Source organism: Ahaetulla prasina, chromosome 2 (assembly GCF_028640845.1).
Source record: "Ahaetulla prasina isolate Xishuangbanna chromosome 2, ASM2864084v1, whole genome shotgun sequence".
NCBI classification, from domain to species: domain Eukaryota; kingdom Metazoa; phylum Chordata; class Lepidosauria; order Squamata; family Colubridae; genus Ahaetulla; species Ahaetulla prasina.
This window is the reverse complement of record NC_080540.1, coordinates 269,530,094-269,653,183: the sequence shown is the minus strand read 5'-3', so window position 1 is coordinate 269,653,183 and position 123,090 is coordinate 269,530,094. Positions and strand designations below refer to the sequence as shown.

The 123,090-nt window shown below is 39.0% G+C and overlaps 4 protein-coding genes across 8 annotated transcripts; 2 read left to right on the top strand and 2 right to left on the bottom strand.

Moving 5' to 3' along the window:
• Positions 1–2,380: 2,380 nt before the first annotated feature.
• Positions 2,381–10,621, bottom strand: NSA2 (NSA2 ribosome biogenesis factor). Its single transcript, XM_058169190.1, has 6 exons — positions 10,481–10,621; positions 8,693–8,880; positions 8,261–8,411; positions 4,506–4,685; positions 3,577–3,769; positions 2,381–2,610 (listed from the first exon to the last, which is right to left on the bottom strand). The coding sequence occupies exons 1-6, from the start codon at positions 10,481–10,483 to the stop codon at positions 2,543–2,545; spliced, it is 783 nt and encodes a 260-aa protein (XP_058025173.1). The 5' UTR covers positions 10,484–10,621; the 3' UTR covers positions 2,381–2,542.
• Positions 10,622–10,761: 140 nt separating this feature from the next.
• GFM2 (GTP dependent ribosome recycling factor mitochondrial 2) lies at positions 10,762–44,888 on the top strand. 4 transcript variants are annotated; one of them, XM_058169172.1, is made up of 20 exons: positions 10,769–11,075; positions 11,357–11,444; positions 12,305–12,350; positions 12,531–12,628; positions 13,501–13,626; positions 14,676–14,764; positions 17,440–17,528; positions 17,893–17,953; positions 18,980–19,165; positions 21,288–21,368; positions 22,045–22,193; positions 22,592–22,732; positions 22,834–22,933; positions 23,557–23,746; positions 24,621–24,697; positions 25,514–25,652; positions 25,769–25,954; positions 26,307–26,422; positions 26,839–27,021; positions 44,555–44,888. In XM_058169172.1, the coding sequence occupies exons 1-20, from the start codon at positions 11,025–11,027 to the stop codon at positions 44,639–44,641; spliced, it is 2,283 nt and encodes a 760-aa protein (XP_058025155.1). In that variant the 5' UTR covers positions 10,769–11,024; the 3' UTR covers positions 44,642–44,888. The 4 variants fall into 4 exon arrangements, with proteins under 4 accessions (XP_058025157.1, XP_058025155.1, XP_058025154.1 ...); XM_058169171.1 differs by lacking the exon at positions 44,555–44,888 and adding an exon at positions 30,899–31,832 and having other exon boundaries at positions 10,775–11,075; XM_058169173.1 differs by lacking the exon at positions 44,555–44,888 and adding an exon at positions 30,899–31,832 and having other exon boundaries at positions 10,775–11,075; positions 11,357–11,461.
• On the bottom strand, positions 31,323–101,107 carry HEXB (hexosaminidase subunit beta). Of its 2 annotated transcripts, none has more exons than XM_058169184.1 (14): positions 100,591–101,107; positions 63,733–63,884; positions 62,205–62,270; positions 60,229–60,275; positions 58,263–58,373; positions 54,382–54,483; positions 46,949–47,078; positions 45,773–45,944; positions 44,927–45,013; positions 43,367–43,439; positions 40,784–40,958; positions 39,975–40,065; positions 38,183–38,287; positions 31,323–31,461 (listed from the first exon to the last, which is right to left on the bottom strand). In XM_058169184.1, exons 1-14 carry the CDS (start codon positions 100,626–100,628, stop codon positions 31,404–31,406), a joined length of 1,407 nt encoding a protein of 468 aa, XP_058025167.1. In that variant the 5' UTR covers positions 100,629–101,107; the 3' UTR covers positions 31,323–31,403. The 2 variants fall into 2 exon arrangements, with proteins under 2 accessions (XP_058025167.1, XP_058025166.1); XM_058169183.1 differs by lacking the exon at positions 100,591–101,107 and adding an exon at positions 66,217–66,546.
• On the top strand, positions 96,616–110,927 carry ENC1 (ectodermal-neural cortex 1). The gene is made up of 3 exons (XM_058169182.1): positions 96,616–96,919; positions 102,520–104,321; positions 107,696–110,927. Exon 2 carries the CDS (start codon positions 102,532–102,534, stop codon positions 104,299–104,301), a length of 1,770 nt encoding a protein of 589 aa, XP_058025165.1. The 5' UTR covers positions 96,616–96,919; positions 102,520–102,531; the 3' UTR covers positions 104,302–104,321; positions 107,696–110,927.
• Positions 110,928–123,090: the final 12,163 nt, after the last annotated feature.

Below are 123,090 nucleotides of genomic sequence, written 5' to 3'. Positions count from 1 at the left end.
AACCATAATTTGACTTGTACATTTAAATAAAAAATATTCTCAGTCCGTAAGTTAAATTGGTCTATATAACATTCAGTTGCCGTTACTTCTTACATGAGAGCTGAGCTTAACTTTTTTAGGACATTCAGTTATAAAATCTTAAGGAAAGGTAATTTTGACATCTCTGGTCACCCCAGAAAACTTTTTCATTGTTTTGTCTATAAACCAAAAGGATATTTTCCCTTGTATGCAGAAATAAGAAAAATGTTCCGCAGAAAGCATTCTACTAGCTGGAATTATTCAAAAGTATCTCTTGGAACACATATTGTTTATAAAAATATACGATGCCTGTAGCAAGGTCTGGAAGAATTAAATTCAATACTGATTTGTTATGATAGCAAATATTTCTATGTATTATGTAACTAAAACTTGGTTGTTTTTTTCCTCACTGGAATTAGGTAACCTTGCTTCAGTAATATGCTATTGGTGTCTTATCAACTATCGTCTTGTAACTTTTTTACATTGCAGCAGTTATTGAAGTAAAACACTTAAATTATGCTGAGAAATTAGTTAAAAACAAATTTGTAAAGCAAAATTAAAATGTGCAGTGCTGTGCAGCTTCACAAAGGAACATATTCTCAAAAGGATTATATTGTTTAGCTTAAATAGGTGAAAATGATTATTGGGTCTGCAAAGAACAAAATAGACCAGCTTTTGATAAAAGTTCATAGCAGAAGTGAAAAAGGTAACTGTACAAAACAAAATTAAAAAGCAGTATTATTCATCTGTTTTTAATTTTATAAATATTTAAAGTAGCACGTGAACTCAACTTTGTTTTTAACTATATAGTTTTCTAGGATCTCATCATTTATTCAGGGTCTTACTGCTTCCAGTGTCAAGTATGATTTCATGAACTGTTTTACTGTACCTATTGCATGAAGTATGTAGAATCTCTTCTACATAAATTTAATAAAATGTTTACCTTTTAGCTCAATAGAAATATTGTGGTTTGTTTGTTTATTTACATGACTTAGTCATGAAATTGTAATTAAGTGTAAACTTGCAGTAGATTCATTTTTCATCATTATTACAGCCTATGCTTTTAAGGAAATTATCTGAAGAGTTATATTGTTGCAGGATCCAATCTGGGTCAGTCACTGGGACCAGAAGTTTTGTCTTCTGAGCTTTTCTTGAAATGGGTTCCAGCATGAGTCCGAAAGCTTGGAAGACAAAACAACTGGTCCTGGGGATCAAACCACATTGGATCCTGCAACATTAACTTGGGACACGTGTTTGCCTTCATTCATGAGTTGTATTGTTGATAAAAATGTTTTAATACAATTCTTTCTTAAATTAATATGTTGTTTTTCCCTTATGGTGTGTATTGTTTCTAATTGGTTAAACTTACATTTGTAATTTTCTTATAGCACTTACTAGCTTGAAAAATTCCTTCCTTTAGTCAGCATGGGTGAGTATTTATCCAGACACCCATGGCCCAATACATCTTGATGGAACCTAACTAGACATAGTAGGCCAATAGAACAAGGGATCAGTGATAAGATTTTTACATTGTAGCTGGGAAATCCGATCCCTAGGTTCAATAGAAGAGAACCCTAGTCCCTTGATCTCCAAATGAAATTAATATAATGTAACATGCTATACATACTAGACATGAAAACATTAAGATTGGCTGCAATAACATTACTGATAGACATGCAGTTCAATAATTGGACTACTAATCTATATTATTAATATTCCAGGCTTTTGATCCTAACCTATCCAATCTTGAGGTCAAACCTCCTTGTATTCTGAAAATTTGGGGAACTCTGCAATGGTAATAGGATTGACACTAATCCCAAATTACAGAGGAAAGGGTAATAAGCTTCTAACCACACTTCCTCTCGGAGGGAGTTATGATTCTACATTGATAGCAGCAAATATAGTAACTTCAGAGTTTCATTAACATTTGACTACATATAAAGAAAAAAACCACTTCAAGTAAAAATCTTAGTACGTGAAGAATTATGCACTAGGCTAATACAGGAAACATTTTAACATAAAATGAGGTTACAGTTCAGTCACCCACACATTCCCAAGTTAAGAATATTTTGCATGCCTCGATAATTTTCCCTGGAACTAATGACCTGCAATATATTATGAATATGCTTTCTCACTACAAAGATGCTCCTTGATATTTGCCAAGTTGGAATATTCTTATATTTCAATTTGTATTTCATGTATGTGAAATCTGGCGCAGAAAATTAGTTTCAGCTATTATGTACCCTACTTTCTTAATATTGGAAAAACTGACAGTAAAAGATGTTATTTATGCAAGAAACAAGGAATACAGATATTCTGTTTTCTAAGATAGGTTCAGGTTTTGTAAGTCAATTTACAATGCTAATTAAGAAATTTATTTTATTTTTGATAATATTTGGAGAAGTCAGTTCTGCAACAGTCCTTTGTCCTCAGAGATGGCTGTTCTGAAATAAATTCTTTTATCCAAAGTCTGCAGAGGCACGTGTGTGTTTGAAAAGTTTGCACATCCATAGCTGCAGAGTCACTATACAAGGAGAACTGCGTTAATGCACCCGTCATTTTCTGGATTATTGGTTACTTGTGCATATTTTCCTGAAAAGAAAACAAGTTTTATTGATTTATAATGGCAGATTCTTAATAACTCGGTCTACTACTGCAGTACAATTTTTTTTAAAAAAAGCATCCCTCCATAGCTGGCGTTTGCATACACTGAGACAAAACAACTCTACTTGAGTCAGGGGAAAAGAGACTAATGGGCCTTTATTTTTCCCAGCTGCAAAGTTACTTCTGTGAGACTGGACAAACCCTAACATGTTACAATAAAGTTGCATAATGTTAACTTTTGAATGAACTGCATAATTTCCTCTGATGCTGATTAGATGGAGACCATTGATTTTGGGACTGAAATGGAGAAAAACCAGAACAGAACACTAAGAGAGTGCTAGTATATGAGACATATTAAAATACATATGGATGTTGACTAGGAATCAAATGTATTAATGGAACAACTGAAATTAATGAAGGTTTTTTTCCCTCTTCATAAGATACACTTGAACTGCTGCTAGACAAATTTAGACCAAAGTCATCTGATTATCAAGATCCAAGCAAATTGTGATTTTTTTTTGTATCTTGCTAAGCAAAAAATACTTATTTACTTATTAGATTTGTGTGCCACCCATCTCATTTAGAGGTGAATAGATATCCTGTAATTTTCATCCTGAAAACCTGCAATTTCATATGATTCTGACATAATATCCAATTGCTTAAATGCTTCTTTCATTAGCATTAGTAGGAGCCTTCGTGGTACAATGATTAGAATGTAGTACGGAGGCTAACTCTGCCCACAGAGAGGACTTCCAATTTAGATCAGCTTAAGGTTTTCAAAGCCTTTCATTCTTCTGAATAAAACGAGGACCTAGATTGTTGGGGCCAATATGCAAATAATTTTAACATTATAAATTGCTCAGAGTGTGCCACAAAGCACTATGGGGTGGTATATAAGCCTAAATTCTATTGCTATTAATTCCTATTACTAAAAAGTAGTATTTGGTTACTTACCCCAGATAACTTTGCCCCCTTGGGTGACGAGACCAAGCTCACTCACATTCACCTCGATTACTGTACCTCTTGTGATTACTCCCAAAGAAGTATAGAGAGGAGACGAAGGATTCTTTTTTACACCAAGAATGGGTAGGCAAAATGTGGCTTTAAGTTCTGGATGTGTTACATGGGCCTTCTTAAATCGCAAACCCTGTTGTTCAACAAAATAAATAAAATTCTTCATAAGTAACATTCATCTAACACATGCAATTATTTTTAATCCCAATCCTACATATGTGGGCTTAGTTTTAAACCCAGAAAAGTTAACAGCTGTTTATGAGCTTTCATGACTCTGATTCCCACCAGGTTGGTAGACTACAATTGTGACCAGTTCCAGGTAGCTTGCCCTCTTTTCATGATCGCTAATGTCTTTCTCATTTATTTTATTAATTGGCTTCCCATTTTACCACAGGGTAACTCTGGGTGGCTTACAATATTGAAAAGATAAAACTATAGAAAATTTATAGACAATATAAATTAAATACTATAAAAATACAAATACTCAGCTCTAACTAAAAGATGGGGATGGAGGAAGTAAGATAAGAGTGGTACGAAGTAAGAGTGGGAGGTGGGATCTACTATTCATCTATCAACCACCCCAAAGTAAAATCCCTCCATTGGAGCTTTAAGCCAATTGGCAGAGCCAGGTTTTTAAGCTCTTGTGGAAGGTAAGGAGGGTTGGAGCCCACCTCACTCTGGGTGGCAAGATGCTCCAAAGAGCAGGTGCAATGTCAGAAAAGGCTCTTCTCCTGGATCCCACCAGACAGAATAACCTGGCCGATGGGACTCGCAGCATGTTTCCTTTGCTGACATGTGTGGCGCATCTTTACTGAAGATTGAACATAAAAAAGCAAATTAACTATTAACCTATTGCAAAAAATATTTACCATTGGTCGAATGAAGCGCTCGTATTTTGGAGGTTTTCTGGTAAAGCCGTCCCCTACAAAACACACTTTGGTAACCATTCTTTTCCAAGCCTTCTTCTTTCGTTTTCCTGTGCGAATCACTTTGAGCACTTCTGTTTCTCCCTGGGCCCGGACTTTGGGCACAGGAACCTCCCACTTCCCCTAAAAATAAGTAATTTGTAATGTTAGGGAGCAAAAGATGGGAAAGGACATATGGGCACACATACAATATATTGCTTCAATAGTTTTGTAACATATTAGTTGTATTAACAAAGGAGATCAGAGCAGCAAAAAGAAGCTACCTTGAAAAGCAAACGTCAAAAACTCTTAAAAATATCGCCGGTTATGGCAAGCCTCCTTCCCAGGCTGAAAGAAATCAACAACTGGCAGATGACCTGAATGTGTTTTACTGCAGGTTTGAAAGGAAACTGCAGCCACCTATCTCCATAACCCCCATCCCAGACACCTCAATAACAGCCAAACCTCCTACAACTGACCCCATCCCATTGGGTTCACAACCCCTCGTGATCACAGAAAAGGAAGTGCAAGATCTATTTCACAGACAAAAGCTGGGAAAAGCTCCAGGGCCAGACAAGGTAACTCTTTCTTGCTTAAAAGTCTGTGTTGACCAATTGGCCCCCATCGTCACCCGAATCTTCAATAAATTACTAGAGATATGCTATGTTCCTTCTTGCTTCAAATGTTCCACTATCATCCCAGTTCCATCAAGGAACTGAATGACTACAGACCAGTTCTTTAACATCTGTAGTTATGAAAACCTTTGAAAGGCTAGTGATGTCCCACCTGAAAACCATCACGGATCCGCTGTTAGACCCTCTGCAATTTGCATACCAAGTAAATAGATCGACAGATGATGCTGTTAATATAGCTCTCCACTACATCCTACAACATCTTGAATCTCCAAAGACTCACGCAAGGATCCTATTTGTAGACTTTAGTTCAGCATTCAATACCATCATTCTGGACATTCTTCTAACTAAACTAAATCAGCTAGCCGCACTTGAACACACTTGTAAGTGGATCACAAGCTTCCTAACAGACAGGAAGCAGCAGGTGAAGCTAAGCACAATCACATCAGATATCTGTACAATTAGCACAGAGGCCCCCAAGGATGTGTGTTGTGTCTGCGCCCCCCGAGCTTGGCCCCCTGCCAGAAAGTGACTCGGAAAGTGAGGGGGAAGGGCCATCAGGACTTACCTCTGGAGCACCGGCTTCCCTGGCTCAGCTCCAGGAGCCAGAGGCAGGCCAGGTGGAGGAGATAACGAGGCCTCCGTCCCCTGACTCTTTCCCCCCCAGGCCACGCCTCCAGACCCGGCTGATGGCAATCAGGCCTGGCTGGACCCTAGGTTTCGTAGGCAGGAGGCAGGAACAACAGAAGCAGGGGTGAGGCAGGCCTAGGAGCCACACCCCACAGGATATAAAAGCAGCAAGGGCTGCTATACCACTTTGCGGCGAGCAAATCAACTGCTTAGAGGGAGAGAACTAGAGCTGAAGTCCTGTTTTTCCTGGTTTCCTGGCTGACTCCCAGCATCAAGAGAGATAACAGAGACACTTGGCAGATGCTCGCTATTTTGCTGCCAGAGCTGATAGTTGCCGGCTAATTAAGTCATCGCTCATGTCTCCTGGACTGAGGAGGGGGACAGAACAATGTGTGCTTTCTCCATTTCTCTTCTCTCTCTATACCAGTGACTAAATCTTAAACGATCCATCTGTTAAACTACTGAAGTTTGCAGATGATACAACATTGATTAGTCTCATTCGAGACAAAGATGAATCTGCATACAGATAGGAGGTTGAACAACTAGCCTCATGGTGTGACCAGAACAATCTGGAACTAAACATACTCAAAACCGTAGAAATGGTGGTAGACTTTAGGAGAAATCCTTCCATACTTCCACATCTCACAGTACTAGACAACACAGTATCAACGGTAGAGACCTTCAAATTTCTAGGTTCTATCATATCTCAAGACCTAAAATGGACACTAACATCAAAAACGTCATCAAAAAAGCACAACAGAGAATGTTCTTTCTCCGCCAAGTACAGTTCTACAGAGAAATTATTGAGTCTGTCATCTGCACCTCTATAACTGTTTGGTATGGTTCTGCAACCCAACAAGACGGACACAGACTTCAGAAGATAATTAGAACTGCAGAAAAAACAATTACTACCAACTTGCTTCCATTGAGGACCTGTATACCGCACGAGTCAAAAGGAGGGCTGTGAAAATATTTACAGACTTCGCATCCTGGACATAAGTTGTTTCAACTCCTACCCTCAAAATGAGCATTGCACACCAAGATAACTAGATACAAGAACAGTTTTTTCCCGAACACCATCACTCCGCTAAACGGATAATTTCCTCAACACTGTCAGATTATTCACATTAGGCTGCATTGCTATTGCTATTGATCTTCTCATTATTCCCATCGCCCATCTCCTCCCACTTGTGACTGCATGACTGTAACTTTGTTGCTTGTATCCTTGGGATTTATAGTGATATTGTTTCCTAGTATGATTGGATTGCTTATTGTACCATAAGACTGTCACTGGGTGTTGTGACTTGTGATTCTTGACAAGTGTATCTTGTCTTTTTATGTACACTGAGAGCATATGCACCAAAAACAATTTCCTTGTCTGTCCAATTACACTTGGCCAATAAAGAATTCTGTTCCATTCCATTCTATTCTTCTACACAATAACAGAATGATTGAATCTGCATCACAAGCCATAGAGGAAATGTATAGATAGTGTCCCAAACAATGAGGTTATTGCTAATGGTTTGATTATAAACTCTTTGTCCCTTTCAGGTTTAACTATTTAAGACCCCTACTTGAAAGAACATCCCACTGGGACTTGAATCACAGACTGTCCTATTTCCTTCCGGGCTGTAACATACACACTGTGAAGAGAAATACTAAGCTTATAGTCAAGGTAATGCAGCTAAGAACCATATATTGAAGGGATTGGGATATAATGAAAAGGTGATGTGACTGATTCTGATTCATTGCATTTACCACATATTTTATTACTTTTATTTTATTATTTTATTTTATATATTTTACCCTGGAATTAGAACCTGTACATTATTTTCTTTGAAAGGTTATTAATTAATAATCTACTACTGCTACAGTTGGATTTTATCTGTGTGGGCAATCTACAAAGTGTGGTTTGATTGCATAGACAACTTTTATTTGTTCTTCCTATCAAGAGAATGTTGCTGTACAAGAAAATTATATCAAAATAAGCTTTTCAACAGGCAGAGGACAGTTTCCAACACTCAGGATGAAATAAAATTCCTGTCATTTATACTGGAGAGTGGAGCAATAGGAATTTATATTAAATATTATACTGCACTTTTGAAAAAGACAGAAATGGCTATATCTTCCCACAAAGAGGAAAAATATAGAAAATACATAAATATTTCTTCCCAGCAAAGGTGAATTCCTTGTTTTCTAGCCATTTCCTGTACTCCAATTTAATTTTGCTTTATATAAGTAACCAGGTGTTTTAAAAAGCTATACTCATATTTCAAAGTTGGAGATATAAAAATACTAAGCAAATTAAAACATTTATTTAGATTGGTGGACTAATACAATAACTCCCCATCAAATGTGCAAACTAGAACGGATACTAGAGCCATTATTTTGCAAATCAGTATTTTAAAGCAACAGTAAACATTCTGGCAAATCATATTAAGCATATGCATGACTTACAGCTTTTTCTTTTCGTTTTTGTTTGATCATGTTGGAAAGGACTTTTGCTCGAGACTGGCTCTCCCTATCCAGTAGGTACGCTGGTACAGCACCTTCTGGAGTCTTGTCTTCATTCTTCTGCTTGGTATTTCTCTTTTCATGCATTTTAATACTAGAGAGATAGATACAACAAGATGCTTTTCAGATATTTTTTTTACGATACAATATAATATGGAATCATGGTACTTATAGGCAAAATATGCAAAACTACTGCCAGCTGTAATATGAAGCACATTTCCTAAATAAGTGGCTTAAGAAAACTATATTGTCATTGTATCTAATGTTTGAGCAATGGATATACAAAAATAATCAGCATACATTCTAACAATCTAGATCGCAGCATTACAATTTATTATATCAAAGTCCTTAAGTTTATAATAAAAGTTGTCTCACGTCTTTTTCATCTGTATTTTCTCCGCATGGCGCTGTTTATGATACAGTTTAGCTTTTAATCCTATCATTTTCTTGGCTTTCTTTGAACGCTCATGAGCCTCACGTCCTTCTTTCTTCCTTTTCTTCTCATGGTAATCCAAGCGGTAGCCATATCGCTTCCGATGTAACTCTATATATTCGTTTTGTGGCTGTGAATTAGAGAAAAGTTTAGAAATTAAACTGTTAAAATTATACCCATCATTTTTTCAGTGTTTGTATTATTTTTGTGGTGTTCTTATCAGCAGATTACTATTTGAAACTAAACATATTGTCACTCATATTTAAGTCTCTAAGTAATTACACATGAATCTTCCACTAAGTAACAAATTTAAATCTATTTTAAAAAGCCACTTTAAAATACCCTCAGCATCCATTTTTATTTTCAGTTTTCATTCTAGCTATTTTAAGCAAACAGGCGCAAAAATACTTCAAAGTGAAACTCTAGCATGAAACATTTGATTAAAAATTTATCAAATAATCAATTTCTATCACTGGATACATGAAAAATAGTTTATGCTATTGCAAGTGTTAATTAGCTTACTAATAGCTGCTGTCTGTATTCAGCTAAAGCTTCTTAACAAATTTGACTACAGTATCATTTTGCATCTCGTACCTCATATATTTTTTTCCAGTTTGTAATGCATTATGCAATTAATGACACAAACTTTAATTCATAAAAGCACACAATTTCTGCACAAATGTGAAACACAGCCCAAGAGAGATACGCACACAAAAAAACCCAATAGATTATTTCTAGTCAGAAAGGTAGGAATCTGCGATCTACTAGATAATGAACACCTCCCATTATCTTTCACTATAGTCCATTACTGGCAGCTGGGTTTGCTGGAAATGGTAGTTCATCAACAGCTGAAAAGTCACTGACTGCCTAGTTCCCTGTTAATTTCTTTCTGCTTTTGAATTAGCCAGACAGTAAACAAACAAGCAACTTGTGCTGTAAATGACGTTTGTTGATATAACATTAAACTACAATGCAATACAGAATGCAAGACTACTCAAATGCAAATCCATCAGAGATCAGTTATAGCTGCAGCGATGCACATGATGAGATTCAAGTTGAGCTACTAGCTTGATTATAAACGACGAACCAGGGTGGATAAAAATTGATGATTTTTTAAAAAAAAATTAAATCGATTTATTTTTATTTTTATCAAATTTATTTTAATAAAATACTTTTGAAGTAAAAAAAATCTATCTAAAGATAGTTTTCTATTTAAGATAGATTAATAATTTAGTTTATTCAGCATGAAATGGAGCTTAGTTATGGAGCATGAGGCTGTATATTCTGCAACATTGGGACTGTACAGCGGGTCAGAGGAGGAGTCCCTGCGGGACAAAGATGACAGTTGCTCTTTAAAAATTATGATTTAAATCGAGTTGATTTAAATCAAGCCTTTTTGCTCGTGCTTTAAATCATGATTTAACTCGTGATTTAAATCAGGGGTCTCCAACCTTGGCAACTTTAAACTTGTGGACTTCAACTTCCAGAATTCCTCAGCCAGCCAGCAAAGTCACAAGTCTTAAAGTTGCCAAGGTTGGAGACCCCTGATTTAAATCACACTTGGTTTAAATCAAATCCACCCTGCGACGAACAATAAGCGGGGACTCCCGAGGACCGACTTCTCCTTTTTCTCTCGGTCCTCTGCACGGCAGCTCCCTGGTCCCTCGAAAGCCTCCCCTCAATCCCATTCCGTTCAAAAAGCCCACGGTCAGTCGATCACTTCCACTCACCATCGTAGCTCGGCGCCCGGAGCCCAAGCAGCCGCCGGCAGACAACCACCTTTCTTTCGATCCAGAAAGGCAAAAGGAAGAGCGTCAGTCAAACAAGTCCGGGTTGATACCCAGTCCCGCTTTCGCCTCGTTCCGCTGACGATGTTGGTTGGCGCCTCCCGTCGCCTCGGACCGTCTGAAACGGAAAGAGGAACGGTTGAGGGGAAGTGGGGGAGGGGGAAGCAAAGCAAAACTAAACTGTTGCAGGCTTTTCTTTGGATGCTTCCCGGAACGCGTGGAGGGACGAGGGGAAGGAAAAAAAGGAGACACGCTGCGAAGGAAGCGATGGCTTCCACGTGGGGAGTAAAGCGGAAGCTTCTCAGGCGGACTGGAGGATCTTTGGTTCTCAAAGGGTATCTGGTTACGACCAATAGCGTATCCTATGCTGGCGTTATCCTGTGGTTTATTATTTGATGCATCGATTTCCGTATAGCATGAAGGGCTTTCTGTCGACACTATAAGACTTTTCTGTTGGTAGCAGCGATTTACATGGTTAGGCTGGTGGATGAATATGCTACGCAGTACAAGAAAAATGATTGTTCCCCCGCTGCAAGGGGTACGTTTATACGGCATGGTTTTTCAATACACTTAGGAAAATGAAAAAAAAAAAGGGGGGGGGGATTGAAACAATAATAACAATTATTATTGCAGGTATAAAATAGGGGTTCATGATACTGCAGGGGTATGCGTGTGCAGTAATGTATCACAAGAGTCAAGACTTAGTATATAATTTAGAATAAATTAGCGTTCTCTTTAGTGACATGCAATGTGCTATTAATGCTTTAACGAAAAGATTTCAGAGTAATGACTGTTTTGATGGGTATTTTTTCTTCAAAGTGTACACGTTGCAGAGAAGCAAGAATTATCACTATAAAATGTTTCAAATACTTTTTGAATCTTCAAAGAAATTACAGTCATCCAGCAGGTAATTTCTTGACAAAGGTAATTCTAAATCTATAATGCTCTTGACTCTGTAGTACACTGCTCTAAAGAGAAATAGTAGTTCCAGTTTGAATATTGCCTTCATTCCACTCAGATAGTATTGTAGGTTAGTGCTCTTTGTTACAGTGAAATTCTGCAGCCAAAAGAAGAGAAAAAGTTCCTAATTTGTCAGGTTAATTCCTGATATTCTGTGAAATATTTTAAAAAATACTTAATATCCTGTAAAAATACTTTTTTATCCAGAGTGCATGCAGCACAATATATCTATACATCAGTGGTGAAATCCAATTTTTTTTACTACTGGTTCTATGGGCGTGGTTTGGTGGGCGTGGCAGGAGAAGGATATTGCAAAATCTCCATTCCCACCCCACTCTGGGGCCAGCCAGAGGTGGTATTTGCCAGTTCTCCGAACTACTCAAAATTTCCGCTACCGGTTCTCTGAACTGCTCAAAATTTCCACTACCAGTTCTCCAGAACCTGTCACAACCTGCTGGATTTCACCCCTGCTACACACGCACTGTTGATAGGGAATAAATCCTCTGAGAGCCCTAGTTATGTATGTGGTGAATTTGTATTATGAATATTTTTGCTAAATAGCTGAGTGGATTATCTTTGTGATAATTTTTGTGATAAAATGAATTTAGACATTCTTTCCCACATTCCAGATTAAATAGCATTTTTAGAATAGACAGTGTTTTGTTTTGTTTTTTGAAATGAAAAAAGAGGAACTTCCTCCAATATCAGAGTATCTCTGGTAGGAGCCTGCATGTACTGTAAACATGATGCTTTCTATTTATTAAGATAACTACAAATGTAAATGTCAAAAACTTTTCTATTTCACAGGTGAAGTAAAATCTTTACGTTCTGTTTTAACTCCACCAATATCTAAGTAAGTTTTTTTTTTTAATATATAGCATGTAAAATCTAGCAAGGCTACCTTGATTATAAGACTGCAAAACTCATTTGGCAACAAATATTTAAGTTTCTTTGTATATTGTGTGTAAAATTGTAATATATTTAATAAAATAATAACTTGATGCTAAATGAAAAAACCTGTCTTTTTCTTCAGGATCCGCAACATAGGTATAATGGCCCACATAGATGCAGGAAAAACAACAACTACAGAGAGAATGCTCTATTATTCTGGTTACACAAGAACCCTTGGAGGTTAGTGGTGTGAGAGATAAGGAAAAAATTAAGTGTAATAATTATTTTTCATATCCATTAAAATCTATTTTATTTTCTTCACATTTAAACTTTTTGTTTAAGCATTTTCAACAAAATCCTACATTTCAGAAAAACTAGATATAATTGCACTTAATTTATTGCCATTTTTGCTATCCCTTTCAAGAGTTCAGCTCCCCAGCTTCCCCTTCCTACTACCTTAGACTTTTCTTTTAAGAGGGGAGATAGCTATCAACACCAAGACAAAATGCTATCTCTGTGAACTTGCAAAGCTCCCTTCATAAGCTTTGAAATCTATAGACACAAAAAGCTGGAATGCAAATCTGTTTCTTGGAGATTTGCTAAGACCAGTATCTGACCTGAGCAAATAGCGTTATGAGTTAGCATGATCTGTGAACTTATTTTTGTTTGTTTCTTGAAAATGAAAATTTCATTTGGCTTTCTGTCTTCTTTCCCTGACTTTTTCCTCTCTGGATAGCGTTTTTTAGCTTGCAATCCTCATGCTTTCAAAATATGGGGTATTGAGAAACATTACAGCTGTATTGACTTTTTTCATTCCTTCCTCCCAGCCCCATAGCAATTAAAAGGACTGGGGGGGATATTCAATATTTACTTATAGTTGGGCACCTTATCACCCTGAATTTCTTGCAAGGGACAGTCCAGGAGATAGGTAGTCCAAGAGATAGGTAGTGGTGAGGCTGATGTGATTGTTTTTCAAAAATCAAATCCATATTATAGGTTTCCTGTCCAACTAAGTAATCAATTGGATCACCAGGTATTATATTCTATAACAGTTTTTATATTACCAAGAGCTCAAGTTATTTGATTAAAAACATGCTCTTTCTATTAAACAGATGTTGATGATGGTGATACAGTAACAGATTTCATGGCACAGGAACGGGAACGTGGCATTACCATTCAATCTGCTGCTGTCACATTTGACTGGAAAGGCCATCGAATCAACCTGATAGATACACCAGGTACCATGTCTTCTTAATGGTAAAAGCACGAAGAGCTTAAGAAAATAATGGCAAAATGATTTCATTTTTTTCAATTATTTTATTGGGAATTATATTATGCAAGTAAAATTTATACAGCTACAAAAAAGAGATACATTAAAAAAGTAAACGGGGCTGAAAAGGAAAAAAGGAAGAAAAGAAAAAGGAAATTAAAAAAAAAATCTACCTCTTTCATTGCCAGCAAGTATAATCAACATTAAGAATTTAATTTAATTTAATTCACTATCTCTTAAAATAAAACAATGCCTTCATTCCATATTTTTCCCCAGTTTCTATAAACCCATCTCCGAAACCTCATTGCTCTTTATTAAACAGCAAAAGTGCAGTACGACTTATTAGAAATAACAGCATAAATATTGCATTTTATATCTGTTGTGGATCCATGTTCTCCCTTTAAACAACCCCCCATTCTAGTGGTTTCAAACTGGCAGCTCGTGGGCCGGATGTGTCACACGCAGGCCAAGCCCATCCCAGCTCTGCAAAGGGAAAAAGTCACAAAAAGTCATGTGATGGCAATGTGACACCATGCCCCATTCCCTCTCTTCAAATAATCAAAATTCAGTTCCACCGCAAAAACACAGTTCTTGCTTTCCATGAAAAATCAGTTATGTGGAGCACATATGGGTGATTTGACAATTTCTCTTTGACTTCAGAGAGATTTCAACCGCCCGATCCCTGCAACTGGGCACTTTCTCAGCCACAGTGTGTTCCTCATTCCTTTTTAGAGGAATGTCAGTTTGGCGTTAGGTTCACTGGAAGTATCATGCCAAAGTGACTCCAGATGGCAATGAGCAGTAAACATGATCCTTCAGTCAACTCAGCACACAATTTTTTATTTTTTATTTTGCCTAGCCACCTCCCAAGGGCTATTTGTGTCTTTACATAATGTGCTTTTTTAAAAACAAACAAACAAACCTTTTTATTTAATAGTTTTACAGTAATAGATAATATTACAAAACAAAATATTACAAAGCAAAACACTTTACCTTCCCGTGTGAACTAAACTTTAGGTCATGTGGACTTTACTGTGGAGGTGGAACGTTCCTTGCGAGTGTTGGATGGGGCAGTGGCTGTTTTTGATGCTTCAGCTGGCGTGGAGGTAAAAATGACTCTTTGGTGGCTTTGCTTCATGTCTTGGGTATGCTTAAGGATAAGAACTTAAGACTTACCCCCATTAGCAAATGGCTCCCTTTGCTTGCATCTCTGCAAGAAATATGTTGGAGGGGAAAATGTGACCAAAATCTGATTTACTTAAAACAACCAAATCACTTTGAAGATATAACATAAAGTTATTAAGCATGTAAACAATAAACAATGTATACTGAGCTTCTAGCAAAGCACTGACACACAGCTTAGCAGGCCTGAGCAAAAATAGAGCTATAACTTATTTACCCTTGGTCTATTACAATTGAAGAGAAGACAAAAGAAAAGATAAACACAGTGTAAACTACAGCATAATGAATTGTTTTTGATGACAGCCTTATTTATCCATTCCAAGGTCAGCATGGCAGCTATACTATCTCTCGACATATAGTCAGTGAATATAAACAATTTGGCTTACTGGACCTTTGGTTCCTATCTTATTCCTCCCCCTGCCATTCTAAATATAATGGGCACAAATACGGGGAGTAACGTCCGAATGGTTGGATACATGGTGTGGGCAGAGCCTGTGTCCAAAAATTCACATTAAATAACAAAAAGGAAATATAGTTCAAGGGTTGGAAGAAGTGCAGTATATAATTGGCAGAAATGGTGAAGTTGACAGCTTTGATTATAGAAAAGACTTTGACCAATTTTCTGCTTCGAAGCTACTTTTGGACTTTTTGAGAGAAACTGAAAGAAATGAAATCTTGATTTTGGGATTTTATGATTAGAATTATATGTGATTATAGTAATACTGTAGACTATTGTTAAGTTTAAACTAAGAGTTAGATGTATTTTTATATCTACTGAAGAAAGTGAGACCATTTTGTTTTTCTTTACTTTTCCTTTGCTCTTTCTTTTTTCCCCCCATTTAACGTTTTTATTGAGTTATACAATAAAATAAGATACAAAATGCAAAAGTAAATAAGTGCACCAATGCGCCTACCGCCCCTGTCCTAATGTCCCCTTTTATTTGTATCCATTTCATGTATTAATAACCATGTTTATACCTATATCTGTTATCTAACACCTGCTTGACAAAATAAACAAACGGTGGGGAGGAAGTGGGGGAAGAAAAGTGAGGCAGGATAAGAAAAAAAGAAGGAAAAAAAGAAACATTGACTTCCGACTCTCTCTGTTGCACTAAAATAAGGCATTAACATTAAGACACAAGTTTTTGTTTTTTCATAATTATATGAGCAAGCCATTTCTATAAAGATCTATCAATCTAATTGGTAAAACCCAAACTCAAAAGTTTCATTCTTTTCCACTTCAAGCCCAAAGTTCAGAAGAGGTCTGCAAAGGGAAACAAAAGTACTTATATTCCTTGGCTCTTTCTTATTGCAGCTGTATCTTGCTTTCTGTTTGACTTTTCTTTCTTTTCCATTCCTTTTTTTTTTTTTTGCTTGTTTACTTTTTATTCATGTTTGGAAATTTAATAAAAATATATTAAAAAACAAGGAAGAAGCACTGTGCGGCCAGACCTCTGGAATTTCAAGTATCCTAAGTATTCCCTTTCTACGGAGAGATTCAGCTTTCACAGGGACAAAACTTATGTTACTTTTAACTTTTTCTCTCCAATTCGAAACACAGTCCAGTGTTCAGCCTGGGTTTTTCTTTTTCTTTTTTTTCTTTTTTTTTTGTGGGGGAAGTGATACACATGTACACATGCACAAAGACCATGTAGCTGTAGAGCAGAGGTCTTCAAACTTGACAGCTTTAAGACTCGTGGACGTTAACTCCCGGAATTCTCCAGCCAGAATTCTGGGAGTTGAAGTTCACGAGTCTTAAAGCTGCCAAATTTGGGGACCCTTGCTGTAGAGGGTTAGGTGAAACAACTTACACAATCACCCTCTTCCCTCGAAAAGTACTTGCAAAACTTTCCCCTGAACAGCATCTTTTAAGAACTGTTACGACGTTTAATCAGCATGACGAAGCAGTTCCAATTTCTGCAGACCATTGTGCTGTAAGCCTCATAGAATGGGTTATTTGTACTTCGCTCTAAGAGGGCATTATCTATGTGACAGCAGAAAAAAGGTTTTCCGGGATTTAATCACAGCCTTTTAAGACCAGTAATAGCTACCATTTTGGTAGCTCCTCTTGGAATTTGCCAGCAGGACATAATCTATCTTTGTATCTTTCTACAGTATTTGGAAACTATACATTTCTGAATGTTGTATTTAGATAAGCAGTGCTATTGATAAGATTTGGGTTTTTTTAAAATAAAAGGTGACTAGAAATTCCTAAGCTTTAGTTTAAGTACTACCAATGATGTGATTTCTTACAATTAATATGATGGAAAATACTCCTTTCTATCTCATTTATTCATAGGTTTTATATTGTGTTGCCTGTTCCCTTTTAAAAATTTTTTTTAAAAAAGTTAAATAATTTCAACTGTGCAATTATTCATTTTTAATTCTTTGCATCTGCTTGTCTACTGCAGTCTATATTTCCTGCCTTCCTTATGTTAGCCCCTAGATTTTCTATTAAATTCATCTTATTGCAAACTTCATGGGTAACAACAGGTTTTTTTCCCCCTTCGTATATCATGAAAATAAATATTTACATGTTTGTAAGGGACAGAAAACTGTCACTGAACAGAAATGATTAATGCTGTACATTTTTGCTTAGGCACAGTCTCTGACAGTCTGGAGGCAAGCAGACAAACACCATATACCCCGAATTTGCTTTTTAAACAAGATGGACAAACATGGAGCAAGGTATCAAAAAAACTATTATTTTTCAGGGCAGAGAAACAAAGAACGACTACAACGATGTGGAGTGATAGGCTATTACTGAATTTTATAACTTAATAACTAATTAGTGAAAATATTTCACTTTGAACTGAACTGAATTGAAGAAGCTTCTTGGATGAGAAGCGAAACATTTTCAAAGGGAAAAAACAAGAAATTCCAATTGTCTTTTGGAAAAAGCACCTTTGAGGAAAGTCTTGTGCAAGCATTATGGCCAAATAATAGTTTATTATTTTTATAGCTGTTGTATTACTTTGTTTGGAGAAGAGAATAATTTAATGGTTAAAGAAATGTCACTGTTCTCTCTAAAACAGTAATATTTTGTCTTTAGTTTCATCCATTCAGTTGAGAGTATCAAGCAAAAGTTGAAAGTGAAGCCTTTACTTCTACAGGTAATTTTAGAAAATGATTAATGTTTATTAATTATATATAGGTAGTCCTAGTTTTGTAACTGCCTTGTTTAATGGCTATTTGTAGTTACACTGATGGAAAAGTAACTTCACGACTGATCCTAATGTTTATGACCTTTGGAAGATGGTAAAGCAAAGGAAAGCTGAATAAAATCATAAGTACAGTCATGGTTTCGTTTAGTGACTACTTGGCTTAAATGAGTTGTCAGTCCCAGTTGTAATGCTAAGGGAAGTCTATTTATTACTGCTTTATAGTTTGCATACTGCTGGATTATAAAGTTTGTGGGATGATACATCTCAACACTGTGCTTTGATGCCATCAATAAACTGTCCAGATATCTGGAGATTCTCTGGGTCTTCATGGGCTTCTGCCAAGATAGAATGTCTGTGGATTTTGGGTCCTTTAGATGTGGGGATTGCACCTGACATTTGGATGGGGTTTTACTTCCACATTTAGAATTGATATGCAATTGGGGGTTGCCTTGGACTGACAGCTCCTGCTCAAATAATTGTGTCTGCCTCCCTTGATTGACAGTCATTTCAGACAATCAATCTCTATTCACCCCAGAGTTCTGTTTACATGGGGCTGCCCTTAAAACCTATTTGGAAGCTACCGTTGGTGCAGAATGTAGTGGCATGATTCTGTGGACATGCCTCTGTATTTGAGGGACCGCTTGTCTGCTCTGTATTTGAGGGACCGTGGTTTCTGCCCATCTGTTAAGATCAGGCAATTGATGTACTTTGGGTCCCTTAAACGATGCCATCTATAGACTCAGGAAGCATTCCTTCTCTGTTGCTGTGCCTGCCTTTGGGGATGGTGTTTTGGCACAGAACTATATACCCCTTTAAAAATGAAATTAATGGAGTATGTGAAGGCCTAATTGTGCTTTTTATGGGATATGGTTGTCTGTTGACTTCAGATACTTAATTAATAATATTTAGTGTTTCATTGGTGCTGCTGTGCCTTACCTTACTGACATTGGTAGTTTTTAATATGTTTTTGTATAGTTACCAATTGGGGAAGAAAAATCTTTTCGAGGAATCATTGATGTGGTGACCAAGGACCAAGTTATCTGGAATGCTGTCACTGGATTGGATGATGGAAAGACTTTTAAGCAGAAATCCTTGGAAGAAACTGGAGATCTTAACTTATTAAGAAATGCCAATGATGCAAGACATACCTTAATAGAACAAGTAAAGTTCTAAAGTAAATACATAAAACACAAAAGAATTTAATTTAAAACTATGGATACCTTTCAAATGTGTGGACTTTAGTTTCCAGAATTCTCAACAAAAGCCTTGCTGATTAGAGAATTTGGGGAATTGGTGCACACATTTGGAGAATAAATAAATCAGGAAAGCTGACCCAGAAATAATGAAATACAAGCCAGAGATGATGGGCTAAGTTTATTTGAGCTTGCTGTACAGTGTCCGATGTACAGCTGTTTGAGTAAATAAATATGGGTAGTTGGTGATAAGCAGTACATTGAGAACTACATATATTTGCTTTAATCAAATAATGAAAATAGTGATGTGTCATTTGTGATTTGAGAGTTCAGGGATGTGTATTGTTAAATTCTTAATTGCTCCTATGATGGTGGCAAGCATTTGCAATGCTTTTGATGCAAATTTACATTGAATTAGCACAAGTTTCTCTGAGTGGCATAACAGGATATCATCAGGGGTGAAATGCTACCAATTCACTCTGGTTCGGGTGAAATGGTATCGCTAAAAACTACCGGTTCTGGTGAACTGGTAGTTAAAAAAAGCTATAATCCGACTATCACCTAGAAAGCAGGGTTTCCTGCTTTCTAGCGAAGCTAAACTGCGTGCCACAGCTGATCCCCACCCCTCTCTGTTCTACTTACCTTCCCAAGCCTCCTTTTGACACATACTGCCAAAAGGAAATCCTGCTTTCTAGCAAAACTAAACCACATGGCACAGTTGATTGTCGGATCGTAACTTTTTTTAATTACCAGTTTGACCGAACCAGTAGCTAACTATCGATTTGCCTGAACTGGTAGCTAGGTGAACCGGTAGCTTTTCAAACACACAGTGCATGTTTGGCGCGCACTGCACATGCGCACGCAGCACACTGCGCTTGGTGTACGGTGCACATGCGCGGCCAGCGAACTGATAGCAAACTGATTCAAATTTCACCCCTGGATATCATCCTTGTTCAATTAGATGAATGTTACATTTAATGATTGAAGAGTTCAGTATTAATTCTTGTACTTATTGACTCTCCACTTGTTTTAATCTAAATTGATTATTGTGAATTGCCCAATATCACTGATAGTTGCTTGCAATATAATACACAATAATATAACGTTTCATTTATTATTATCCAGTGTAAATATTAGCTTTGATTAATATGATACATGCTGCTTTAGTAGTCGTTGACATGACTGTAATGTGCCTGCCCATTACGATCGCAAGTTCTGATGGTTAAGCGAGGCAGCCATGTGATTCCTTGCTTAACAATCCCCATCCCTGCTCTGCCAGATTTGGTAATTAGCATGGGGTGCCTCGGGTCAGGGAGGTCCTGAGAGGCCTAGTGCAGACTTGGGCCTTCTGCTCTGGGCCTCCCAAGCTTTTCCATCTCCATCTGTGCCCCTCAGGGTCCCTGCAGGCCTTGGAATTTCTTTCCTACCCTACTGGGTCCTCTCAGGCCTTGGTCCTGACCTTCCACCCCACTGGGTCTCCGGATGCCTTAAGGCTGCTTCCTAGCCCACTGAAATCTACATCCTCCTCCTTGCCCCCTCTCACAAGTCACTGCAGATCATCTGGAAGTTCTGGAGATTGTGTTGGAGAAGAAGAGCAGACTACTCCAACCCCTGACATCCCCGGGCTGCATGGCTTTGTCCTGGAAGCAGGTACCATTTTCGGAGCTGCCACAATAATTCCCACCTTTTTCGTTCACATCCATTTTAGCTCACATCAGACTAAGACAGTGATACTGTTTGGTGAAGTCTCCAATAAAGAATGCCCCTTGTGAAACTCATCCTAAGATAGGTTACTATTTTGGTCACTTTATTTATTTTAGTTGAATCAGTTTTGGCTGCCATGGGCGCCTTTGAGGCACAATAGATCCCTATGTCTCTTTAGGTGTATTTGTGCTGACCTCTGGTGTAAAAGATTTGTAACTGCATATGCTTAAATAAGATACTTTTAGGTTAGCAATTATGGGAATTCATATTTTCAAATTGTTACATTAATAACATGACCTTTATATCTTTATTACATTAAGAAGCAAGCAGACCTAATATAAATAATGTGAAATGTTAACCATTTGGAAATGCATTATCTTTTAAAGGTTGCAGACCTTGATGACGAATTTGCTGAATTGGTCCTTGGAGAATTCAGTGAGAGTTTTGATTCATTACCAGCTGATGAGGTCTGTGCCTTGACTCATTCATCATGTAAACTGGATTTTATATATGAAAACATAACTGTGTTGCAAAAAGAAGCCACTGGCCTCTTTTTCAATAGAATTGGTCGTAGATTAACATAAAATACTTTCTTTGCATAGTAATAATATTGCTCAAGTTAGAGGTAACCATAATGATTAGTAGGAAATAACATGGAACTGAATCAGATTAGATTGCAGAATATACTATGGCAAAAAGAAATCTAAGTTAGATTTTCTGAGTCAATTAAATGCTTAAGCCACCTCTCTGGATCAAATCACCTGAAGTGGATATTAAGCTATTTTAAACTAGCTTGTATAAGAAATGTAGCAAATATTTTAGAATTATTACGAAAGATAAAATTAGTTTAGGAAAAGAGTTCAGTGACTCTAATAAATACCATATCATTGTATCAAGCTGTTTCGGGTGTCCTTGACCACAATAGATATAAATTGAAATAACAACAAAAAATAATGCCAAGCAAAAACCAATTAATGTAACTAAGTTGTGGAATAGGCAGATGCCCATTTGCAATTGCACCGACTTCGATTTGTTGTTAACTTTTTGAGTCAATCAGTGTAGCCAGCCACATGTTTTTCCTATTATATTGAATTATAAGTATGCATTTGTTTAAAATAATTGTGTCTTCTCGATTCTCTACAGCTACAGGCTGCAATACGAAGAGTAACCCTGGCTCATAAAGCAGTGCCTGTGTTTTGCGGAAGTGCATTGAAAAATAAGGGTGTTCAGCCCTTGTTAGATGCGATCACCAAGTATTTGCCTGCACCAGATGAACGCAGCTATGATTTCTTGTGAGTATGGAGTGAAGATGTAATTTCATTTGATCAAAAGTAAGCAAAATTTGTACAGCAAAGAAAATTTAATATCTTATGGGGTGGGCAAGTAAACAATTTTGGAGAATCGAGAATATGGAAGGCATGCTACAAACACAATGTACTGTTATTCTGCAAGAGATTCACACTGCCAAAGATTCCAGGAAGCCTGATCTGTTCAAAGATAAATCATGTATCGGGTTTTTCTCCCCACTTAGTATTTCAGTGTGCAGTGGAAACCCCTCAATTATCAGTAATTATGTTGCTTTCAGTGCTAAATGCTGCTAAATGCTAAGTATTTTTTTCATGTCATGATTCCTAGGATGAATAGGTGGGCTGGCTTGTTTATTTATTTATTGATTTGATTGATTTTCCAGGCCAGGATATAAAGATGATCTATGCGCTCTGGCATTTAAAGTTCTTCATGACAAACAGCGTGGACCCTTGGTTTTTCTGCGCATTTACTCTGGCACAATGAAGCCTCAATCGGCAGTTTATAATATTAACAAAAATTGCACGTGAGTTTAAAAAAAGTGTAGGGGGGGTTTGGTGGTGAAAAAAGGTGAATGAGCTTAAATAAATGAGGGGACTGAAACCTAACCCAAGTCAACCATTACAGGGAGAGAATGAGTCGCTTGCTCCTGCCTTTTGCTGATCAGCAAATAGAAATCTCTTCACTAACCGCTGGCAACATTGCCCTGACTGTGGGGTTGAAACAGGTAAAAAAAACCAAAACCCTCCCGTGATCTTTCAAACTTTGTATTTTGTAAAAAGAAAAGAAAACCAAAAAAAATTCCTGCATCAGGATTAGTTTATGGAATCAAAATCATTTTGCTGATTTAAATGTCTGATGGAGATTCTCAGCCATCCAGGTCATGGTTGTCTCAAAGGTGCTTTTTCAAGAGGCAACTAGACTTTCCGACCAATTTGCTGATTTAAGTTTTCTCATAGGTAACCTTGCAAAATGGTCTAATCAAGATTTCTGGAATGTGGTGCCCTTCAAATGTGTGGAGACTGCGGTTCCCAAATTCTTTGGCATATATTCTTTGAGGCGATGGAAAATGTCTAATCATATATGGAATAACATTTGATATTTATTTTTCTGCAAAGGAATAATATGTGGAAATCTTCACAAAATTTTTCTTCCATTTTTAAAAAGTGCTTTTATTGTCAAAAAAATAATTATTATTATAACTGCTGGTAGGAGGATTGGATGTGCTTGTCCTTTAATTGGGGAAAAAAACAGTGTTGGATAGCCAATTAACATTCAGTGATTTTTAATGATGGAAACCAATTGTGTGCTGGCCATTCACCATTTATTTTGTTATTTGGCTTGCGTTAGAGTGCCACTGGCGACACCATTGTTTCTTCAAAAGCGTCTGCAGTGGCTGCAGCTCGTCGAGCTGGAAGAAATGTGGAATCAGCACATGGTCAAGCGAAAGAAGTACAGAACCTCCTGTTAGCCGGCATTGAGATTCCAGAACCGGTCTTCTTTTGTACAATAGAGCCACCTTCCATGGCCAAACAACCAGGTGCAATTCAGTTTCTGAAATAGGAGAGCTGTGCTTGTAATCTATGCATGGCCATAAAGAAATGGGATGATTTATTGTTTATTAGTAGGCACAAAATACATTACAGATGACTAGTATTCTTAACTAGGCCATGTCTCCAGTTGTGAGATGATTTGAGAGGGAATGCGATCCTGTTATGGTTCTCTAGGTTAGCAGGTAAAGTCATTAATTCAGATTTTAGGATAAATATCCAAATGTACTCGCAGGTGATCAAAGTCAGCATCTGTTTGTGCTGGCCAAAAGACTTTTTGGAACTAAGAGAGTTTGAAGACCGTGAGAGTCCCTTATTTTGTACTGATGAAGAAGAAAAGGGGGCAAGGAAGAAGAAAAATCTTAGACACCGTTTTTTAAGTGATGATTGACAGAACAGCTTTATGGTCTTTAAAAAGAGAAGAGAGGGAAACAATGGAAGAGATAAGCCTAATGAAGCTTTTTCTCCTTAGCCTCTTTTCAGTCTCTTAAATTCTGAAACATCATCTTCCCTTCCATCTAAGTTTTGGCCTATAGTTTGGAAATCAGAATATTTTAAAAGAATAGAATTAAAATGATTAATTATCGGTTTGGCTAGGAAACCCCGTTCTAGCATGCTGCTACATTAACTTTGGAAGAGTTGAATAACTTATAGGTAATATCACATCTTTTCCTGAGAATTCTCTCTTCTTACTGCTGTTATTCTCCCAGAGGGTACAAGAGTCAGTTTCACTACAGTACTGTAGAACTGCATTCCAGGATTCCTCACCAGTGATTCTTGTGAGACCCTGGGAAACTAGTACAGAATAAGAAGAGGACCACAGTTGTATTCTCTGTACCTATTTTAATCATTTATTTGCTCCAGATCTAGATCAAGCATTGATTTGTCTGCAGCGTGAGGATCCAAGTCTGAAAGTTAAGATTGATGCCAATACGGGGCAGGTAAGGTTTACAATGCTTATTATTATTAAACTTACTGCTGTGCTCTAAGGCAGTGAAGGATGAGTCCCATGTAGACCCCCCCTCTCCTTTTTTATGGTGGTACTACCTTTCAGATGAGACTGCTGAAATCAGCAGAATAACTTTTGCTGAAATACAAAGCATCTCTTTTTATTATAAACTGCCCAGAATCATTTAAGTGAGTTGGGCAATGTGGAAATATGAATGAATGAATTAACCAATGTTATTCTTTTTTTTTTTATAAAAAAGTTTTATTTTTACAATCATATCAAATAATTCATCCAATGTACAATTATATACAATTAGTCGGGCTTGCCCAGGAACCAATGTTATTCTTTTCTGCTGTTTTTCTGTATCTATTTTATATCCCACTCACCACCATCCCAAAATAGGACCTAGTGCTCCTGGTGACATCGCCATGTAACATTTGCATTTCCTACAGACTTTGGAAAGAGCAAAAGTTTCATCTCTAGCTGCAGAGTTTGCCTATAAATTCTAACATTTATAATTCATTGTTCGTGTTTATACTGGTATCCATATTGGCTTATGCAACTGGATTGGAAGAAGTTCCCAACTTATTTTCCCATTGCAGCTGTAATTATTCCCAGAAAATCTGCTATGAAGTAGGAAATCTCTTAAAAATGGATAGAGACTGTTTAGTTTCAAAATCACTTAACAGATGCATGTTGTTGTCTGTATTACACTCCTCTCACATCTGCCTGGCTTTAAAGCCACTTTGAAAAATGAACAGTATGTTCCATGCTTTGGTGATACTACTTTTATGAATATTTTTGCTAGACAATTCTTTGTGGCATGGGGGAACTACACATTGACATAATTCATGACCGAATCAAACGCGAATACAAACTGGAGACTTACCTTGGACCTCTTCAAGTTGCTTATCGAGAAACAATCCAAAACTCTGTTGAAGCTGCAGGTACATTAAATGTCATAGACTTGCAAACGAAGGACTTAAAACTGGTGGCTAGTTAATACTATGCTAATTTGATGACTTGAACTTCATGTTTGATATGTTAGTTGCTTTCGTTACAGATACACTGGACAGAACAATAGGAGAAAAGCGACATCAAGTGACAATTGAGTTGGGTATTAAGCCATGGGAGGGAGAAATGCCAGCAACAGCACCAGTCATTGAGTATGCTGAAAGTATCAATGACTTACTTCACCCTGACCTTCGTGAAGCTATAGAAAATGGAATTTCAACCTCATACCTTCAAGGTAAAGAGTTATTTCAGCAAATGTTTTGAACGTATTATATTGGAATTGTTTGAAGAAATAGAGACTTTGTTGTTAAGAGTAAGGCTGTCAGGCAGAAATTAGCATTTGTCCTCCTTTCCCTTTTTTAACTGAAGATGCAAATGAATGAAACTGCTAGAGAGAATAGTTGCAGCTTTTCTCTCTTTATTTTTATTAGTAAAGTGACAGGCTTTGAGATGTTTAGTCTGTAATCTGCAAAATACAGTTGAAAAGAAACAGGATGATGCCATCTGAACAGGTTGAATTATCATCTGCATGGTGCAATCTGCAATTGGTTCAATGTAAAATTCTAATGTGTTACTGATACTTCTAGGACCACTTATGGGATATCCAGTTCAAGATGTGGCAGTCACTGTCCGGGCAGTAGCTACAAATGCTGATACATCATTAACTATGGTTTCTGCATGCGCTTCTCGTTGCCTGCAAAAGGTACGAATCAAAATAATCTTATCCAGGCCAAGTAGTAAATTTTTTGACCTTCTGTAATTCTCTTTGAATTAGCATCATAACAAAGTTGCTTACGATACTTATTTTCCTACATTCAGAAATGATGAGACCGGGATCATGATGAAGACGCATATTTTCTGTTTGAAGTTGCTATTTTAAATTAAAATGTTTTGTAAAGTGCACTGGGAACACTTACTTTTTGGAAAACGCCATTTCATTAATCATGTTTTTTATTTCTGTTATTGTTCATAATTTGTTTATATGAAATTTTCGGATTTTTGGATTCATACAGAATAAGTATAGCCTTCATTTCAGCCTGATCTTCTGATGCAAATTAATACTGTATTAAGCAGATTGATGTTTGGATGGAAGATTTGTCTTGTAATTTTGTTTCTTAGGCTTTGAAGAATGCGGATAAACAACTCCTGGAGCCTGTCATGAACTTGGAAGTGACCGTGCCTGGAAACTATGTTGGTGTAGTACTTGCTGATCTTGCACAGAGGAGAGGCGACATAAATGACATTCAAGGTCGCCTAGATAACCAGGTTGTGATTGCAGCTGTCCCCCTAGCAGAAATGATGGTATGTGCTGTAATTGGCAGGAAACTGAAGTTGCATGTTCTGGATACTGTGGAATATTTTACAACAAATCTGAAAAATTGAGTACAGATAGTCCTCAACCTACAGCCCCAGTTAAGCCCAAATTTTATATTGTTAAGTGAGAAATCCGTTTAGTGAGTTTTGTCCCATTTTATGACTTTTCTTGCCACACTTGTTAAGTGAATCACTGCAGTTGTTCAATTAATAACAGGGTTGTTAAGTGAATCTGGTGTCAGCCAGCCTGCTGCTGCTGCCGCCATAAAATAGGGGACAGGGAATAAGGGGGAAGATAACACTGCATCTGGTTTTCCCCATTGATTTTGCTTGTCAGAAGGTCGCAAAAGGCGATCACATGACTCAGGGACACTGCAGCCATCATAAAAGTGAGTCAGTTGTCAAGCATCTGAATGTAAATCATGTGACCATTGGGGAATGCTGCAACCGAGTGTGAAAAATGGTCATAAGTCACTTGTTTCAGTGATGATGTAACTTTGAACTGTCACTAAATGAACTGTTGTAAGTCGAGGATTACCTGTACAGATGGCAATGTATGTTGGTGCCTGGAGGCTGTAGTATTTGGATGGGAGGCAAGAGGCTTCAGCTTAACCATGGCAAGATTTTGGGTTGGAGTTTGGGTTGGTGGCTACTGGATCTGTGAATTTACTACCTTTAGTTCTGGATGGGCTGGCACTAAACCCAGACAGACCTGGTCTGCAGTCTGGAGGTCTTTCTAGACTCATGACCGCTGTTCGATGAACAGGTGGTGGTCACGGGCCTTAGCACAATTGTGGGTTGTGTGCCAGTTGTATCCATTCCTAGACCAGAAGGCCCTATGCTCAATTACTCATACCCTCCTGCATGAATTACTGTAACACGTGTCTGGGACTGCTCTTGAAGAGCATCCAGAAACTTCAGCTGATGTAAAATGTGATGGTGTAGGGAGTTATTTGCACTAGATTAGGATATATTGCAGGGATGCGGTGGCCTAGTGGCTAAGACGCTGAGCTTGTCGATCAAAAGGTTGGCAGTTCAGCGGTTCGAATCCCTAGTGCTGTCCAGGGATGAACTCCCGTTACTTGTCCCAGCTTCTGCCAGCCTAGCAGTTCGAAAGCATGTAAAAAATGCAAGTAGAAAAATAGGGACCACCTTTGGTGGGAAGGTAACAGCGTTCCTTGTGCCTTTGGCGTTTAGTCATGCCGGCCACATGATCATAGAGACATTTTCGGACAGCGCTGGCTGTTCAGCTTTGAAACGGAGATGAGCACCACCCCCTAGAGTTGGAAACGACTAGCACATATGTGCGAGGGGAACCTTTACCTTTTTAGGATATATTACACCTCTGCTCCGTGAGTTACCAGTTTGCTTCTGGGTTCAGTTCAAAGTGCTAATAATGACTCATAAAGTCCTATACACCATGGGGCCAGATTATTTGAGGGACTCCCTTTCCCAATCCCATTTTCCCATGTGTTTTTAATGTTTTTCATGATCTTTATTGTTGTTTTTGGTTATTTTGATGGATTCTTTTATGTTTTTAACTTTGCTGCTCAGAGTCACTACATGCAACGAGCAGCTATATAATTAGCATTTTGGGTTCGAAGACCACATGCTGTTGTGCCGTTCATCTGTGAACATGGATGGGACTCTGCAGACCCAGTCCAGAAGTGCAGAGCCTAGCACAGTTGGGAGTTTATTCTTACAATATCTGTCAGTATTGATCTGTGATGCCATTCACTGTTTTTGGCAGTGCCCCTCTTCAAAGCTGGTGTAGGCTTTGGAGCACAGGGCTTGGCAGCAGATTCTAGCAGCAGCCACAGCTTCTGGTTTCCTTGGCTGAATGTCACAGTGGCATAGGCACAGTGGTATGCCCTTCGCAGCATCTTTGTAGTGCTTGTGTAGATGACCTCAAGATCTCTTTCCCGTTTCCATTTCACCATAGCGCAATTGGTGAGGCATGGGGTGGTCATGCATTCTGATATATAAATTTACCAAGTAAATAATGGTTCGGTTGAGATCTGCATATGTGGGATTGATTGGGGTAGATTGTAAGGGTGACACAGAAGTATAATTTTATCGTATTTTATCTATATCTTAAATTATTCTATTTTATTCCAATTTCATTTAGACTGTCCTTTATTCCAATTTCATTTTAAATTATATTTTATCCAATTCCATTTTAAATTGCTTCTTATCACATTTTAGTAATAATTTGTTTCTGGAACTCTGCACTTTAATATGGCCAAAGGGCTAATCAATAAATAAATGTAAAATGTAAAGTAAATAAATAAGCTTTACTTTTTACTTTAAAATAGTAATTGCTAGGTCTCAGAGTCAGAACAAAGCACTTTCATTTGCTCCAGCCTCAAAAAAGAACTTCACTGTTTTGAGCATCGTCCTTTAAGTCAGAAGAAACCACCATAGGTCAGGGCATTTCAGCTTCAAAGCAAGCTTTTTCCTTAACTCCTTTATAGAAATGAAACTTCAAGCTTATTCCATGTATTTCTTATCTCAGGGGTAGTCAACCTTGTTATACCTATCGCCCACTTTTGTATCTCTGTTAGTAATAAAATTTTCTAACCGCCCACCAGTTCCACAGTAATGGTGATTTATAAAGTGTATCGTCATCTGCGCATGCCTCTCATGCATCATGGATTGGGTTTGGCGAGGTGGGGGGGCACCGGTTATCAGCTCTGCTTGTCTGTTACAGCTGGGTGGTGTGCAGGGAGATGCGTGAGCTATTCTGGGACCAGGCTCTTTTGTTTGCGGTCGCACTATAGCGCCATTTAGTTTCATTTAACTAAACTTATGCACAGGCAATACAAATACTATATTTTCAGAAATTCAAATTGTCATGGGGAATTTTATGAAAACCTAATGAAAATGTTTTTAAATAATGCTATGAAAATTTTTTAAAAAGTCAATTAAATTAAAAAAAAGGAATGCTTCAGTATTGGACAAAACCCCTACCGCCCACCATGAAAGCTGGAATGCCCACTAGTGGGTGGTAGGGACCAGGTTGACTACCACTGTGTTATCTGAACATTTTGAGGAAGCAGTGGAAGCTTTTCTACCATAAAATTTCATCTTAAAAAGAGCAGTTCTACTTTATAGTGATTCTTGAGTGGAAAGATAAATGTCAGCAGGGTTTTTTTTTTTAATGGAAGAACTTTACCTAGAAGAGTTTGTTTCAGATTAAATTCATCTAGGCAGGCATCCTCCTTGGGTTGTATAGCTCACATGCTAGAGCAGGGGTGTCAAACTGGTGGCCCGTGGGCAGGATGCGTCATGCTCAGGCCATGCCCATCCCAGCTCTGTGAAGGGAAAAAATACCGTGATACTGTGATGGCAACGTGACGCCACTAGTTTGACACCCTTGTGCTAGAACAGGGGTCTCCAACCTTGGCAACTTTAAGCCTGGAGGACTTCAACTCCTCCTCCTTTAAGTCCTCCAGGCTTAAAGTTGCCAAGGTTGGAGACTCCTATGCTAGAGCCTTATACTGTCTGGCCCATCTTCTATCGTATCAGATAGTTCAGTCAGTGTGCCTTTTCTCTACTTGGCTAACAATATTGAGTATGATAAAAAACCTCCAGGAAAATATAGTTAAATCACATTCCCTTAGTATATAAAGCAGCCCCATTTCATATCAATTTAACTTGCACAAGCATTTGATGAACAATTTTGCAGCCTCACAATTAAACAAATTTAAATTCGAAATTGCAGAGAAAATACACCATATTGTGTTATTGAATTACAGCTCTTCTAGCAATAAAAAAAGTATTTCAATTGTATGTAAAATTTATTTTTCTGCCTTTGAAATAACTTCATCTTATCATCTTTTGTGACACACATTTTCCCCCCCAGGGCTACTCAACAGTTTTACGTTCTTTGACATCTGGGACTGCTACATTTACGCTGGAATTGGCAAACTACCATCCAATGAGCCTTTATGAGCAAAATGCTTTGCTTAATAAGAGGACCGGCTTGGTATGATGTCATGGAGGACTACGGACTTCTTTTAATCCTTTCTTAGGAAGCAGTTTATGTTGCAATTACAATGATCAAAAGTATATATTGCTGCTGCAGCCTGTTTATATGTCAATAGAAACTATAAGATATAAATTATAATTCATCTTCAGAAAAATTGACGTTTTGTGACTGTTATCAGTTATTCAACTGAAGAACTACAGCTGCCTTTTCTCAAATCGTTATATTGTTATATACAAAATATGCACTTGTATATTTCTGGTTATATAATAGGTTTTGTAGAATTCTGCTGTTGTACATATCTCTTTTCCTATATGATTCACACTGATACATAAGTCTCACATTAAAATGAACAATAGGCACTTTTGCTACAATTCCTAGATCAGAGGAAGTCATGGTTGCAGTATCCAACAAACAAAGGCTGTGCTGCAATTCCACGGCTGTGGAGAAGAGAAAACAGGATTAATCTGTGGCCAATGAGTGCTGTAAAAGGAGTTTTATATTGTACAATTTAAAGAGCTAAGAAAACAATTAGAGATGGTTCCAAGATTAAAATCTGTTTTAAAAAAATCCCTACTTATCATTTACATAACTTCAATTTCATGGCAGGGTATAATGCTATTTTTGTTTTTAAAAAAGGCAAATAGCTGAGGAAGGAAAAGTTAAAAAGTCCATATGTGTGCTTGCATTGTTTTATAACAAACACTTCTGAGCTGGTCATAGTTAAATTAAAAATATTGGACAATTTTTTCAGGTTTTAAATAAAATAATTTTTCCAGCATTAAGAAAAATACAAGGTCAGAAAAATATAAATTCAGTTTTTGCATACTGTTCTGTTTCCCTTCCCCCAATACTCCCAGCAAAGAGTCCGTCAGAGGCCTTCCTTTTTTTTTCCTTTTATTTACATAGATACATGTCCTGGCCACGTCTACCCACGGGCCTGCCAAGTTTCTGGAGATAACGAGGAAATTATAGATAAGGCCAGAATTACTCACGAATATATTCTTCCCTCCATGAATTAGCTTGCGCCAAATTCATTGTTTTGTCCGAGACAAAAAACCAGGAAGTCCCGCCTCCTATTTATAGTCTCTGCAGATGTCACTGCATGACAATTATGACTTGGCTTTGTCCCAACTCTTCCGCTGCTGCGCACGTCGATCAAGCCTTCGTAATCTTGCGTCCCTCCAAAACTGTTCTTGGGGCGTTGCCAAATCAGAAGAAGGCCCGGGAGAATCAGGCCTTGCCGGCCCCTCCCTTTGAGTGGGTGCCAGGGAGGGAGAGGGCTCAAGAGAAGCAGGGCTTGCCAGGTCTTCTCCCTCATTTTCTGAATCATCCGAGTCCAGGAGTCTGGGTCCAGGAACCTGGGTCACAACACTATCCCTCACCGCAGGGCCCTTCCCCCGGGGCTGACGATCGGGATGCGGTCGGGCTGGGTTCTGCTCATGGAAGGCCTGCACCAGGTCAGGGGCATGAACGTCGGAGGCATCTACCCAGGAGAAATCAGTCCCGTATCCCTTCCACGCGATCAAATATTGGAAACGACCCTTTAGCCAGCGAGAGTCTCGTACGCTGTGGACTTCGTATTCCTCCGATCCGTCCTCAGCGACAGTGACGGTGCTGTTGGGCACCGAAGGGGACTCGGTGTGGCCTCAGGAACCAGAAGGGACCGTGAAAACGGGTGGATCCGCATGGATCGTGGCAGGGTCAGTCGGTAGGCTACCGGGTTGATGACTGCCTCGACAGGGAACGGGCCGATGAATCGGTGGTCCAACTTCTTTACCGGGCGGTCGGACGGGAGGTGTTTGGTGGAGAGCCACACCGGTCTCCAACTGCCAGCGGGGGCGTTGCCCGTCGGGAGCGGTCGGCGGACCGTTTGTAGTCCTCCTTTGCCCGATTCAGCTGCTGGCGTACCAACTGTTGGACCGCATGCAATTCCGTCAGGAAGGTCTGCGTTTCGGGAACAGGAGGGTCCGGTGGTGCCAGAGGAAGAGCCGCGGATGGTACCCCACATTGGCAAAGAACGGGTCATCTGAGTAGAGGTGTGCTGAGAGTTGTTAAAAGCAAACTCCGCCAGGGACAGGTAGTCGGCCCAGTTGTCCTGTTGCTGGTTGATGAAGCAACGGAGATACTGTTCCAGTATACCGATGACCTTCTCTGTACCCCCGTCGGTCTCCGGATGGTGCGATGACGACAGACATACCTGCACCTCCAACGCGGCCATCAGGCTCTTCCAGAAGCGGGCTGTGAACTGAACTCCAGCGGTCCGAAACCACCCTGTCCGGTAGACCATGGAGGCGGAAGATGTGCTGCAGAAAGAGGCGGGCGTTTTGCGGCTGTGGGCAGTCCGCGGCATGGGATGAAGTGTGCCATCTTGGTGAGCATGTCCACCACCACCAGCACCGTGGTGAACCCAGAGGACGGCGGCAGGTCTGTCAGGAAATCCATAGAGATCGCCCCAGGGTCTGTCGGGTGTCGGCAAGGGCTGGAGGAGCCGGGAGGGCCCCGTGGCGGTCTTGGCTTGCCGGCACGGTACGCAGGATGTCACGTAGGCATGTATATCATGCCGCACTGGGCCACCAAAAGGTCCGTGTCACCAGGTGGAGGGTCTTGAAGAACCCAAAATGTCCTGCTGCAGGGTTGTCGTGGCACTGGGTCATGACGAGGGCTCGGAGTGGTCCTGTGGGCACATATAATCGCCCAAACTTGAGTAAGTCCTCCTCCAAGGTCCAAGGAGACGTGGGGCCCACCTCCGCTCTCCTTTGCTGCGACCAGGCGTCCTGGCGCTGCGCCTCGCACCTGGGCCCGCAAGTCCACTGGCTCCCGTGCTGCGGCCAAGGCTTCTGCCGGCAGCACTGTCCGTGGAGGAAGGGGTCCTTGGCGCAGAGGTACTCTGGCTTGGGACAGGGCATCCGCCCTCCGGTTGTGACCGCTGGGAATGTAGGTCACGCGGAAGTTGAACCGGGCAAAAAACAACGACCACCGGATCTGCCGCTGGTTCAACTTCCGAGCTGTGGTGAGGTGCTCGAGATTCCGATGGTCCGCTCGACCTCCACCTGATGTCGGGCCCCTCCAGATGGTGTCGCCAAGCCTCGAATGCAGCCTTGATAGCCAGCAACTCTTTTCCCAGATAGTGTAGTTGCGCTCGGAAGGTTGAGTTTCCGGGAGTAGTAGCGCAGGAAAAAGTGTGCCACCATTCGTCGGAGCCTGTAGCAGCACCGCTCCCAGAGCCACATTGGAAGCGTCCGTTTCCACCACAAAAGGCCGGAGCGGGTCGGGATGCCTCAGGACGGGTTCCGTGACGAAGGCTTTCTTGAGGGCTGTGAATGCTTCTTGCTGTGGGGGACCCCACCGAATGCAACCTTCTTCCTGAGGAGCTGGGTAAGTGGAGCTGTCAGTGTGGCGAAGCCGGGATGAAGGTCCGGTAGTAGTTGGCGAAGCCCAGTAGGCGCTGAACATCCTTCACCCGACGAGGGCTTCCCAGCTACACAAAGCTTCTACTTTACATGGGTCCATGGCTATGCCCTCGGGCGAGATGATATGCCGAGGAATTCTATGGAAGTCCGGAAGAAGACGATTTCTCCAGCTTCGCATTGAGTTGTTGCTCCATAGCGTTGCAGAACCAGACTGACGTGTCGAAGGTGGCTTTCCTGGACCGGGAGTAAATCAGGATGTCGTCGAGGTAGATAACCACGAACCGATCCAACATGTCTCGGAACACGTCGTTCATGAAGTGCTGAAAAACGGCGGGAGCATTGGTCAACCCAAATGGCATGACAGTGTATTCGTAGTGTCCGTATCGGGTGCCGAATGCCGTCTTCCATTCGTCTCCTTCTCGTATCCGCACCAGGTTGTAGGCCCCCCGGAGATCGAGCTTGGTGAAGATCGTGGCCTCCGCAACCTTTCCAGTAGCTCCGGGATGAGCGGCAGGGGTAGCGATTCCGCACCGTAATGGCGTTTAGCCGGCGGTAATCACAGCATAGGCGCAAGTCCCTGTCTTCTTCTTCACAAAGAGGACCGGGGCCGAGAGAGGGACTTTGAAGGCGGATGAACCCTCGGGCCAGGTTTTTGTCCAGGAAGTCCCTGAGGCGGCCAACTCGGGCTCCGACATGGAATACAGGCGTCCCACAGGCAGTGGTGCGTTGGGCAGAAGGTCCACGGGCAATCGAGGGCCGATGCGGGGGTAGTCGGTCCGCCTCCTTCTCGCTGAACACGTCGGCGAAGTCCGTCAGCTCAGGAGGCAAGGTGATGGCAGCGGTGGGGACGTTCTGGCCGGCACAGGTGTGGCGGATGTGATCGACGCACTGCAGACTCGGGAAAGAGATGGCGTTCTGCGACCAGGCCACCTGAGGATCGTGGGTCCGAAGCCAGGCCAACCCAAGGACCAAGGGAAAATGAAGGTCCGCCGTGACATAAAACTGGATCGCCTCCTCATGGTCCCCAATAGCCAGGCGCAAAGGCTGGGTGGCGAATTTAATGGGGCGGACACCAGTTCTCGCCCATCAATTGTCTCTACCCGCATCGGAGGGTCCACGGAACCACGGGACCGCAAACTGGGTCACAAAGGCCTGGTCCATAAAGTTTGTTGTGGCCCTGAGTCCACCAGCGCATGCGCCTGGAGCCCGTCCGACTGGTTCCCCAACCATATCCGTGTGTCCAGAATCAGATGCCGAGGGGCCCAGAGTCTACTTCCATAGCGTCCAGTGGGGCTTAATGCGTGCCCGACCTAGGGTTTCCCGAGGTCGGGCCTGCTCCGCTTCGATTGGTCACGCTGTGATTCGGGGACGGCGTCGTGCCCGCCGCTTTCTGGGGCAAGAAGCGGCGGCGGCCGGGCTCCCACAGTACAGGCACAATCCCCTTGGCGCCTCGGTTCCGCTCCTGGGCTGTTAGGCGAGGTCTGGCCGCTCCCAACTCCATGGGCTCTTCCGCAGCGGTTACAAAACGTGGGGCGACCCTGGGTGCTGGTGGTGCAGGAAGTGGGGTGCAGATGTCGACGGAGGGTCCCGGGGTGCGACGGGACGGTCGCCGTTGCAGACGGGCATCGAGGCGGAGACAAAGGGCACCAAGTTGTCGAGGGTCCGCGGCGCCTCCACGCGGCCAGCTCGTCTTGCAATTCCTCTGAGAGTCCCTCCTGAACGTCCACCAGCGCTGCATCATTCCAGTCAGAGTCCTGGCACAAAAGACGAAATTCGCGATGTACTCCTGCAGGGGCGTTTCCCTTGACGGAGTTCCTTAAGGCGCCTGGTTGCCGTCAGCATTCGAACGGGTCCTCATACATGGTGCGAGGTGCTGCCAAAACGCTGTTGGTCCGCCAGCAGGGGCTGTCCTGGAGCAAGAGGCGTGGCCCATCGAGCAGCCGAGCCGGAAAGAAGGTTAATCACGAAGGCCACCTTAGCCCGGTCGTCTGGGAAATCCTCTGGCCTCATAGCCATGTAGAGCTGGCACTGTCCCAAGAAGGTCGGGAACATCTCAGGCTGCCCAGAAAACTTATCCGGCACGGTTAACGGGCACTGCGGCGAGGAGGAGGTGGGAGGATGGGGGGCTGCAGGCACATTCCTGGCAGCAAGTTGGCCTGCCAAGTGAGCCACTTGCTGCTGGAGCTGTTGATTAGCCGCTGTAGCTGCTCTAACTGCTGCTGTACCTGCTGCTGATCCATCTTTGGTGGAAGATGTTTTAGTCAGGTCTTGGACAAAATGTTCTGTTTCCCTTCCCCCAATACTCCCAGCAAAGAGTCCGTCAGAGGCCTTCCTTTTTTTTTCCTTTTATTTACATAGATACATGTCCTGGCCACGTCTACCCACGGGCCTGCCAAGTTTCTGGAGATAACGAGGAAATTATAGATAAGGCCAGAATTACTCACGAATATATTCTTCCCTCCATGAATTAGCTCGCGCCAAATTCATTGCTTTGTCCAAGACAAAAAACCAGGAAGTCCCGCCTCCTATTTATAGTCTCTGCAGATGTCACTGCATGACAATTATGACTTGGCTTTGTCCCAACTCTTCCGCTGCTGCGCACGCCGATCAAGCCTTCGTAATCTTGCGTCCCTCCAAAACTGTTCTTGGGGCGTTGCCAAATCAGAAGAAGGCCCGGGAGAATCAGGCCTTGCCGGCCCCTCCCTTTGAGTGGGTGCCAGGGAGGGAGAGGGCTCAAGAGAAGCAGGGCTTGCCAGGTCTTCTCCCTCATTTTCTGAATCATCCGAGTCCAGGAGTCTGGGTCCAGGAACCTGGGTCACAACACATACCTCAATTAATACAAAATATAAAATATAGCTGTAAAATATAAAAACGTGCATTTTACATAAGTGTCTGTTATGAAGTTCTGAAGTTTATCTGCACCAAATTATACTCTTGTAGTTCCACAAATCTGACTAATGCAAAGAATGAAAATATGCATTTAAAGCTCCACAGATTGTTTTCTAAGGAAAATGTATATATCAAGTTACACCCATCCATTTGAACATGGCGTTTAAAAGATATTTAAGCCAAAGGCATGTGTGTGGGGCAATAGCAAACCTTGAATTTGGCTGAATTAAATTTAACATAATGTAACATAATTAAATGTACTTCATGTGCATTTATATATTTCCCTATCCTTGCAAATCTTGTGGAGCTGTATAGAGCCTTTAAGCTACCTAAAAGGTAAAGGTAAAGGTTCCCCTCATACATATGTGCTAGTTGTTTCCCACTCTAGAAGGCGGTGCTCATCTCCGTTTCAAAGCCAAAGAGCCAATGCTGTCTGAAGATGTCTCCGTGGTCATGTGGCCAGCACGACTAAATGCCAAAGGCGCACGGAATGCTGTTGCCTTCCCACCAAAGGTGGTCCCTATTTTTCTACTTGCTTTTTTTACATGCTTTCGAACTGCTAGGTTGGCAGAAGCTGGGACAAGTAACAGAAGCTCACCCCGTTATGCAGCAGTAGGGATTCGAACCGCTGAACTGCCCAACCTTTCGATCTACAAGCTCAGCGTCTTAGCCCCTGAGCCACCACATCCCTATTTTAAGCTACTTGCTAAAGTCTTATCTTTTTGCTCCATGAAGAAGAGAGATTGTGCTACAATATACTCATTTAGTAACAGAAGAGATAGAAGAAATTTATAAGGAACTTTGACAGCACTCTACTTCTTTGTTCAACTATAAAATCTTAGAATATCTGTTATCTTACCTAAGCATGCGACAACGATGTTGAGTAAGCCTTTTAGAAGCATCTGAAATATCGGTTACATTTTCACTGCTCCAAAGTCTCTCACCAACAGCACTTGCCCTTGGCCTGGAATTACAAGGCCAATGCAATTTTAAGTATTTTTTTTTAAAAAAATCAAATGGTTAGTAATTGTTTAAAAATAATAGGACAGTACCTGCAGCATTTAAAAGCTTTTACCCACTTGCTCTCCAAATGGAATGTGTACCTTTTGCTTAGCCAAACTGAATTACAAGATTTCAGGTACAGCATTATAAAAAAAATGTCACTCTGGCTTATGGGTTCAGTGAAAGTTGAATGAAAGTTCAATATCACTTTCAGAATATAGTTGTATCTAAGTTCTTTTATACAAGTCAGGTTTAAATTAGGAAAATAGGCATTGGTTTTAGATTCTGTATCAGGTGGGTTTCAGCAGGTTCTGACCAGTTCTGGAGAACTGGTAGTGGAAATTTTGAGTAGTTCGGAGAACTGGTAGTAAAATTCTGACTGGCCCGCCCCATCTATTCTCTGCCTCCCAAGTCCCAGTTTATTGGGAAGACATGGGGATTTTGCAATAACTTTTCCCTGGATTGGGGAGGGAATGGAGATTTTACAATATCCTTCCCCTGCCACGCCCACCAAGCCATGCCAAGCCCACCAAGCCACAACCACAGAACCGGTAGTAAAAAAATTCGAAGCCCACCACTGTTCTGTATATATTTTGTTACGAGTAAGCAAACACAAAACCTTACATTTAAATCAAATGGGATTTAAATGTTCCCTGTGATAGAATGGTACCATGAAGCTGACTGAATGTTCTGGATCAGGGGTGTCAAACCTGGTCACATCACAGGCCGTATCGTGATGTATTGGGATTGTTTTTTCACTCATTGGGTGAGGGTGGGCGTAGCCTCAACAGGCTGTACCCGGCCCACGGGCCATATGTTTGACATGCCTGTTCTGGATGGTGCTGGAGAATACTAGATTCAGCATGTAGTCCATAAACTGGCCATAACTGTGTGCCTTTTTGTATAAAAGAAGTTAGATTTGCCTCTGATTTTGTAATGTCTCCTATCTGTAAAAGCAGTTTCTTATATTGAGCTCATTAGTGCTTCCTGTAAGGGCAAATACAGGTAATCCTCTAATTATAGAGGATTTATGTTGCTAAGCAATTTATGTTGCTAAGCAAGACAGTTGTTATGACCTTCTTTGTTTGCAGTATGAGGATCCAAGTCTGGAAGTTAAGATACATTCCAAAACCAGGAAAAGTAAGGTTTATGTTCTGTGAGTTGGCTTCTCCTATTGACTTTGCCTGTTGGAAGCTTGAAAATGGTTAGCACGTGCGACAATGATGTTGAGAAAGTCTTATAAGCATCTGAAATGTTGGTTGCATTTTCAGTGCTCCAAACTCAAACAGCATTTGCCATTTGCCCGTGGCCTGGAATGACAAAGGGATACTGCGACTATCATATGTTGGTTGCCAAGCAACATGTCTGTGAGGATGCTATAAGAGTAGTAAGTGTGAAAACAGCTTTAAATTATTTTTTTCAGTACCACTGTAACTGAACGGTTGAAAAACAAATGGTTGTAAGTTGAGAGCCTACCTATTCATAAGGAAGAGGAATAAAAAACAAATGGAAAATAGAGATTTGCAATTCTCTGATGCAAGGAAAGTACATACACACATTTTTAATTTCCATTTTAAAGCAGAAACACAAAAGATGAGATGCTTAAATTTATGAAAGGAAAAACAAGCTAGGTAAATGATGATGTGTACCAGAGTCTTGGTGTAAGATTAGTTGCATCCACATATTCTCCCCAAAGACAAGCCTCTCCACCAAGCACCAGCTCCTTCTGTGATTTGCTTCCTATGTTTAAAGGGATAAAAAAAGCATTTGTTCATTTCCTATTTGCCATTGAAAAGAGTGTTCAAAATGCAATCTTAATGTAAATTAAACAAGGGTTGGTAATTATTTAAATTGAAGAGGATGATTAAAACAAACCATGGAATGTGATGGGTTCATATACAGGTAGTCCTCGACTTACAACAGTTAATTTAGTGACTTCAAAGTACATCACTGAAAAAAGTGACTTATGACCATTTTTCACACAACCGTTGCAGCATCTCCATGCTCAACATGATCAAAATTTGAATGCTTGGCAACTGGTTATATTTATGACAGTTGCATGTCCCGGGGTCATGTGATCCCCTTTTGCAACCTTTGCAATGGGGAAGCCGGATTCACTTAACAACTAACTTAACTGCAGTGATTTAATTAACTGGCAAGAAAGATTGTAAAATGGGGCAAAACTCACATAACTGTTTCACTTAGCGACAGAAATTTGAGGTTCAGTTGTGGTTGTAAGTCAAGGGCTACCTGAACTCCGTTTTTTCTTAGGCTACAAAAATTAAAACCTCACACAACCAGCAAAAATGAAACATTCCTGTAATCTAGTGTAAGAAAACACATGAATTTGAGCACTAGTTTATTTAAATGGGAATATACCACTCACGCACTGGAATCCAAAGATATTAAAAATGTCAAACTCCCACAGAAAAAAAGGAAATGTAAACTATTGACAAACCAAAAAAGTTCAGTGGTTCAACACTGTAGTAGCTTTTCCAGTCCTCGCCATAACTGATGAGGTCTAGGTACCAAGGTGCAGCAAGGATTGCCTGATGCCCTTGTTTTGTTATTCTTGCTAGTTCAAGTTGATACAAAAATTTCTTCCACACTTCAACTATTGTGTCTTGCTGCAGCTGAAAAGACAGAAAATTATAGGGTGGTGTTTGTTTGTTTTTTGGGTGGGGGGAACAGCATGCATATGATTCATTCCAGCATGACATGGTATTTGAACAATTCTAAAAATTCAGGACAACGTACTATATTTATAGCCCATCTTTTCCTCAGAACCCATAACAATTACCCCTTAATTTTATTTTACAGTATTCTTATCTATGAGAAGTACGTTGGACTGAGAGAATGACTAGCTCATAGTTGCCCAATGAGTTTGCAGGAGGGATCTCAACATAATTTTTACCAGTCCAAATCTTTCAGTCTAGCTACTATACTGTGATGGTTTGTCTTTCTGAACTTTTCTAAATACATGCAGAAAAATATCACATCAAAACGGCCAAAGATAGGATTATCTTTATGTCCCATATCACACTAATCCTACTGGCTCCATATCATTTTCTAACATTCAAACATTCCTGTCATACACAAAGGATGTTGAGAGACAGATAGAAATTTTCCAGGGATGTGTTTAAACAGAAATTAGGACATATCACATTGAAGCACAAACTGGTTTATGGAGCATCATTGAATTAGGTACCTAGTAAGGCCATTACTATGAAGTAATGGGGAAGGGCTACAAAGATAACGAAGTTCTAGGGGGGAAAACCAAAGGCAACATTCTGTAAATAGTGTCAACATTCTGTAAAAAAACATTTTTTTCCCTCCCAAAAGGGACTTTCTTTTAAAAAACTTTTCTAACCCTCTGTTTGCCCCTCGGTATATTTTCCCAGCTTATCATCAATTTTTGGTCTTTTAAATTGGTTCTCCAACCGTGGCAGCTCTAAGATTTGTGGACTTCAACTCCCAGAATTCCCCAGCAGCATAGTTGGGAGTTGAAGTCCACAAGTTTTAAAGTTGCCAAGATTGGGTATCCCTGTTTTAAATGTTTCACAGCTTAGTTGATATTTAAGCACACTAGAAGATATTGAATAATAGAAGGGACCTAGATGGACAGAAACTTTTGGACCACAAGTGGACCTCCAAAGAATGAAGTCCCATGCCATATAGTGTTTTATAGGCGACAACCAGCACCTTGAATTGCAATTGGAAGCAAACTGGCAATCTGTAGGTTACTGGGCATTGATGACACATGAACATATTGAAGTACACTCGTTACTGCCCATGCTGCTATATTTTGGACCAGCTCCAAGGGCAACTCCATATCAGGTGCATTGCAATAGTTCAATAATGAATAAGCATATGAATAACCTTCCATTTTGGGAATGAGTGCAACAGGTACACAATATGAATCTGTGTGCAAAGGCTCTCCTGGGCACAAATGCCATCTGTTCTCTGAGCAATAGTTATGAGTCCAGGAGGACCCCCAAGTTGCACTTAGAATAGTACTGTCTGATCAAAAAATCCAAATTCAGTCAGAATAGCCACAATCACTGAGTCTTGGCAGGACTGAGCCTGACTTTGTTCTGCCCTGTCCAGACCTGAAGAGCATCCAGATATTGGATCACGACACTGACAGCATCACTTGGGCAGCCTGGGGTCAAGATGTACAATTGAATAACATTTGGGTACTGAAATCAGGCCCCAAACCAATGGATGAAATGACTGAACAATTTCATATAGATATTGAACAGGAGGGTAAGAGCATTAAGTCTTGTTGCACCATACAATTGGTATAATTGTACCATACAATTATCATACACTAAGTGTGATTCTGTTTAAACTATTTAAATTCTGTTTAAATTATGAAGTGCCTAGACTAAATCAATAATGTTTGGACCTCTTTAACTACAAAGCAACCTGCTTGTCCAGACTATTAACACTTTAGCAGCATCAAGACTAGAAGAGAAGCAACAACAAGAAACAGAGAATAGAGAGAGCCAACCAAGAGAGGATGTTGGGAAACAACAATACAGAAAAAGAAAGAAATTCTTCAACTAATTCTTTTTTGGCTCACTTTGCTCTGTTCACCTACTCTCTGTCTCCTTTGAAATCCTGACTAGCCTCCCCAGTCAAGACTTGAGAAGTAGCTGGAAACTATTCTGTTCACTCTGGTTTCTATTTTAGTTCCTTTTGAAGCTTACGTATATGTTTAACTCGTGATATGCCTGATGCACAATAATATCCAGAATGATTATTCAATAATTCAGGAATTGTAGTCCTAATGCATTTGGAGGGTATGAGATTGGAAAAGTCTGGATTATAATATTTTGAAGGTTGTTTTTTTCTCAGCTTTGGACAGAAGCAGCAATTGCCCTGGTCTTACTCATTTTACATTTGTTAAACCTTTCTTGATTTTATAAATGAATAAAAGGGATATTCAGTTCTGCATATGTTTTCTGGTATATTTTTGCAGATGGGAACTACTCTCAAAATTATGATGGGACAGTTCACATAATTTCTCAGACATTACCTTTGCTCCATCATCAAATACTTCCTGCCAGATTATGGATTTCTTGTTAAGAGAAGTCACTATTTCCAGTATTCTAGGTACAAAACAAAACACTCATGTAGTTGACACACATTCAATTGTATGTTCCCCTGTCAAACATACAAGTTCAGCCAGGTAATCTTGGGCCTCTGTGGCTCAGACTGGTAAGACAGTCTGTTATTAACAGCAGCTGCTTGCAATTACTGCAGGATCAAGCCCCACCAGGCCCAAGCTTGACTCAGCCTTCCATCCTTTATAAGGTAGGTAAAATGAGGACCCAGATTTTTAGGGCAATAAGTTGACTTTGTATATAATATACAAATAGATGAAGACTATTGCTTGACATAGTGTAAGCCGCCCTGAGTCTTCGGAGAAGGGCGGGATATAAATGCAAAAAAAAGAAAAAAGAACAGTTACTTCCTCTCAGACCTAGGAAGGAGGCAATGGCAACCACATCTGAAAAACCTTGCTAAACTGCAGGGATTTATCCAGGCAGTCTCTGAGAATCAAACATGATTGAACAGAAGAAATATATATATATTTAAAGAAATCTGTCATCTTTTGGTCTTGTGGCAACAGCTAGCTAATCTTGGCTGCTTTTCATAGAGTTAAAGGGCCATGTGCAGCCCTCCTGAGCTCCATTTTTGCTGGCAGAGGCACCACGAGCGGGTCCTGCACTGTTTCCAGGGTGGCCCTGCAGGCCAGATCTAAACATCCCTTGAGTTTGACACACCTGGTCTAAACAGTACGTTTTCCTCATCTTTTAAAACAAACCATTTGTGTTACTATTCCAATCTGTCAGTCCTTCAAGTTAGACCAGGCCAGTAAGCAAATACTCCAAGAAATATGTGAACTCAATTTGTTGAAATAGGCTATATATAAGAACAGAATCTTGAAAACCTGAGACTAGTTTCTCTTCTCTTGCCTCTGTCTTCAAATGTACTAGATCAGGGGTCTCCAACCTTGGTCCCTTTAAGACTTGTGAACTTCAACTCCCAGAGTTCCTCAGCCAGCTTTGCTGGCTGAGTGATTCTGGGAATTAAAAGTCCACAAGTCTTAAAGGGACCAAGGTTGGAGACCCCTGTACTAGATATAGAACTGAGCCAAATGTTCTACTCTATCTTCTTTGTCTTCTGCAGACTCTAACCCCATATTCTCCATCTCTTCCAGGATAGAAAATGGACAACAAAAAGGAGAATAAAAAAAATAAAATTCCAGGCCACAGCCAATAACATGGATCCCAGATCATACTGCTAAAATTAGGCAGGTAAACTACTGGTTTTCAGCAGCATCCTGTTTTCTTTTGCTATGTTGCAAAAGTACCCTTTCAAGCTCTCAAAATATTACTTATACCCACTCCAGTGACATTGTTATGTCATTCATTCCAATCCCTGCAAAGCTCAGCTGGAAGAAACTAGCCTACCACTAGCCTTTAGGAAGTTTCCCTAGCAGCAGTATAAATACAATTTAGGGGATTAAAGCAATCAATAAAAGAAGCTCCAAGTATATGAAGTAATCTTTCTGAAAAAGAAACACACTCACTTTTCAACATAATAGGATTGCAGTTTAGAATACCAAAACCCAAATCCTTTCTTTTTCATGAACTCAGTTACATCAGGATTGGAATTCCTAAGAAAGAAAGAAAAACAAAAGCAACAAATTACATTTCTTATAGTACTAAAGTAGCAATAGCATAGAGTGGATTTTGCATTCTAATGTTCTTTTTAATCACATATGAGTCGGGATCTAAACAAAATAATGCTGATGTAAAGAATGCCTTCTCTAACTTGTGTCATAGCATTATTTTTTGCTTTGCTTTGCTGGCTGAGGAATTCTGAGAGTTGAAGTCCACAGGTCTTCAAGTTGCCAAGGATGGAGACCCCTGCTATACAATACAATAACCCTGTTATTGTAAGTTTTTTATTCTACCCTCCCAAATATTTCAGTTTGTTTTTCAATTGAATTGTACAGCTTCTGTTATATTAAATGTGGGAAATATTCTGAAGTGATTTATCTTGGCTCAATTTTTTTACATCTTAAAAACCTGTCATTTTAACTGGGTGTATAGACTTTCTATATCCATTTAAATATTTTGGTAATGTAAAATTGTACATTTTGGATTCTATTAGGAAGAAATACTTTGAAATATTCTGTATTCAGGAAAGTATATCCATCTCATTAAAGCTACTGCCTGTTTCTAAGTCATATGGCTGCACTGGAAGTCTTCCTTCAGTACCTGTGTAATCCTGGATACTGACAGGGCTACATTAATGAGATGCAGTTAAATGCTGCACTTATACTACTAGATTTTCTACAATATCTCTTCTTAATCAAGTCTGGAGAATTGTATAATGCTAGTATCTGTTTAGTTTTCTTGTTACACCATACCAACAACTGAAGTCCACTTCATCTCCTCCTAAGTGGATATAGTCATCGGGAAATACAGTGCCAACTTCTTCAAATAATTTCATAATGAAATCATAAGTTGCATTCAAAATGGGGTTTATAGGTCCATAAGAGCCACTCGGATGTTTTCCACTGTAGCAGGGTGTGAGGATATCTTTTTTTCAGTATATAAAGCAAAGACAAAAATAAAACAAAAATGTATGCTATTTTATTCTACATAAACTTGCATTTCTTACATTCATTTTAAAAGCGTTTCCAAGAACTTAAATGCTTTTTTTCTTTGTAATGGCCCAGAACATAATCCTTTAAAGTAGAATACGATTACTGGCTAAGTGTCAGATTTGGAAAATAATTCCAAATTCATAAAAGCTTTGTATTCACATATGATTTAGCTATTTATTGAGTACTTTTGTCCTGAATTCAATTTATTTCCATTTTCTGAATCACTTAATGATAATTGCCAACATTGGCAGCAACATGTATCATAGAAATTACCTTGTTAAACCTCTAGAATTAACAATCTTTTGTTGGCTGGATGGTTGTAATACTTTTTGGAGGACAGGTCAAAGGCAACAGTAAATCAGGGCATGGATACAAGTAGAGAGCCTTATACCAATAAGGCTGGTTGTTTAATGTTCTTATTGGGTAAGGGGGAATGATTAGGAATATTTATTTTTAAAACTATGTTAATCTTATTTAATGGCTCATGCCACAGTTTATATGTGTTCCTGCTTCAAAATGACAGGGAAGCATTACACGCTAAGAGTTTCCAGAAATGATCAGAAAGCGTTGAACTGGGCTGCCTGCCAGGATCACAGGTCAATTATCCTGAGTAGCTTAATACTGCAGTCCCAAATCCAGTCTAAACATCTGGGTGACTGTGCAACCACAATTTATTAAATTTGTATGCTGCCCAAATAGAAAATAAATAAAAGTAGTTGAAACCTTACCTACTCTCTTTATTAGAAGGTATTTAAAATCTAAACAGATCTGAATTATATGTAGTCAGGCATATGTAACAATGTAAATTAAATTTAAATAATATTTAATAATAAATATGTATTTGTATTTAGCTACCAATCTTCCTTTTTGCTTTTTGATTCCTATTGTAAGCATATAGTATTTTTAGTTCACCTTTCAGAATGATACCCATTTTACCTTTTCTCCAAGACTGAGTATGTCCTGGTGTGTCAAATTCTGGAATAACTCTAATCCCTCGTAACCGAGCATATTCTATGACATTATGGACATCCTTGGGAGTATAAACATGGTTGGGAGTATAAGCACCCTGTGGAAATAAACAAGAGGTAGCATTTTTTTCTCAATACTCCAGGAAAATGTCAGCAAGTGAGAAGAGTGGTTAAATCTAAGAGCAGCATCATATTACTACAATCAAGCACTAGGATATAATCCAAATACAAGTTATTTTTTTGAATGAAATTAAGCACAAACCGTTTGCATCTTTTACTGATGATCAGTACTTTGAGTAATACTAAGTAAAAGTGACCTATCCAAGATCATATTCTTTGAAATCCTAGGAGAAATTAATTTTGCTTCCCTATGTATTATTTTTCTTTTTTAAAAAAAATAATTTTTATTAAACTTTTAACTTTTAAAAACAAAATAAAGAAAAATACAACAAAAAACAAAAACACATTAAAAACACATAACAGACATAACATTACATCATATATTATTTTACAGTTTGCCCTATCGACATAAATATATATTCTCTGTTCTTATTCAATCAATCCTCTACATGCTTATATTTACATTGGTATCTATTTACCAATCTGTCCTTATCTGGTTAACACAATTCAGTGGTTTACACTTCCTAATTTTAACTTAATTAGGTTAACATTCCAATTTATTATTTTGATTTCTTTTTTCTAACCAATCATATAATTTATTCCACACTTTGTAGTATTCCAACTCTTCCCTTTCCTTAATTTCTAGCATCATCTTGTCCATTTCTGCACACTGTAAGATTTTTCAGATTATTATTTCCTCTCCTGGAACATGGTTTTGTTTCCATCCATATGCGACAGCGATCCTTGCTGCTGTTAATATATGAAGTATTAGGTATTGCAAAGATTTATCTATTTTTGGGTTAATTATTCCTAATAATAGAGTTGGGTAATTCCCTCTAGCCAATTTTTAATTTTTTGCCAATTTTTTTTTTATTTTGGGGCACATCCACCACATATGGTAGTATGTGCCTAGCTTGTATCCACATCTCCAACAATTTGGTGGTAAATTTGGGAACATTTTGGCCAATCTCACTGGTGCCAAATGCCATCTATGAAACATTTTATACAAATGTTCTTTATAAGCTACTGCCATTGTTAATTTATAATTTCTATCCCACAATTTGTTTCACTTTTCTAATTCTATATTATGCCCGAACTTTTTTGCCCAGCAGATCATCATTTCTTTTACTGTTTCATCTTCCGTTTTGTATTTTAAGAGAAAATTGTAAATTTTTGTGATCATTCCCCCCCCCCCATCCTAATAGAATTTTGTCTCTATCCAATTGTTCTCTATGTATGCCATATTGCTCCTGATCTTTTTTGAATCTGGTTTTTATTGTAGAAATGGCCACCATTCCACGTTTAATCCTTGTTTCAAGTCTTGAATTAATTTTAATTCCCCTTTTTCATTGAGTAGCTCTGCATTTTACTCAAATCCGTGGTATTTGGGTGTAATATTGCTTCCATAGTTGATAGCCAAACTGGGACTTTTGTAGAATGGTCCTTCTTAATTTTCTCCCAAACTTGTAAAAGGGCATTTCTTCATAAGTGTCTCTGAAAATATGTATGGTATTTATTTTTCCCAGCCCAGAGAAAACTGTGCCAACCAATCTGGAGATCATGGCCTTCTATCGTTAGTACTCGTTTAATTTCTATCAGTAATGTCCTTCCTTCTTTGTCTGCGAACAATCGTTTAGGCCTTAGCCATTCCTTTATGTATGCTGCTGTTCCCCGTTTTTTGGATTTGGCTAATGATGTAAAGAACTTTCCTAGCTTGGAGGCTTCCAAGATACAACTTTTTTCCTTTTGTATGTGCACTTCCTGTAGGCATATGATATCCATATTTAATTTTTGTACCTTAGTTATTGTCTGTCTTCTTTTTATAGGTGAATTTAATCAGTTTATGTTAACTGAAAACAAATTCAGCTCTTCTTCCATCTTGCTACTTATTAGTCGGTCTTGCTTCTCTTGTCTCCTTTTGGTGCCTCGTCTGTACTCCTTCTCTTTCTTGGGGTCCCTATTTTGTTGCCACTCTCAGTTCTTGGTCTGTCTCGATTTCCTCTGTCAGGTATTCCTCTTGGCTCTTTAATTCAAGTTCCTCCCTGCTGTCCGATTCTTCTCCAAAACATTGTTCATAGAACTCCTGGGCTTTGTCGACCATGTCTACTCTTAATTTTTTATCCCCCCAGGATATTAACATTCCTTCAGGGACTAACCAACGAAACATAATTCTTTGTTTTATTAATTTTGAGAAGAGGAACTGATAATTCCTTCTTTTATCTCGAACCCTTTTCGATAGTTGTTTTAGTATAATAATTTCCTTTCCCTTATAAATTACTTGTTCTTCTATAAATTTCATCTTGTACTGATTTTTTTGTGAACCTTAAGTGAACTTCATGAGGAAGCCTGTATCGTCACGTATAGCTGGTATGTATGTACACGATATGCTTCATCAATATTATTTTGGATTTCCTGTTTATTCATTTGCATCGACTCCACCAACACTTCCGTCATGAGGTTACAAAGGTCTTCTTCTTTATTTTCTTTTACGTTCTGGAATCTTAAGTAGAAATAAGATCTTTCTAACTCTAAATGGATTATCGTCTCTTCCATCTCTCTGTTTATTGCTATTAATTTCTCTGCCGTATCTTCCAGTTTCTTTTTGGTTTGTTCTATTCTTGCTTCTACCTGTTTAATTCTTTGCTCGTTTTTTGCTATTGTTTCTTGAATCTTTTCCATCTTATCATCCAATTTTTTAATGTCTCCTTTCATTTCTTCATGGTTGTTAGTCACTGAGTCCTGGGTTTTCATCATTACTTCCTGAATCATGTTTAATGCTATTTGTATATTCTGCAGTATTGGGACTGATCCTGGTTTCTCAGAATTTAGCATATCTGTTATTAATTTTTGTCCTGCAGGAGAGGCTGTTCCTGGGGTTGCTTTCTTAACTGTTTTCGTAACTGTGGATGTGTTTGACATTTTGAGTACTTGAAAGAAATTGCTCCACCGTACCATACAGAGTTTAATCCTATATTATAAAAAGGTCTAGCTTTTATCTCTACCAAGATTATACTAAATGACATGACATGACATAGAATTTTATTGGCCAAGTGTGATTGGACACACAAGGAATTTGTCTTGGTGCATATGCTCTCAGTGTACATAAAAGAAAAGATACGTTCATCAAGGTACAACATTTACAACACAATTGATGATCAATATATCAATATAAATCATAAGGATTGCCAGCAACAAGTTATAGTCATACAGTCATAAGTGGAAAGAGATTGGTGATGGGAACTATGAAACGATTAATAGTAGTGCAGATTCAGTAAATAGTCTGACAGTGTTGAGGGAATTATTTGTTTAGCAGAGTGATGGCCTTTGGGGAAAAACTGTTCTTGTGTCTAGTTGTTCTGGTGTGCAGTGCTCTATAGCGTCGTTTTGAGGGTAGGAGTTGAAACAGTTTATGTCCAGGATGCGAGGGATCTGCAAATATTTTCACGGCCCTCTTCTTGATTCGTGCAGTATACAGGTCCTCAATGGAAGGCAGGTTGGTAGCAATTATTTTTTCTGCAGTTCTAATTATCCTCTGAAGTCTGTGTTTTTCTTGTTGGGTTGCAGAACCGAACCAGACAGTTATAGAGGTGCAAATGACAGACTCAATAATTCCTCTGTAGAATTGGATCAGCAGCTCCTTGGGCAGTTTGAGCTTACTGAGTTGGCGCAGAAAGAACATTCTTTGTTGTCCTTTTTTAATGATGTTTTTGATGTTAGCTGTCCATTTGAGATCTTGCGATATGATAGAACCCAGAAATTTGAAGGTTTCTAATGTTGATACTATGTTGTCAAGTATTGTGAGAGGTGGAAGTATGGAAGGGTTTTTCCTAAAGTCTACCACCATTTCTACGGTTTTGAGTGTGTTCAGTTCCAGATTGTTTTGGTTGCACCACAAGGCTAGTCGTTCGACCTCTCGTCTATATGCGGATTCGTCATTGTCTCGAATGAGACCAATCACTGTTGTGTCATCTGCGAACTTCAGTAGCTTAACAGATGGATCATTGGAGATGCAGTCATTGGTATACAGAGAGAAGAGAAGTGGGGAGAGCACACAGCCTTGGGGGGGTCCCTGTGCTAATTGTACAGGTATTTGATGTGATCTTGCTTAGCTTCACCTGCTGCTTCCTGTTTGTTAGGAAGCTTGTGATCCACTTACAAGTCTGTTCCGGTACCTGTAGCTGGTTTAGCTTAGTTAGAAGAATGTCTGGAATGATGGTATTGAATGCTGAACTAAAGTCTACAAAAAGGACCCTTGCATAGGTCTTTGGAGACTCAAGATGTTGTAGGATGTAGTGCAGAGCCATATTAACAGCATCATCTGTTGATCTATTTGCTCGGTATGCAAATTGCAAGGGGTCTAACAGCGGATCCATGATGGTTTTCAGGTAGGAAAGCACTAGCCTTTCAAAGGTTTTCATGACTACAGATGTTAAAGCAACTGGTCTGTAGTCATTCAGTTCCTTGATGGTGGGCTTCTTCGGCACTGGGATGATGGTAGAGCGTTTGAAGCAAGAAGGAACATAACACATCTCTAGTGATTTATTGAAAATATGGGTGAAGATGGGGGCCAATTGGTCAGCACAGACTTTTAAGCAAGAAAGAGTTATCTTGTCTGGGCCTGGAGCTTTTCCTGGCTTTTGTCTGAATAAAATGCAAATGTAATCTAATCAAATGTAAAATCTGTTTACTATTAATATACCAATCAACTATTATATACAGCACTATTTTTTTCTATTTTTGTCTATTTGAAATCAAACATACAATATCCTAAATTAATCCTAAATTAATATCTTAAATCAATCCAGTTTAACAATATAAATATAATAAACAAAGAAACAGGACCAATTCTATAGTCAATTTATAAATCTATAAAAAAGAAAGTATTTTATAACTAAATATAGGTATATAAAAAAAGAGAGGGGGGAAACAATTAATATATTAGAATCTATTCACTAAAAGGTATAGAAATATATTAATATATAAAAGATATAAAAGATAGTCAATTGATTATAATTAAATCCCACTCCAGAGTTATCACCCTAGTAATCAGGTTTTTTTTCTTTCCTTAATCTTTATGCTTTCTAAATTCACTGCTACTTGACGTTCTCCAAGATGGGAAATGGTTGCTATCAATAAACTGCACAGTCACTGTCCCTTCTCACAGCTTCTTCGTCTCTCTCTCTTTTTTTTCCTTTCCAAGAACAATCTGTTGTTCCTTTGCTCTCAGTATAAATCCCACACTATTGTCTCTATTACAGCAAATCTCCCAGTCTTTAAATAAGGCAGTCTTTCAGATCACCATTCACAATACACAAATACTTTCACTCTCGGTCCATTCGATACTGTCTCTTTCTGCTTACTTTCCCCCCCCCCTTTTCCACTCCCACCGCTTAGGCGCTGCTTTTCACACTTTGGGAGCTCACTCAGCCACTTCTTGGCAGATTTCTTCAGCTTAGAGAAGTAGTACGGTGTCCTATTTTTGTTTAAACTTTTACCGCGGATACTTCCTGCTGTTTATCACTCTTTCACTTCCTTGCCATTTGCTCGGCCGTCACGCCTCTGGACCTAGCCAAAGGAGCAGCTGGTCTCTTCTGTGTCAGATTTCAGGGAATCCACCCTCCACGACGAGGGATCACCCTTCACCCCGCCTCCAAGTGTTCCCTTTTCTTTTGCTGTCCTCTACAGGGTCCAACTTTACCGTTGCCAGTCTCCAGACACAAAAAAATCGGGCAAAAAGAATGGAGTCCCGTCTTTTTACACCACACCAGCATGACGCCACCCCAGAAGCTCCCTATACATTATTTTTCTGAGTGACTATGCATATATTGAGGGACTGGCAAATGACTTTTATGGATGAAAAACTGAGCATGGTTGCAGTATCTCTGAAGATCTAGCCCATGAAACATGAAGTTGGTAATTGAAAAAGGCAGGAAAGAAGATGGCTTTGTGTATTCTTTATAGAGTTATTTTTATGCTTTCTAGGATACCATTGTGTTAATAGGAATAAATCTGCTGCTCTGCCATTGACATAATCCATGTCAAATAAAAAACTGTTACAACCAAAGGCCAGCACCAAAACAGCACAAACAGATAAAAAGAAAGACAAACAATACCGTAAATATAGAAGTAATTGAGTCTTCAGGAAGCATCATATACCAATTCATAGAACTTGGTGACATTGTAAGTCACCCGGAGGTCCTTACTAGCTAAGAGGAATACTGAACACTTCATAGTAATCTTTTGACCACCTTGGCATTATTACTAAAAAAAAGGAGAAATTAAATGTTGGCCTAAGGCCAAATAAAATCTACAGTGCAAAATCGCATTGTAATAAGGAACCAGGTGGTAGGTTATAGGAGTTCTGAGATACCTGTCTAATAGCAGGGCAGGGAGAAGAACATTGCAACATTTAGAAGAGACTTTTGTGTAAAGATAAGATTCAAAGTAAACTGGAGTTCTAAATCCAAAAGGCATTGTATAATCAGTTCTTTGGTCTGTCTCATCATCATCGTTGTTGTTGTTTTTATTTAGATTTTTAACTTGCCTTTTTTTGTCAACTCAAGACGGCAAACATATCTAATACATGGCTGGTCTCAATTGCCATTGTTAACTGAGGACTACCTATAAACTTTCTCAATGAGCCGCGGTGGTGCAGTGGTTAGAGTGCAGTACTGCAGGCTACTTCTGCTGATCACTGGCTGCCAGCAGTTTGGCAGATCGAATCTCACCAGGCTCAAGGTTGACTCAGCCTTCCATCCTTCCAAGGTGGGTAAAATGAGGACCCAGATTGTTGGGGGGAATTATGCTGACTCTGTAAACTGCTTAGAGAGGACTGGAAAGCATTATGAAGCGGCCTAAGTCTAAATGCTATTGCTATTACATTTTATTATAGCCTTTTCACTGAAAGTTTAGTGAATAGCATAAACATTCAAAATGGTGTACTTGAACTAAGAAAGTTTTAATTATGCTGACTGTGATTGTTTTATATTATTCTTTATCTGTATCTTAGTTTTAGGATTTTTATGTTATTTGATGCTAGTCAAGCATCAAAATAATGTAATTTCAATTCACTTCAGTAAACTACAAATCATCTACTCTGTTGGAACATTACCCTGAATTACTATTTCAGATTTCACAGGTTGGAAGTGTTCAGATATGTTAGCTCACCACTACCAGTCAATATGGTGGCCCTGCCTAATATAACTGAAGTTATGTGAGAAATAGGACTCTGAATTTTATTTTTTAAATACTTGCCACATGATTCCACATGTTCTTACTTACTTGGGCATTCAATTCTGGAAAAGTGGTACTTTCATAAGGAAATGAAGGGTCATCTACAATGTGCCAATGCAGGACGTTGAACTTGTTAAAGGCCATGGCATCCTGTGTTAGGAAAGACAAGATGGTATTTTAGTGACATGCTCTACATCCAAAAATTAATTTATATACGTGGGAATTTAAAATCTGATTTTTACCATGCTCTCAATGAGAACAATCTCATCACTGTTTGTATAATTACTAAATTATTTCTAGGACTGAGAGAACTCAATGGAAGAAAGCTTTACATACAAATACTATAAATTTTTACAAGATATTTAATTTTATGTAACTTATTTCAACAAGCTGTCACAAAAACCAAATATAATGACTTAAACAAGATAGCTGCCAAAGAAGGTATTTATCACAGAGCTTTCCACATGTTGCCGAAATGCATAGGCATATATTGACTACGTAGATGTCTTTACAGTGTAAAATTTAGGCCTTAAGCATGTTCCTCAAAACTACATTAAGGCAGAACCCCAAAAAAGCAAAAACAGATTGTTCTGTAGATAACAGAAAGAGGTGAAGAACAATGTTAAAAGGGCAAATCACAATTTCACACATTATGTCAGTATCAAAGTAACCACACGAGTTATGCTGCAAAGTAAGAAACAAAGCAGGAAATGCTAGCTTCCTGTCAGAAGAAGAAGGCAAGATGTCTAAACTGCTTTTTTTTTTGCACATCTGTATGAACCAATAACTGATCAAGGCTGAGATGATGTATGTTTCCGTGTTTTTCCGAGTATAAGAATGCTTGTTTGTCCTTAAGGAAATTGTCCAGGTTTGGCTTTGGCCATATCAATTTGGACCTATTTTGTTTGCACAGACAAAATACAACTATCTTTGATTCTGAGATTTTGGGTCTTGTTATTTCCTGCAACAACGTGAGTTCTTGTCTGCATGTTTGGGTCCCGCTGATTAGGGATTGCTGTCTGGTGGGACCATGAATAAAGATCTTCTCAGTGGTGGCTCCTTCTTAATGAAAATCATTCCCCCTGAGGTACAGTTAGCCCTCAACCTGCTGCTTTATTGTAAGATAAATGTGGTTTTGTCAGCAGGCCTGGGTTAATGGGAAGAGGATATTTAGGCCAGCAGGTTCTCCCTGCTCAGTGAAGAAATCTAAATTAATAGATTCAATCAAGTTCTTCCTATTATTCTAAAGAACCTGCCTTCTGTAACTAAACACATTCTGCATCCTGTAGTCTGAATGAAAAAGAAGAGATCTTCTGCTATTTCCCCACCCCTTTCCCCTTTTCTCATAGGCATTTTCTTGTATTTTATTATTCAGTCAAATTTGTTCTTACATTGAAAGTACCGGTATGGAGCCAGCTATTTCATGCCATGGCCTCTTTTCATTGGCCTTTTTCCTTTGCCAAATTCCAATAGCTATTCACTCTTTAGTTTTCTAGGTCATCCTTTCACTGAATGAAAACCCGTCTATGGATCTTGGATTTTGCCTTCAGACCGTTATGTGCAAAATGGTTTTACTGGTACATCTTGTTCATGTTGCCCAGAATTTTAGGCTTTGTTATTAGCATTCTAAAAGGGTGGCATTAGCATTTTTAACATGGAAGTTGAAGCCTCTTCTCTAATTTTAAAAAAGCCCATTTTTCTCTTCTCAGCCAAGTCCATTTTATTTGGTCTGTGAGAACTTGGTTTTTCAGCAACTATACAATAAAAAGTGCATTCTGGAAGACCTGGGATACACATGCCAGTATTAAGAATCAAACTCGACTGGGAAAGGAAATTTATGTAACCCATAAATTTGAGGCTTGAGCAATAGAAAACATTGATTCTACATAACATTTTACAAGTGGCAGATTTATGGGCTGCAAAGTCCCTTTCCCAATCAAGTTTTAATTCCTGAGTTTTGCGTGAATTTCAAAGCAAAACATTATAATTTCTTCAAATGGATGCCATTTACATTGTCAGTAGAAAAGCCACTCTTAAAGATAATTTGTTATCCAAATCTGTTATTAGACATGTAGAAAAGAGTGTTCTCTATTATTACCAAGCTATGGAATCTGTTCCCTTTGAAGCTGTACTCAGTCTCCAATCTTTCTGCTTTCTTTAATTACTCAATAGGTTATAATCTGATTTAAATTAGGGATAGTTCTTGATTTACAATCCCAATTGGGACCAGAATTTTCATCGCTAAGTGATGCATTTTTAAAGGGAGATGTCACATGACCACACAGTGATCAAAATCCCACCTTTTCTGGTTGCCATCATAATTCTAGACATGGGATTTGTTAAGCAGAGGGAATCCCAGGTAAGGAGCTCAGGGGTAGGGCCTGGGAGCCTTGTGCAGACCACATGTAAATGGGGAGAGTGCGGCAGTGTGGTATGAATACAGAGAAGCCGGGAAAGAATATGCTGTGGCTCAGGAGATTCTTGGTGTCACATGGCTCTAGAGTTGCAACAAGTCTCTGAGCTACAGCACAATTCAAAGCTGCAGTCATCCTGGGAAATCTCATCTGGCCCAGCACACCACAGCCTGGGAAGCCTCAGCCACCACAGCCCATCCCAGCACCACAGTGCAGCATGCCTCATCTGTGTACCCTACACTCCACAGGCTCTTCCATGCCTCGCTAACCTTTGCCGTTTTCCTCTTGCTGTTGGTGAGGCACCCACAGCCTGGCCCTATTGTAAGAGAGGAAGTTGTTGGCCATGCTCGGACTTTTCCCTGAGGCCACTTGTTTGCTTCATTATCATGATCCTTTGGAAAATTTGTGTGTTTTTTTCCTGAAGCATCATGAGAAAAGGGCATCTGCCATTCTCTAAATCAGCGGTTCTCAACCTGTGGGTCGGGACCCCTTTGGGGGTCGAATAACGATTTGCCAGGGGTCGCCTAAGACCATCAGAAATATGGGAAGTATACTTGTGAGTTGAAGAATCGCGCTCCAATGGTTGACTCCACAAGCCAGCTTCAGGCTCTTCAAATCGCTAGCCGAATTCGGCTTCAGGCGCGATGAATTAAAAAAGAGAGAAATCTTTGCTCTGATGTCTCCCTCTCAAGCCAGCTGTAATCACTCCCAATCGCTAGCCTAATCTGGCTTCAGGCGCGATAAACTTAATAGGGGAGAGTCTCCGCTTTAATGCCTCCGTCCTCAAGGCAATCGCAAGCAGTTCAGATCACTAGCCAATACGGCTTCAGGCACGATAAATTCAAAACGAAAATAATTTTATGGTTGGGGGTCGCCACATCGTAGGGAATTGTATTAAAGGGGTCACCACATCATGGGGAATTGTATTAAAGGGGTCGCAGCACTATAAAGGTTGAGAACCATTGCTCTAAATAGTGCATATGTTCCCACAAGACCTGGGGAAGACCTCAAAAGCTTTCTCTGAAAACTTTTGAAGCATTGAGAGAGTGGGGCAAACTGTTTGGAACGATGTGCCCGATTTGAAGAATTGAGAATGAGTTCCCAAACCATAGGTTCATGTGCGCTGCCAAGTGCCTAAATTTTGATCACATGATCATAGGGGTGATACTACAGCTGTAACTTCATTCAGTGGTGTAGTAACTTTGAATAGTCACTGAACAAATGGTCATAAATTGAAGGGTACAAGTACTTAAGTTTTTCTAAAATTATTAACCACACAGAATGCACTCTGGGAAGGTAGGCAAGACATAAATTGAATAAGGAATAACAACAGTAAATATTATAATGGAAGCCTTAAGTCAAAACTCACCCACAACATGCAGAGATTGATACATCTATCTTACTCATTTATAGTAAGAAACTCGTTTTATATGTCTACTAGAATCTTCTAGTAGATGGATGGCAACTACAGCTTCATATACCAAGCTGACTCAGCATATAATCTGGATCACTTACCAAATTAGTTTGAATAACTTTCAGTGGCAGGAAATGTCGTGATGTATCAAGCAAGATTCCTCGATATGCAAATCTTGGAAAGTCACTTATGACAGACTCATTAACAAAATACTGTTGAAACAAACAAAAGAGCCATATGCATGTGAGGAATGTGGTAGATAATCAGATTTGACTTTTGTGTTAAGATACATTTATTCAGGTGTTAAGCTTCACTTTCTAGCATATAAAAGTTATCAATATCTTGCAATGCATTTAGCCATAGATTTGAAAAATTATGTATTTATGTAAAGAAATTACTACTATTCCTTCTCTTTGGAAAGGCTATATTTTATTACCTGCAAACAAAACATTAATGTATATATTATATTCAAATATAAATACTGCTTATGTAAACTTCAATAAAATATTGGCATACAGTTCCAAAGATTATAAGCAAATAAATAATTTGCAATTGTGCCTTCTGCTTATTTTTGACTCTATGCCTTGCCTTCCTCCAGTTATTATCCCAAATTTTTTGGGACAGCAACTCCTATCATAACCAAGTTGATATAGTCACATGGTGAAAGTTTTCCCAACAATCAGCCAAATAAAGGACTCTCAGTTTAGTCCTGCTAAAATATAAGTAATAAATAATAGACCAGAGAATATTGGAAACTCAAGGTTGAAATGATATATTATAGATAGGTAGGCAAATAGATAGGTAGATACACTGTAGATAAAATTACTAAATAGAGTTAATAGAATTTCAGCAGAAAAATTACAGGGCATTCAGAAAGTATTCAGATCCCCTTCACTTTTGTCAATTTTGTTATGCTGCAGACTAAGTCATTAAAATTCATTTTTTTCTCATTAATCTATACTCAGTACCCCATAATGACAAAGTGAAAACAAAATTTTAGACCTGAAAATGGCTCTCCACTGATGGAGCTTGAGTAGATTTGCAAGGAAGAATGGCAGAAAATTCCTCAATCCATGTGTGCAAAGCTTGTCACATCAAAGACTCAAGACTATAATTGCTGTCAAAGGTGCTTCAACAAAGTATTGAATGAAGAGGTCTAAATTCTATGACAATGTGATATTTCAGGGGTTTTTTTCTTTTTAATAAATTTATAGACATTTCTAAAATTCTGTTTTTACTTTGTCATTATGGGGTACTAAATGTAGATTAATGAGGAAAAAAATGAATTTCAACAACTGTAGAATCAGGTTGCAGCATAACAAAATTGACAAAAGTGAAGAGGGTCTGAAAACTTTCTGACTTCTGCAGTATTACTTTATTGTATTAAAATATTGTTCTCAATAAATATATGTATTATTATTATTATTATTATTATTTATTATTATTTATTAGATTTCTATACCGCCCTTCTCCCGAAGGACTCAGGGCGGTGTACAGCCAAAATAAAACAAACAATACAATATACAATTAAAACAAGAGTTAAAAAACTTATTAAACAATTGACCTAAAACTTTAAAAAATGTTTAAAATTCTAAAAACCCATTAAAATTAAAAATCCCCACAAGTTCTTCTTATGCCACCTCTCTGGGTCCCAAGACCCTTCGTTAAGGTAGGCCCTCGATAGCTTGGAGGGCCATTCCTGCGAGGCGGGGGAACCTCGCAGTCGTAATAGTTCGGCAGACGAATATCTCATGGAAGAGTAACAGGTAAAACGGTAGAAGAGTGTCCATCCCTAACCGGCATAGATGTTGCAATCGTTCCAATATGTTAATATTACCTCTCAAAATAATCTCAAATCACATCACAGGGGTGTCAAACTGGTGGCCTGCGGGCCGGATGTGTCACACGCAGGCCACACCCACCCCAGCTCTGTGAAGGGAAAAAACATCACAATACGCCATGTGACGGCAATGTGACACGGTGAGTTTGACACCTGTGACAAACAGCAACAGATGGAAGTGCTAAAGGCAACCCTGAAGAAAATAATGTACCAGCTGAGATACTCACACTTCCACAATCATCTTCATATAATAACTGGCTAAAAGTTTCCAAACCTGGAAAGAGACAGAGAGATAGAATTTTATTCCTGAACCTGCAAGAAAATTGTTTTGAAGCAAGAATCACTTAGAAATTCCAAAGAGGTTTAAGTAAACAGTGTGTTGTGGTCCATCAGCAGCCTACGGAGCTGGCAACGGAGTCGGAAAGCGATGAGGCTGAGGTGAGGCCAGGGCCATCGGGAAGTGAGGTGTGGACTCCAGAGCCTCCAGAGACTGATAGTAATGAGGCAGAGGAACAGGAGGAGCCTGTTCCTAATGCACGCATGAGAAGAGCTGCCAGAAGGCAAGAGCAGCTCAAGCAGAGAAGACAACTCGGGAGTAGGGCCAAGAGATGATTGGCCTCTCCCATAAGGCTTAAAACAGACCAGCACCGGTTTTTCAGCTTTGCCTGAAAACAATGTTGTAGCTGCGTCTTCTGCTGCGTCTTCTGCTTTGTGTATGGTTTTGTTTTTGTGGCTTCTGGACGTTTGCCAGGAAGGGCCTTTGGCAGTTTGCCTGATTGGACTAAGATTTGTGAGATAACTGAGGAATTTGTGTTGGGAGGCATTTGTTTTACTTTGAGTTGAACGACTCTGGGAATAAAGTAATTCCCAGATGTTTGAATAAAGTTTGTTTTTCTACGGACTAAGTTTATTACTACTTACTTGGGTCTGGGTCACAACACAGTGGGTCTTGTTCCTAAATTTCTAAACTTTCTTTTAAAGAGGAAAAATGGATAGATATAGAGCTCAAATGGGATTTATTTGTGGCACAACCTGCATCTTACACAGTATGCAGGGAATATGAGCTCTTCTTTTGAAAAGCTCTTCTTTTGAAAAGGTTGAGAAATGAAAGACGAAGAAGCCCGCGTCACTTATATTTCCTGTCTCATCTTTTCCTCTGAATATTTGCAGGAACAGCAAAGCCAACCCTGTGGTAAATACTGGATGGGCTATTAATGTTTTGTAACCTAATTTACATTTATGTTTCCAATTGATTATAGTATAGTATGGACCCCATCACAGACAGGTTACAACTGTCTATACTCAGCTTTTAACATGACCCATATTTTAAAAAAATAACCTTACTGTTTGGGAGAAAAGTCAATATAATAAAACTTTTAACGTAATATAAGAGGTGGGATTATATGAGAAACTAGAATTTGAGTCACCTAATAAAGCTAATTTAAAATAGATTTAGGAAAAATAAATAAGAGGTTTTTTTTAATGCAATACATAAGGACCTGCGCCAGCTGGTCCCTCAGGAAAGCAAAACTCTTGAACCCATCGAGTTGAATCAAAAGAACTTTTACTGAAAGAATGTGGTTGCAATAAAGTCAGGCAAAATCTGAAAAAGCCCATGCAAAGCACAAAGCAATTCTTTCATGTCCCCAATCCCAACCTCCTGACCAGTTCACCAGCAGCCACCGGAAGGTTGTTTTGAGAACACTGAGGTGCTAGGCAGATAACAGCTCACTCTCAGGGTATGATGGCCTTGGAACTAGGCTGGAACTGGCTGGAAGGGAGTCTGCTCGTCTCTGAAGGCAATCCCCATCCTAATTCCCAAGCAGTTAGAGCAAAAGCAAAAGCATGCGAAAAATGCCAACAAGCCATCCTCCTCCTACCTTTCCAACAGAATGGCAGGACATAATAATGGACCTGACAACAATATCCATTGCCACAGATTGTGTTGACACTGTCAACAGATAGTTTTCAAAACAGAGCAGACATTTGAAAGGGCATAGGTTTATATCAGTATTAACCATGATTGCTAAAGAGAACTCCTATGCAGAAAGATGATTCTTCCAAGTGAGGCTTGGACCATCCGAAATATCATTATGCTAATTAATCATTAGGATATTTCATTAAATATTATTACGATAATAATTATCATGATGATAAGAGCATGCTGAGTAGGAAATTTTCATCCTGTTATTTTGAGACTCACCTCTTAATACTCCCCAAACTTTGTCTGCTTTTAACACAGATGTGGGCTTTGATACTTGGAGATGATCTTAAAAGGGAAAAAATGTTCAATATAGAATTATTATTATTCAGTAAAACAAACCATGAAACAACCACTTCGAAAATTAGCACACTGAGTGGTTATATGCGCAAACCAAATGTGGAAGCAGGTATTCTACGGGTCTAATGAAAGGAAACTAAGCCAATACAGAGCAAGTGACTTTCCCACTACAAGCAGCCTTTAAGGAATAAACATTTCTTGACATCAGGTCTTATGTTACTTGTGATTTCCCAAACCGAATGAAGTTGCTCAGGGAACAAGTTTGTGAACCTGATTCACACCTCATCTGTTTTGGCAGTGCAACAGGAGAAATCAGCAAACATTTCTAAGAAGCTCACAGTACTGCATATGGCTACAACAGTTTTCTCCATGGATGGGATCAATAGGTGTTGTTGTACTCTAATGCCTTTCACATGTACTAAGATTTCTAGCTAAAACGCAAAGACAAAACACAAACAGAAATGCATTTATGTCCATTTGCAGATACATTGCTCTGAAAAGAAAATGAAATTTCCTCCATCTTAGAAAATGTTCAAGGCCATTCATTCACAGATACCCACATACCTAAATAGATTAGAGGGAAAAAAGTAATGTTAACAGGATCACAATTAAGCAGCATTCCTTCCACTGAAATTCAGAATCCTTATTATTCTCCCTGTATTTTATTAAAAGTAAAGCCTTCAATGAGGCTTTCCAAAATCAGTGCATTGACTCCTGAGCATGTGGAATACTAATGAATTGCATGGGGAAGGGGATGGAAAAAAGATTCAGAATGAGGAATTGAATCGTGTATCTTTGAGAAGGACCCATCTGATAGAATATTGGATTTTATTTCCTGTCCCATTTGCGTTCATCAAATATTTCAATTATCAAAATATATCATCCAATTTGCACAGTGAATTATTTGACTGGGTAAATACCATCCATCTCCATCTATCTTTATAACTAGATAAGCTATGAGTAGTGGGTTGTGAATATAACCTTGGGAGTCAGCAGGAAGAGCCAGAGGTCACAGGTCAAACAAAAAAAATATATCAAGCTACAGGGAATGGGGATGTGGGAAATGTCTCAGAAGGAATCCTCCCTAGTTCTCTAGAAAGTAAAGGCAGGGGAAGGCAGAAGTGCTTTCAGATATGCAAAATTCTGTTACTGCAACCTAGTGAAGGAAACCTATTTTAGTTTCCTATCTGAACTACCTTAAAGGGCTGACACTATATATGTAACTGTATCATAAAAACATATATTAGTCACAATGAGTCATTAAAGAAATTTTGACCTGCAATATCGCAATATTTTATTCAATTACTCACCAGATAAAATTATTAGGTAAGAAGGTGGTTATTACAGATGATTAAAATAGCATCCAATAGCATACCCATAAGATGTAAGAAAATAAGGAAGACAGAAAACAGGCACAATTCTGTACATATTTATATTGTCAGATACTCACAGGCTTCATCTGATGTAATACTAGGGAATTTATCACATTCAGAATCCTTTGAAGTGATAATCACCTGAAGCAAGGACAATTCTGTTTCACATAGGGATTTTTTCTCATCTTGATTCTGCCATTTGGGATATCCAAACATATATTCATAATACCTGGAAGTAAATTCAGTGGCAGAGAAAAATGTTATTCAAAGTTTGTTTTGAAGTTTGTCAGAAACTAAAGAAACACAAATCTAAGAATTAAAAAAAAAAGACAAGCTATTGTTTATTTTTTCATAATTGAAAGATTATACAGTATTAATATTTTGTGTTATTTTAACAAGTTTTCAAATTATTTCGGGTCAGAAATAATTTCCTTGAACCTTGATCCCCACAGCAATATGTGAATCAACAATGGTTTCATCACGTTGAACCATGGCTTGTTCTAACTATAATGTTCAAACATTGAACTAAACTGAAAGTCAATAAGACAAGAAATAGCATATCTGTATAACTCCCCATTACTGAAACAGAACGTTTAACTTGATCTGAATATACTAATTCTTTGTTAAACTTTGGGTTTTGAAATTCAGAAAAATTTGTATTATTTTTAAGATCCTCTCTCAACACCCACCCACAATTTCCAGCCAACATGGAGACTACCGTAATTGCAGCAACAGCCTTTGAATTGATAATGTCATAACACTGCTGCACAAATGATGTGAATTCTGTAATCTGGTTATTTTATGACATTATTTCATTTGTGTGATTATTTATTTATTATATTTACATGCCGCTGCAGATATTTTATGTTGCCAATGGTATATTCTGAAGGTACCACTTTGGGAAAGATTGTTCTAAGTTGGAAGGAAGTGATCTCTGAGATCACTTATATCCTACATATAATAGAAGGGAGCATTAACTATGCATGTCCTACTGACTGTTGCTTCACTGAAGTATGCTGAGAATCTCCACCATCAACATTTAAAATTTATTTGTAAAAATGCATATTTTTATACACTTGGATGCTAAATGTTATGTAATAGTCAGTGCATTCTTTTATTGGTAACAAACCTACAACTATCCCAAGTTAGTAAGAATCAGACAGACAAGAATCACGCGCTTTCAAAAATAATGAGAACACAGGCTTCCAGTGTGTGTTTTGGCTGCCTAAATAATGAACAAAGATGACAACCATTGTGCAGAATAAAAGACCAGTTAGTAAACAAGTTCTTTTTTGGAAGAGGGAGAGATTGGGAGGTCTTCAGTGAATGCTGATAGGCAGCTCATTGTGGGGAGACTCTAAAACACTTGTCTCCTATGGGTTTGAGAGCTAAGAGTCAAGGTGAGATGACATCTTTGCTCTCAGCAGTGGTGGAGCCTTTCATAAGGACACAAGGACAGTCAAACTTATTTTCTAACCATCTTCAAAATGGGAAACTTAATTTGACATGTAGTGAGTTTTATGTTCTTTGGATTTAAGAAATTTTAAACCGAGTCTCAAAAATTTAAAATAATATACAATTGGCAAAAAGCAAGAAAAAAGGATTTTGATTTGTGAAAGTTTGAAATGGATCAGAAAACCAGAAGTCTGAAATATTGATTATTTTTGCTGTTAAGACTTGAAAAACAACTATATAATTATGTAATAAACTAGAATGGAATTAAATTCATACAGGAAGCAAGGTTTATTAAAGTTGGAAATGGATGCTGGAAGGAACAAAACACCAGGTGGAAAAGAGTTCAAATGAATGAGAACAATTAAAAAAAACCCACAACAACCCTCTACCTAGACTTTCCCAATTTCAAGAAGACATGGAAGACAATACAACTGAGATGATCAAAATGGGAATACACAAGGCAGATAAGAATCAGAAGGGAAGCTTAACAGTCATTCAGTCCATGCCTCTCCAGGGTGCGCACCTGTACCCTTTTAAATGTTCCAATAGTTGATTTGAACTGAACTGAACTGAACTCAGATTTGAACTGCTGGTTTCCTGGTGGTCTCCGATTTTTGATGTTCTCTGATTTCTGATGTTTATCTCAGACATTTTGTTACAAGGTTAGGGTAACATCAGTGCAGGAAAACAATCAAATTCAGAGAACACCCATAATTTAACTCCTTGGGTATTTTTTGGATTTCAACTCCTAGCAACCTCAGCCAGAGTAGATCTGAGGGGAGAGATGCTGGGAATCGTAGCTGGATAACATCTCTCTACCCCCGTCCAGCTATATAGATCACGTAAAACAGTGCAGGATGTAATCACAGCATCTCATGTGGTGGCTAAGCAGCTTCTGCTTAACTGTATCCAGAAGAGGAAAACTCCCAACGCTCAAGAGAATACCTTTCGCTAAGGCTTCCTTAGGAGAAAAATGATCTTGCGGTTCTGCAAGCATCATCCCGGAGTTCTTTTTCTATGCCAGGGTTACCATGCTGACCCTTCCTCCTCCGTCCTCTTTTGCTTTCCCGCTCCAACTCCTCCCAAAAGAGAAAGGAGACACTCACCTGCGGAAAGCGTCCTGCAACAACGAGCAGTTCGAACCTGCGGAGGATCCCGGGCCGTGGACGATCTGGAACTGATCGGGCGCCAGACGGAACCTCTTCGGGGAGACGCGGAGCAACTGAGGCACCGGCCAAAGAGAGCCGAAAGGGGACGAGGCCGGCGGCGTCCCGGGGCTCAAGAAGAGCATCTCCTGGGACCCCTCCGCCCACCTTGGGTACCGCGATGAGGTCGCCACGACCCCCGAGACGGCCAGGAAAAACCCGAGCAGTTCCATGCTCCCCATCACCCGCCCTGATTAACTCGCTTGCGTCGCGGTCCCTGTTCTCTCAAGAGGAAAGTCCTCCCCGGTAGCTCCCAGCCCCGCCTTCTGCATCCCTCCCGGGATGAGAGTAAAGCTGCCGTCGCCGCCTCCCGCCCACTCGCCCGCCCGCCTGCGAAATGCCACGCCAGAGAAAACTCCGAGTTTGCACATTGGACGGACTGCATCTGGCGACAGAAGACGCGGAGAGTCCGTCTGCTTCGTCCCTTCCGAAGTGTCCCGCATTGTCCGCTTTCCCGCTCAGGCCAAGCTTCCGAGAAGAGCCGCGTTTAAAACACCTGACTAGGTGGCTCAGTAGCTAAGACACTGAGCTTGTTGATCAGAAAGATCGGCAATTCGAATCCCTAGTATAGGTCTCCTGCTTGAGCTGGGGGTTGGACTAGATGACCTCCAAGGTACCTTCCAAGTCTGTTACTGTTAACACAGCTTGCCCTCTCCTTTGGCCTTTGCGTGGGACTCAGTTGCTCTTGGTTTTCTGCGACCTTTGGAGAGAGGACAATAGATACAAGGAAAATAGCCCAAACAAATAGGGTAGAATCTTAAGTGATCTTGTTTTTGGAAACCAATCCATATTTCTCACTGCAATTGTTGATGGTTACATTCTCCACTGGCTGGGTGGCTAAGACGCTGAGCTTATTGATCAGAAAGGTCAGCAGTTCGGTGCTTCAAATCCTTAGTATAAGTCTCCTGTGTGAGCAGGAGGTTGGACTAGATGACCTCCAAGGTCGCTTCCAACTCTGTTACTTCAGAGGTCACCCAACTGTTCAGCTCATCAGCCGCTTCATACTGTTCATCCAGGCACAAACATTTATTATATGAAAATAATACTACAAACCAATAATACTACAAACAACCATAATGGATAGTGTCATTGACCCTTTGAGGGTCGATATTGACCACTTTGGGGCAGTAGTGAAATCCAATTTTTTTTACTATGGTTTTACTACTGTGGCCGTGGCTTGGTGGGTGTGGCAGGGGAAGGATATTGCAAAATCTCCATTCCCACCCCACTCTGGGGCCAACCGAAGGTGGTATTTGCCAGTTCTCTGAACTGCTCAAAATTTCCGCTACCAGTTCTCCAGAACCTGTCAGAACCTGCTGGATTTCACCCCTGCTTTGGGGGCCCTGGTATAGACTTTCCTTGCACACTCTTTGCAATGGAAGTCTGTCTGCAGAATTGTGTAAGAGGCCCAGACAAACTGTTAGTCCATCTGTAAATTCAGTGCTACTTTTTACCACAAATAAACAAAACAGCTGTTGGCATATCAGTGGGTCTATGTGTTGATATTTCTAGTCGTCTCTGCAGGAAGCATGCTAAGAAAGCAAAAATCCTACACTCAATAGCAATGTTAATCAAAATGCTGCATCCTAATACATATTTTCCCCCTTATCAGGATATAGCATCTTGATTAATGTCCATTTTAATTCTGCTTATTAGAATAAAGGCAAAAGGACTGTTGAATTGGCATGGACTAAGAAGTCCATTTTATAAATGTTTTCTCATTCCATCATATTAATCATATTTTCTTTTTATATTGATTTTATATCATTTTTGTATATTTAAGTCATATAAAATGTACAAAGAATAGATTGTGCTGTATAAATAAAATTACCAATTACTGTAATTAGTGAAGATTGTCTGTATTCCATCAGAACCTTAGTTGCCCAAGTCCACTGTGTGCAATTATTAGGCAAGTGGGTATTTTGACCATATCATCATTTTCATGCATATTTTCTATCTCCAAGCTATATACATTTGAATGCTTATTGGATATAAGCATATCAGGTGATGTGTATTTGTGTAATGAGGGTGGGTGTGGCCTAAGGAGAACAACAGCTTATATCAAGGTGTGCATAATTATTAGGCAGCTTCTTTTCCTCAGGCAAAATGGGCCAAAAAAGAGATTTAACTGATTCTGAAAAGTCAAAAATGGTAAAAAGTCTTTCAGAGGGATGTGGCACTCTTGAAATTGCTAAGATATTGGGATGTGATCACAAAACCATCAAATGTTTTGTTTCAAATTGGCAACAGGGTCACAAGAAATGTGTTGAGAAAAAAAGAAACTGCCAAAGATGTGAAAAGAAGCAAACCTGAAGCTACCAGGAACCCATTATCCCCCAGTGCTGTCATATTCCAGAACTGCAACATACCTGGAGCGTCCAGAAGAACAAGGTGCTCAGTGCTCAGAGACATGGTCAAGGTAAGGACCAACCACCACTGAACAAGACACATAAATTGAAATGGCAAGACTGCGTCAAGAAATATCTGAAGACAGATTTTTCAAAAATGTTATGGAGACTGATGAGATGAGAGTGACTCTTGACAGACCAGATGGATGGGCCCATGACTGGATCAGTAATGGCCATAGAGCTCCACTTCGACTCTGACACCAGCAAGGTGGAGGTGGGATACTAGTATGCACTGATATTATTAAAGATGAGCTAGTTGGACCTTTTTGAATTGAAGATGAACTCAAAATCATCTCCCAAATCTACTGCCAGTTTTTAGAAGATACTTTCTTCAAGCAATGGTACAGGAAAAAGGCTACATCTTTCAAGAAGACCATGATTTTTATGCAGGACAATGCTCCATTGCATGCATCGAAGTACTCCACTGAGTGGCTAGTCAGTAAAGGCCTTAAGGATGAAAGAATAATGACATGGCCCCCTTCCTCACCGACCTAAACCCTACTGAGAACTTGTGAGTCCTTCTTAAACAGGAGATTTACGGTGTAGGAAAGCAGCACACTTGAACAGTGTCTGGAGGCTGTGGTTGCTGCTGCACAAACAGCTGATTGTCAACAGATCACGAAACTGACAGACTCTATGAATGGAAGGCTTATGACCGTTATTGAAAAGAAGGGTGGCTATATTTGTCACTGATTTTTTTTTTTGAAATGTCAAAAATGTTTATTTGTAATTTTTGAAGTGTTTGTTTATTACTCTCACTTTAACAGATGAAAATAAATGAGTGGGAAAATTTTCATTTTTCATTTAGTTACATAATAATTCTGCACACTAATAATTGCTCAATAATCGTGCACACATAGATATTCTCCTAAGAAAGCCCAAACGTCACTTTTACTTTCTTAAATATTCAGGTTTGCTGTTTCTTAACATTTTGGATTGACCAAGAGCACTGTAGTTGTTCAATAATAAAAATTAATTCTCAAAAATACAACTTGCCTAATAATTGTACACATGGTGTGTTTGATTAACAGTGATTTGTGTGTATTGGTAATTATTTCCTGTTGATCAAGGTTGTGCGTCATACAGTTTAGCTGCATCTATCTGGAAAACCTTGATAGAAATAAACAAATGTACAAGATTCAGGAGGTCTGACAGACTGCAGCTTTAGTCAAATCCGTTTGCATGTAATACTATCCTTCTGAAAAGGTTGTCCAGATGGGTGTGGGTGGAACAACTTTACAGTAAGCAATAATCTCCAGAATGATTTTTGTGGTTGCCTGCTTAACCCCATGATAGATCTTCCCCAGAATTTACCTGGAACTGCTGTGTGAGTCCCCAGGACTAGCTCCGCTGTGAAACTATGTGATTGGGCTTGATAAATCAACACTTATAGCTTGAAAATTAATGTATAGTTACGATCGGCCTCTCCTCTCCCCTTCTCTCCCTCAGCCTTGCCCCACAGAAACATCTCCTATCCTATCCTCTCCCCTTCTCTCCCTCAGCCTTGCCCCACAGAAGCGTCCCCTATCCTATCCCCTTCTCTCCCTCAGCCTTGCCCCACAAAAGCCTCTCCTCTCCTATTCCGTTCTCTCCAGAGTTATTTTCAGGTTGGGAAGGGGGGGGGGTTTTAGAACATCTAACTAATTAGCATCAGAGCGTGTTAATAATAATATAAGAAATACTAATGATCTGATGGTCATTTCGAAAAAAAATCCTTTCTTAGCGAGCACCTAGAAGCCAAGAGGAACATATGTGCCAAATTTCAAATTTGTAGGCTTTATGGTTCTGGAGATTTCATGATTCTGGCTGAGTGTTTTTTGCATTTATATATAGATAGGTAAAGGTAAAGGTTCCCCTCGCACATATGTGCTAGTTGTTCCCGACTCTAGGGGGCGGTGCTCATCTCCATTTCAAAGCCGAAGAGCCAGCACTGTCCGAAGAAGTCTCCGTGGTCATGTGGCCGGCATGACTCAATGCCAAAGGCGCACAGAACGCTGTTACCTTCCCACCAAAAGTGGTCCCTATTTTTCTACTTGCATTTTTTACATGCTTTCGAACTGCTAGATTGGCAGAAGCTGGGACAAGTAACGGGCGCTCACCCCATTACATGGCACTAGGGATTCAAACCACTGAACTGCCAACCTTTCGATCGACAAGCTCACCGTCTTAGCCACTGAGCCATCGCGTACCGAATATATAGGTCTTTTTAGTGATTCCAGGTGTGGCAATAAGATTGAGGAATCAACACCTGGATAGATTGTAATCTCTCATCAGTTTGGTACCTTTTGTAAGATGTGGCTGTTGGACATCACTGCTAAACCCAAACTGCTATTTTTCCTAATGTGATGTGCCACATTAACTTACCTAGGCAAAGTAGGAGAGAAAACCCAGAACATGTCTTCAAGATCAGATTCCATGTGCATAAAGTAGATAGCCTTAACAAGATTGTGTTCTGGGTTTTTTGAACAGCCAGCTTGTCTATCCAGAGTCGGGAAAATGTGAATACAATTAACTCTAACTACACTGAAAAGACTGGGACTTAAGCACGTAATGAATTTAATTTCTATTGAGTCCTTTTTAGCAGTCATATACATCATTGTGATTTAAGGATGTTTAGTTCAGTAAGAGCCTGAGCACAAAATTATTTTACATCGACCCATTTCTAAGCAGACATAGGATTTAGGATTACAGGTGATGCCTTTTAAAAAGAAGACTTTTAAAATGGCTTAATTATTTCTGCATAAAGTTTCTCTAAAGCAAAATCAAGAAACTGCGTATCACTTACTTTGGCCGTGTTATGCAGGGGAATTCATTGGAGAAAGTGATTATGTTTGGAAGAGTTAGTGGTAAAAAAAATCCCAGGCAAGCAAAGAACATGATGGCTGGACACCATCAAAGCTGACACCAGTCAGAGCATAAAAAAAAGAAGTAGTACAAGATTAGAAGACATGAAGAGACCTGGTCCATAGAATTGCCAAAAGTCAGACTTAACATAACATAACATAATAACCGAGTTGGAAGGGACCTTGGAGGTCTTCTAGTCCAACCTCCTGCCCAGGCAGGAAACCCTACACCATTTCAGACAAATGGCTATCCAACATTTTCTTAAAATTTCCAGTGTTGGAGCATTCACAACTTCTGGAGGCAAGTTGTTCCACTTATTGATTGTTCTAACTGTCAGGAAATTTCTCCTTAGTTCTAAGTTGCTTCTCTCCTTGATTAGTTTCCACCCATTGACTTCTTGTTCTACCCTCAGGTGCTTTGGAGAATAGTTTGACTCCCTCTTCTTTGTGGCAACCCCTGAGATATTGGAACACTGCTATCATAGTCCTTCTTTTCATTAAACTAGACATACCCAGTTCCTGCAACCGTTCTTCATAAGTTTTAGCCGCCAGTCCCCTAATCATCTTTGTTGCTCTTCTCTGCACTCTTTCTAGAGTCTCAATATCTTTTTTACATTGTGGCAACCAAAACTGAGTGCAATATTCCAAGTATGGCCTTACCAAGGCATTATAAAGTGGTATTAACACTTCATGTGATCTTGATTCTATCCCTCTGTTTATGCAGCCCAGAACTGTGTTGGCTTTTTTGGCAGCTGCTGCACACTGCTGGCTCATATCTAAATGGTTATCCACTAGGACTCCAAGATCCCTCTCATAGTTAGTACTACTTGATTGAATGGATAACATCATCGTCATCATCCTGCATTCATACTTTCATCATCCAGTAACATCAAACTATTTCACCTTCTGTCTTCAGTTCTCTGAGTAAAGCATCTAGGACCAATCCTTCTGTTATCAAAACATGCCATCTAAAGGGAATCTTTATACTGAAGATGATTTTCCTGACTGGCTTGCATTCCAAATCCACTGCAAATCTCAACAGGTTTCAATGTAATTTCAGTTAAACTCTATTGCTTATAGTGGATGCCTGAAACTCCTATCAAAGTGATTTCTATTTGAAATGTTAGTATTCTGTCACAGCATTATTTCTGATTGGTGTTGTGATCTGCTATGTTTTTAAAATTTCTGTTGAATGAAGCTCTTTAAAAAGATGTGTTGTTATGTCATAATCCTTTAAATTACTTTCAGATTTGTAATTTTAAAAAGGTAACATGATAATTTATTGTTTGACTTGGGTTATTGCCTTGATAAAACTCCTGCTCCGGCTGCAGGATTGGGCTCGTTAAAGGCTAACAAAATGAAGTCTGATCCAAAGTTTCAGTTAGTAGATGGCTTATCTGTCCAGAGATACAAGATCCAGGCTGTTCTACATGAAGTTCTCCCAAAGGATTAAATTCATAGTTTTGCATTATTTCTAGATCCATTTTTGACATTATAGGCAGTAGAAGCCTTTATAGCATGAAACACCTTTCACTGGTTAGGGTTGGTTGTGCCAGTTATGGTCCTGCTCTCTCAGTGAGAAACTATGCCTTGGCAATTTCTGCAATGTGATTGTGATGACCCGGGGCTGGGCACGGAAACAACACAGCCAGAATGAAGACTTAACTCCCCTTTATTGTTCCAATTTCCCCCCAAGAGTCCCCTTGTTCACTGCAAGTCCAGGAGCAAAGCTCTAAACAGGCACCTCCAATAGTTCCTGGCTGCTATTAGTTCAGAGGAGCAGCACAGTTCTGAAAGCAACCACAGTTCAAGGAAGTTGCGTCCAAGGAGTCCTTATCACAGGAAGAGTTCCCTGGGACTGCAGCACCACCTAGAGTATAACTGTGTTACTGCGACCTCGCACTAAGTCAGGCCAGGCCAGCATGACAAACAAGGCAAGACAAGCACTGCAAAGTATCCAGATAGCATGTGAGGCTGGAAAAAGCAATGCTTGTTCTCGACAAAAGCCCCTCCCAACAGTGTCTCTTTAAATCTCATTCCCCAGGTGAGCCTTGTGAAGAGGGGTGGGGCACCCTCCTCCTGAGTCGTCAGGTTGCTCTGCGCTGTTCCTACCTCATCTCAATTCTCCATGCTTGGGGTGTGTGTGTATGTGCGTGTGTATAATTGCTTCTATGCTCCTCTGCCTGCCCTGTCGTCCCCACTCACCTGGTCCTCCTGTACACCCTCTCCCTCGCTGGCGACCCTTCCCAGGCTCAAGGGACCCAGGACTGTCTCGTCCTACTCTTCCAATCTTTCCTCCATCGGCCCTAACTCCGTTTCATCCTCCTCGGACTCAGGCTCCGAAGGGGTCATGACAGTGATGTAAATAAGGCTGCCTTTGCCTTGGGCAATATGAACATATCACACGCATTCCTTGTGATCTTCACTGGTTCTCAGTTTGTTTATGGTCACAACTCAGAGTGTTGGTTTTAATTGTAAAACCTTAATGTTTGAACCACAGCATCTGAAGGAAAGACTCTTCTCATATGTTCCTAGCTGTAACTTAAGGTCATCTTCAGAAGGCCTACTCAAGGTGCCATCCAATGTTAAGGCATGGATGATGGCTATTCAGGAGCAGGCATTTTCAATAGTTGCATTTCTGAGTTTGGAATGCCCTTCCCAGTGAGATATACCTGGCATCATGTTTTTCTTAGTTTTCATTACTGGAAAAGTATATTTATTTTCTTAGGCATTTTTTAAAAAGCTGCTATACTTTAACCCTTGTTTGGTACTGTTTTGGTTATTGTTTTGTTGTTTTATTTCTCATATTTTATATTTTCTGCATATTTTATATGATAGTTTAATCATACAATAATTTACATCAGTGATAACTAATGTAAATTATTGTTTTGTTGCTCATTTTTATTTGAGTTTTTGTGATGTTTTTAATTAAGCAGCTGTATACAAATATTTAAATTAATATAATTTAGACATAATTATGCACTTTTTCTATAAAAATAAAATAGATATTTAGCTACTTAGTTTTAATGCTGAATATTGAATTGCAATAAATCTGGATTTTAAATCTAAAACTTGGCAGACACACACACACACACACACACACACACACACACACACACACACTATTCAAACTGAGATGTATAGGAAAAGATTATATAAACAAGGTTCAGTTATAAGCCCAAGAATGATCCTAAAACTTACTATCTTTAAATGTAGATTCTTACAGGTACAAGATTTACATTTTTCTGCATAGCAAACAATCTGGAATTATTATCTCCAATTAATTTATAAGCAATTAATACAATTTTAGGAAATTAAATGAGTGTCCTCATCACACAATAGTTAACTATTCCTTGTAGCATAAATTTGCCTTTCACTTCTTCAAACTTTAATCAATTGCTCAGCCACAAGCAATAAAATATCTGGAGAACTAGATTAAATGGAAAGAATAGTACTCTGTTAGGGGTGTCTGGCATCCATACAAATGCTCTGTAATGCACATTTTATGGGCCAGATGGGATATTTTGTGTTATGCACAAAAGAGGCATGTTCACTCATACATTTTATTGCAGCTAAAACGTAACATATATTTTAATAACTCAGAATGGAAATTGTATTGCAGTAGTTAGAAGATGTCAATATGTCACAGATAAATCTTTGAACAACGAATCTGTCTGCTAGAAGATAATTTACATTTAGGGTGAGTTGACAAAGTTGAGAGAATGAAGTTTATATATTTTCATGGGATGTTGCGGTAAAGCTAATCTCCCCATACTTGGGTTGTTCATGCCCAGGAAGACCCATGTTCTGTTTATATTTATTGCTGTATAAAATAATTACTTCCTCATGTTGATTCTTTCCCCAGCTTTTCTCATTTTTACCATCAAGATAAAAAAAACTTTGCACAAACTTGCAAAATATCTACTTTAAAGATCTCCATGGGTTTTCTGTATCGAACATTTAAGGAACCAAACTGAATGTCTTAATTTGTGGCTGCTGTTCTCCTCTCTCACATTAACCACCAAGATATTTGCTTTTTATTTTGGTCATAGTTCTCTATCCAGCTAGAAGTCTGGTTGGTCTGCCTCCTACCTCTCTTTTAGTCTGTTTTAAGGTGTATCCGTTCAACACATTTGGATAGCACCAGTTTGGGAAAAGCTTCTCTCAGCTGGCAAATGATAAGAATTTTTGTAATCTGTCACCAAATATACACCTACAAAAGCCAGATGGATAATTTTTTCTGACTGTATTCAGGGGAAACAGAAATTCTCCAGAAGTTTCTTAAAGGCTATTTTTTTCCTTAGCATGTTACTGAAAAACCCCAGGATCCAGTCTGGGTTGGTCACTGGGACAAGAGGTTTAGTCTTTCGAGCTTTTGGACTCATGCTGAAGACCATCCTCAGAGAACTTCTCTCTCACCAGAATGTGTGCTTTGGGTTATTCTGAGGAAGACTAAACGTCTGGTCTAGTATCAGTGGATTGGACCCAGATTGGATCCTGCAACATTATTCTGGACATGTACCAGTACATTTGCCTTCATCTGTGAGAAACCACAGTCAGAAGAATTTCTTCACTATGTCATTTTTTTTCTTGCCCTGCATCCACACTCTCACTGTATTGTTGGCTTGGTCTGGGGCATAGTTATACAACTGGCTATCATTAACATATTTCATTTATTAAAATTTACTATGAATTAGTTTTACTTCACCCACTTTCACTCCAGGATTCTTGGCAATATATATTAAAAAAATAGTGTAAAATATTCCATAAAAGTCTATATTCCGTACATACTGTAAAGTTATCAGTGAAAACAAAACAGAAAAATAGGCACTCACATTGGTTAGGTATTTTAAAAAAGTTTTTATAAAAAAGTTTTCACTGCCTTCCAAATACCAGGAATGAAAGTGCTATCATCTTAATGGAAAGACAGATCTTACATAGGGATTTAATAGTTTGTTATACATTTCTTTTCCAGAATCTATGCAATAATAGTTATTTTCCAAAGACTAGGTAATATTAAGTAACCTAATGAACATTTGGAATAAATATGAGAGGGGGGGAAAGTCCAGTGAAGTCTAATGAATGTTTATTATGGGGAATGAAGAAAATATTAATACAGGTGAAACTCAAAAAATTAGAATATCATGTAAAAGTTCATTTATTTCAGTAATGCAACTTAAAAGGTGAAACTAATATATGAAATAGACTCATTACATGCAAAGTGAGATAGTTCACGCCTTGATTTGTCATAATTTTGATGATTATGGCTTTCAGCTCATGAAAACCCCAAATTCACAATCTCAGAAAATTAGAATATTGTGAAAAAGTTCAATATTCTAGGCTCAAAGTGTCCCACTCTAATCAGCTAATTAAGCCATAACACCTGCAAAGGGTTCCTGAGCCTTTAAATGGTCTCCCAGTCTGGTTCAGTAGGAATCACAATCATGGGAAAGACTTCTGACCTGACAGTTATGCAGAAAACCACCATTGACACCCTCCATTAGGAGGGAAAGCATCAAAAGGTAATTGCAAAAGAAGTTGGATGTTCCCAAAGTGCTATATCAAAGCACATTAATAGAAAGTCATGTGGAAGGGAAAAGTGTGGAAGAAAAAGGTGCACAAGCAGCAGGGATGACCGCAGCCTGGAGAGAATTGTTAGGAAAAGGCCATTGAAAAGTGTTGGGGACTTTCACAAGGAGTGGACTGAGGCTGCAGTCAGTGCAGCAAGAGCCACCACACTCAGACGGATCCTGGACATGGGCTTCAAATGTCGTATTCCTCTTTTCAAGCCTCTCCTGAACAACAAACAACATCAGAAGCATCTTACCTGGGCTAAAGAAAAAAAGAACTGGTCTGTTGCTCAATGGTCCAAAGTTCTCTTTTCTGATGAGAGCAACTTTTGCTTCTCATTTGGAAACCAAGGACCCAGAGTCTGGAGAAAGAATGGAGAGGCACACACTGCAAGATGCTTGAAGTCCAGCGTGAAGTTTCCACAGTCTGTGTTGATTTGGGGAGCCATGTCATCTGCTGATGTTGGTCCACTGTGCTTCATTAAGTCCAGGGTCAATGCAGCCATCTACCAGGAGATTTTGGAGCACTTTGTGCTACCTTCCGCAGACGAGCTTTATGGGGATGCTGACTTTATTTTCCAGCAGGACTTGGCACCTGCCCACACTGCCAAAAGTACCAAAACCTGGTTCAATGCCCATGGGATTACTGTGCTTGATTGGCCAGCAAACTCACCTGAGCTGAACCCCATAGAGAATCTATGGGGCATTGCCAAGAGAAAGATGAGAGACATGAGACCGAACAATGCAGAAGAGCTGAAGGCCGCTATTGAAGCATCCTGGTCTTCCATAACACCTCAGCAGTGCCACAGGCTGATAGCATCCATGCCACACTGCATTGAGGCAGTAATTGATGCAAAAGGGGCCCAAACCATGTACTGAGTACATATGCATACTTATACTTTTCGGAGGTCCGATATTCTATGTACAATCCTTGTTTTATTGATTTCATGTAATATTCTAATTTTCTGAGATTTTGAATTTGGGGTTTTCATGAGCTGTCAGCCATAATCATCAAAATTATGACAAATCAAGGAGTGAACTATCTTGTTTTGCATGTAATGAGTCTATTTCATATATTAGTTTCACCTTTTAAGTTGCATAGCTGAAATAAATGAACTTTTGCACGATATTCTAATTTTTGTTTCACCTATACATTTGTTCATTGGAGAAGACATTAATCTGTTTAGTTTAAAGGATTCTATTATTAGATATTATTATTAGAAGAGCCGTGGTGGGGCAGTTGTTAGACTGCAGTATTGCAGACTACTTCTGCTGACTGCTGACTGACTGCAATTTGGCAGTTCTAATCCCACCCGGCTCAAGATTGACTCAGCCTTCCGTCCTTCCAAGGTGGGTAAAATGAGAACCCAGATTTTTGGGGGCAATATGTTGACTCTGTAAACCACTTAAATGCTTTTAAAAGGTTAAAAAAGGCTCCGATGATCGTGTGGCTCAGCTGTGATCATTGGAGCCTTTTTTCTACCTTTTAAAAGCATTTTTGGGCGAATAGATAGTAAAAAAATGCTTTTAAAAAAGTTAAAAAAAAGGCTCTGACAGTTGTGCACTACAGCTGATCACCCCCCACCCGTGTGAGCTGTTCTACTTACCTTCCTTCCCATGCCTCCTTTTGGCATGCACTACGCAGGCGCATACCTCGCATTTGGTGCATGGTGTGCACTGCGCATGCGCAACCACCAAACCGGTAATAAACTGGTTCAGATTTCACTGCACATCAGAGCAGCACTGTTGTAACAACAGCAACAGGTAGATGCACAAGTAACCTGTTTGCAGAATGCCATGATGCAACTAATGCAACAGCTGGACAGAATTTTCCCATAGCATCATAACAACTTGTGGCTCAGCCAATGCTACTGTGTTCCATGGGAGCTTGCCAGAGAAGTATGGAAGGGCCCAGAATCAATTGTGAACATTTACAGCTGAATGTGACACATATATGGCTGGCAGATTGGTGGCGCTTCCCACTGATCATACCAAAGTGACTTTTGTGCTAGGTTTGCTGAAGAAAGCTCCAACTAATTGGACAACACTGTATCATTCATTGAGGGGAAGGATCTGGAGTTGGACAACTATCAGAATTTCATGTAATATTCTAATTTTGTTTCACCTATACATTTGTTCATTGGAGAAGACTCCTGAAAATATCACAGACACAAGAATCAATGGATCATCAAGCAAATCGACCCAGAATTCTCACTCGAGGCCCTAATTATTCTACCTCAGACACATCATGGGAAGAAACATCTCTCTGGAAAAGGCTCTAATGCTGGGAAAGAGAAAAAAAGAACAGGATGGCCATTAGCCTGTGAATATTGCACAGTTGCAATAGTGATGAATGCATCTTTGGGAGATTGGAAAGAACAGGTTAGGCTTGTCAGATTGTCACAGAGAAAATTCACCTAGTTGATGGCACATAGTCAATTAATCTGTCTGTCCTTAGTGAGCATTTATTCATACACTGGAAATTAGTTTTACCTTTTCTTTTTGATAATAATTATACTCTGAATTTTGAAAGCAGCTGAGGTGCAAGGCACAAAACTGTTTTAGCAATTTTTCATGTTTGGCAAAAGGTGGATCAATCATTAGGCAGAACAGACTCTCTCAAGCAGCAGTCAATACAGATAGTCCTTGGCTTACAACCACAACTGAGCACAAAATTTCTATTGCTAAGTGAGACCAGTTGTTAAGTGAATTTGGCTCGATTTTATGACCTATCTTGCCATAGTTGTTAAGTAAATCACTGCAGTTGTTAAGTAAATCACTGCAGTTGTTAAGTAAATCACTGCAGTTGTTAAGTAAATCACTGCAGTTGTTAAGTAAATCACTGCAGTTGTTAAGTAAATCACTGCAGTTGTTAAGTGAATTTGGCTCGATTTTATGACCTATCTTGCCATAGTTGTTAAGTAAATCACTGCAGTTGTTAAGTAAATCACTGCAGTTGTTAAGTAAATCACTGCAGTTGTTAAGTAAATCACTGCAGTTGTTAAGTGAATTTGGCTCGATTTTATGACCTATCTTGCCATAGTTGTTAAGTAAATCACTGCAGTTGTTAAGTGAATTTGGCTCGATTTTATGACCTATCTTGCCATAGTTGTTAAGTAAATCACTTAAATGCTTTTAAAAGGTTAAAAAGGCTCCGATGATCGTGTGGCTCAGCTGTGATCATTGGAGCCTTTTCTACCTTTAAAAGCATTTTAATGAATAGATAGTAAAAAATGCTTTTAAAAGGTTAAAAAGGCTCCGATGATCGTGTGGCTCAGCCAATGCTACTGTGTTCCATGGGAGCTTGCCAGAGAAGTATGGAAGGGCCCAGAATCAATTGTGAACATTTACAGCTGAATGTGACACATATATGGCTGGCAGATTGGTGGCGCTTCCCACTGATCATACCAAAGTGACTTTTGTGCTAGGTTTGCTGAAGAAAGCTCCAACTAATTGGACAACACTGTATCATTCATTGAGGGGAAGGATCTGGAGTTGGACAACTATCAAAATTTCATGTGTAAGCCCTGAGGATAATTTGGAGGTCTCATCCAAAGAATCATGAGGTCAAGAGATCCAAAAACTCTCCAAAAGCAAGGTCAGAGGAGAGCATCATAAATTACTGTACTTTTTGGAGAGGCAGAATTACTTAACCTGATTGTTCAAAAAAAGGCCTGAGAGATAAACTGGTGGGGCAAATTACCCCCAAAATCCTGAAAGAGCTGTACCAATATTGTTAATGCAGGAATTTATTTCATCAGTGCCTGTGCTCCCTAATGAAAGAGGCATGCAGGTGGATTTGTAGCATTGGTATGTTATTGGTAAGAATAATATATAACCTCAAATGCTCTGAGATTATTACCTGAATCTATATTACACTTTGCACCAATTCCTGAACCTTTGTTAACTATTTTGACAAAGGACAAGAACAATTTTATATCACCCATATTTGTGCTTTTTAATTCAATTTGAAAACAGTAGGGGGCACTCTTGTATTGTCAAAAAAATTTAAAGTGTCATTACAATTTCAGTAACATTGCCGCAAAACAAAAAAAAAATTAATACAACTCTGTTTGTTCTGTTTTCCTTAGGTTAATTCCAGCTCTCTTGAATGAAATTCCCCCTGAGATTTGAACAGCTCCCATCCTGCTGAATCAGGCACGTTAAAAATTTAATATATTATTATTATTATTAGTCATAATTTAAAGCTATCTGACTCTCCTCACAGAATAGAAAGAGTATTGATGCCTTTGAACTTTAGCATTGGAGAAGACTCCTGAAAATATCACAGACACAAGAATCAATGGATCATCAAGCAAATCGACCCAGAATTCTCACTCGAGGCCCTAATTATTCTACCTCAGACACATCATGGGAAGAAACATCTCTCTGGAAAAGGCTCTAATGCTGGGAAAGAGAAAAAAAGAACAGGATGGCCATTAGCCTGTGAATATTGCACAGTTGCAATAGTGATGAATGCATCTTTGGGAGATTGGAAAGAACAGGTTAGGCTTGTTAGATTGTCACAGAGAAAATTCACCTAGTTGATGGCACATAGTCAATTAATCTGTGAGCATTCATTCATACACTGGAAATTAGTTTTACCTTTTCTTTTTGATAATAATTATACTCTGAATTTTGAAAGCAGCTGAGGTGCAAGGCACAAAACTGTTTTAGCAATTTTTCATGTTTGGCAAAAGGTGGATCAATCATTAGGCAGAACAGGCTCTCTCAAGCAGCAGTCAATACAGATAGTCCTTGGCTTACAACCACAACTGAGCACAAAATTTCTATTGCTAAGTGAGACCAGTTGTTAAGTGAATTTGGCTCGATTTTATGACCTATCTTGCCATAGTTGTTAAGTAAATCACTGCAGTTGTTAAGTTAGTTCAGGGGTGTCCAAACTTGGTCCCTTTAAGACTTGTGGACTTCAACTCCCAGAGTCCCTCAGCCAGCAAAGCTGGCTGAGGAACTCTGGGAGTTGAAGTCTACAAGTCTTAAAGGGACCAAGTTTGGACACCCCTGAGTTAGTTAGTAACACAGTCGTTAAGTGAATCTGGCTTCTTCACTGACTGCTTGTCAGAAGGTCACAAAAGGTGTTCATATGATCCTGGGACACTGCAACCTTCGTAATTATGAACCAGTTGCCAAGCATCCAAATTTTGATCACGTGACCATGGGGATCCTATAATGGTTGTAAATCATTTTTTTCAGTGGCGTCGTAACTTCAAACGGTCACTAAATAAACTGGGGAAATATAACTCTTATTCCCCATGGACTTCTCCATGCTGCTTAATTTTAACTCTGAAGTTAGCTGATTTTGGGTACAAATGGGGTGAAGGTTCAAGAGGCATTTACAGACATTTAAGATTTTAATTATACCTTGTGGCTTCATTTATCTCATTCTTTAGGTTTCTCCAACTATACTTCTATGTTAACATATTAAGTCACTTACTGCTACTTATTCCTCCCTCCCTCAATTGTGTCATCAATCTACACTACCCACCTGCCCTCCCAACTTATCCACAAACTTCATATACATCATAAAACGGGACATCTTAGACCAGTGTTTGCCAACCTGTAGGTGTGTGCACTTCAACTCCTAGAATTTTATAACCAGCATAGCCATTGATGATAATTCTTGGGAGTTGAAATCCATGCATCTGAAAGCTGACAAGGTTGAGAAGCACTCTTTTAGGTAGGAAAATGTCCTGCGTTAGTTTTCAGGCTTGTATATTGGGAGCTTATTTATACGTCATAATGTGTCCTGTAAAATGGACAATAAAATAACTTGTATGTCTCTTCTTTATATACAGCCTATGAAGAAGGAAAGGCAGAAGGAAGGGAGGGAGGGGAAGGAGGGAGGAAGAGAGACGGGGAGGGGGAAATATGCATTAAAATAAAGATTTTAATTTACATTCATAATAATGCAAGAGTGGGCCATAGATCATTTTATATATTGTGCATCATAAAAAAGAAAAACAAATATTATTGTGGAACTTTTGGTGCTCGCTGTTTGTTTGTCTGTTTCATTACCCAGTTAGGTAACATCATCAATGCCCAAAATATTATATTAATTGGTATAAAGAATTGTTATCCTACAGTAAATGTGTTTTACTGTATATTCAAGCTAATATTCCCATGGAGAAGCATTAAGAATCACTTTTAACATATTTTTCATTGTACAAAAGTTTTTCCCAATACATTTGCTTTATTCTCATAATAACACGGTGATACAGTTTATACAACCTAATTTTACTAGTGGTATTTTGACCTAAAATATACTTCTGTTTCTTTAAAACTCACTAGCAAATTAAGTGTGGATTTTAATCTGTATTCTGTAGGCCTGATAGCAGCACTTTAGTCAGCTAATGGACTACTTGAATTCCTGCTCTATTAAACTGTGCAGAAGATAAAGGAAGGCGGAGCCATCAGTGCTTGAAACTTGTGTATAAGTTTTGAATGACATCTTTTTTGTTTGTGCTACCATATTACTCAGATAAAAGAGTAAAAGAGTGAGGCTCAAACCTCACAATCTATAGGCAGAAGGTTTAGATAGCAAATGTCTGATTTGAATCTCAAACACTCCTGCCAGTCAGAGAGAGTGGTTGCAATATTTACAGGCATACTTGAAAGTTTAAAAGCATGTCAAAGCCATTCAAACAATATTTTTGCTGTGGAAGGGTTTACCCATTCAGAAAATGGATTTTACAGTGCTCTACTTCTACTGCAGATGGCTGATCTTAGGTGTCACTTAGGTGTCAATCAAAATACGGAAAGTGTTTCTTTTATATTGGGAAAAACATGGCAGGATTGCAATAGAAAGACAATATTCCCTGGGCCACTTGTAAAATTTACTATTTGAGGCAGAACTATTACCCAATGAATGCTTTCTGAAAAAACATGCCTTGTATATCAGTAAAATAGAAATCATATCTAGAATATATTTTTCCCAAAAGATAATATAGTCTACCTGCTAAAGGTACAAGAATACAAAATCTGTATAGTATTGTTGCTTTTTCTTTTTTAAAAAAATAGAATATATATATAATTGTAGGGCTGTGGTTGAGAATGGAAGGACAAATGGAACAAAGGTGCATAACACTTTTCCAGATTACCATCACAGCTATTTTGTTCTCACTGGATATAATATTTATGCACTCTACTGATTAAAAAAAAGAGCTCAAAACCCCATTTCTGAACACAAACTGAACTAAGAGAACAAATATTAGTATTTCCTCCCTGGCTCAAGAACAACATTTGATTCATGATTTTTCCTGCCTACCTGATCAATGTTTGATATATGTATCTTTATATTTTATGTATCTATCTTTATTCGGCCCTTAAGGAAAAGGTCAGGCTGTGGGTTTTCTATACATGCAAATCCTCCATTTCAATAAATGGCTTATGACTGACTCCAGACAACAAAACCAATCATTTTATGTAATGGGAGACAATAATAGGAGTGCTATCTAAACACAGATTTTCACACGGTCTTATGTAACTATTTCTTTCTGTCTGTATTTAAGTATCACCTCTTCAGTGATCAAATACCTTTCCCATTATAAAAAGCAGCCTCTACTGTTTTCACTTCCCAAACAGTTTTGAATTGAACTCTTTAATTAAAGCAGTATGCACACATTTGTTCCCTATGGATCTTTTCTTTCAGGTGGGGACAAGTCTGGACATGCTTTGAAGGTCCGTATATTACCAAAAGTACACAAATGTAAAACAGCAACACTTTACTGTTTTAGCAGCCATTGGATTTGTAATTTAATTAAAATCAATCATCTGGTTTCCAAACCAAACTTTCAGTTCTATGAAGGTCACACAGTTTCACAGATTCAGATCAATAGGCAGTATAGATGTGTTTTATTGATTATATTACAAAGCCCTTCAAGGCCCCAGTAGCTAAATGTGTGAAGTAATTAAGAAACTTAAATTTGCTGCTTCTGTACAAAACCTAGAACACAACTACGATGGTTATAACTGTAAAACTATTTAGCTACAACCAATAATAAATCTTCTTATGAATCAGCAGTTTCAAGTTGTTACTAATGTATGAAAATGAATACTCAGAAATGGATTTGTGAAGTATTAACTTTGCATCTTATTTCTGGGTAATGATAAATATGCCAGCTATTTAATAAATGGTAATAATCCACTTTTTTGTGGGTGTACTATTTTTAATTGACAGTAACATTTATATATGTACTATAAACACATTATTGAAGTTCTTATATTTAGCAATATGGCTTTTGCTCTTAAATGCATAATTTACTAAGGTTGCTTAGGTTCCTAAAGACAGCATATATAAAAGGAAGACAGTCATATTAAAGCTGAATAAAAAGTATTGCACTTTTATTTTATAAGTCCTTATTCCCAAGGAGACCTGTTATTTAGAAATGCCTTCAGGGGTGGGTTATACTTAATTTTACTACTGGTTTGCAATGGGGCCGCATGCATGAGCGATGCTCGCGCATGCACTTCTGTGCATGCGCAGAAACTTCCTGATGATGTCCGGGTCGGTGGGTGGAGCCTCCCGCCGGTTTTACTACCAGTTCTTGTGAACTGGTCTGAACCGGGGGCAATCCACCACTGCATGCCTTGCATTTGGGGATCAACATCTGTAAATATTCACCTTTTTTAAGGAGCTGGCACACTTCTGCTTCTTTTCCCCTGCCCAGAGTTCCTGGTCTATTTGTAATATTGTCATGGAATGCATTATAGTCAATATTTCATGCTTGGCTTCTGGCAAATAGAATACATTTTTATAAAAAAGGGAAATGAATAAAGCTAGCTCCATTTTATAAAATGTTATTTGAAAATTTACTGTTTAAATTTGAATTTTCTTTCCAAGCACTTTCTCTGGAAAGTTCACATCTAATACAAGATAGTTAGTCTCGCCACAGGTTTTGGTGAACTGCAAATTTCTGAATTATTCCAAGGTTTTGGTACTATCAGCCAAGGTGTGCCAAACTATATTGGACTGTAAGTTCTACTATCATCGTCCTTAGGTTCAATCATTCAGATCTTTATGGTGTTTTGTGTCTTACATCAGCTGTTAATTTCAAATGGCTAATAATTTTTTTCAGAGACCATGTCATCTTGACACATAGCATGTTATTTCATGTCTTTCATACCTTAACAGCATCAATATATTCTCTGTGTTGAGATAGTAATTTACTGTATATGCTGATTGTTCTTTAAACCTGCTTTTGAATAGTAACAGGAAATCTCACAAGATCTTATGTGGAGATACAAGGCTTTTCTAAAACAAGCTCCCATTAATATTGGAAACTGTAATTTATACTACAGATCTCATTTTTTCTGTTTGATAATAGATTTGCACTTAATCTCTTAGACCCTGAGTCAAGTTGGATTAGTGATGGCATTATCAAATTCACCACTTGATTCTTGAATTGGTAGGACAATGCTACAAAGCAGCTTGAAAGAAAAAGAAAGGAAAAGAAAAAGTAAGAGAAAAGGCAAGTGGAAGTGCTTTCCACTGAATTTAACTAGACAATTGCCAGACTGTAGAATTATACTTCTGAATCAATTTTGCCCTGAACCAGATTGTGATAACATTGCCTGATTATTGTATTTTAATTTTTGGAAATATTTAAGAGCTAAAAATCTATAAACTTATTTTAATGAGAGTAGAGTATTGTTTAAGCATGCAAAAGGGCTTTCATGCACATTATAAAAATAAATCCATATTTACAAGAGACTGTAGCTTGGTATGAGTGGGTCTGTGATCAAACCTTGCTTCTTCTCTAAAGTTATGTTCAGATGTCCATTTGTTATGAGTACTTTACATGTTTAGGATAAACAACCTCAGTTGTGCAGCCAAAACCAACCAACCAACCAGCCAGCCAACCAGAATAAACAAACACAAATGTCTAAAGATTTCAACCTGGCTTCAGAGAATAAGCAATGAGTGTGTGTTTTCAATCAATGGCTCTATGCCTGCAATAATTTCTACTGTAAGGCCTTCTTTATCACTAAGTCTATCCATTCCAGGTAGGACAACCTGGGATTGTGCTGTGACTGCCTTGCTCTGCTATTTGTTGCCTCATTTTAGTTATTTGTTTGTTTGTTTGTTTGTTTGTTTATTTTGCTCATTCCTAAAGACTTGAGCAAAAACTTGAACATGTGTACCTGGACAACATACACCTTGCATCACAAAACAACCAACCAACCAAACAGCTATAGGCTCAACAAACTACTAAACTCTTGGCCTGGGAGCAAAGCTATGTTTTCAAGGACTTACAGAACCCTTGGAGGGTGGGAGCTGCACAAATCTCTTTGAAGATGTTGTTCTACTGCATTGTTTTCCCTTCAACTAAGATTATAGAAGGAAGGCTAAAAATGTTTTTCTCTTTCCGGTAATTGAGAAATGTAATAGCATGTTAAGCCCAATATCTGGTTGTGAATCTAGTGAGGCTTAGGTCTTCTGAGGCATGTTACCAGATTATTACAATCACAAGGCACAGATTGACACCAAAGAAAATGTCTCTTTGGTATAGCATATTGAATTTACTGAGAAACATAAACTAGCAAAGAAAACATGGGCAATTGTTAAGAGTTGAGAAAAGGATTAGGCACAGGAACAAAGGAGTAATAGGAAGGCACAACCATGACGGCCATTATATCGCAGGAAATATAGCTCTGCCTGTCTCCAGTATGTGCAAAATAAAATCAACTGCTAACATCACTTTTGCACAAGAAGTCCTTGGGGGTTTGATTCTTTGCTGTATTCCTGGAGAATTTGATGCCAAAATTTACAGGTGGAGGACTTGTTTCCTTTCATTTCTTATCCAGATCCAGGTAATGCTTGTAGTGAAACAAAACAAAAAACACAACAAACCTTCCAGAAACTCTTTTACTCTGTAAGTTTTACCTACTAGAGACAGAGTCAATTAGACTTCAGATTAGTTATAAGTGCATTTATCTAGAAGAAGCTTTAGAATGTCTGCATTGCTGAAAGTGCCCATTACATAAACTTTCAATGTTCCCACTATATATAAAATGAACCTAAAGTAAATTCAATCACAACCAGGCCATGGAAGCAGTCTAGCCCATTCCTGGAGGTGGGGACCAAAGAGTCAAAAAGATGTAAGGATGTTACAGTATTGCAATATAAGTCCCATACTCTCTATGTGTGTCCCAATCTTGCATGCATACCCAAAAGGGGCAGAGATTGCAATTTATGTAATGCAAATTTTATATTAAAGTTATTTAATTTTTCCTCTTACCTTAACATTGTTAAAATATTTGAATTTAACAAAAAGCTCAGAATGTATCTACTCAGTGGTACTGAAAACGAGCTATATCATGCCATATTACTTTGGTATGTTTTGTTAGAGATAAGAACTAATTAGTTTGCTTTTCCTAAGAACTGCACTCTTACCCAGTCTATGTGCAACTCTATATGAAAATGAGAAGCATCTAGCTTTAAAGAAGTTTTTGAAAGATAAAGATACACAATACACTCAGAACTTCCCTAGAGAAAAAGAAAAAGGAAATGAAAATAAGCAACCAATAATATTCAGCTTCATTTGAGTAACACTGATAAATGCAGTTACACAAACAGTATGTATTGTAGTACCATTGGAGTGATCTTACAGAAATACATTTGATTTTAATACATTACATTTTAAAATGATACATAAAAGTACTCTTAAGTAATTTGAAAAAAGTTCCATTAAGAATACATATGGATTTTATTTATGTTTGTTTGTCTTTAGTACACTTTGATGTAAAAGGACAAATCTTGCTTTTAAAAATGGCTTTTTAGAGCAATTCTTTATTACACTTCTCTTATTAAAGAGGCAACGTGTGTTCCTGCTCAATAGAGGTGCCAACTCTTTATGTGTAGCTTTGGAGCCCACAATCTTTATTCTTATGACTCTTTTTCTTTAATAAAAACTATACAGTTCTCAAACAAAGAAAACTTCTAAATAGGGGGTTATTTTTTTGGCACTCCTTCAAATGTCCTATGCAAAAAAAGACTGATTATTCTTTTACAAATCCTACCATTTAAAACAATAGGAATATTTATGGTGCTAAATTGAAGACATCTGTACCAAGCAGCACTATCTAAATTAGGGACTTGATTTTCATCACTCTCTCTGGAAAGCCACAAGCAGGGTCTAATTTAAATTGAATGTAACAAAGCTTTAGCACAGAGAAACATTCAGAGATTTTGATAATATTCTGGTTCCTACCATTATAGTATACCCAGCAGCCAGATCCATAACTGAGATTGATTTGAGATTATTTATTGCCGTGGCAACTGAAGTAAATTTGAATACATCAATGGAAGCATGTATTAATATTAGATTTCCATATTCATGATTTTTTAAAGTGTGCGGGCTCTGTAACATTTTAATGTCTCTCCTTCTCCATCTTTTGTCATTTGTTTTAATATTTGGGTCAGTCAACTTATTTATTATATTTTACCAATTATAATAATTATTTCAGTATCACCAAAATACACTGTCTTTGGATCTCCTAGTTGATCCTTGTTGTGGTGTTTTGTTGTATTTTAAATTGTAACTGAAAAAAAGAGAGAAATTAGGGGTCATAGATATTATTTTCTCCTCTAGTTTTATGATCTTGTAAGGTATTTTTTTCTCTGTAAGGAAAGAAAAGTCTTGCCAATGAGTCAAGTGAAATTATGAATTTCCTCTTGGGAGAAATTTAGACAGTCTCATTTTGCTTCCTTTATGGCTATTTTTAAACTCTAGGTGATTCACCATCTCCTAGCAGTTATAAGGGAGAGCATCTGCATTCAAGCTATCTGGATCCTAAGTACTTTAACAGTGTTTAGTCAACCATGGAGTATAAAGCACCAACTTTCTTGCAAACTATTTAGGTTGTAAATTGCTGATAGCCTAATATGACTGCATTTGGACTGATTTCTGTTTAGCAAAAGTATGGCTTGAAAGATGTATTGAAAACTCCCATGTGCCAATCTTGTAAGAGGGTGGGAAAGGCTGATAAAATCTCCTTCAACCATAAATTTAGATTACTGATAATCCAGTAAGCACATTCAGCTATTAGCAAAAGTCTGGATTATCTGTCACGTAAAAGAGCTCAATTCTTTTGACCAATGATACTTTTACAAGTTTGAAATGTGGTACAATGTGCTAATAATATAAGGTAAGTGCACAAAAATATATCTTTCCCCTGATCATCTTACTTATTCTTCTCTATGCCTGAGTTCACCCTTGTCATGGATGTTATAATCACTGCTCAGTGAATAAACCAGAATCACCTAGCGCATATAATGCTTTATTTGAACTACATTTGTATATCAATGATTGTATGATCTCTATAAAAGCCATATGCTAAACAAACCTAGCGCATGCAAATTGCTAAGCTATAACCCATAGTTTACCCAACGATTGGGCTCACACTGTGCTCTAGGTCTTGTTAATTGGATGTATGTATGAACATGTGTATCTATATATATATATGTGTGTGTGTGTGTATGTATGTATAAAATTTAATACTAGCAAATAGTATTGAACTACTTATTATGAAAACAGCAATTATAATGATGTGGGTTTGTTTGAGCTTTAAATGTTGTATAAGCCCAAGTTGTCAGTTTTGAACAGTTTATAGACACCAATAGAAAAATAATTGAATTATGTATCAGTTATTTCTGTTCAAAGCATCCATTTTGCATTTAGAACTCCATCACTTTATGGAAAATAAAAATCAGATACAAAATTTTCAGACATCCTATTCCAGTAAAGTCATGTCATTGGTCATACTTGGTCGTGCCTTTGCGGCCTCTGACCCGGCGTAGATCCCAACCGGCTCCTTGGTTCTCCGAGGAGCTGAGGGGGATGAAACGCCGGAGAAGACGCCTAGAGAGTTCCTGGAGGTCCAGCCGTTCAGAGGCTGATCGGACACTAGTTAGATCCTATACTAGGACCTACCTAGTGGCACTGAGGGAAGCGAGGCGTTGCTACGCCTCCTCCCTCATTGCGTCGGCAGATAACCGCCCAGCTGCCCTGTTTCGGGTGACCCGCCCCCTCCTTCACCAGGGGGAGCGGGATGACCCGTTGCAGGGACGTGCTGAGGAGTTTAACGGTTATCTATACGATAAAATCGTTCAGCTGAAGGACGGTCTGGACCAAGATTGCAGCGATTCGGACGGGACGTCTGAGGGCGGTCTTGGTGATGTTGTGTGGGATGAGTTTGACCCTGTGACTCCCGAGGACATGGACAGGTTGCTGGGTAGATTGAATGCCACCACATGTTTACTGGACCCGTGCCCTCCTGGCTGGTGCTGGCCACTCAGGAGGTGACACGAGGCTGGCTCCAGGGATTACGAGTGCTTCTTTGTTGGAGGAGTCTTTCCGGCCGCCTTGAAAGAGGCGGTGGTGAGGCCCTCCTCAAGAAGCCTTCCTGACCCGCTGTTTTAGGTAATTATCGTCCAGTCTCCAACCCGCCGCGAAGGTTGTAGAGAGTATGGTGGCATATCAGTTTCCCTTCACCTGGAGGAAACTGTCTATCTGGACCTGCTCCAGTCCGGCTTCCGCCCGGTTACAGCACTGAGACGGCTTTGGTCGGCGTTGGTGGATGATCTCTGGAGGCCAGGGATAGGGGTTATTCCTCTGCCCTGGTCCTATTAGACCTCTCAGCGGCTTTGATACCATCGACCATGGTATCCTGCTGCGCGGTTGGGGGATTGGGAGTGGAGGCACCGTTTATCGGTGGTTCTCCTCCTATCTCTCCGACCGTCGCAGACGGTGTTGACGGGGGCAGAGGTGGGCCGCGGCGCCTATGTGTGTGTGTGTGTGTGTATGTATGTATAAAATTTAATACTAGCAAATAGTATTGAACTACTTATTATGAAAACAGTAATTATAATGATGTGGGTTTGTTTGAGCTTTAAATGTTGTATAAGCCCAAGTTGTCAGTTTTGAACAGTTTATAGACACCAATAGAAAAATAATTGAATTATGTATCAGTTATTTCTGTTCAAAGCATCCATTTTGCATTTAGAACTCCATCACTTTATGGAAAATAAAAATCAGATACAAAATTTTCAGACATCCTATTCCAGTAAAGTCATGTCATTGGTCATACTTTCCATGGTTTGTGACTTAATCTTCTATGTGAACTTGATTATGGCCTATTAGGTGCCCCGCCCAGGTACTATTTCTTATGCTAATTTTACTCTAATATTTATTTATGAATATGGAACCTGATAACGGAATGATCATTTTGTTCAAGAACAAGAGTAGGAAATATCCAGTTCCTATTAGCTGCGGTATGTTGCATACTTAGAATGCAATAGAGCACTGCACACCAGAACAACTAGACACAAGAACAGTTTTTTCCCGAAGGCCATCACTCTGCTAAACAAATAATTCCCTCAACACTGTCAGACTATTTACTGAATCTGCACTACTATTAATCGTTTCATAGTTCCCATCACCAATCTCTTTCCACTTATGACTGTATGACTATAACTTGTTGCTGGCAATCCTTATGATTTATATTGATATATTGATCATCAATTGTGTTGTAAATGTTGTACCTTGATGAACGTATCTTTTCTTTTATGTACACTGCGAGCATATGCACCAAGACAAATTCCTTGTGTGTCCAATCACACTTGGCCAATAAAATTCTATTCTATTTTATTCTATTCTAGAAGTGGCAGCAGTTGTATTCTTAGTTGAATTCACTGGAGATTACTAACACAGTGAGTGTGTGTGTTTGTGTGAACACTGAATTAGTAACCTCCAGAGAACTCAACTGAGAAAACAACTCCTGCCACTATTTTTATTGTATTTTATCCTCATTGGTATGGAACCTAATTGGAAAAAGAAAGAAGATAATGTCCGGGCTGTGTGTTCATTACGTTTAATAGGAAGAATAAAGGGTGTGTGTGTGTGAAGTGTGCGTCTGTGTACAGTTTTTCACTATCCTTCTGTAAGATATTGCAACTGTGTGTTGGACTACAACTATCACGTCCCAGCTAGAATGTACTTTAAGCCTTAAAGTTTAAGGCGTCTGAAAGACACCCCGTCGAGGAACGCCGTCCAACAACGCCTGCGTTCTTAACTGCAAAACAGGCTCTTCTGCACGAGAGAACCTGGGCCCTTCTGCCCGGACGCCTCCCACACAGAAATCTGCGGAACGTGCACGGGCCGGTGTAAAAAAAATCAGAGCCGGGATGTTCCTTCACATCCACGCCGCTTCCGAGCGAAAAAAAAGGAAGCGCCTCATCCACATTCCCGCCCGCACCTTTTCTTGCCCCCGCCCCTCTCTTCCTCTCCCTGGTGATTCCCGGGCGACGTCCAGGGACTCTTCCAGCAGCCGAGCCAGGCCCGCCTGGCATTCTCCCGCCTCCCGCGTGTCATTCACTCTTGCATCTTGGGCCTCCCGCCGGCAGGCCCATATACTCTCTGCCTCGCACTCGCCGAGGCCACAGGAGGAGCGGCGCCCCTCCTCCTCGGCTTCTGCCCGCCTTCTTTGCAGCAGCAGAAGCGCCGCCGCTTCCCTTCGTACAAGCGTGCGGAGGCAACCGGGACAGCCGCCGAGGAGGACCGCGCTGTTCTTCTGGTGGCCGGGAGGGGAAGGCGGCCGCTCTCGGTCTCTCCACGCGAGGCACGAACCACCAGGGAGAGGCGCCCGCTGGAACGTGCGCGACGAAGGACAGAAGCTCGGCTCCCCATGCCGTGAACTTGCGCGGCTCCCAGGAGGCAGGATCCGAGGAAGCGGCGGCTGTAAGTGGGACCCTCGCGCGCCGACCTGTTGCCTCGGGAACAGGTTCGCGCCTAGGCGGGCGTGGAGGGTGGGGAGCCTAAGCCGGCTCGGAGAGCGCCGGTTGTGGCTCTTTAAATTAGATGGTGGCGGTGGCGGCGGTGGAAGAAAGACGCTGCCTGGTCTGCAGCCCGAGTCTCAACTAGTCGCAGCTCGCCGTGGTTCACTCAGAAGGGATCGCTGCTGAATTCAGCGCGATTTATTGTGTTCCTGAGGAGAGGGGCTGCAGCGGGGAGACCCGAAAGCGGTTTTGTTTTCGGTCCAGGGGTCTCTTAATGGGTCGCAGAGAGGCGGTTTGGACACCGTGCAAGGAGTTTTAACGCTGAGGGAGCACCGAAAAACTTAGTCTGCGTTTAAAAAAAAAGAAAAAAGGTGCGGGGTCAGAAAGTGCAACTCCTAAGCTGGCTTTTGATTTCCCCTGAACTCGGGTCGACCTTAGCCACTCCAATGCTTTGCGCTTTATAGAGGACGGGGTCGGTGCACCTCCAAGGCAGGACACATTTGTTCCTTTCCGTCCTACAGGAAGGAGGAGGGCCAGAGGGTGCGCAATTTGGCGTTCTCCTGGATGAGCGGCTGTCTTTTGAAGACCATTTAACGGCCGTCTCCAGGAGAGCTTTCCACCAGGTTCGCCTGGTGCGCCAATTGCGCCCCTTTCTAGACCGGGATGCCTTGTGCACAGTCACTCACGCCCTTGTGGCGTCTCGTCTGGACTACTGCAATGCTCTCTACATGGGGCTCCCTTGAGGGGCATCCGGAGGCTACAGTTAGTCCAGAATGCAGCTGCGGGTGATTGAGGGAGCCCTCGTGGCTCCCGGTGACACCTATCCTGCGCAGGCTGCACTGGCTACCTGTGGCCTTCGGTGCGCTTCAAGGTGTTGGTGAATGTCTTTAAAGCGCCCATGGCATAGGGCCGGGATACTTACGGGACCGCCTGCTGCTACCGAATACCTCTCACCGACCCGTGCGCTCTCACAGAGAGGCTCCTCAGGGTGCCGTCAGTAGCGACAGTGTCGCCTGGCGACGCCCAGGAAGGGCCTTCTGTGGGGCTCCCGCCTCTGGAACGAACTCCCCAGGACTTCGCCAACTTCCGGACCTCCGAACCTTTCGCCGCGAGCTTAAAACCTACTTATTCATCTGCGCTGGACTGGGTTAGTGTTTTAATGGGTTTTAATGGGTTTTTAGCTCCAAATTTTAATCCTGGCCAATTTTAATAAGTTTTTTAATTGTATTTTAATTTGTATTTATTGTATTGTATTTTTACCTGGCTGTGAACCGCCCTGAGTCCTTCGGGAGAAGGGCGGTATACAAATTTAAATAATAAATAAAATAAATAAATACTTTCCATGGTTTGTGACTTAATCTTCTATGTGAACTTGATTATGGCCTATTAGGTGCCCCTCCCAGGTACTATTTCTTATGCTAATTTTACTCTAATATTTATTTATGAATATGGAACCTGATAACGGAATGATCATTTTGTTCAAGAACAAGAGTAGGAAATATCCAGTTCCTATTAGCTGCGGTATGTTGCATACTTAGAATGCAATAGAGCACTGCACACCAGAACAACTAGACACAAGAACAGTTTTTTCCCGAAGGCCATCACTCTGCTAAACAAATAATTCCCTCAACACTGTCAGACTATTTACTGAATCTGCACTACTATTAATCGTTTCATAGTTCCCATCACCAATCTTTCCACTTATGACTGTATGACTATAACTTGTTGCTGGCAATCCTTATGATTTATATTGATATATTGATCATCAATTGTGTTGTAAATGTTGTACCTTGATGAACGTATCTTTTCTTTTATGTACACTGAGAGCATATGCACCAAGACAAATTCCTTGTGTGTCCAATCACACTTGGCCAATAAAATTCTATTCTATTCTATTCTAGAAGTGGCAGCAGTTGTATTCTTAGTTGAATTCACTGGAGATTACTAACACAGTGAGTGTGTGTGTTTGTGTGAACACTGAATTAGTAACCTCCAGAGAACTCAACTGAGAAAACAACTCCTGCCACTATTTTTATTGTATTTTATCCTCATTGGTATGGAACCTAATTGGAAAAAGAAAGAAGATAATGTCCGGGCTGTGTGTTCATTACGTTTAATAGGAAGAATAAAGGGTGTGTGTGTGTGAAGTGTGCGTCTGTGTACAGTTTTTCACTATCCTTCTGTAAGATATTGCAACTGTGTGTTGGACTACAACTATCACGTCCCAGCTAGAATGTACTTTTAAGCCTTAAAGTTTAAGGCGTCTGAAAGACTCCCCGTCGAGGAACGCCGTCCAACAACGCCTGCGTTCTTAACTGCAAAACAGGCTCTTCTGCACGAGAGAACCTGGGCCCTTCTGCCCGGACGCCTCCCACACAGAAATCTGCGGAACGTGCACGGGCCGGTGTAAAAAAAATCAGAGCCGGGATGTTCCTTCACATCCACGCCGCTTCCGAGCGAAAAAAAAGGAAGCGCCTCATCCACATTCCCGCCCGCACCTTTTCTTGCCCCCGCCCCTCTCTTCCTCTCCCCCGGGTGATTCCCGGGCGACGTCCAGGGACTCTTCCAGCAGCCGAGCCAGGCCCCGCCCGGCATTCTCCCCGCCTCCCGCGTGTCATTCACTCTTTGCATCTTGGGCCCTCCCCGCCGGCAGGCCCATATACTCTCTGCCTCGCACTCGCCGAGGCCACAGGAGGAGCGGCGCCCCTCCTCCTCGGCTTCTGCCCGCCTTCTTTGCAGCAGCAGCAGCGCCGCCGCTTCCCTTCGTACAAGCGTGCGGAGGCAACCGGGACAGCCGCCGAGCGAGGACCGCGCTGCTCTTCTGGTGGCCGGGAGGGGAAGGCGGCCGCTCTCGGTCTCTCGACGCGAGGCACGAACCACCAGGGAGAGGCGCCCGCTGGAACGTGCGCGACGAAGGACAGAAGCTCGGCTCCCCATGCCGTGAACTTGCGCGGCTCCCAGGAGGCAGGATCCGAGGAAGCGGCGGCTGTAAGTGGGACCCTCGCGCGCCGACCTGTTGCCTCGGGAACAGGTTCGCGCCTAGGCGGGCGTGGAGGGTGGGGAGCCTAAGCCGGCTCGGAGAGCGCCGGTTGTGGCTCTTTAAATTAGATGGTGGCGGTGGCGGCGATGGAAGAAAGACGCTGCCTCGTCTGCAGCCCGAGTCTCAACTAGTCGCAGCTCGCCGTGGTTCACTCAGAAGGGATCGCTGCTGAATTCAGCGCGATTTATTGTGTTCCTGAGGAGAGGGGCTGCAGCGGGGAGACCCGAAAGCGGTTTTGTTTTCGGTCCAGGGGTCTCTTAATGGGTCGCAGAGAGGCGGTTTGGACACCGTGCAAGGAGTTTTAACGCTGAGGGAGCACCGAAAAACTAGTCTGCGTTTAAAAAAAAAGAAAAAAGGTGCGGGGTCAGAAAGTGCAACTCCTAAGCTGGCTTTTGATTTCCCCTGAACTCGGGTCGACCTTAGCCACTCCAATGCTTTGCGCTTTATAGAGGACGGGGTCGGTGCACCTCCAAGGCAGGACACATTTGTTCCTTTCCGTCCTACAGGAAGGAGGAGGGCCAGAGGGTGTGTTGCTGGCTTCCTTCCTTTCCCAGGGCTGCCTGCCTGCCTCTTTTTTTTTTCCCCTCTCCCCTTCCACTTCAAAGCGAAGAGGGGGAAGCGGGAAGCAGCAGTTGGCGGAGCTTTTGTATTTCGCTGAAGAGAGAGGGGCGCACGTGGTTCGCTGCTCTTCCGCGTAGTTGCAAGAAGGTACGCGAAAGTAGGGAAGAAGTGGGGTCCGGGCTATGCCCCTTTCAAAACCTCTAGCGTTGGCACCGTTTGGTCCTCAGAATTTAAAACGGGATGTGTTGAAACATGATGGGAAACCCTTCCTGCAAACACACATTTTATTCCCGTCTTTTCTAACATTAGGGGAAAAAAAGGAAGCTTAAATTTTCCAGCTTAAAAATAAAACTCAGAGAGGATGTTTACACCTGTGTGGATATGGAATTAAAGACACTAGTGATATCAGAAGATAGTATTTTTTTCCTTTTTAAAACAAAACAAAAACCGGGGGACTTTATTACTCATCTGTAGTGAATAGAAATCCATTAATTATAGCAATGAAAGGAGATAGCATACCAAAATTAACAAAATAAACAACAGAGCAGATTCTTTACCTAATGATGTGTGTGGTATAGTATGATAAGCTTATCAGTATTTGCTTAGTAACTGAGCCCACCCCTCTTATAGCTCTTTTGAAGTCTGAGCCATTACACAAAGGAAGTAAAATATTTGCTTCTCTAGCTGTTTTCTTCATATTATATTGGCATATTGCATTAAAAACAGAAAATTATTTAAAAAAGATTCAATGTACATGCTAGATTAGCTGCTAAAAGATTTTTAAGATAATAAAAGCTATAAAATTTACAAGCTTGAATGTGCTTATACCTGTGTGTGCATGTTCTTGAATAATTTTTAGAACAGCTATCCAAATTCAGAATATTGGAAAATGACATTCTAGTAATGTGCTTTTATGTCTCTCTTTGAACAAAGAAATAATGGTTTTAGTCAGTTCTTTGATTACTTCCATTGACATGACACACTATCAGATTGGTTTGGGAACAAAGTAAAGCTTCCAAATTCAATAATGACATAGTTTGTAATTCCAGAGGTTGAAGAACAAATAATGAAGGATAGTAATAGCCTTGTGCTATTTGAGAATTAAAAATCTTTTGATAGATTAATGTTGAAACAGATAGTGGATAAAACACAGGTTGAGAATAAAGTTTGTCTCAAAAAGTAATTTCTTCTAAACTAAGATGTGTGGGGAAAATATTTTAAGAGCAGGATCCATCAGTTCTGTAATTGTTCCAAAGAATTCTTAACATACAATAATTCACACTTCAATCCTTACATACCCCCCCCTGTCAGATTTTCAGAGACTGGATAAATCCCTGCAGTTTCCTTGGAACTGTTTTGCCATTGCCTCCTTCCTAGGGCTGAAAGAGAGAATGACTAAGTAACCCAAAGCCATTCAGCTGGCTTTATGTATAAATTGGAACTAGAACTCACAATCTCTAGTTTCTACCCCATGCCTTGACCACTACACCAAACTTGCTTTCTATGTAGTTTTGCCTGTGTGAATAAATCCCATCTAGTTCTTTGAGGTTTACTTAAATCATGTATATGGCTGAACTGTTAATTTCAGTGTATTTTAGATATACAAATTAAGTTTCATGAGATAAATTATCTGAATGCCTTTATTTGATGGTTTGTTTGGTGTTGTAAATAACTTGGTAGAACTATTTATGGAGTAGAATTATAGCATGGAAGTGGTTATTCAGATCATGTAGTTCATACTTAGACAGTTTGCAATGATAGCAGAAACTTTAGAATAGACTATATTTGATAGGTTGTGGGACCCAGAAATGTCTGACTAATAGGGAGCTTACATAAAGAGTGTATTAGCATAGAACCACATTGGAGACAAACAATAAATTGTATTGTTAAAAGTCTTCAGTGGTTATTGCAGTAATCTTTTTGAGCCATTTAGGATAAAATTGCCTAAGCACATATTAGGAAACATAGATCTTAGAAGAAATTACTACATAATTAATGATATATCAGTGTTAGAGTATATTTTCATCTTGTGTTATTAGAAGAATACAAACAATAAAATACCATCACCTAGGCATAAATATTTCTGAATTTGCAGCCTTATTCTAACAGAAGGTATGTTTGGGTGATAATTTGCTAAAATTGTACCTGGAAAGTGTGGGTGAGGGAGGGTTATTCAGAGGTATTTTAACTTTGTTTTTAAAAATGGGAATAACATAGTTGAATTTAAGCAATTCATATGATCAAGGTTCTTCTCTATAAATGACCCAGGACTGTACATTCCCATGCCATTGGGGAATTGTAGGTGTTTCAGTCTATACATATAAAGAAGACAGATTACTGAAAGCTAGCTTAGTCAGAAGAATCTTTTGATTCATAGGAAATTATTTTAAGATTTTAATTTATACGTTAAGTTGGGTATAGCAGCATACATATCATAGCTGTGCTGCTGAAATCCGTAGTAACCATTAGCTGGCAACAAAAAGCTACAATACTTCTTTGCTGCTATCTAATGGTCATGTGCATTTTGCATTCCAGTTGTAATAAGTGTAAAGTACAGTTACAATTGTGGTATCCTCAACAAATTAACAAACATCCCTAGTGATGGGTAGATTTATCTTTTAACAATTTTTTTTGAGAAGGTATAGCAGGTTTTGAAACAACCATGTTTTCCTCCAAGAATACAAATTATTTTTGAAAAGAAAATTTTTTTGAAGAAAAAGAAAAATCCTTTATGGTAGTAACTAAGTGACCAACAAGTCAAAAAAACGAGAATAATTGGCTATCAAAGTGTATCATAGTGTGTATAATAATTGATGCTTAATTGTTACAAATATCACCTCCCAATGTGTATTACTTGGTTTTGAATAAATATTAGACTCAAACTACAAAACTTCTAATCTCTTAGCAGTTTCTACACATATTTAGCAATGACAGCACCTTTACAAGTGACAAAATACTAGGGAAGGGTGCTGTCACAAAGTAATACTAAACAGGAAAATTTTGAGCAATCACATGCTCCATTAGGATAGGTCCCACTTATTCCCGCATTCTCACTTACCCTACTTGCTCCTCTTTTCTCTGAGGGAAATGAGGCATTGTATTGAATTGAGCACAGGCTTTCTGTCCTCAGCTTATAAAGTCGATTACCCATTTCTAAGTCCTGACCAAGTTCTCTCAGGTGTCATAGCTGACTCATCACTGAATAGCACCTTAATGAGTAGCTCAGCTTCCTTTTGCTAGTTCTGGTGACTTTTTCTGGTCTGATGACAGGCAGTCTTGTGGAAAAGCTTTATGGAGGTCATGCCAGATTTTATTTTTGTCTTTCTTCACTCCTTCCTTGGTTGTGGAGATAGTCTTTCTCTATGGACAGTGGTGGTTTCTATAACACCTGAACAGGTTGGACCTGTGTAGCTGGTAGGAACATCTCCAGGGGACTTCTGATTCTGTTATGAATGAAAGCATTCTCTATCAGACAACTGATGGAGAACCCTGATCATCTGCTTGCCATTCCCTTGCACATTACTTGTTTTTCCAAATTAGGACAACATTCTTGAATGTGTACTTTATAAGACTAGAAATTACAATTTGCAGGTTGAATCATTGCCTTATCAAATCATTGGAGTTGGAGCCAGTATATGTTCTGAACACACAGAATGGCTCCTTTAATATGTGAGAAACTAACTGAAGGAGGATAGAGGACCATACCTGGAAGGGGATAGAAAGGTGATTTTTTTAGTTGAATCTTAATTCTTCTGGGATTGCATAGCTGGAAAGTAAACAACATGTTGGCAGATTCTCTCAATATCAGCAGGACTGGTGTTATGAATGCTCAGGGCTGTTTTCACTGGCAGAATGGAAATCTTGCTCCAGAAAAATGGTTAGGTTCACACAACATTCCAAACCAGAATGTTATTTCCTTTTCATTTAGTGTATTAATATGAATCCATGTGTCAGTGGCAGCTTAGCATGATCGATTAGTTCAGAAATTATGTCTTATTCTCCTGGCGACTTTATAGTAATTTTAAATTCTGTTTTCCACTGAATTTATTCTAATGATTTTGCCTTGAGAAAACTTTGATCCTGTATAGTTTAGGTAAGCATGTTGCATATTGAGGTTTTGGGGATTTTTGTCTCTTCACCCAGCATTGGTGAAAATTCCTATTTACTGTAGGATTTGTTTTCCAGTCAGCACCTTGTTCCTTTCATAATTTTTGGTCTTTTGCTAAATTGATGGGAATAAAGATTCAAGAAATCTGGAATATACCAGGCTGAGAAATCCTTTCAGCATATAATTAAATCACATGTGTGCCACCTTAAAATATCTGTTGCTGGAGAGATATGTAGCTTTGAGGTAAAAATCTACTGGTAACATAGTAATTAAAGTAAAATATGCTGGGAATTATCTATTTGTGTCTTAACTTTTTACATATTTTCATGCTGTGGGTGAAATTGGTTTTATCAGAATATAATCTTAATAAGGTTAATTTGTGTTCCTTAAAGTATTCCTGTCTGTAACATCCTTGTTTCTTGTCCTACTATGATTCAAGGCAGAAGCATGTTTTTAAATATGTGTGTCAGTACATAATTATTAAATCAGCTGCTGTGTGCTGGAAAGGTGTGGGAAAAAATTCAGACCTGTCTTTTTTTTTCACCCATTCTGAAACTGCCACTTATATCTTACAAAAGTGGGAGGTCTGGTTTGCCAAGATAATCCTGTCTTGAGCAATTATTTTTAGACTATGCCAGTTAAGAAACGTAGAGTAGGAAAAACAGGCAGAGGATTGGATGTCTTCAGCTCCTGTTTGATTTTGCTTAGCATATTCCTATGTTTTGCAGCTGTTTTTTTTAAACCACAATCATAAGTCTTGGAAATACTCTGTAGTCAAAGGATAGACTTCCCAGTAGATGTGTACAGGTAACTTACTTTTAAAATATTCTATATTGTATTCTGAGACTTCTTAATCATATTTATTTCTTTAACATTTAGGTGTGGAAGAAAATGTCAGTCAGCATGCATGAGAATCGGAAGTCCAGAGCCAGCACTGGCTCTATAAACATATATTTATTTCACAAATCTTCATATGCTGATAGTGTCCTCACTCATCTGAATCTTCTGCGTCAACAGCGTTTATTTACAGATGTACTCCTCCATGCTGGAAACAAGTCATTTCCTTGCCATAGAGCTGTTCTAGCTGCCTGTAGCCGATATTTTGAAGCCATGTTCAGTGGCGGTCTTAAAGAAAGCCAAGCCAGTGAAGTCAACTTCCACAATTCCATCCATCCAGAGGTTCTAGAACTTCTCCTGGACTATGCGTACTCTTCAAGGGTCATCATCAATGAAGAAAATGCAGAGTCCCTTTTGGAGGCAGGTGATATGTTGGAATTCCAAGACATTAGAGATGCTTGTGCAGAATTCTTAGAGAAGAATCTTCATCATACCAATTGTCTTGGCATGCTGCTTCTGTCAGATGCTCACCAATGTACCAAACTTTATGAGCTCTCTTGGAGGATGTGCCTTAGCAACTTCCAGACCATCAGTAAAAGTGAAGATTTTCTCCAGCTTCCAAAAGACATAGTTGTTCAGCTGCTCTCTAGTGAAGAATTAGAAACTGAAGATGAACGATTAGTTTATGAGTCTGCCATGAACTGGATTAACTATGATCTAAATAAACGCCACTGTTATCTGCCAGAATTATTGCAGACTGTGAGATTGGCTCTTTTGCCAGCCATATATTTAATGGAAAATGTAGCTACTGAAGAGCTTATCACCAAGCAGAGGAAAAGTAAAGAGATTGTAGAAGAAGCAATCAGGTGCAAATTGAAGATTCTGCAGAATGATGGTGTAGTCACTAGTTTATGTGCTAGGCCTCGAAAAACTGGGCATGCCTTATTTCTTCTGGGAGGCCAGACTTTTATGTGTGACAAATTATATCTTGTCGACCAAAAAGCAAAGGAGATCATTCCAAAAGCTGACATCCCAAGTCCAAGGAAGGAATTCAGTGCTTGCGCAATTGGCTGTAAAGTCTATATTACTGGTGGTCGGGGATCTGAAAATGGCGTCTCTAAAGATGTTTGGGTATATGATACACTTCATGAAGAATGGTCCAAAGCAGCTCCAATGCTTGTTGCTCGATTTGGCCATGGTTCTGCTGAACTCAAACACTGTCTATATGTTGTAGGAGGTCACACAGCAGCCACTGGTTGTCTTCCAGCTTCTCCCTCGGTATCCTTAAAACAAGTAGAACAGTATGATCCTGTGACTAACAAATGGACAATGGTTGCCCCACTTCGAGAAGGAGTAAGCAATGCTGCTGTAGTCAGTGCAAAGTTAAAACTCTTTGCTTTTGGTGGTACCAGTGTCAGTCATGATAAGCTTCCAAAAGTACAATGTTATGACCTGAGTGAAAACAGATGGACTGTACCAGCCACTTGTCCTCAGCCGTGGCGATACACAGCTGCAGCTGTTTTGGGTAACCAAATTTTTATTATGGGTGGAGATACTGAATTCTCTGCTTGCTCAGCTTATAAATTCAACAGTGAAACTTACCAGTGGACTAAAGTGGGAGATGTGACAGCTAAGAGAATGAGTTGCCATGCTGTTGCATCTGGAAACAAATTATATGTTGTGGGAGGCTACTTTGGAATCCAGAGATGCAAAACATTAGATTGTTATGACCCCACGCTTGATATGTGGAACAGCATAACCACAGTGCCCTATTCACTAATCCCAACTGCATTTGTGAGCACATGGAAACATCTCCCTTCTTAACTGCATGTGTGCCTATACAGGTGAGAAATTGCTTATCGAAAATATGTGGCTATAAATTCACTGTTTTAGAAATAAAAACTGCAGAGTCATTTGAATAAACAGGAAGGAAAAAAGCTGGCATGACTTAATCAGTGTATGAATAAATATAAGATGTTTCATAAGATACTTTGTTCATATATAAGAATTATCCTGGTTACCCCCAGTTAAATAGTGCATCAATTGATCATTCACAAGTATCCCTATTAGTAATTTCTGTATCTATCCATAATTCATAGGTTTATTTATGTAAGATTGTTCTTAAAGATAATTATGGGTTGTTCACATAGACATTTTCTTTTCCCCCCATTTGCAAATGATCTTAATAAAATGCCATCTAGGAGAAAATCTACTTAGTTAAAATTATAGTTTTCTCACATTTTTTCTTTTGTTCAGTTGTGTCCCATTCTTTTAAGACTTTGTTGTCATATCCACACCTTACAATTTAAGTGGAAATAAAAAAGTATAATTAATGTAAGAGTGATTAGTGGAACTGATTACACTCATACACAAACACACACGTATTACATATACTGTGTGTGTGAATAAAAATAAATGATTGGAGCAAGCAAATCATTGCTGGTTCTGATGTGCATATGGGTAACAATGTAAACTGCCAATATATCTTTTGGAAGGAAACTTTATATGAAATATAAAGATTATATCTTGGACTTTATCGAATTGGGACTATTAATATCTGGAGCAATAATAATCTGTTTCCCCAGGGTGGGGTGGAGTTAGAAAAAATGTGCGATGATGAATCATTCTGACCTTATGTTTAAAAGACATGCCAGTTAGCTTAAGTAATTATTGGTTTGCAACTTGAGATGTTTCAAAGCCCATAAATTCAATCTGAAAGTTTAGTGCAGTGGTCCAGATGTGCACCTGATGTGGCAGGTGCAGTGTTGATGATTTTAATGGATTGGTTAAAACAATTTTGTTTGAACTAGCTCATGCAGATATCTGTATTTCTTTTTGCTACATTTCCTTTTTATTATGGATTTTCCTTCTGATTTTTCATTTTGAAAATACCTGTAAACCTTCCTTGCAATATATCCTTTTATTTAAAAAGTGGTCAGCTATTTCTATATAAGCCTGCCTTTTATCTATTTTTTATTCTTCCAGAATTGCAAGAGATTTATGGCCTTTAGTGAGGAAAAGAGGAACCGTTAAGTTCTGCAGAGCATGTTTCTGAGTTAGCATGCTGGGTTCAGATGCAAATTTTGTTTTGTTAGAATGCGTGCAGCCCATTGGTAATCATTGCTAATTGTGCTTGGTGAAAAAAAGGCTGAAAGGACTTCAAAACTTCAAGCCACATATTAACCAGCAGTATATATGCTCGGGTATAAATAGTCAGGGACTTCAGTTTAAATAGACCTTGTCTATAATTTATCCAGTCATCTAGAAATTTTTAATGTATCCGTAAATCCAGTTGTAAATATTTCTTGGCATTGGCCTTTTCTTGTGAAGTTAAACTTTTGGTGTCAAAATTAAAAAGAACTAAGTAGCACTTGAAATAAAATCAGAATATTTTTTTTGGTAAAGAAGAAACCAATATTGTAAATTGATTCATCAAAATGCAGATACCTGTATCAGTATAATTGCAGAACTGCAATCTTAATTCTAAAGAATAGCTGCATTGCATATTTTTATTCTCTATAAACCCATGAAATGTTTTTCTCAGTCAAAGCTTGATCCACAGACATTGAGACATTGTTCAGTACTTATAAAGTAGCTGTTCTACAATTTTCATCTGTTGTCCTGGCAGACCCTAGCCTAGATTAAGAAAGATTGCTATAAAGTTATAGTATTATTTCTACTAGATGCATGGATTCAAAATTTTAAAATAAAATAAGTTACTTTTTATTTAAAAAAAGGCCTCATTTCCATCTTAGACTGGAATTTGAGAATATTTTATATATCTAATTGTAATTTCTTTTATGTTTCAAATATCAAACTTCTTTATGTCTGATAATGAAAGATTATCCTGTTACTCCTTTCAAAATGCCTGTGTATGAAAGACTATTTTTCCAGGATAATCAAATAATAGTTTACTCTCAGTGTTGTTTTCCTCCCTCCTCCCAACCTGTTTTACTTGGGCAATTTGTTAGTATAACTGAATAAACGTAACCAATCTGCAATTTGTGCTGTACCCAGTGATAAATTTTTGTGTGTGGCTCCTGCTGCTCTATCAATGGGAAGAAAGGACCAGAAGAAAATAATTCTCATTGTGCCCCAATCAGAAATTTTTTTCTTCTGGCCCTTTCTTCCCATTGATAGAGCAGCAGGAGGCATAAAATATATTTTTGTGTTAAAAGAGTTAAGAAAAAAAACCCCATAAAGCTGCTTTGCAGTGTAAAATATGATACACTTCATATTCATCTCAGGAATATGCTGTAGCTGATTCTCCTTCAGTGGAAGTGGTTTTAGTTTTTAATATGCAAGAGATCGCAAATTGTGTCTATAGTATTATTTTGTAAACTGCACATACACACCTTCTGTGATCCTGCCCAGTGCTTTTAAGCCACGAAGCACATGCATTTTCCAATCAGTCCCACCAAGTTAACCAGCAAATTTTTACAATTGCACTGCGGAAATCCCATCAAACTTTGCTTCATATGTTCTGGCAGAGCTATTAATTGCTACTTTAAAAACCAGCATGGTGCCTGGTTTGAAAACCGGCTCTGAGCATAATGGAGTGAGAAGGTGGAGTACAGAAGCCAAACACTGGCATCCAAAGCTAATATTTTGCACTGAATAATTGACGTATAGGAAAGGCTTCTATGGGGAGGCAGCGAAGCGTATTGCATTGTTACAGGACAAAGCCCCACAAAAGAGAGTTCTGCCATAATGAATAGCAGAAATGTTTTAAATAAGGGGATTAATATGTTTGCCTTTCATATTCTGAATCAGTTCTATTCAGGATCCTCCATGGTTAATAAGGCATTGATTGGTGATTCTTTTCTCCAACAAGCTGCCTTTCCTTCTGTTTCTTTGCTACTTGGATTTGGCCCATGACCAAAATGCCTGTCCCTGCTACTGTGCCAGCCAACTTTATGACAGAGATGTTGCATTACATTATTTTCCCCCTTAACAGTCAACTGTCTCTTCATTTGCAGGATTGATTTATTACATTCAGGCGCTGTTCCCTTTCTGTCTGCCAAGTTATTAATGTTATTAAACCAAAGAGTTGCTAGTTACATTATAGAGAAATAGCATATGATAACAGCATAGGTTACAGCATCTACTATTTAAGGTACATAATGAACAGGCATCTGTTTTATAGACCTTTAAAACATGTTGAATCCTTATATTGTTCCATCAAATTGTTTATAATGTTTCTGTTTCTTTTCTTTAGTTTATTGCATTATAATGCTGAATAAACCTTGGAACCAACTGTGGAGAAGTGGTTTTGATGAAGACATTTCTTTTTTGGATTTGAAGAAGATACCCTGCACCTTCTAGATTCTTAAAAGTTTGAAATGAAGGAATGGGAGTGGGAATATTGTTTTCGGTATATCAGCACATGGTTTAATTATGAATGAACCCATGGTCGAGTCCTTGTGTTAGTAATTGTGGATTAATGTCAAGTTTAATAATCCTTTCAAAGGGGAGGGGAGGTAAGGGGGGGGGAAATGAACTTTCCAGGGCTGCATAACACAGCACAACCCTCAATTTTCATGGATTTTGCTTTTTGTGTGCGAAATTTGAAATGGTTGTCACCTTCCTTTTTGACAATTTGAAGTGTCAACAGCAGCTGCAAAGGAAGCGGACAAGGCCTGGTTCAGCAAGATGTATCTCTTTGTGAATGAAGATACAGCTCTGCCCAGGTCGATCAGCTTTGTCCTAGACAGTGCTGGGAGCATTGGTTTCAATTGGGGAGCTGCGTTGTGGCTCTTGAATTGCTTTCTTAGGGAGCAACAGCTCAATTATTAAAAAAAATTTTTTTGCCCCAGTGTCTATGTGAAAAAGAATGACTCTTCTTCCCTACATACATGCAATTTATTTCTTCTTGTATTTATTAATTATGACTGTCCTGCTTCTAAATTGTTACTTGTTGTAGATACAGCTATTTATTGTTCAGTGCTTGCATGCTGAAACAATGCCTGGAGTAATTTACAAGTTATAAGGGCTTATGGGACTCTTACGTTTTGCACATTCTGTGATTTCTGACTTGCTCTGCTGCACAGAAAAAAAAGCTGAATAATATTTGAGAGTTGGGTAGGGGTCAGAAATGGAACGATTTTAAATTGGGTATGTACTGAAGGACAAAGCCATGGAGGTTGTTTTCTCAAGCCATTGACTCCCTAAATTACACGTGTGCCCTGCTGATAGTATTTCTGTTACACTTTATTTGCCTAGCCATGCCTTTTGAATGAAAACATCTAGAAAGAGAGACAATAGCTTTTGTAGCTTTCTTTTTGTGCAGCCTCATCACTATTGGAAAGCGGACTGGAGGGACATTCTACAGAACCTTTTTTTTTCTCTAGAATCTTTCCAGTATGAGACCCAGTTTTATTTTGTTTATTTATTTATTTATAGCTGATGGGATGTTTAATGTGCCATTTATATGACCAGGGGAATTTTATTCTCTTTAAGAGATGGGAAACCCTGGGGGGTGGGGGGAAGAGTTTCTGTTTAAATTAACACAAATTCTCTTGGTTTAGCTTCTTGGATTAAATTGGAATTAAAACCCATTCTCTCCTAATTATGATGGTCAATGGGGGAGCAGGGAGCTGCTAAATTCATTTAATATATTGTTTTGCATTAATTAGCATTCTGAGCTTTCAGATGAATAGTAGCTGGAAGTATCATATGTGGGATCTTGATCAATTAAAGGATTTTTAAATGTCCTACCACCACCAACTTAATTTTTTGCTTGAATGTAAAAGTAAACCTATTCAGTCTTTCCTGGTGTACTTAGCCCATAGTTCCTTTGTTTAACTTTCTAGTTGTGCTCTTCATAAGAATTGGTACAGCCAAACAATATACTGCTACCAGTCTTCCATTGTGGTTGGTTGTCTTAATGTTGTGTAAGCAAATTGTTTTGAAATGCCTGCATGCATGCTTGTAAAGAGTTACAAATGATCATGTCTGCTTACATTTTGATAATGTAGCTCAATTATGACAGTTTACTGTAACAAACAATTCGTGTTCATGGCACAATCCTATATATGTTTACTCAGAAGTAGGTTTTAATGTCTTAACTTGGGCTTACTCCCCAGTAAACATGTTTCAGGATTGTAACCATCGGCTTTAGAGAGCTTTCTCATGTTGCCGTAGGTTTTTTTCCCCCGATTCTCAATATATATGCATTTCTTATGTATTATCTTAAGTAAGAAATGAATGTATGTGAAGTTTTTCAAATTGTTAGTTGTGGTTCTTAGCATGGGTAGCAGAGAGGATTGAAAGAAAGTCTGAATTCTAAAACACATAAACATTGTATTGTGAACTTCTATCGTGTTTCCCCGAAAATAAGACCCTTGTCTTACTTTAGAGGAAACGGGTATTGATTTATACATTGTTGACTGAAGTCTGATTTCTTTGGTCAATCTGACCAAAAAATATTGGTCAGTTGCCTTCATTTAAGAATAATTCTGCTTCTGAATATCCAAGAGTAAAGTTATATTAATATTCATTTCACTGAGATGTTTGACAACCAGTACACTAAGTTAATGCACAGAGTACAGCTGCATTAACTTAAGGCAAATTGGGAAATCTAAAAAAAAAAAACTATCACAAAACTCGTATAAAGTTTGTATAAAGCCCTGCCTGCAAATTTCTCCAAATATCTCTTCACTTACATTAGGATTGGAGGTGTTATTGTTCCTATAAGTACTAGCACTATAAGTCCTTTTACATTCACATTATATAGGAATTAATGGCTATTTTTGTGTGTATGTGTAGAAGGGTGAAAACATTCTAGTGAGAAATGACAGAATTCTATCTGTGCACTTCTCCATGGAATCGTTGAGCTTATACCGCAAACCTGTTTTGTAATACCATCCAATTTCCTAAAGTGTCTGAAGTTTTTGCAGTTGGATTTCAAAGCAGTAGCTTGCTTTCAAGAACTTAGATTTACTTCACGGGTATAGGCAGAAGGGAACGGAAAATCAGGGTGGGCCTCTAGCCCTGCAGGCAAATATTTTGAGCTCTTACTCTTTGAACCAGCATGGGAATCTTGATTCGCTACTTGGTGATTTCCAGTCTGAAAAAATAGCCCACACTTCTGAGACAAATGCGGTTCACATAAGAGTGCACACAAAAACCTTGGCATAAGACGAGAAAGTTCTTCGTATTTTGTGGGCCAGTTGCTGTGGAAACATTAAACAAAGGACAACCTACCACTTCTGGTATAATTGTGTAGCCCCTTTTCTTTAGGCCTGACACCTGTCTGAATAAGAGTGATTAGAACTGAATAGTGTCCCTTGTCTGGCAACTGAAGATGCAGTTCACGTACAAAAATAAGTGAAGTAAAATGTCTATGTGTTTTTTTTTGTATGCTATTACGTTTTGAGGTTTTGTAAAACTGCATTTTTTTCACAATGTGAAACTGAAGGTCAATAAATTATTAGAGATTTTCTCTTAAATATGCTCTTCTGAAGTTTTTATTTCCTAATAAAAACAAAACAAATGCTTAGCTCGGTGTATAAATCCTGTCTTAATAGAAAGGGCATCTCAAAATCAGTTAGGAGTTGATTGTTTTCAAATATCTGCTTCGGTTACACTGGAATGTTCCCCTTTGTTCCAAGCTGTCACTCTTAACTGTGAATCAGCTTTTAAAGTTCAACAGCTAAAATGACAGGAGCTTTTGAGATGATTCTGTGGGCAAGCATTTATAAATCTTCTGCCCTCAGTTTTTGAAGCATGGCTTAAGAGACTGATATTACTTGAGAAATAAATTATGCAAGATGGAATTATTCCTGAAGATAAAGTGAAAAATAACTGGTGCCTTTCCCTTTTCCATACTAAATACACATTAATCTAGAGGATAGATTCATTGACATCAGTGTGAAGTGATTATTATTTATCCATGATGGATATTGTTAATGGTATATGATACTGTGGAATTATTAGAAGAAGATAAAACTAAATCAAATTCTTCAACTTTGGAATACATCTCTAAAACAGTTCTTTTTTCCATCTAAACAAGTCCCTAAGCATGGCAATTTTCTACATTTTGAATAAAATATCTTAGTGAATTTTAATAGCAATAGCACTTGGGATCCAAACTGAGTCAATCACCAGGACCAGAGTCTTAATCTTCCAAGCTTTTGAACCTTTTTCTCTCCAGAATTTGTGCACTAGGCTGTTTCTTGTGTAGTATTTATGTGGCGGTGCTTCATCCTGTGTGGCTTTTAATTGTTAATTGGGATGTTGATGGTCAGTTATTAAGTTGATGATTGTTGTTTCCTTGTGCTGCCACACACTTGGCTCCTAAATACCTGATAAGCTGGTGGTAAATAATCATTCCTGTTGACTGATAAGGGGCCACTTCCTAGGTTCAATCATTTATCTGGCTATTTTTGTTCCTGCTCAGCCAACAGTCTTAGTAGCTGTGAAATTAAATGTATGTCCTTATTTGTTGAAATATGAGGCTACCAATGAATTCAGGTCTCACTCATATTCTTGCAATTTGGTGGTTAGCTTCCTTCCCATCTGTCCTATACAGTCATGGGCAATCCACACAGAGAATCCAATAAATTACAATAGAGGTTTCTCCCACCTCCCAAGCAATCTTTGTAATGCATAATTTTTCTTCATATGGTAGACCTTGGGCAGTGGGCAATGCCCACCTGTAGATCTTGGAAGCTGCGTTCTACTGCTTCTGAAATTTTTTGAAGTATGGCAGTGTGCTATACAGTTGGCATTCTATCTTCTTTCTTCCTTTCTCTTCCCTGCATGTTGGGCAGTCATCTTGTAATAAACACTTGTGGGTATCCATTCTGCCTGAATTGTTCATGTAAGTACCTGCTCTCCAGCTGTTTTGGTTGCTGGGTACTAGTGGGTTTTCACCTTGCCATATAGTGTTCTGACACAACTCTATGTGATCGTTGGTGATTACTTTTGAAACTCGGAATGCATGGAGTGCTGGTAGCCTTGCAATATAATAGCTGTCTATCAACACCCTAATTAACAACTAAAATCCACACACAACCAGGCACCACATAAATACTACACATGTGCGCACATTCCCAGTGCACACATTCTGGAGAGAAAGAAGTTCCCTGAGGATCGACTGCAGCACAAGTCTGAAAGTTTGGAAGACTAAAACTCTGGTCCCGGTGACCGACTCAGATTGGATCCTGCAAAATTATCCTGAGATATGTATATTTGCCTTCATTTGTAATAGCGCTTAGAATTATATACTGCCTCTTAGTGCTTTAGTGCACCCTCTGGGCACTTTACAATGTCAACATATTGTCCCCAGCAAACTGGATCCTCCTTTTACCCACTCGGAAGTAGAGGCTGAATCAACCTTGAGCTTCATCAGGATCAAACTCCAGGCTGTGGACAGAGCTTGCCTAAAATACTGCATTATTATCACTGCACCGCAAGGAGTTTTTTTAAACATGTTACACTGTTATTAAACTAGAAAAGTGAAAAACAGTATCCAGAAAAATCTAGTTGTTCAGAGTTGTTTTGAACTGCAAGATGGACTGCAAATTAATTGGATAATAATTTACTAATTTAACAAGCAGAAATTATTTCCATATTAATGACAGTTTATGTGACAAGTAGTTCAAACTATACACATGCATAATACAGCTTTTGGAAATAGGGTGTGCTGAATGAATTACATCTTTAAAATCACTTTGCAAGCTCCATTTAGACATTATCAGCATCTTTCTTCGATGGAGAGAGCAAGGCAAAATCAACAAACTAATTCTCACTAAAGAAAATCCAGTAATAAATGTCATCATCAGATTCTACTCTTTATTCCCAGCATTTTGGTTGAAACCTCAGTGTTTTGCGGCAACAACATTAGGAAAAAGTATATGAACATAAGGCAAAAAATAGGCATTTTAACATTTTAAAATAGTTGCCTCCAGCAAGTAAATCTTACAATCAAAATCAGAACTTAAATGTACAGTCATTGAAAATTATAATGATATCACAGTTTGTATGACATTCATACGGTTTTAAAATACCTAGATAATATATAAAATGTGCTGTTTTATAATTTTAATTGGTTGTAGTTTTTAAAAGTCCATTATTTAATGCCAGCTTTAGAGATCTGTGATTGCCTCATTACGCTTACGGAAAATTGAAAGACTTTCTTTATATGACATATTTATTTATTATACTCTAGAAATGTTTTAAAAGCTATTATGATGCAAACTATAGCAACATATTATTCTATTTTTTTCTACCTTTTTTTTCTTTTTGTACTTCAGCTCAAGCCTTACAGAACAAAAGCTCTTTCTTGTCCAGGTCATTCATGGAGATAATGTTTAGTAAAGATGACTTTTTCTACAGGGATACTTATGCCTTCTCCACCCACCAATTGGTCTCGAGACAATGAACAATTTATACAAATCACAAATTCTGCCTGTGCTGTTCCTCAGAAAGATGAAGATAAATGAGTGTGATTTCGGAAGAACTGAAATGAGAAATGTGCCTTACTTTCAGAGGACACATTAGAAGGGCTGTACAAGGATAGGCTTCTCTTTGAAGGCATGACCTATCTAGAGAGCTACTCCATTCACTTCCCATTTAAAGACAAGGAACCTTATGAACGGAGAACAAGTACCTTGAAGTTATCCATCAACAGCAGTTTGAGCAGACAGATAAATTACCTAGTCATAGTATTGCTGATTAGGTTGGTAAGAGGTTCTGCATGTCTAATTAAGTTGTAATTCTTATTTATAAATTTGTACTACTAGATATAAATTAGTTCTCTCTGGCCCAGAGTTTGTTCTGTTTCCTCCCACCCCCTGATAAACTACCTCCTTTTGAGGTGCTAGGTATAGCTATGCCATAAAACAGATAAGTATAAAAGCTTTTCCTAACAGTAAGCAGTTTTCTATTCTTATTCATCTGACTCATGAAATAAATAAATTATTTTTAATTTAAATTCTCTAAATAACACATGTAAAATACCGAAAGGGGACTGCTTAAATTTTAATTCCATCCTAAAAATAACTAACCCAGAAGTGAAATCTATTTACCTTCTTTACCGGTTCAGAAGTGCATGCACATGGTGAAATCATGCACACGCAGACCCTCTGTGTATGCGCAAAACCTACGCATGTGCAGAGGGTAAAAAACACATTACTGCTTGATTAAAACCAGGAAGTAACAACTACTGAGCGGGTGGGAAGAGCCTTGTGCCGCCATCGCTACTGGTTCTCTGAACCACCCATCACGATTGCTACCAGATTGGCCGGCCTGGTCTGAACTGGGAGCATTTCACTCTGAATTAACCTCTCCAAAAAATTGAATGGAAAGCTTGAGAGTCTCAAATGTAAACCCCCACACTGTTGTCAATGGTGTGTGTGTGTGTGTGTGTGTGTGTGTGTGTGTGTAAATAGTGGCTGTGACAATGAATTTCAAGCCTTGTCCCCTTTTAAATTAACTTGTAACATGTAAAAAGAGGTGGGGCTTTGATCATGTGGCTGTGGCTGCCTTATGCTGTAGTTGTCAAGAAAACGAAATTTGAATAAATCAACAAAGAAGAAACGTAACTTAATTTGAAGACAATTTTCTCTTTACCTGTTTTACTGTTTATCACATGGGCTCCAGCAAGTGATTTACAGAACTATAGAAACTTCATACGGCAGTTATTTAGGCACCCCAGTGAAATGGTTTTGTTGAATAATAGACTTGAATGTGACTTCATTTATTATGACTAAGTAGAGTCAGGTATGCTAGCCCAAAACTAAATTTTGGAGCAGCAATCCAAGTGTCAACCTGAGGAAATCCAGACAAGAAGCACACTCAGAAACACTAGTTCTAAATTTATTGTAAGGTTACATTAACAGAATATTGCAGATCTGAAAGTAAATCTCTTCCCTGTCATCTTTATATTCTAAGAAACTAGGGAGGGTTCTTTCTAAGAATTTGCCATGCCCCCATTCTTTCTGTGGGCTAAGCTGTTCCTTGTCTGGCTATTGCCTAATCTGCTGCTTCTCCACCTGTTTGTCAAGTTCATTCCCACATCCCATTTCACCAGGACTTTGCTCAGAAGAATGATAATAATAAACAAGCAATAATGAGATTGGTTCACCACATTTTGACATGATAATACAATACATGTTGCTGTTTAAAAAAAGTGTGGCAGAGCATGTGGTGGGTAGGAAAAGCAAGATGGCAAATTTAGTTCATAAATTTAACTGCACCTAGCATGGAATGCCATTTTGAGAATATACCTTTATGTCTGTCTCTTGCAGAATAGAATAGAATAGAATAGAATAGAAATGTTATTGGCCAAGTGTGATTGGACACACAAGGAATTTGTCTTGGTACATATGCTCTCAGTGTACATAAAAGAAAAGATACCTTCATCAAGGTACAACACTTACAACATTTAAAGATAGTCATAGGGTATAAATTTAATAATGATACAACACTTAATGATAGTCATAGGCTTCTCACTGGAGAAGAGCCTAATGCTGGGAAAGATTGAGGGCAAAAGAAGAATGGGACGACAGAGAATAAGGTCGCAGAATGGAGTCACTGAAGCAGTAGGTGTGAGCTTAAATGGACTCCAGAGGATGGTAGAGGATAGGAAGGTCTGGAAGAACGTTGTCCACAGGGTCGGACATGACTTTGCAACTAACAACAACACAACAAATAAGCAATCAGGAAACAATATCAGTATAAATCGTAAGGATACAAGCAACAAAGTTACTATAAGTAGAAGGAGATGGGTGATGGGAACGATGAGAAGATTAATAGTAGTGCAGATTTAGTAAATAGTTTGACAGTGTTGAGGGAATTATTTGTTTAGCAGAATGATGGCGTTTGAGAATGCCAAAGAACTAGTTTTATGGGTAGATATTTGATCTTGCTAAAAAGCACAGACTTCTGCTGTCAATATTGTTTCCATAACATTTGGAAAATGGATCCGTCTGAATTTCTGTAAGGTAGAAATTCACACCTCTGATTGTCTTTGTAGAATTGTATTTTCTTTGGGAGTTCTCCATATTTCTAACCTTTTTTCACTGTAGTGAGTGAATCTTATTTCTGTGTCTCCCATCTCCCCTTCTATAGCCCTGCTCCAATCCTTTTCCTAGTCAGGTTCCGACCAGTATATATTCAAAGAGTCTTTCAGATGCAGCACTCCCTTTTTGTCACTGCATTAGTGTGTGTGGATCATACTTTCTTAAATTTCTTGCTTTCTTAAATTTATATGCTGTCCATCTTGCTATCCAAAGTGACTTCATGCAGCTTATAATGCCATACAAATGCAATAAAACATAATCAGGAAGTGGGAGAAGTGAGAGTCAATACAGTATGTCACATGACCAGAAAGACCCCAAAAAGAGTAGAGGCAGCTGTTTGCTGGAAAGTGCATTTTTTATTAGGGAAGGACAATTAAAGACTGTAAACAGTTTATATGTATAAGTAGTGTAATTCAAGTCAATTATTGTGACTTTCAATATGTTTAAATTCATCAACAGGGATTAGGTATTGTGGGAATGCAATAAAGGTTTAATTGAATCAGGGTAATCTTCAAATTGTTAATCCAAAATTGACCCAGTCATGTACAAAGTTAAGCTCAATCCACCCAATCTGTTGCAACACAAAAAATCCACCAATTAACCAGTTTTGCCTGATTCTAGTCTTCCTAATTCTAGCTGCAGTTAAAGAATTGCTCAACAAGGAAGCTCTCATTAAAAAATTCAGTTTTATCACGGGCAGTTAATGTATACTTTTAAAGCATTGATCGACTGCAGTGCCAAAGCACACTCACTGCTGCCTTCTTAATAGGAGCCTTTTCATGAAGCCTTGCTAATATTCTCCTGATATAAGCTTATGGGATATCATAAACTTCTTGGAGGAACCATAGATGTTCAGGAGAAGTCACTGACGTCACATGCATCATAATGTCATTGTGCAAAGGATAAAAATGATGAAATTTGTATTATTTACATTATGATATAATATGTATAATACTTGAGTAATTTTCATGATGATACAATTAACATTATTTGCTCACCTGCCTTGGATGCTCATATGGATGGCAGCTAAGGGGATTTTTTTTGGGGAAGTAGTTAGTGTGACCTTGTGTTGTCACAACTACTGATAAGAGGATTCAGCTGGCTTAGTGACTAGATTGAGTATTGAGAGAATAGGTATAAAGATCTGAGGCTCTTTTATAAAGAACACAGGAATTCTTTTTTCCAGCATAAAAAATAAAACTCTTTACTGTCAGTTTTGGTTTGTATGAACAAATCTGAATCTGGGTCTTACCAGGGTGTTGTAAGAATATACTGTATGCTATTAGATCTGGGTTGGAAAAATCCCATCAACCAATAAACTATCAGTTGTTGTTATTTATTTTGTGTAGGAATCTTGGTGGTGCAGTGGTTAGAATGCTGTATTACAGGCAAACTCTGCCCACCGCCTGAAGTTCAATCCTGGTGGGCTCAAGGTTGACTCAGCCTACCATCCTTCCGAGGCTGGTAAAATGAGGACTCAATTGTTAAGGGCAATATGCTGACTAGAGAGTGGTGTAAAGCTGTAAAGCACTATGAGGCAGTATATAAGTGTAAATACTATTGCTATTAGGATACTCATACTTCATTTAGAAAGCTGCCAGACAGATGCTGTTTCTTTAATCATGTTTGATTCTTAGTGATTCCATGGACTGGCTCTCCACATTTTCCAGTCCTTCCAGTTGTTTTATGCTCTGGCTGCTCTTGGTTTTGATGGTGTCTAACCACCGTGCTTTGTGTGGCCTTGTTTCCTTTTACCACTTACCATTCCTAGAATAATTACGTTTTCCAATTAATTTGAGTACATGACATGACCAAATAAGTGAGGTGGAACTTTGTGATTTTTGCCTTCCAGTGATAAGTCTGAAATTTTATATAGTCCACTACTTGCTGGTCACTTTTACTGTCCAAGTAATGCATAGGAGCCTTCTCCAAAGCCACAGTTCAAACGAGGCAATTTTTTTACTATTTTTTTTTCCATAGTCCAACTTTCACAACTGTAGGCAGCTATGAAAAACATGATAAGGTGAACTAATCTGCACTTAATTGCCAGACTGATGTTCTTGCTCTTCCATACTCGATTCATGCTCATTGTTGCTGTGTGACCCAATGTGATTTGATGCTTTATTTCTAGACAGCATTCATTGAGTTGATCAATCTGCGATCCTAGGAAAGTGAATTCTTGCATGCATATATCTCTTCCCCACTCCTTACAGTGGTCATAAGCTTGGTCTTCTTTATGTTCAGGAAGAGGTCAAATTTCTTGCCAGACAACTTACAGATCAAAAAAGGTCATATTCTGTTTGCATGAATTGTGTTTATTTTACACATATAAACAAGATTTTGCAGATACCACTTTGCACAATTTGAATGAAGAATTTAGTTTCTTAAAACTCTTGTGACCATTGTGTCAGTAATAGATTAATTCTTGGGTATGACTGCCTTATATCAAATTGGTTGATGTGTGTGAACTATGTGATTCGGTATTGATTTTGACTGGCAGGATCTTGCAAAATTGTAAATAAGGACATAGAGTAAATGCATCACCCAAAGGATGACAAAACATTTTCTTAATTTGCGTTAAATTTCATGTCTGCTCTGAGTATATGAGTAGATGTAAATTTAGAAAACATTGTACAAAGTAGATTATTACAGTTGGAAAGCTTATAATCAGATACAGTTTGTTCATGCTAAGTCTTCTGCCCAGAGGCGAACTAATGATAGCAGCTTAATGTCTCCTGCTCTCTTTTAAGATTCTTTGTTTTTCAATTTGATCTGTTTCAACCAGTCAGCCTTCTGGACAGAGGATAAGCATGGTATCCTTTAAATAGAAATGTCAGATTTTCTGCATTCAAAACAAGTAGTCACCAACTTGGCCAAGTAAGTGAACTTAGCTTTCGGTTAATAAATGCATGAGATGGCATTTGCTGCAGTGCCTAAAATTGTCGACAAGGCAACTTGTCTTCTATGTCACTTCTATAATCATTCACAAATGGAAAGCATCCTTAATGAGTTGTGACCTTATACTCAAGTATACAAGCCAATCTGCAGAGCCGAAATGTGTTTAGGGCATGACCAAACACATGATCGTGTATTTGATTAAGCAAATTATGGATCCTATATAATCAGGTTTAGATTAGGCTTTTAGACTAATAGTGCTTTGTGAATCCTTGAAAACTAGATTAGGCACCTTTTTTCCTTTCTGTATGTTATTTTGCTTAGTTGCCTGAGCAACCATAATCTTTATTTCTGAAGAGATAGGGAGCCCTGAAATAGGAAGCAAAATTTCAACAAAGGTGGTTGTTAATCCTTTTCTTAAGTCTTTAGACTTTAGTTGCTATTTTACTCTTGTACTCTTAGATGATACTTTGAGATGTCTGGGATTCTATATTGGCTTTTGTGATGCTTTAATTCAGCCATCACATATTTGCTGCTCTTCAAATGTGCTAGGCTTCAGCTCTATCTACTTAGGTGGCAGATCATGAGAATTGAATCTAACATATTTGAAAGATACCAGATTGCTGAAGATAGTTTTAAGTTAACTAAACAAGCAATGGCTGAGTCATAGATGGCAGGCTATCTTATTTCATTGTGTTTATAGTTTTAACTATTTACATTTAGTATTATATTTAATTATTTTAATTTAGTATTATGTTTTGTAAGCCCCTAGGCTCCATGAGCTGGGCAGCTACATTAAATGTAAATCTAAATAATAATAACAATGACATAAATAATCACCAAAAGATTCACTTTATTGTGGGAGTTTTGAATATAAACTGATAAAATCTTGGCTCATACCATGCCGATAACTGTGGCTGAAAAGAAGAAACTATAGATAATTGATGTGGCAATACTAGAAGATAACAGAATAGAAGACAAAGAATTGATGAATATCACTATTAAGATCTGAAAACTGAAATTGAAAGATTATGGTATAAACTGGCCATGGGTCCCAGTGGTTATTGGCACTGGCTGTCATACCCCAAAAAACTTGGATAGCTCTTAGAAAATCTGTGGATTCACAAAATTTCCATCTGACAATTGCAAAAGGCCAATCTACTTGGATCTGCACATATACTACATATTATATTACATAATCTTAGGTTCTTGGAAAGAACTTGATGTGTATGAAGGCCAACACCAGCTAAAGAACTAGCAGTTGTGACTTCGTATTGTTATGAACAGATGATAATAATAATTAGTATTAATAATTTAAGACAAAAAAGTTGGGATATTGGATATTGCAGTACCTGGAGACAGCAGACTAGACTAGACTAGACTAGACTGAATTGGAGAAAATTTCAAAATGTAAAGATGGGCAAATAGAAGTAGAATGTCTATGGTAAGAGATAGTTGCAATAGTAATAGGACCTTAGTTGCAATCCCAAAACATATGGGGCACCATTGGCTTTGACAAAATCACAATCAGTCAATCGCAAAAAGAAGCTTTACTTAGTACAGTTTACATCATGTGACAACACTTTTAATATTATTAATGTCTGCCTATTCCAGATCCTTGGGAAAGACTCAATAGGCAGACAAAAATATTAAATCCAGTCTGAACATCCGACTGGGTGACCAACCAAATCATACAAGTCATAATGCAATACCTGTTATATTAATCAAGCGATTAATCCAGTTGGTGCACTCTAGAATAGGTGTGTTTGCAAACTTTTGTTGAAATTTTTGTATTTTATGATGATCAGAGCCAGCACCCAGCATAGATAGAGGTTTAAGATGCTAAGCTTTGGTTGAAATACTATGATGAGCGCAATTCCAAATGCTCAAGAAACTGGAGACGTTATGCAAGAAGTATACATTATTGGCAAGACTAAGTACTTCAGTGCATAGATTACATATTTAGTCTATCTGTTTACACCTATCTTTCAGCATAATTACTGAAGAGTGGAATTTGTGTGTGTGTGTGTGTGTGCGTTTATATGCCTGCATTTGGTTGCATTTAGGAAAGAAAGGTCGTCTCATCATCTTTGTAAAAGAGATGACCTTTCCTCTCTGAATGCAACCAAAATCCCCCTCCCCGCATAGCAATCAGGTTTTTTTTTTGGGGGGTGGGGAGGCTCCACATGCATACATAGAATATTTTGTCTAAATATAATTGAGTTGTACAGAGAGAGTGCAAAGAAGAAGGCTACAGACCAGACTTAAGGCGCTACAGGCCAGACTCAAGGCACCGCAGCCTGACCTTAATCTATAGGCCAGGACTTCTCCACTTTGATCTATCTCTTGTATTTTGTCCTTCTTCTAAAGAGTTCTCAATGATATTTATGGGAGGAGGATTAACTCATTCTTAGCCTCACAATAACCTATCAGGGAAGGTTAAGCAGAAAGTTAGTTCCTGGTTCAAAGGTCATCTGGTACAAGGATGGAGAAAGAAAAAAGAGGCAAAACCTTTAATTTCTGTGACAGTACCTTTCTAAAGAGGGATCACACTAAAGATACAAATCTACCTTGCACAAGATTTCTGTCATTTCTGTCATTGGCAACTATCAAGGCATCTGAAAATATGTAAGAAAAGGGGACATAGTCTGGCTAAAGTTCCCCTCCCCAAATATGTTTCTTTAGGAAAGAATAAGTCTTTAGTTAGGTCAAAACACTTGATACCAAATGTACTGTTAAAAAAGGTTGCTCATAAAAGAGATGTGGCCATATTAGGATTGGTTGCTAAGTGACAGGAAATAATTCTAAATTTTCATTCTAAAGCAATCTTTCTGTTTTAATTCATCCTTCCTTATTTTTAACTAAAGACGAGCCAAATAAACAGCTGCCTGAGGGTGGTGTAAATTTGTGCAACATAAATTCTTACAAATATCCTTCCTCCTATCCATATGTCCAACACCTACATATGATCCTTCTGGATTTATCCAGGCACAAACCATGACATTACAGCATTTCATGAATTCTTATTTTTGCCAGAGAGAACTATTTAAGGGAAGCTCAGATCATTTATTGAGAAATTTTCCAATGTTAGAAATCTTGAGTGCGAATCACATTTAGCATTAACAAAGTTTACACAATGAACATTGCTTAATACTTTCTTCTGATTTGTCTTTGCAGTTTCAGGAACATGAATATTCATGTCCATATACCTTCACTTTATAGTGATCTCTGTGGCAAACAGTGATGCATATGTAGAGTGTGCAATGGCTTTTATTTGTTAGTGGCTAATCCTAGTTGTTATGGTCAAAGGTTATCATAGGGATCAGACTGTTAGTTGTTGGGGGATCATGCAAGGGATGAATATTAACTTCATATGCTATCTATCAGCTTCCCACAGACATCTGCTTGCCTCTCATATGAAACTGGATACTTAGATAAAATAAACAAGTACATTTTTAAAATCTTTAAGTTAACAAAATCCATTGTTTGATTTCAGATTTCCTTTTATTCTCTTGAACTACAATGAAGACATTGAACAGGTGTTAAAGAGAGTTGTAAAATGTGGTGACAAATTTTGTAACCCAGATGCACTGACAAATATGCTCATGAATCGTCATTTACCCAAAGCTGTTTTCTTCCTTGTTTCATGATATATGTACAAAGAAAACATTTTCTCTGTATTTCCTACAGC

Excerpts from the sequence above, each read along its gene's own strand:
- NSA2 (XM_058169190.1), bottom strand. Across the intron at positions 4,686-8,260 it reads AAAAACGAAAAGAAAAAGCT|GGGAAGTGGGAGGTTCCTGT; the intron begins GTAAGTCATGCA and ends ACTTATTTTTAG. Across the intron at positions 2,611-3,576 it reads AGGGGGCAAAGTTATCTGGG|GAAAATATGCACAAGTAACC; the intron begins GTAAGTAACCAA and ends TTTTCTTTTCAG.
- GFM2 (XM_058169171.1), top strand. The coding sequence starts at position 11,025 with ATGAATATGCTACGCAGTACAAGAAAAATGATTGTTCCCCCGCTGCAA. Across the intron at positions 23,747-24,620 it reads TTCCATGGCCAAACAACCAG|ATCTAGATCAAGCATTGATT; the intron begins GTGCAATTCAGT and ends TATTTGCTCCAG. Across the intron at positions 25,955-26,306 it reads TTCAACCTCATACCTTCAAG|GACCACTTATGGGATATCCA; the intron begins GTAAAGAGTTAT and ends TGATACTTCTAG.
- HEXB (XM_058169183.1), bottom strand. The coding sequence starts at position 66,497 with ATGGGGAGCATGGAACTGCTCGGGTTTTTCCTGGCCGTCTCGGGGGTC. Across the intron at positions 47,079-54,381 it reads TTCCAGAATTGAATGCCCAA|GGTGCTTATACTCCCAACCA; the intron begins GTAAGTAAGAAC and ends TTATTTCCACAG. Across the intron at positions 38,288-39,974 it reads AATCTTACACCAAGACTCTG|GCCAAGGGCAAGTGCTGTTG; the intron begins GTACACATCATC and ends TTGTAATTCCAG.
- ENC1 (XM_058169182.1), top strand. The coding sequence starts at position 102,532 with ATGTCAGTCAGCATGCATGAGAATCGGAAGTCCAGAGCCAGCACTGGC.